Raw genomic sequence first — 144,179 nt, forward strand, 5'->3', positions numbered from 1 at the left:
TTGATGAGACATTTCAACAAATGCAAACCTGTCCCCAAGCTACTGTCTGTCCCCCAACCGTGAAGAGTTAGGGTACCACCATTGTTTCTCTTGTTTTAGAAAACATTGTTCAAAGATTCCATTCATACCCAACCAAATTCAAGTGTGGAGGATGAGAAGCTAGGACCACTACCTCTGCACTTCACTTCATGTGTTCATCAACTTGGAAAGCTCATGAGTGGGAATTTGGGAAGGGGGGAAGAAGCATTGTTCATGAAGAGCCTCAGAATATGAATTATAGTTATTATTATATTAATTATATTATATAATTATATATCGTATGTCATATATTATATATAATTATTATATATTTATATATAATTATATAATTGTACTATATTATATTAATTATAGTTATTATTACTATATTATTTATTATTTATTTCCAAATACTTCAACATATCTATCTGTTATGTGTAGGATATCTTTAATGTACACTCCCAGTAGGGAGGCTGCCCCAATCTCAGACCAAAAGTTACCCTTCAGAGACTCTTACTGTCTGTGTTTTACCGCCTTTTTGTCGTTGTTGTTTTTTATATGTGTGTATGCGTGTTTGTCTGTCGGAGCTTTGTGTACAGGAGTTCAGGTGCCTGCAGAAGCCAGTGAAGAGCCTGGATCCCCTGTCACTAGCATTACAGGAAATTATAAGGGCCAAACATGGGTGCTGGGAATTAAACTCTGTGCTCGGAAAGAGCGGCAAGTGTTCTTAATTTCTGAAATTCTCCTCCTATAGCGCAAATTCTAATTGGTTTGAACAATAAAAACCTGGAGTCAGATATAGGGGCAAATGCTGAAAGATCAGAGTGCTTCTCTATGAAATCCTCAGACCGGATGGAGTATCCTGTCTCTACCAGTCCTCAGATTGACTGCCTTGGGCTCCTGTCTCATCTGACCTTATACTCCTCTCTCAGTCCAGCCATATCCCTTCCTGTCTCCACCTCCCTAGTATTGGGATTAAAGGCATGTGATCCCGAGTGCTGAGATTGCCTTTGTGTGAACTGTTTCTCTTTTAGACAGATTCAATCTAGTGTAGCTCAGGGTGGCTTTGAAATTACAGAGATCCAACTGCCTCTGCCTCTGTCTCCTGAGTGCTGGAATTAAAGGTGTGTGCCACTACTGTCTGGCCTCTATGGCTAACTAGTGGCTTAGGTCTAACTCTGATCTTCTGGCAAGATTTATTTGTTAGATCACAAACAAAATATTGCCACAATCTCCATTTCCATAATCTACATTTTTTATTGTTTTTATTGAGCTATACATATTTTCCCCTCCCCTCCCTTCTTCCCCTTCTACCCTATCTTGTTGTCTCCTGCCCCCTATGTTCCCAATTTACCCAGGAGATCATATCTTTTTCTCCTTCCTGTGTAGATCCATGTATGCCTCTCTTAGGGTCCTCTTTGTTGTCTAGGTTCTATGGGGTTGTGGACTGTAAACTGGTTTGTCTTTGTTTTATGCCTAAAAGTCACTTATGAATGAGTACATATGACATTTGTCTTTCTGGGTCTCTGTTACATCACTATGTTCTTTTCTAGATCCATCCATTTGCCTGCAAATTTCAAGATGTCATTATTTTTTACCAATGAGTAGTACTCTATTGTGTAAATGTACCACATTTTCTTTATCCATTCTTCGGTTGAAGGGCATTAAAGTTGTTTCCAGGTTCTGGCTATTACAAATAATGCTGCTACGGACATAGTTGCACACATGTCCTTGTATTATGATTGAGCATCCTTTGGGTGTATACCCCAAAATGGTATTGCTTGGTCTTGAGTTAGATTGTTTATTAATTTCCTGAGAAATCATCATTGATTTCCAAAGCAGCTGTACAAGTTGGCACTCACCAAAACCAACAACAGAACTTTGTTAGTTATCAGAATGTGTGTAAGTTGGAAGCTCATTAATGTTCAAGACAGATGCTGCCTCCTGTCTTTCTTCTGACTGAGAGCCCCTCCTACACTGCCTGGGGACATTCAGAAGCACACTGTGTGGAGCTTCAAAAGATTTCTCTGATTTCTGTTTAACAGTCTTAGCCCAAAGTCATCCTGTCCTACTCTGTAGCCTGAACAGTTTGGGTGACCGGAATGTCACCCTAAAAACGAACGCGGAAGTCCAAAATCTGCTACACTATATACCACTCTTTAGCATTAGGACGATTTTGAGATAGTGATTTTGAAAACATAACACTAATAATTAAAGAAGAGGAGACCGTGAAGTGGAGAAGGAGTGGGAGGGGACAGGAAGAGGAGGATTGGGGAGAAACAAAGTAAACAGCAGTCACGCATGAAACTGTCAAAACTATAATAATATAAAGGCACGATGTCTGCATCGTTAGAATAGGAAGGAGATTAACAAGTTATTTTTAAGTGCAGCGAATATCGGGAGGTATTAGAATTAGATTACGCCTCGCGAGACTGATTGGCAGGGCCCGCAATGTGGTAAGTTCACAATCTTGTCTTCATCAGCAGTGTTTGCAAAGCAGGCCTGAAAGGCAAGGCCCCCCACCCATAGAGTGTGAAGCAAGAAGCAACTAATTAGAAATGTGATAAGCACTGATTAGGCAGTTACTTCAGGGGGAAAAGGAACAAGATGAGCAGACGCCAACTGGGGAAGCCTCTGTGGAAGAGATAGACAGGCTTGTTTAGATGAAAAGTTCCCTGCCTGTCACCTGGGGAAGCAAATTCCCTCAAGATGGGATCATTAGCATGTCATTAGCATGTCATTTGCACACAGATTTTTTTTTTTTTTTTTTTAAAGGTAAAGGTCACCACAGAACAGGAACTCTTAGGAGCCAGCAAGGGCGGCCTTTAAAAGGCAGTGATTGGCAGCAGGGCTGGAGTCCCTGTGGAGAGGGCTCTGAGAACTGCTGCCAACTGTTCCTACTCCTGACCTCCACTAACCAGAACTGAAATGACTCTGGTGGGACAGCCCGGGACGAGGCAGAAGTCCTTGGCTCCTGGGTGGGCTGAGGCTCTTGGCTCTGAGCCCAGAGACCTTGTGCATTTGGGGAAAAAAAAAAAAAAAAAGACTTTCCCTTCCCATGCTCGGGTTGGTGGCTCCCCCTAGTCAGTGCTGAGGTCCGCTTTCCCTCCCTTGTAGTTTGACTAGGCTGTGGTTGAGTGTGAATGGTGCCTCCTAGAGGTTGACCCTTGACCTCTTGCTGGTGGTGGGATTTTGGAAAGTTGTGGAACCCTGAGGGGGTGGAGCCTCAATGGAGAAGTGGGTCATCAAGGGAAGGGGTCACTTGTAGCTTTGTAGCAAGACTCCCCTTCTGAATTTTGATTTATGATCATGGACACAATGTGACTGCCTGCTTCCTGTCCCTGCTGTTGTATCTGTTAATCCCACCAGACTAGAATAAGACCACTATCACAATACAATTTTGAGCAAATTTGAAGCCAGCTTTAATTAAATACTGACCAGAATGATGGACTCTGGCCAGGTTCATTCCAGAATTCCCAGAAAATGGAGACAAGTCACATTTTGCAGTATCTAAAAAGGCAAATCCATTATACCACGCATTTCCCACCAGGTCGTGTCACGGGCAAGCATACATCTTGATACATTTCCTGCCCGTGTACCTCCTGCCTACTTGTGATCAAACATCCCGTGCATCTGAGCCACACAAACTCATTTAGGAGAGGAAAAACAGTGGCTTGTTATCTTCCATAAATAACAGCCTCCAGCATTTCAGGAAGTGTCTGTTGTTGGACAAGGGGCACACAGGTTAGAATTTTTTTTTTTTTCCGTTTCATGGATCTCTTGGGCACAATAATTAAAACTCAAACCTTAACTTTGGCTCTCACATATTTTTTTTTTGCCAACCACAGTGGACTGTGTCACCTTAAACTGTAAGCCCAAAGAAACCCTTCTTCCTTGCTATTCAGGGCTTTGATCCCAGTAACCAAAAGAGTGGTATAACTCATGAGCCAGACCATTGAGCCCCCCACGGCCGTGTGTTGCTGCCTCTAGCTTCACTGGCATCCAAGGTGGGCAGTCTGGTTCTGGAGCCCTGCTGCTGTCATTAGAATACTCCTGTAGCTGGAAGAGGAACTGAATGGAAACATCCAGATTAACATACGAAAGGAGCCAGCTTGCAAAAGAAGACTGGAAGCTCATGCTTACCTGGCCATTGTCCAAGGAACAGATCATGCACACACATGTGTGTTCAGGGAGTGGTATGGGGGTGTGGAGGGGACCCTTGGGTGAGCCAAGGACTGAGAGCCCTGTAAAGGTCTGTAGACCAGAAGCTTAGAGGTTTTCTGAGCTCTTTCCTCAGTCCACTAGGCACTTCCATTCCTGATTGAAATAAGCTGTCTCTACTTTTAGACAAGAATTGGCAGCCTTCTGAACGCATCTCCTTTGATCACCATAAGTAAGTGCTGTTATCTCTCAATGGCTTTAAAAAACAAAGTATTTTTGCTCATGTATCATTGAAAAAATAACATTTGTGAAAGCCCAGGCTTCACATTCTATTGTCTCTCAAACACCTGTGGAAATAAAGGCATATTTGGTAAAAACAAAACAAAACAAACACACCTTACAAAAAATAACAACAATAAATAATAAACATGCCTTTGATGGCTGGCAGATTGTGAAATTATCTCAGGTGCCAGCACGCAGTTCACACATGAAGAAATGTTATGCACACTCAACCACTCATTCCCCCCCTCCCCCCATTCTTCTCTCAAAAGACCTCTTCAGACCTTGGTAGGGGACTGCTAGGCAGATTAAGCAAAGAGGGAAGAACATTCTGGCTCTCCGGAGCAAACAGACAGGGAAGGCAGATACACAGATGTAAATGTAGAAGGACTACCACACCCCATGGTGTGGCCTCTTTGTTCCACTGGCCTGACCAGATTTAATAAGGGGGCAACATGAAACACAGAAAAACAAACACTCAGTTCCTCAAAATTCTAGCTCCAGGATAACTGGGCTTTGTCCCTGATTGTACCTTGCGGGCCTGTGTTCTGAGAATTCAGTTCTTCTCCTGAAGCTGGGCATCTTCCCTCCCTCCTAGGCGTGATGAAGGATCAGGGTTAATGACCACTGAGTGTTTTGTTAACACTCAGATAGGCAGACCCTTTCCGCCCCTCTGGCCTGTACCATGTGTCTCCCATACCATGTGTCTTTTTAATGTTATCTAGGAGTTTCCTATAAATCTGCCTTGATGCTAAGTAGCAACTTGATATCCTTCAAGATGCAGGCAAGGTTCTCCAAGTTCAAAACACGAATGCACAGATTTGTATGGACTAGCAAAGTGCACACGGGCAGTCACTAGCATGCTAGGAAGAAGACGACGGAGAACACAGGGCAGGTGCTCATTCCTTGAGGCAGCCTTATGAGACAGTCCTGGAACAGCCATATGGGCCAAAGAGTTCCTGGGATGGGGAGAAAGGCCATGCCAGCACACCAAGAGCCAGCAGGCCTGGACACAGGGATGACAAGGGACGGCAGGCAGCCAGCCCTAATACTTCATCTCTTATTAGGGAGCTTCTGTCAGGGATTATTTTGTGGTTGTCCATGTGTCTGTGTGTACACATGCAAGTATACATGTTCAAATGTGGGTGGGGAGGCCAGAGGCTAACCTCTAGCGCTGTTTCTTAGACTGTGACACACTCTCTTCATGGAGACCTGCGGCTCAGTGAGGCTAGGCTGGTTGACCAGAAAGCCCCATGGAGCCTGTCTCTACCTCCCCAGCTGGGACTGTAAGCACATAGCAGCACCTGTAGCTTTTTTGGCCCGAGGTCTGAGGGCCAAGTCATTCCCCTGTGCTTTTCCAACTGCCCTATCTGTCCTGGATCATTTTTAAAGGGACCCGAGTCTGTCATAGAATGCTCTCCCACAATGTAAGAGCCATCTTTGTCACAGCAGCTGTAACTCCCTGCAAGAGGCCTTTAAGACTGGACCTGCTGCCACAGAAGGGGTGGGAAGGCTCATCAAGCCCTTACCTTAGATTCTGCCCACTCCTTTCTTTACCTGCCTCCCAGCTGTATGCAATTCTGGTGAAGTGGCAAGTGATTTCACAGTCTTGGGATGTACTAGAGTTTCTGGATGGAGGAAGGTCAACTGAAGATGGGCTCCATCTGTGCAGAAGCCATCGTCCGTGTGGGGGTGAGACTCCGGTGGGTCACTCACACACCCCTAACTCACCTTGTTCCACACTCCGTATTTAAGCACGCTAACTCATTTGCTCGCCCAGTGGGACTTTGATGGAATCATTACTTTGTTCTGTCCCTGGTGCCCTAATCTGAGGTTAGCAGTCAAGGTGTATGTCTGTGCCCAGGGGAAAGGCACTCACAACCCATGTGAAAAAGCCAGGGAGGATTTGTAGCTGACATTTTCAGCTATGCTGCTGAATAAGCCAGTGTGTGAAGTGGTTTAGCTACCGGGAATAGGAACGAGGGGTAAGATCATCAATATCTTTGATTTATTTAATCTACTAGACGTTTTTATTTATATAAAAGAAAAACTGCATAGAATGAAAATAAGTGCTTTAGATTTTGATATAAAAAGAACATGGTGCATTCACATTCCTATTTTAATACATGAGTATGGCTGAAGTGTTCAACAAAAGAATGAAACCTTCCCTTTATGCGGAGTAGTGAACAGAAGTCAACATGACGAGGAATGACTACAATGCTATTCCTTGGTCTTTTTCTTGAATAAGAAAAAAATGACATAGACAAAACAAGCCACAGTAACATGACACTGTGTTCCAGTTTCTGACGATAACCCGGAAGCGAAATCACTTTCGAACCCTAGAAATCCCGCTAGTGGACCAGTATTCTATAAACTCACCGCTAGAGGGCGGTGAACAACAGCTATTGGGAGGGTGTCGGCACGCCCTAAGGTGCAAGTGGATTTGGGGGATTTCCAAGGTGTTGCTCAACACACTTCCACAGGGCAGAGTACATAGAATTTTGTCCCACCCCCATCTTGACCATGTATCCTAAACCCCCCTGTGATCTGAGGCCTCCCATGGTCCAGACAGAATAAAATGAGCTTTGGTGGTCCTTCAGTCATGTTCCTATTTGGTTGAAAAGAAGCTTCAAAAACACATTTTGTAAAAAAAGACACTGTTACTAGCCACATCCACATTTGCAGGTGGATTAGCAAGATCCCTACTTAAAGCTCATTCTTTGCTCCCATCCAAGTGGACACATTTCCGGACTCCACATGGAAGTCTTGTGTGTCCCCTATTCAAAGTCGTTTCTGCAAGGTTTAGGACCATGCCGAGACCAAGAACTTGACCTAAGGAGGATCAAGCACAGGAGGTCCCGAGGTCCAATTCCTAGTCAGCTTCAATTCCTAACATCAGACAAGGTACGTGCAGTCCAGCATGGCACCAACACGCGGTGGCTTGAATGCCCGTTTCTAGTGTGTAATGAGGGTGCACGTGTGGTACATGCGTGTCTGGAGGTCAGAGGTCAAATACAGGGTTATCTGCCAGAATACTGTTCACCTTGCCGAGAGTCTTCTTAGCTGACCAATAAGCTCCCATCGGTGTTCACCTCCCCAGTGCTGAGATTACAAGTGTGTTCCGAGGACCGTGGCTTTTTATCATGGGTTCTGGGGGATTGAACTCAGGTCCTCTTGCTTGTGAGGCACTGGTTTTTATTTGCTGAGTTATCTCTCCAGACTCCCAGATGCTCACTCCTTACAACGGATCTTGACTGGCAGCAGCTTTCATTTCCAGACTGGGGTGGGGGTGGGTAATGTGAAGACTGTTTAAGGGTGAGAAAAGAAGCTGGGGTGTCAGAGTCACACCGTCTTACTGTCAGCGGTGCCCTCTAGAGGGGAAGCTGGGAACACACTCCTTACCTAGAATGGAGATTTTTCTGCGACACCTCCAATACTTAAACTTTTACAGACATTGTGCTGACTAAGCAAAACACGGGCTCAAAGTATCCCCAGACACAGTTGTACAGGATAGGCAGTGTGTGTGTGCGTCATTTAAATCCTGTCTGCTATTTGGGCGCCTGGGAAGATGGAAGCCATCGGTGTTGCCATGGCAAGCTGGCGACTACAGCAGGAGAGTGACAAAAATGAAACACAATGCTGCAGGGGCGGGGTGTGGCGTGTGCCACACTAAACCAAAAAACAACTGGGAACAGCTGGGAATGAGTAATAGTAACTTCGGCACAGAAGAAAAATCAAACAGCACAATCTTATCAGATGGTCGACACTTTCATGGGTGGGGAAACTGCCCTCTTTGACTTCCGTAGTCTACGAAAGCAGAAGGATGGGGCCAGGGATCTAGGCTAAGTCCACAGGTTCACAAGTCAGATGTGGGACTTGATAAAATGAAGAAAAGCAAGGCACGTGGAAGACCCTGGGACATAGCGGTGGGCTGGAACTTCGCTCCCTGGCCGGAAAGCACCCGCATATAGAGGGCAATTATTGCAAAACAAAAGTGTCTTGTGGCCAAAGCAGGCTGTGAGGCATGGATCCTTTTCATGCAACCATCCCCCCAACCCCACATTCGGGGGACCATCGCGTATGATTGTCAAGTGCTAATGTTGCCCCGAGTCCTTTCTGCTCCAGTTTGGAACTCTCGGATAAAAGCTAATTTCCCGGGAGCATTTGATCTTTTTCTTTGTCTCCTTGCAGAGTATGGCTATAGATAGAGAGATATAGACATATATAGATATATAGATATAAAACATAGCTATTCATATTTACATACAGGCATTAATAAAGTGCAAATGTTATTGGCTGTTGTAAAAATCAATCTCATTTCCTGAGGAGGTGCTAATACAGCTTATGCCATGACAACGTCCAAGGCACAGAATGCTCTCTGTCACTTAGCCCCTACTGCTCCTGCTGCTGCTGCTGTTTCTGAATATGAAGCAGCTCTCAGGTAAGAAGGGAGCAAGTCCTTGGTTTCCCGTCGGATAGCATCCAGCTGCCTCTGGTCTTTGGTGAAAAGGCGGCTTCTGGAGGCTCGGTCCAGCCTGCCCAGAGAAAGCTATTTGGTAGTGTTCAGTGAGCCATCTTCTGGAATCTTCTCCTGGGAGCAGCTCCTCCCAGAGAGTCTATCTGGATGCTCCAGCTCACTGAAGCGCTCTGCCACACACTGGGCTGTGAGGCGGGCCTCAGGGTCATGGTCCCAGCACTCTGTCAGCGTCTCACATACGATCTGGATGCCCTGCAGAAGAAGGAGGGGTTCCCAGGGCATCGTCAGTGGGTGGTCTCCATGGAATTAGCATCAACACATCGTTGTCAAATGATGTCCTATCAGAATAGGGTTTAGACTCCCTATGTGGTCGTATGTGCACAGATGTGTGCCGAAGGGTGATGTCAGCTGTCTTCCTTAATCTCTCTCCACCTTAGGTTTTGAGACATGGTTTCTCATTGAACCCAGAGATCACTGATCACAGGAATTCTCACTGAACCCCAAGCTCACTGATCACAGGGATTCTTACTGAAACCAGAGCTCACCGATCACAGGGATTCTCACTGAACCACAAGCTCACTGATCACAGGGTTTCCCACTGAACCCCGAGCCCACTGCCTTGGGATCCTTCCGTCACCTCTTCCTCCACACTTGTCTCACGGGTGCACACCACGACACCCAGCTATTACAAGGGTATCAGGGATCCAAACTCAGGTCCTCACGCTCGTTTGTAAACCCTTTCCTAACTGTGCCATCTCTCCAGCATCTCGGGTCCATCCTTGGTGGCACGCATTATAAAGACTGTAAGAAACATATCCATTCCAGGGTCTGAAAGACCCCTGATTCCCACCTTAGGCCTCGGTTCTCTCTTTCCCTTGCCTTTCTCGGTGTCTGGACTTCTACTCTTTCAGAATGTAACATGGCTAGAACACCAGTACCCCTCTGTTTGAGCAAAGCTGGGCACCCAAGCCCAGATGGAGCAGGCATTAGCCTGGGTTCGCTTTGTAAAGTCTATATTTGATAGAATGACTCAAAAGTTGCTCCCAGGACTGCCAAGGGTGACCCCATGATGCCCCAGTCACCTCCAATGTCATTAAGCCAGGCTCTTTGATAAAGCTGTCTTTGTATGCCAAATAAACCTGACTGTAAGATACTTTGTAGCCCATCCTTCCCAAGACAGCTCCACCCACTGATCCTGACCACCAAGCGGGAAAGGTTGTCCAGTCAGCAAGGGCTCTACCGCAGGCTGGATTTCATTCTGCATCATGAAGACTTTTGTTACTATTTCAAGGCCTCTCAGAATATCAGAAGGTAAGTAAATAGTCTGAGACATAGAAATAAGATCAGCTCCTTCCATGTAGAGGACAACATTGCCCTGGTGACCTCCATACAGGTGGGACAGATACACCTAACAGTCTTTGTGGAGAGTTGGCACTTGCCTGCCAATCCCAGCCACTTTCACATCTACGGAGCTCCTCCACCCCCAGTTCTTGATGTGGAATTAATTGCATAATTCACCTAACTGATGGTATTGATTGATGGCCCTGCTAAGAGTAGAGTGTTATTGTTGCTATACCAGAAACATTTATTTTGTTCTGACACAGTAATTACAGGCAGTAAATTGAATTAAATATTAAGCATTACCTTGAAATCAATAGGGCAACAAATCTCATTAAGAGAAAAAATGTATTATGCAAATTTTTTCCAGAATTTTATCATAATGAATAACGGCTTCATTATAAGAACTTTACAGGAAAGACCTCAAGAGACGGTGAGTGACATAGTTTCACTAGGACACACCATCCCATCCCAGCACCTTCTAATTCCTGGGGTTTTTTTTTTTTTCAAACAATCTTGCATTTTTAGAACCAAAGACAATTTGTCTGAAAGGCTGGTGGTGCCTTGACCCTGGGAAGCCTGGCTCACCTACTTCCTGATCACAAGGCTGGCTCTGGGCCAGGGCTGGCTCCTAGCACACACACTTCCTGCCCTATTTGTCTTCCTGATTATGCCTGGCTTGCTGTTTCTGGTTCTCACTTGAATTCCCCATGGCTTTAGGCAAACCTACATACCCATGGCCAGCGAGGATAAAGGACTTTATCCATGAGAGCAGTGAAGGGTTCTGCTGTGTGGAAAAGCATCATTTCCCAGAGAGATAGGAAAATACTGTCACAGCTCTTTCTTGACCGGGGCTCTTCCTTGGGTGTACCCCACATGTGGTCAACTGTCTCTCACTCACAACCTAATCTTCCTTCCCCTCTCCTCCAACTTCTGCTATGAGCAGCCTTAACTTCCAGTTCTTCGGAAGGAGTGATAGAGAGCTGTATGGATGTCACTCAACTGGCTGGCCTCTGCATCCTCCTTCACCAGCAAGCTTCTCTTCATTGATTTCCTGGCCTCCATCATGGTGGCCAGTCTCCTCCTTCCCAAGCATGTTCATACGGGCTCTCCTCTCACCTCCACGCACAGCCAGCAGATACAAGGACACCAGCTACCTGACTACCCTGCTTGCTTCCAACTGCTACGTATTTCTCTGTGAAGTTGAAGAACCCCAGCAGAACAAAGTCGGAATGAGAGGGAATGAGATATAGGCTCCTGGTGTGAAGGCACAGGAGTGGACTGCAGACATAGCTAGCAAAATATCTTAACCCTGAATCACAAAAGGGCTTGGGAAAGGTGACCAGTGCCTACAGTAGTCCTCTGAGAGCTCTCTGTGAATGCTGTATAAGCCCGGTGATGGCAACTTAGGAGAACAGCTCATCCACTTATACCGAAAATTTCCTTAGGAATACAAACCAAACAGGGTTACAGTGAACCAAGGCCACTGAACTCAGAGTTAAGCTCCACCACCCAGAATTCTCTGCTGCCTGAAAGCAGACTTCTCTGCATGGCCCTTCTGGCCCCTCAGAGTCGGCCCTGCCTACCTGGTGGTTGAGCCAGAAGCTGGGGATTTCAGGCCGTCCTCGATCTCTCAGCACGTTGTCCTTCATGCTCTCCACGCAAGGGTGCTCCCTGACCTTGGAACCAAATGGGGGTTCGTAATCTTTCACCTCTGTGAAGAAAACAGACAGATACCGTTGAGCACAGGGCAGCACATGGCCGAGAGAAGGGTGCTGGGCGAGCGCCTGGAAGGATAATATAAGGAATACAGGGGCAGAATGGGCCTGCCATTGCTAGAACACTTTGGATGAGATGGGTTAAAACAAGAAGGAAGTGGGTGGTGGAAGAACGCTGGGAAGTAGCCCACTGGTGATAGATTGGTCCTTCTTAGCCTCATGCTAACAAGGCAGACAGGGACCCAGCTTTCCCATCAATGCAGGCATGCTCAATGAGGGGCTAGTGCATCTTAGGAAGGAAACAGGTTCTTCGGAGGTGGAAAAACTTTACTTATCATGGGCTGGGCTGGAGAGAGAGAGAGCTCAGCAGTTAAGAGTGTGCCCCTCTAGGAGACCAGAGTTTGGCTCCCAGTGTCCAAGTCAGGTGTGTCACAACTACCTCTTACTACAGCCCCAGGGGATCTGATGCCCTCTTCTGGCCCTTGTAGGTACTGCATTCCTGTGCCCGCATCCATACACAGACACACAAAGTTTAAAAAATAAAAACAAAATCTTTTTAAAAATCCAAATGTATCACAAAGCCTCTGGTCCTCCATAGACCCACAGTATACAAACAAATTCAGTAAAATGTGTTAAATTTCTTGGGGACGTTAACTCTACAAAGTCATAAAATTTGAAAGATGCTACAACCTGGAGTGTTCCTAAAGACACTAGAAAAGGAAATAAATCAGATACTAAAGGGCATATATTATGTGGTCCCATGTAATGCTTCTCCAACAGTCACACTGGAGACTATCCACCATCTAGAGGCACCAAGAGGGAGAACCAGGTGGGACCTCCATGGTCGGCTGGGGAAAATTCTTCCCTAATAAATGTCATGGATGAACACACTGATGCCTCGAGTGCTTGTCTGGAGAGTGTGTCTGTTATCAGAGCCAGCTTAAAGCTGCTGCAGTCCTACAAGCATCGTCCAGCACTCGGGAGGCTGACGCGAGGGCCAGGAGATCAGGGCTAGCCTGGGATACATAGGGAAACCCTATCTATAACAAGACCAAACAAGCCAGGGGGCTGGGGACGTAGCTCAGTGGTAGAGTACTTGCCTAGAATGCACAGGGTCCTGGGTTCAAACTCAATCCCCAACAGCATGAAAGAAAGTAAGTGTGTGTGTGTGTGTGTGTGTGTGTGAGAGAGAGAGAGAGAGAGAGAGAGAGAGAGAGAGAGAGAGAGAGAGGAGAGCGCTGGGCTACATTCCACATTTTCCTCCAAAATATGCAGGATCTTTGACCTTTAACTTCAAGATTATTTTCCTTAATGAGCAAAAATTTCAGTAATCTGCCTTCTGTGCTAAAAATTGAAGATGTTTTCACGGCAAAATGGAGTTTAAAAGAGGAATTGCCTCTTTTATTTTTCTCTTTCATTTTCCCAGAAATACATTTATTGTTAACAGCCTCACCCCAGCAGAAAAGTTGTCAGGATCTTATTTTATCATTTTATTTGCTGACTGATTTTTAAAAATAATATTCTTATTTATGCTTTGAAATGTTCATACATTTATAGACTGTGTTCTGATCATACCTATCCACTGCCGCCTCTACCCAACTCTCCCGAGTGACCCCCCCCTTCTTAGCTTTATGTTCTCCTTCTTTGTTATCAATCCCCCCAGGGTATGTTTTTGTAGCTCATTTTCATAGATTTTTTATTTTCTTATATTATATTTTAGAAGGCAATTGAATTTATGATATTGAGATGAACACAAACCCCTTCTGTACCCTTTTGACTTCAAACATCCCAAGAATTCATCTACACTAGTTTTAAGGCAAATTCTGAGATCTGACTTGTGGGGTACACACACCATGTCTTTCTCCCGTTCCTTATCCTCTATTAGAGTGTTGAGGTCCTGAGGCTCAAGACTCAGATGGGATTTTATGTCTTCCTCTGCTTGGTGCGTTCAATCTTGCTTACACAGTGGGCATCCAGTATAAATACAAACTGGGATGATTTCAAGCAAAGCCAGAGTTGGGAGGGTCAGAGTCAGCTCCAGATGAGACACCATGCTCATCACCATCTTCTTCCTACGGACTGAATGAGGGACCTCCATCTTCCCTACAGCATCTCACAGTCCAATCCAACCAAATGGCACATTTCCCTGTTGCACTATACCAAGAAAGAAAGGGCAAGATGGCATGAGATTTATATGAGATATAAGTTGCATTAGATACTGTATTGGGTCACAGACTCTCCGTTCCTAACACTTTGGCTGCGGTTGCTGTTGCATCTTTTGCCTGACTAGACACCTTTACCAAGTCAGGAACTCCAGAGCAGCTCAAGTGTTGCTGAGTAAGAGATGGGACCCAATATCTACAGTTCACCCATAAGAAGAGTGAGGATGAGCTGGGTTGTGATGGTGCAGGCCTTTAATCCCAGCACTCCTGAAGGCAGAGGCAGGAACAGGGACAAGGGCAGAGGCAGCATAGGCAGAGGCAGTACTCTGAGATCGAGGCCAGGAGGCCAGCTTGGTTTACAGAGAGAGTTCCTGGACATACAGGGCTACACAGAGAAACTGTCTCAAAAAAAAAACAAAACAAAATAACAAATAAATGAAACAAGAAAGCAGAGGAGGAGGAGGAGGAAGAGGAGGAGGAGGAGGAGGAGGAGGAGCAAAGCTAGGCAGGAAAGCAAAGGATTCAAACAGAGCTGCTCTTGGTGACTCAGGGACCCTGAAGACTGGCTTTGTCTTGCTAAGGCTTTGTTACATTTTCCTCTCTCCACCTAGCATTTCACAAAGTGCTCCCCAATCCTACCAAGAGCTAGCACCACTAGGGAATACCCCACCCACTGAGACCCTGACAAATGCCTCTACCAAGGGCCCTCAGGAAGGGCTCTTCAGGGTCGGCTGGATGCAGACCGTTGGGAGTTTCTAAACAAGCTATGGAGAAATTACCCATTAAAAAGAAATCCCCTTCACTGTTGTGATTCCCCTACAGCGCAGCCAAACACTTGTGCATTCTGGCTTTGGGAAAGGTGGGGCAGTGGTAGGGCCAGAGGTGGAGAAAGAACAAGACAGTCTCAATCCTTGACCACAGTCACCAGGGGAGGGCGGGGTTGGCATGGCGCCAGCACACTGTTTACTCAGCGTCCTCTTTGTGGGACCCGGGGTGCTCAGACTAAAACAGATGCCTCTACCACCGTTAAAGCAGCCCATCCTGAGGGCTCTTGGGCAAAATGCCCTGTGTCCCCACACCATCCAGAACATGCCTTCTCTAAGAGACCTCGGTCTTCCCGCTGTGCAGACTTTTCTCTTCCTCCCCTTCTCCCTGCAGCCCAGGCTGAGGACCAGTTGCTGCCCTTCCTTGCTCTCAGGAAGCCCCCCAGCTCCTCTGCAGGGAGACAGCCTGTCTTTCTCCATCTCACCGCAGACCCGTTCCCCCAGACAGCATTGGTATCGCTTTGACCATCAGCATCTGGCCCACAGCTGTTGTGGTTGTCATTTACTTTCCTAATGGTGCTCCTTGGAGTCCACTCAAAGCAAATGGTTTCCATCCTGGTCTTCCTGAAGTTTCTCCAAGCCTCCCTCCCTTTCCTTTCTGCTTGGCCCATTGTTATGTCGGTGCTTCTTCAAGAAGGAGCTGTCTGTGTTAAACCCTTGCTCACTGGCCGCTGTGCTAGCTTCTGTTCAGAGGCCCAGGTGGCCAGGGTTTAGATTGGTTTGCACATGGGCCAGTTCTGGCTGGGGATGAACACATGTGGTGCCTGCCGTATTCCCCAAAGGGGGCTTTAGACACCGCCCCCATCCGCCTCCCACACACCATAGGCAAACACTTGCCCAGACCCACAGCCAACTGCCTGGCCTGGGACAGAGGCTCTTTGTAAAAGAAAGCCAATCTCAGGTCTGTCCTTGCCCTGTTGAGGTCTCCAGCCTTCTCTCCAATATAAAGCAGTAGGCATCAACTGCCCTTCCATCTTGTTCTCCTTAAAGAACTCAGTGTGTCCTTCTCATTTTTCTTATGTCTTCTTTGAGATGCTCCAAGTGTCTGAAGCACCCGTCCTAACAGCGTTATCTGACCCTACATCTGCTTTAATTTTCCACTCGTCCCTTGCTTGACACCAGATCCGCAGCTCACCTATCCCAGCTTTGCTCCTTGCGAGACCCATTCCCTTGGGGAGATGGAGCCTTCGAACCTGCCACTCTCACCAGGTGTAGTGACTTTCCTGATATTTCAGTCTCAGGGAGGCTGAGCCGAGGGAGCTGAGAGTGTGCTGCCTCTGTGGGCTTCCTAACAAGGCTCTGCCCCCGATATAGAAATGAACTCCCGTTCCTCAACAGGGAGAAGAGTGCCTGGACACAAGAGTCACTCATCAGATAGCATCTGAGTGAGTGGATGAATGGGTGGGTGAAGGAAGGAACAATGCAATCCTTGGAGAAAGCAGGATCAAAAAGTGAGATTTTAAGGCATCCCTGCACCCAGATTAACAGCCTTGACTTTCAACACTGGCATCTGGGGGCTGAGGACTGTCAGCAAAATGCTTGCCTAGCAAACACAGGGACCTGGATTCCATCACAAAAAACCCAGATTACAAAACCCAGGTGTGGCAGCACATGCCTGGCATTCCAGAGGAGGTGGAGGAGGCAGGTGCTTACCATACCTAGGGCTGGCTCATCAGTCAATCTGGCTTACTTGGCAAGTTTTAGGGAAATAAGACATCCTGTCAAAAAAAAAAAAAAAAAACCCAAAAGCAAAAACAAAAACAAAAAACAAAAAAAGGTAGACCTTGCCTGAGAACAGTACCAGAGGTTGACCTCTGAACACACACACACACGTACACAAACACAGCTACAAATGCACATAAGCTCACACACACAGACATACATGCATGTGCATACACACTCACTCTCTCACACACATGCACACAGACACAGATGCACATGCACACACACTCTCTCCCTCACATACTCACTCTCTGTCTCTCACACACACATGCACTCAGATACACACACATGCATACAAGCTCACACACAGAGAAACACATGCACACTCCCTCTCACAGTCACTCTGTCTTTCTCACACACACACACATGAACACAGACATATATGTATGCAAGCTCACACATATACAGACACTGATGTGCACACGTGCACGCGCGCGCGCGCACACACACACACACACACTACACTCAGGGATTCTTCAAGGGAGACAAGAAAATTCAGAGACGCAGACTTTCAGAACTGCAGCTCCTGAGGAGTCCCGCCCACCTCATCCAGTACTTCTGAAGAGCAGTGCCTCAGTGCACTACAAGCAGGGGGCGCTGGCCCCCATATAGGACTCTGGGTATTCATGTTCCCTGTTCTCCACCAATCAGGAGGGAGAAGGCCTGTGGCTACACAGCTCCTGGCTCCCCGGCTGTTCTACCCCTGGAAACTGGTTTTCTCATCTGTGTGGAGAAGCTGACTGAAGCATGTCCCAGATGTGATTCTGGTGGTTTCAGTGCACTGATGGATGAAGTGACGGTCTTGGCGATGGGGTCTGGGATTCCTCCAGGGCTTGCTTAACCTGGACCAAACCTCCTTCCTTTTCAGAGCACTCTTCACTTACTGTGATGGTCTGGGGAGCTCTGGGCTATAGGATTGCACGCTAAAGGAAGCTTAGGTTTGGCTTTAGAAGGAACTGTGTATCATCTGTTTACACGTTCTTCCTGGTAACACCGAGGGTAACATAGCAATCTCTGGTTGCTGTACTCAGGAAACATTCTGCATTGCCCTTTAAGTTTACTCATTATTATTATTGTGGGAGTGAGTGGAGATGGGAGAATCAGAGGTGGGAAGCTACCATCAAACAAAGCAATGCCAGCAGGGGTTCATTTCAGTTCCTATCTGTTTTTTACCACAAAGGCTTTCCTTTAGGGCTTTCCTGAAGAAAATGGATCCTGGTTCCTTCCACAGGGAAACTTGTTTACCCCATAGTTTTTTTTTAGAACCCATAAAAGTTGGTGAGCTTGGCTCCACCTCACATCCTCAATTCTTCTCCACTCAGCAAATATCAACAGGAAGGGGCTCTTGTCAGTGATGGCATTGAAAGCAGAGCACACCAGAGCCTTAGACTGGCTGCCTTGTCAGAACTGGAGACCAGACATGATCTCAGGGGTTGTTTACAGAAGCAAACACGACTCTCAGAGCATGGGAGAAGACACCGCTAGCCAGGTAAATCGATTCTGTCGGGGACAGCACTGCTTTTGATGTGACTCCTATCAATTTACAGAGTCGTTTTGGAGCCGAAAAAGCATCCAAAGCAAAAAATCATTTATGATAGCTGGTAGCTGATTACACAATATAACTGTGAAGAAAACACACACACACACACACACACACACACACACAGCTAGTTTTAGAAGTGTGGTAGGAAACAGGAGAGAAGTGTACCAACTAGATAGGAATCACCATCTCCACAACGGCCAGAGAACTAGATGACAGTGGCTTAACAAGGGACGAAGAAGAGGTGACCTAGATCCTCCTTGGGGTTCTGGGGAGGCAAACATCTTCTGCAAGGGATGAAGACTCAGAACTAGCAATGGGTCCAGTTGGAAGGGCCTTGGACAATACATCAGCAAGTTTGGGTGAGTAACCAAAGAGGTTTGAGCAACGAAATAAACGATGCCATTATTGGACATCCACAGAATGAAAGAAATATCCATTGTCTCCAGCTGATAGAAATGCACGAATAATGGCTAAATAACAAGGGCTTGTGAGAGGAAGGTAGGGATTCTCTCAGAGTTAGATACCTACTCATTACAAGGGGTAAGAAAAACAGAAACATCTGCATGAGGCAAACATCGCTGTGACGATCCTTTAAGGTGGGAATTCTCCGTCCATCCTCAAATTAACAGGTGAGACTCCTTCCCTGGTGAGTGCTCATTACAGACTGGAATACAGTATCTCTACAGAGGGGAACCTGGCAGTCAGACCTCCTAGGCAACAGCAGCGAGCCTTCCCTTGGTTTCATGTGCAGAGGAGTTACCACAGTGTCTGCGGTGTTCTTATTCCAGACATGTCATCTCAATCTAATGACGAGAAGATACCAGCAAAGCCTAAAGTGGGAGCCAGGCTCTGAGGTGATCATTTCAATTCACAAGTACCAAGGTCATGGAAGACGACAAAAGCACATGAGTTAGACCCACGTGAATCCTAACCCGAGTCTTCTTTCAGAAGAGCACCTTACTGATGACCCGGAAGTATAAGTGAGGTCTGTGGGCAACATGGAACACTGCACCAATGTTAATGTCTGGCTTTAATGCAGTTAGATCGTTTCTTGTCTTTTGGATTTAGGCAAAGCTTAAAACTGGATTAAAGGTGGATGGGTAGTCTGGCGTCTCTGTGTCGTTGCTGTTGTAACAACTGTCTATCAGTGTCTGTGTTGAGGACAGAATCATCTCTGTGGTCCAGTCTGGTCTGTAAGTTAATACATAGCCCAGACTGACCTAGAACCTGCTTCAATCTTCCTGTTTTAGCATCATGAGCGCTGGGATTACACATCTAGATCTCTGTGTTAATCTTATTTTTATTTAATTTTATGTATCTGTGTATGAGTGTGTCTCTGTGTGTGTGTGTGTGTGTGTGTGTTTAGGCTAGAGATTGACATTGTTCTTTATGTTTTTAGACAGGGTCTCTCACTCAGCCTAAAGCGAACTGATTTGTGTCAACTGCCTAGCCATGGAGCCCCAGGCATCCTCCTGTGTCTGCCTTCCCAGCACTAGGATGATAGGCGTCCTCCACAAAACCCATCTTTTCCATGGGTGCCGAGGATCTGAACTCATGTCCTCACATTTGTGTGGTAGGATTTTAGTGATTAAGCCACCTCCTCGGCCCTCTGTGTTCTTCTTGACTCTATTTGGTAAGTCTAATATTATTATAAAACAAAAAGGCAAAAAGAATGAAACCAAGCTTGAGTTCATCTGGAAAAGGCTGGAGGGTACTCATTTTCCAGGTGAGATCTGATAGAAGCTACTGAATGGAGAGGAGAAGTCTTACCGGTTAGTTATCTTCTTTATTAAGTATTCCTGAAGTTTTAAAACCCAAACAGACATATCAACCCACCTTGCTTAGTTTTGTGAAAAAGAAGTCATGTCTACAAGAGCAAATATTTAGTCAAGTATTTTCTCAGTCCTTTAAATCCAAAGGAGAAGAAACAAAATGCAGATGCTCCTCTGACTATTCCCCTTTAGGTCAAAAGAAGTCATTCTCAGTCCTGTTTCTAGTGACCACCTCCTGCAAGATATTAACTCATCTGCAGAGAGAAATGTAATTCCCTCTAGCTGTATGGAAAGGCTTCTGTTCCCAATGTGCTTCTTCACTGAGACACCTTGGCGATTCAGAATAATCCTAGACCTGTGCACTACATGAACTCAGCTGCCTCCCAGTGGAGTCCACTGCTCTGTGCTGAACCCTGGGACTGTGCTGGAAACAGACACCATTGTGTCATCCGGAATGGGGACCCAATTACGTACCTCCCACCGCATTGCAACGGGATGTCATTTCCCAGAGTACCAGAGCCATGGAGTAGACATCTGTCTGCTTGAAGGACTCCACGTTTTCCAAATTCATCCTGGATTCCAGAACTTCGGGGGCCATGTATCTTGCAGTTCCCACCTTTTAAGATAAAAACAAAAACACAGAATGAAGCTTATAATTGAACTTCAATTTTGAGTGAATTTGTCACAGAGGATTTGAGCTTGGGTTTCACATATACAGATGTTTTAGTTTGTTTCTTGAGGTTTCTTCTTTTTAGATAACTTCATACATGTATATGATGTATTTTGATCAAATTCATCCCTATTATCTGTAGATGTAATTAAGGAAGTCCACAAGAGCCTGGAATAAAGGATAACAAGTATTTACTGGTTTGGGAAGAAAACTCACAATAAGAGTAGAGAGCCGCGGTCCTCTGTGGGGGCCGGGAGCTGTGAACTGAACTCCAATCACCAACCAAGAGAAAGCAAGGGGCTCTCACGCTTCCTGTTTGTGCATACATTACCTCAGACCATGCCCTTATGGGCTGGTATCCAAGAGGCTATTGGCTGAATGAATACCTACAACAATTATCTTCTCTTATTTTTTGTCCACTTCTTGAATCCCCTCTTGCTAACAAGTCCCATACCTACTTGAAATGATCCATTGCATTTGATTAGTGTTACTCATAAAAACATTAGTGGGGGCTTTCTGGGATTGGGGTAACTATTGGTGGCTGTACCACTGAAGACACGAGACTCCTCTCCTTTCTCCCCAGCAACCATCCATTGGCAACAGCTCTTCAGCTGGAGGTGGGGTGGGGTACAATCTTTCTTCCTAGCCCTCCCCGTCTTCCTTCTTTCCTTCCTGCCTTTTACTACTGATAAAATTTTAAAATTATGAAAAGACTGGGGTGATTATAACTGGTAGAGGGTTGGGGGTTAGAGTGGAAATTATGTAGGCTCAGGGATCTTCTTTGGAAAAAAAAAAAGGGAAATTGGATGGGATAATAAGTAGATTAGTGTGAGCTTATTCACACTAATAATAATAGTAACAAATAGTAACAGAGTTAATACTTGTGAGTTATTATTTGTAGACAGTTTACATTGGTATAGATTCTTGTACATTGATATAAATTCAAATTATATTTGTTATATTGAACATGCTCCTATTTCTGGTTACAATATTTGTACACCTATGCAAAGTTACTTTGTCATATTGTATACATGCATGCTTCTACCTCTACCTAAGACATCTTGTATATTGTCACAATTTTATATATCTAACATATATTTATCATATTGCACTATACATTTCTGCCTCTGATCAAGATACTTATATATTGCTTACATTTTGAGGTTATTGTACTTATTTGGTGCACAGTTGCTTAAAGATTGTTTAATATTCTAATATGAAGTCTTAGACTTTAAGCTATACAGGTATTAAGTATTATAGGTCAATTAGCCCCTCCTGTATCCCTCCCTCCCTCCCTCCCTCCCTCCCTCTATTCCTTCCTTTATTTTTTTTTTTAATTTTTATTCTTTTTTTAATTAAAATTTCCAACTGCTCCCCATTTCCCATTTCCCTCCTTCCTTTATTTTTTTTGATATGGTTTCATATAGCCCAAGCGGGCCTCATCCTCTGTAGCTGGTGATTTCCTTGAACCACTGATCCTCCTACCTCCATTTCCAGAGTGCTGAGAGAACATACCACACCCACTCTTTGGAGATGCTAGGAATCAAACTCAGGGCTTCCCGCACACTAGGCAAGCGCTTTGCTGACTGAGTTACAGCCCTGTGCAGATTCTCTTTTTTTAAAAAAATCATAGTGCTGTTTTAAATGAGGAGAATTACACAGGCAGGCAGAACACATATTATTATTTTCTCTCTGAAAGCCTTTCAAAGACTCTAAACAAAACATGCCCAAACAAGTATCCCAACCCAGAGCCACTAACGTGACTGCATATGCCATCCTGCTATTGAGTATTCTTGTAGATAACCTCAAGGGCCACAGCTATGATATTTTAGATGCTTATATATTTCTAAAGATTGATTTAGTTTTATTTCATGAGGTGAGTGTTCGGCCTGCGCCACATGTGCCCACAGAGGCCAGAAGAGGACTTCAGATGCCCTGGAATTGGTGTCACAGACTGTTGTGAGCTGCCCTATGGGTGCTAGGAAGAAAGCCCAGGTCCCCTGGAGGGACTAAGGATCAGAGTCCGTGAAAGGCAGGCAAACGGGGAGGAGGGCTATGACTAGGTAATAAAGGCGGTGAACTTCTTCCTCACCTTGGGGACCTAATACAAAATACTGGCAGCTTAAAACAAGAGTCATTGGCTTTTTTTCCCCTCTCACCAGTAGGCCTCTGGATGGAGGGGTCACCAAGTTCAAGGCCTGGTCAGGACGTGCTGTATGAGCCAATCAGCCATTCTAACTTTCTTCAAACTGAGCAATGCTAAATTAGGGAAGGAAGAGCCGTCAGAGAAGATAAAACCCCCAGTCCTCGAGAAGATGCTGGATTCTCAGTTTCCACATCCCCCCGTGCTCTGCAGACCCCCTTTCTGTGTGTCTGCTGCATGTCTGCGTCTCTTCAATCCAACAAACACCTTCCTTCAATTGCTGATTCTTCCCGCTCCTGTTTGCTCTTGTTCTGTCCTTTTTGCTGTTATTTGCAATTTTCCCACTGCCACCTTTCACCCTTGAGGTTTTTTTCTTATGTTTTAATTCTTTAACTGGCAGAAAAAGGAACCTGGTCAAAACCCCTAGAATAACACCCTGTAAGAGCAGCAAGTGCCCTTAGCTGCTAAGTCATCCTCCAACCCCTTACATGTTTATCTTTTCTTTTGCAAATTAGATATTTTTCTTTTCATTTTTGAAACTCTAAGACTCTTGATGACAATAATTGTCACTCATATGGGTCACTTAAGGACTATTTAATTTTAATTTACCCCATGGACTTTATGACATAATTTCATAAATCTCTGCTAAATTAAAGCCATATGAAAAGACCAAATCATACAATAATTTCTATGAATGTGATGTGTACCTATATTCTGGTTAGTGAGGCCTGTGATCAGTTTTATGATTGACATTAAACAAACACGGGGCTACAGGGAAAAGGGAAAGCCATTTCTAAGGGAAGGTTTTCAAATGGAAATGTTTGATATCGCAGGGTATATGAGTTCATCCAATGTCCATCACTGTCATACACAGGTCAAATAATTAATGCCATTTGTTTCAAAGAATAGTTCTTATCGGCCTGTCTTAGAAGACATTTTCCTTTTTAACAGAGCACTCTGGGAGTCACCGCCCTGACATATTGACTTGTTTGTGTCTCAGCAAGATGACCTCTGCCCTGCACGTGCTGCTAGGGGCAGAGCCCTGACAAGGCAGGAACCTCGCAAGTGCGGTTCATTCTGAGGAGGGTTTTAGAGTGTGCCCTGTTAGCCAGCTACAGAGAGCTGCAGTGCTCATGGCAGAGCCACCGTGTTAGTCATCAGCCGTCACCTGGGAAGGAAATCATCCGAATGTGCCAACCTCAAAGGGTTTCCATTTGGATCAGGGACAATGCCTCAAAAATGGAATTACTAGGCTGGGAAGATGGCTCAGTAAGTAAAGCGCTTGCCAGACCAGCAAGAGGATAGCAATTCAGTCCCCAGAATCCATGCTACAGGTGGATGATGGCACACCCTTGTGATTCTACCACTGCATGGAGGTGGAGGGGAGACAGGAGGCTCCCTAGAGCCATCTATCCATCCAGCCCAGCCAAATTGGTGAGCTTTAGTGTCAGTAAATGACCTTGTCTCCCCAAACAAGGTGAGTAGCAATGGAGGAATAGATCTGGGCTCCAAACACAATGCATATGTGTACCTACACACGCACACACACACACCGCACACACAGAATAACAGACAGAGGGACAGACAGACAAATGGAACGGTTCACTCCTTCAACAAATACTTATTGGTCGCTTTCACTGCCTGGCATCATGCTGAGTATCTTTGGTCACCTCGTAAGTGTGGATTTGGACTTCAAGGTCTCCTTCTAGAATCTAGAACCAGTATAGCCACTAAGACTAAACAGCAGAAAAGATCTAGTACAACCATGTGAGAAGAAAAGTTAGAGGTAAGAAGAAGTCAACAGTTCCTGAGGGAAAGACAACCGTTTGCAAATGGCATGGGAATGGGAAGCGAGCAGCAGCTGACTCAGGCTAGAAAGGATTTGAAGACAGTGCTATCTATTAACGAAGGTAGCCTAGTTGAGAGACTGTGGGGTGGTGGGGACTGATGGGTACTAACATGCTAATTTTCCAGATCCCTTTAATAAACCCCACAATGTAGAGCTCCTTGAGACAAGAGGCCAGGTGTGTGCGTCAAGAGGGGAGGTGAAGACAGCCAGGTTATGTGGGCAGCCTGGGTTGACATCCATGCACACGTGTGGGGACATACACACACAGTTGAGTTTTATTGAGATGAAAGAACAAGAAGATGGCATCTATAGGAAAATGGATGGACCTGGAGGGCATCATGTTAAGTGAAATAAGCCAGGCTCAGGAAGACATATTGAGTGTTGTCTATCCTGTGTGGGATTTAGAGGAAGAGATGGAAATAGAAGTAAGGGGTGGGGGCCATTTAGAGACATGGGAGGAGAAAGAAGGCAAGGAAGAAAAGGGATAATAGGAAGATATTCACCCAAGGCATTGTTTGAAGTTCTATGGAAGGAAATGTCATAATGAAATGCATTACTTAGTATAACTTATTTATAGTATACTAATGAGTATATTAAATGAGGAGCAGGGGGATGCCTCAGTGGATCAAGTGCTCACTGCATAAGCATGAGGACCTGAGTTCAGTTTTCCAACACCCATGTAAAAGCCAGGCACACTGGCGTACCTGTAATCCCAGTGTCTCTGGGTTGGGATGGGGTTGAAGGAACAGGACTCACCAATTTTAGCAATCAGTGAATTCCGGGCTCAGTAAGACACCCTGTCTCAAAAAGTAAGAAGGAAAGCAATGAAGAAAAGACACCTGATATCAACTTCTGATCCCCACATATGCATGCTTGGGTGAATGCACGTGTGCACATGAGTGTGTGTGTGTGTGTGCGCACGCATGCTCTCTCTCTCTCTGTCTCTCTCTGTCTCTTTCACACACACACTCGCGCCTCTCTAATTGAAAAATTTCAGAGAGGAAATGTGGGAACTACTTTAGCCAACAGCCTTTAAGATACCACCCTCTTAGGGTGTGGTCTCATGTATTGTAAGTGCAGACAAAAAGCGTGTGCAGCTCTCTTTTCTGCTGGATTCGGTTCCAGTTCCGAGCACACTCAGAGGACTGCAGATAGCCACCCTTACTGTGAGTTTACTCCTAAATAAACAAACCTTTGCTATATTCCATTCTGGGCTATTGTGGAACTCTTTGGTACTACTACAAGGAAATAAAAGAAAAAGGTAGAGGTGAGGCCAAGCGTGAGCTTAGGGTCTGGAGCGGCAGCTCACACTTACCTGCCCACTGTTGGCCAAGTCATCCACAGACAGAGTAGGGTCCAGACGCAGGGACAGCCCGAAGTCACACAGGCAGCAGGTCAAATCATTCTTCACGAGGATGTTTGAGCTCTTGAGGTCCCTGTGGACGATGGGCATCTTAGGCCTCCCACATGGAGTGTGGTCACTGTGGAGATGAGCGATGCCCCTGGCCAGGGAGCTGCCCAGCTTCCGCAGGTCCTCCCAGCTGATGACATGCCTGGTGAGGTATTCCTGCAGGTTGCCCTTGGCGTGGAACGCTGTGATCAGCCAGTACTGCTTTCCCAGCTCTGTCTTCCGCTCCTCAGCAGTCAGGAACTGCAGGACATTCTCGTGTTTCAGGTTGATGTCTGAGAAGATGTCCTTCTCTGTTTTCCATGACGTGTACTCCTCATAGGGGAAGATCTTGACGGCCACAGTCTCGAACTGCTCCGAAGTGTTCTGCTTCAGCTTGGCCTTGTAGACCTCGGCAAAGCGGCCTTTCCCCACCAGCGTGTCCAGCTCAATGGGTAGCAGTTCCGTGTTGTGGTTGATGTTGTTGGCACACGTAGAGCTGATGTCCGAACGGTCGTCCTCCAGGATGATGGCGCAGTTATCGCTGAACTCCATGAGCTTCCGGGGCTTGCTGCTTTCCCAGGACGGGCTCAGCTTCTGCTGCCGGTGGACACGATAGCAGTAGAAGATGATGATCACGGCTATGGCAATCCCCAGTGGAGGCAGAAGGCTGACGCCAGTCACTTGGATAATGACCAGGAACAGGTCGGGATTGCTGGCGGTGTATTCTGATGGAGAGAGAAGGTGGGAGAGACTGATTAGGTTTGGAAAGTGGGAGCCACCAGGAAGCAAGTCTAAAACCATGTACTTGTACACAGTAGCATGGAACTGTGTCCATGGATACTAGATAGTGATTCGTGGCAGGGATGCTACATACTAGCACACCATCCATGTCCTTCCCAAGGTGAAACAAATCAGATCAAGGACACCGTATCAACCAAAGTTTGATACATAAGACATTGTTAGATAATACCGGCTCCAGGTCTCTTCTTCATCAGCAATCACGCACATGGATGGGGGAGACGAACTGAGGAGATGGCTCTGTTGATAAAGTGCCTTGCAAGCATGAGGACCTGCACTAAACCCCCTAGAGCCCATATAAAAATTCAGATGCTTGTAATTCCAGGTTTGGAGAAATGGAGGCAGGTGCATCTCTGAGGCTCACTTGTCAGCCAGACTAGCTAAATCAGTGAGGCTCAGGTTAAGTGAGAGACCCTGTCACATAATGGGTACATATCATTCCTAAGAAATTCTTAAGCATTCTCATGCATACATTAGCACAACCATGTTCCTTGCAGACATAAACACATATCTGTGTATAAACGCACACGCACGCACGCACGCACGCACGCACACACACACACAGATACCATGTTGGCATAACATAACAGACTTCCAAAAGATCCTTTCTTTCTATGCTTTTCCTTACCCCTCAGGCACAGAGCTGATGGTTCAGGGTAGCCCGAGCAAAGCAGGAGCAGAGGAGGTGGGAGCTTGGGAAGGGGAAAGGTAATCCTTGCTTGAGACCATTCACTCAAATATCTCCTACTCTTCAATCTTCAGCTCTAAGAAAAGCTGGGGAAACTTAAGAAAGTGTCTTGTGTTACATAGTCGTATGGCTTCTCTGCCCTTCCCGTGTGGCTGCGTTTCTGTGTGTGTCTGCAGCATAACTGGAGCTGAGTAACTACATGTGATGAATGAAAACAAAGGTCAAGGTGCTGGGGATAGACAGAGAATGATGTAACTCCTGTTTTTAAACAGTTGTTTACGTAGTGATGTGATTTAGCGCTAACCGGCTTCCTTCCCCACATGGTCAGGGCTGTGTGTTTGAAAACTCGATTCCCAGCTGCTGGTGTTGTTTTGGAAGCTTATAGAACCTTCACCAAGTGGAACCTCACTCCCTAGAGGAAGAGGTCCTTTTAGGGCGGGTTTTGAGATGTGTAACATGCTCTCTGCTTCCTATGAATGCGTGGTGGCCAGGTCCTGCCAGCCTGCTTTCACCCTGGGGACTGACTGTATCCCTTCAAACCGCAAGCCAGAATAATCTCTTCCTTCCTTAATTTGATTCTGTTCAAGTCATTTGGTCATAGCAATGCAAAAGTAACCAATTCATATAGAACCTGATAAAACTGTAGAGTGTGGTTCTCAAATGGTGGGCCATGATCCCTTTAAGGATTGAATGACCCTTGATGGCTGTCCAAGACCATCAGAAAGCACAGATATAACCCCAGATGACAAAATTAAAGACAGAGATGAAATACTATTTAGGTGCCACAGCAAATTGCAGCCCATATACCTAGTACCTGTGGACATATTTGGAAGGGAAGCCTTGCTAGTCTCAGCTATCCACAGCCAGCTGTACATGAGACACTTTGCCATGAAATTGGTTTGGTTAACTGACTTAACGTTTTTCTCAGGTTGATGGGAGCTCTACAGGGGCTAGATTAGGTCATTTGGTACCATGAGTATATGCTGGCAATTGGCACAGGCGGGGCCACTTCCATGATTGTTTGTGCTGTCGAAAGAATATTGCCTTATGTTCTGAAGCAGGCCGTTTTATCGGTTTTTATATAGCCTTGTGATCAAGATACTCCCACACTTTCAACGGTTGTTAAACAGATGGGGTGGGGAGGCGAGAGAAGCCTTCTGTGGATGCTCTTAATAGAGACCTCCCTGCAATTAAGATCAGCTCTATCCCACAAGCCAGAAGTATTTACTATCTGGCACTATTTTTATAGGAAAAAATAAGCAGCCCCCTATCCTATAAATGTGATTTTTAATACCCTGTAATATAATGGAAGGATTTGGACAGGCTTTACTTTTGGACCACTGTGAATATTCCTTTCCACATATAAGAAAATACAATTCAGACTTTTAACTATTGCCTGCATAATTTCTTAGCTGAGTCTCCAATGCATTAAAATGCCGGTATGAACTGTTCATTTGTTACTGATCAGTTTATAATTCCTAACTACGAACAGAAAAGGTTTTCCTTGTTCATTTCTAGTTCTTCTAAGTCTGTGGCAAGTACCCAGACTGAAATTAACATGTGACATTGACTGCAGAAGGTTCGAGAAATCCCCTGGCTGAAGGTCAGAAACAAAAGCTTCACTTTCCCCTCCTGTTTCCTGTGACCTTTCTCTTTTCTTTCTTTTTTAAACCTACATATAAAGTTGTACGTGTGTGGAGTGGGTGAATAACATCTGACAATCTAGAAGCTTCAAAGAAGAGGTGAAGGGAGTCACAATAGCAATCGAGGCCGGAAGGAAGCTTTGGGATGTGGCTGCATCTAAACAAGAGCTGCCCAGGCACGCCACTGTGCTGGCCTCTGGGCTTCTCTATTAGACAAAGAAAGCTGTAGGTGTGGACACACGCAGGGGTCTCCTTGGCCCAGAAAGTCACAGAATGTGCTTCTTCCTGGCAGCCCCCAAGGAAGAGAGACTCTCAGACTGAGCGCATGCCATGTGTTGGCTGGGTTCACAGGGTTTACATAATTCTCATATTTAATTGCTGAGGAAACTCTGCTGGGTAGAAACAGCTACGTTTTAAGACCCATGTCCCAGAGAGGAACGCTGAAGTTCAGAGTGTTTAATTTCCCAAGACTGACGCAGGCAATAAGCAAGATAATGTTTGCAACAAGCTCTACTGGACCAGAGCTCTTAGCCTTATACCACAGTGCCTCTAAATGTCACACTAGTGACCCTGCTGAGAGCCAATGAAGAATGGTTTTAACTAACCTTTCAATTTGATACAGTGTCTGTCTTTATTGGAGGCTACAGCAAGTACTTTGGTGGCCATCTGCTCAGTGATACAATTATTTTTCTTTTTATGTGTGTGAGTGTTTGCCTGTATGAATACATGTGCACACCTGCACACCTGGTACCCACAGAAGCTGCAAGAGAGTGTTGAATCCCCTGGAACTGGAGTTATCGATAGCTGGGAACCTTCATGTGGGTGCTGGGCACTGAACCTTGGTCCTCTGTAAAAGGAGCCAGTGCTCTACACAGAGAGCCATACTGTCTATTCTTGGGTGGTGCCGGCATCTAAAGGGCCATGCCATCTGCACAGAGACTACTTCTCGTTCTCAATTCCAAACCACAGTGAGGAACTGCCCCTACGTGGGCATTTTTAACATGAGCGAAAATTTAGAAGCCTGCTGCAGGACCTCACACATACGGGAACGCAAGCCATGCTTGTGAACGTAGTCTGACTAGCTGCCATGGAAAGCAGCGTTTCATGAAACATGACATTAGAACATTAGAGCTAGCTTTGGGTAGAATTTCTTGAAGGTTCATTTTTTTTTAAATGAGGCTTTATGTTTACAATAGCAAATATTCTTAGCCTGGGCTTTGTGAGTGGAATTCAGTGGTCCTATGAACTCAGTAAGCAAAAGGCCCCAGCTTCTCTCACCTTTAACTAACATGTATCATCTATTTTTTAAGATAATTATTTAATATTTCATATGCGTGTGTGTGCCTGCATGAACGTATGTGTACCATGTGTGTATAGTACCGTCAGAGGTCAGAAGAAAGCATTGATTCCCCGGAATGTACAGATGGTTGTGAGCTGCTGTGCGGGTGCCGAGAAACAAACCTGGGTCCTCTGCGAGAGCACTAAGCGCTCTTACCTGCTGAACCATCACTCCTGCCCCCAAAATAGAACTCTGAATCATTTCTAAGTGTTTGCCGTACCCAAGATTATGTCAGCAGCAGAAATCAAAGACACGTACACGCCACATTCTATCTGGAACAAACACCGTGACACACACATGCTTTGCTTGTCACTGAGACACCTCGGTCTTTCTTTCCTTTCAGATCTCCTGTGAGATCCTGCCCAAGCATTACTATAGAAATACATATTCATCTATAAAAATGTGAGATCATTGCGCTTCAGCACGGCAGTATTTCACACGCATTTACAAGTCTCTCCGAGCAATTCTACAGACTTCATCTGACTTCAATTAGTCCACAGTGCACATGCACAAAACAGAAAACGCCCCTGGAAGAAGCACTGAGTGCTGGCCCCTCTGACAGTGCTCCCACAGCAAGTTCAAGACTGACCCATCTCCCTGGGATGTGGAAAACAGATGCTACAGGTAAATCTGCCTGGGTTGGTGTATGGCTTTCCACGTAAGAGACTGGGGCTTTTGCTGACCGCTTTGCTGAGTCTGGGAAGGAGCTCCATGCTCTAGTGGGGAGCCCTCTGTGATTCTCTCTCTGGAAAGACAAGTAGCATACAGTGGGCTTTGGCAGGCAGGGTACTAAGCAACACATCCACAATCACGGTATGACTTTCCTTCCAACAGTCCCAGGTTAGTTTCTGCTTTCCAACATTGTGGAGGCAGGCACTGGGCTGCTCACAGCATGCTTACTCAGTAGAGATCCCTAGGGCACTTCCCTCTGGTAGTCACCGAGCAAACAAATGAATGTGTCAATTTTCAAGTACTAATTAAGGTAGTGACTTGAGACAGGATGCTTTTCCTTCCCTCCCTGCATCTCATCCTAGCTCTGCTTCCTTCCTGGTCACTTGTGTACGTATCTTGTGGCTCCAGATGACCACGGGTGACATGTGGACGTCTTTGCACTTACAGACTCAGTGACATTTCTCCAAGGATCTCTCTAGAGGTCATGTAATCTTCATCAACGTACACACCAGATCACCAAGATGAGTGGAACCTGCCACATGTCGCTTTCTAGTGTGCAGTGACAATAGTGAACTTTCACTCCAAACGCCTTCATTGGAATTGCTCAACTACTGTAAATAGTAACACAGGAGCCCATTTCTCAAATTCATTCTCCGTGTTCATCAGGTTTTTATCAAGACATAATAACAATTTAGAATTTTTGCTTGTTTTAGTTTTTATTTTTTGCTTCATTTTTTGAGACAGTGTCTCACATAGCTCAGGTTAGCCTCAAAGACTATCTACAGCTGAAGATGACCTTGAACTTCTGACCCTCTAGCTTCAGCTCCAGAGTGGTAGCAGTACAGGCATGCACCACCATTTTGTGGTGCTGGAGTGGAACCTAGGGCCTTGGGACATGCTAAATGAGCACTCTAGGAACTGAGCAGCGCCCCAGGCCTCCACTTGGAATGGTTTTGTCATCATGTTGACCTCATTATTTGTTTTTACTAAGTCACTTTTACTTAAAACCATTAGAGAGTTTTAAGTTCTTTTTAGCCACTAGTATCAGATGTGGGCATGCCAAATGACATAAGGAGCCTGGGAGTCACTTGTTTACATCTCGTGTGTTTGTGTGTGTGTGCCTCTGTATGTGCATACCTTTGTGTGTATGCCTGTGTGTATATGTACCTCTGTGTATGTGTATACTTTTGTGTGTGTTCCTCTGTGTGTGTGTGTGTGTACCTCCGTGTGTGGATGCCTGTGTATGTGTATACTTCTGTGTATATTCCTCTATGTGTATGTGTATACCTCTGTGTGTGTATGTCTGTGTGTATGTGTATAAGGCTTGGTTTAGAAATCAAGTTGTTCACTCTCCAGTCATTATACAGAAGAGTACATCATGAAATTATGTCCTGAGTTTTCTTGTCAGCCTGTATAATTTTGTGGCATAGTAATATTTATCTTTTAAGGTAAAAGCAAAGAAAATGAAAAAAATGTATCTTTCAAAACTATTTACTTTTTTGGACTCTGAAATTGGCAAATTATTTTTCATCTTCAGCTAGATCTGGCCTTTCTTGTGGGACACGCACACAACAGAAAGTTTTATGTGACCTTGAGGTTTCAATGCTAGGGAGACTGTGAGGTGGAAGGGAGGAATAGAGACTGCAGCAAAGGCAGACCTGGGCCACGTGTCCCAGGCACATCACCCGTACTCTGAATTTCTTATCCCTAAAATGAGACAGTGATGTGGAAAGAGGGCCCAGAGTATCAAGTAGGTTTCCTTTTGGCAAGTGATAGGGACCAAAAAAAAAAACTAAACCAAATTTAAAATGTTCCATCTCAAGGTGTGATGGTCAGCTTTCACCATCAACTTGATGAAACAATGACCTGGGGAGAGGTTCCAATGCGGAATTGTCTACAGAGGATAGGAATGCAAGGGGACTGTCTTAACTAAATTGCCTGTTGTGGGAAGACTCAGCCCTCTGTGGGCGGCATCATTCCCTAGGCAGATGCTCCTGCACTGTATGAGACTAGAGAGATGGAGCTGAGCACAAGCAATTGAGCCATGAGCACACATGCGTTCATTCCTCTCGCTCTTGACTACAGACATGAGGCAGCCAGCTGTCTCAGGCTCCTGAGCTCATTCCCCTCAATGATAGACTGGAACCTGGAACTGTGAGCCAAGCAAAACCGTTCTCCACAAATTGTCTTTTATCAAACATTTTATCATTGCAAAACAGAAATGATACTAGAACACAAGGGTATCCAAGGCACATTTAGCCCAAGAACAAAACCTGGCCTATGTAAATTACTATTCTGATTGTGTCCTGGTTTTTTTCCTTTTTCAGTCCAATAAAACACAAATACACAAAGCACATAAAACAGGTGTCAAGAACGATGAATTATTGTAAGGCAAACAATCTTAAAACCACAAGTCTGGTAATAAAATATGTTTGCCAGGCATCCTATAAGTCTCTTCATGATCCCCAACTTGTCTTCAGACAACTGCCTTCCTTTCCCTCAAAAGCAGCACCTCCTCCTTATGCCTGGAGCTGGAACTTCTTTGGGGTGTTTGTTTGTTTGTTTTATGACTTCCCCAGCAAAGTGGGCATGTGCAGCTCTCAGAGTGCTAACAGGATTGAGTGAATGTTGCAGAATTTCTATTCTTGAGGAATTCTAGTAAACTCTCCTACAATTTTAATACAAACCATGCCAAGCCTTATGAAACATCTGGTCACATATAATTGAGAAGAAACTATAAGACAAATTCTGAAAGTGTCTTTATTTTTTATTTGTATTTATTTATTTATATATTTTGAGACAGGGCTTCTCCATGTAGTTCTGACTGTCCTGGAATGAGTTCTTTTGACCAGACTGGCCTCAGACTCACAGAGATCAACCTGCCTCTGCCTCCTGAGTGCTGGGATTAGAGGTGTGCACCACCATGCCCAGCTGAAACTGTCTTTACAAAAGCAATGCTCTGGTCTTGTCCTGGTCAGTTTTTATTGCCAACTTGACACAATTTAGCATCACCTGGGAAGAGGAAACTCAATTGAGGAACTTCCCAGATCATTTTGGCCACTGGCAACATCTGTAAAGGATTGTCTTGATGGATGGTAGATGTGGGAGGGACCAGCCTTCTGTGGGCAGCATCATCCCTAGGCAGGTTGGGCGAGGTTGCATGAAACAGCTACCTAAGCATGACCCAGAGAACTAGCAAGTAAGCAACATCACCCCATGGTCTCTGCTTAGTTCCTGCTTGGGCTCCTACATTGACTTTGTCAGTGGTGGACTGTGACCTAGCAGTACAAGCCAAATAAACGCTTTCTTCCCAAAGTTGCTTCAGCTACGGTATTTATCACACATTAGAAAACAAACCAGAACAGTCCTGCTCAATTTACTTGTGTACGTCTAAGTATCTCTATATGTACATATCCATGTATGTGTGTGTGCACACGCATTTGTGTGAATGTGTGTGTGTAAGTTGTTAGCTAAGTAGGCAGACAGGTAGGTAGACAGGCAGACACACAGACAAGGAGAGAGATGGGGAGAGGGAGAGAGAAAGGGAACAAGCTCAGCTCTAGTGCTGTATATGGACTTGACAGTTCTAGAGTTCACAAATCTTGCTGACCTCACCTGGATCTTTAAGCATCTTGCTGTCGTGGTGCAGAATCTCTTGGTACCTTGCCATTCAAGGAAAGATCCCTAGACCAGCATGTAGAGCGCACATCACCTAAGAGCTCTCTGGAAAGCAGCATCTTTGCCCCCGCTCTAAATTACCATTAGGTCAGAGTGTGCACTTGAATGTTCCCTGGGCGACTCATCCATACCTTAAGGTTCCAGAAGTACCTCTCGCAAAGCTGGAGTCAGTTTCTTGGTATCCTGCCAGAGACGATGCAGTCCTGAAACTAAGTCTCTTAGTGGCATCGTTGGCAGAGTGTTGGAGCAATTGTATTTAGACTGGCCAACAAGAAAACAGTCCACAAGCACGTTCCAGTCAATTAAGCAGCAGAGGAGTGTGGAGTGAGATAGGATTCCCCATTCATCGTCTCCACGAAGAGCAAACAAATGCAAGCAAACAATTAAAAGTGATTTTAATTGAACAACAGGAGAGTAAGCTGGCAGGAGACACAGGGCTACTTGAACTGGCACGGTGGTGACAGCACTGCTAAGCATTCTGGGTAGATTTTGAGAATACTTCTTTTCTTGTAACGAGGGAAGAGACCTCCTCTCTGTGTGCTTTGCTTTAATTCCTACCATAAACATCTCAAAGCTAAGCCACTCCCAGCTCCCCTCCCTACCCAACAGTCTCCTTTGCATGAATAAATTTCAGTCTAACGCAATAGCCTCTTCCAGTTTACTCCTGGGACATGGGGGTTAAACCTCAAGCTGGTAGCCACAATTGGCACAAAGTTCAAATATTGGGATATTTCAAAGTCACCCAGTATGGGTGCTGGGGAGATACCTCACTTGGTAAAGTGCTTGCTTTGTAAGCAGGAAGACCTGTGTTCAAACCCTCAGAACCCATGTTTAAAAAGCTGGGAGTGGTAGTCTGTGCTTGGAATCTCAGCACTAGAGAGACAGCAACAAGGGGTCTCTGGGGTTTGCTGACCAGCCTAGCCTACTTGGTGAGCTGCAGTTCAGTAACAGAGCTGACTTCAAAAAGAAGATCAACAGTGTACGAGGAATGGCATCTGATGTTGTCCTCTGACCTCCAGAAGCCTGCATCATCCCGACTCTATGTGAGCCCTTGTTGTGGCTAACACAGTCACCTTGGAAGGCTCTACAACTACCTACAAGATAAACCTCTGGGCATGGACTAGATTAACTGAGGTGGGCAGAGCCATCCTGACTGTAGGAGGCACACTTCCATGGGCTGAGGCCCTGGACCTAATGCATAGGAGAGAGTGAGCTGAACATTGGGGGTCATTTCCTTCTGCTTCCTGACCAGGGTGTACTATAACCCAGTTGCCTTCAACTCGGGATCTTCCATTATTTTCCTGGCTGCCAGTCCCCGAACCAGTCCCTGAGCCAATCCCTTGGTCTCCCATCTCCTGCCTGTGCTTGGTAATCCTAAAAACAGAGATGCACTGGTCTGAAATTTCATGCTCTCAAACAGTGGTTCTCAGTCTACAGATCAAATGTCCCTTTCACAAGGATCACATACCAGATATTCTGCATCTCAGATATTTACAGTACGATTCATAACAGTCGCAGAACTACAGTTATGAGGTAGGTATGAAAATAATTTTATGGTTGGGGGTGTCACCACAATAGGAGGAACTGTATTAAAGGGTCAGAACATTAGGAAGGTTGAGAACCTCTGCCGTAAGCTGTGCACCTGTTTTCTGGGACTTTCGTGGTCTTCGTTATCCCACCTCTCATTCACACTCTTAAGGTTTTTTTTTTGTTTTGTTTTGTTTTCAGGCCACAGATCCTCCAGACCCAGGGGCCTCACTGAACTAGCTTCTTACAATTAGTTGAAAACATAATCCTGTTCCTCTCGAGATTGGCCAGCCTAGATGTGAGGCTTCTTTGCTTTCTCCTGAATCGTAGACAGAATGCTGGCCTCCTCTGTGGAGATGGTCTCTACTCACTGATGTCTCTGTCCAGGCTACATAGGGAGTACAGAGACAGACACAGAGTCTAGCAGAACAGTCGTTCTTGAGTGTAGTGATTCTTGGTGTTGGCTACATACTGGATATCTTGGGGGATTAGAAAGCATGGATACCCATTCCAGAGCAGTTAAGCTGGAACCTGCAGGAGGGGGGCACAGCTAATGCAGAGTGCATAAAACACCTGGGAGCTGGGCATGGCCACCACAGCAGTTATGTCAGCCTGGCCTGGGAAAATAGAAAACATTTAACAGCTAAATTTCACATCCACGGTGTATAAAATGATAGGTTCGATTTGTCTGAAATTGGTGTTACAGGCAGGTGTGAGTCACCTAATGTAGATGCTGGGAACTGAACCTGGGTCCTCTGCAAGAGCAGTAAGTGTTCAGAACCGTGGAACCATTGTTCCAGCCCCATATATAGCTTTCCTAAAGCCAGAAGGACAATGAGAATTGTTTTATTAAAAGTCAAGATTTTGGTAGTGTGTCTATGTGTATTGGCAGTATGTGAATATGTGTGTGAGCCGGTGCACATGCATGAATGTGTGTGTATGTGTGAAGCTAAGAGCTTATCTCAAGTGTTCAATAGAGTTGCCCACCTTGTTTTTGAAACAGTGTCTGTCTCTGACCAGAGCTTGAGAAATTAGCTGGGCTAGCTGGGGAGTAAGTCCCAGGGACCCTCCTGTCTCTGCTCCCCAGTACTGGGATTGCAAGTAAATGTTACCAGATTCCACATTTTAATGTGGATTCCAGGGTCCCAACCAACTTAAGTCCTTATGTTTGCAAGGCGAGCACTGACTGAGTCATCATTATTTTTAATAGATATAATTCAAAGTTTTATATATGACAAAAGGTTTACATAACAGTAGGCAGGAGAGGCTTGCTCTCAGAGAAGACTTTCAAAAGTCAGGTGACTGTACATAGAGAAGTTCAGATGTTCACTCCCTGAAATTTAGCCTGGTTAGAAATAAAAAACAGTCTACAAAGTTTGCCAGCTTCTTAGAGTATTTTTTTTAAAACCTATTATATAATGGGGCTCTCTGAAGTGGAATTCCCTCTGTATGCTGTGAATACCATTGGTTAATGAAGAAACTGTCTTGGCCTATTATAAGGCAAAAGAGTAGAGCTGGGCAGAGAAAACTAAACTGAATGCTGGAAGGAGGCAGATAAAAGCCATGGAGTCGCCACCGGAGACACATATGTTGAAACCTTGCCGGTAGGCCACGAACCTCATGGTAAAATATAAAGTAATGGAAATGGGTTAAATTAAGATGTAAAAGATAGCCAGTAAGAAGTTAAAGCTAATAGGCCAAGCAGTGATTTAATTAATGCAGTTTCTGTGTGGTTATTTCAGGATTCTGGGCAGCCGGGAGTCTGGGCGGGCCAGGAAGCAAACCAGTGCCCTCCTACTACAGACTCTCTAAAAGTAGCAAACTCTGGCACCAACCATTTACTATAGCCTGTGGGTATGGAGTTTGTGGAACACACAGAAGCAACTTGGGTGGGACATAAACCTGCAGTCAGTGCCGTAGCAGCCCTAGGGTCTGGTTGCTACAGTGGTCACTCATATCCAGTGAGTGAATCCAGGGCAGGCTGTGCACACACTGGATTGCCCTCCGCAATTATTCAGGAAGAATGGGTTCTACAACCTCTGGCCATGTCTAGCTTCAGAACGCCTGCTCAGGAGGGAGGAGATAATTTACAAAAGAGAGCTGCTTTACCTTACGTTACTTTAACTACCTCCTATGCTGAGACTGATTGAGTTGCAATGCAGTTCATATTTTTCTATGTCCGGACTCAGGTTTCTTTGAAGGACCTGGAACTCTAGTCAAAGTCTGTATACAAGGCTCCTTCAGCTCTGAGTCGCCACTCAAATGACAGAGTCATCGATTTAATCCATAATTTTCTTCTTCTTGCAACAACCATATTTCCACACCTATTTCTTCTTTAAAAAAAAAAAATCTGTAGTTAGTCCAGAAAGCAAATCTGCCTTGTTTCCTCTCAAAACCGATAGGCACAGCTGGAAAGCAGCTATTCTGAGGGCTGAGTGTACACTCGGAAGGCAGCATGTCACCAGAAGCCTGAGGTTGCCACGGTGCCACATTGCTTGCATGCAAGACCTAAAAAGACCTGGATGTAGCCCAGGTGGTAGAGTGCTTGCTTGCTCAGCATGCAGGAGGCCCTGAGTGGATCCCCAGCACCCCAAACACTGGGCTTAGGAGAGCACATCTGTCATCTCAGCACTCGAGCGGTGGAGGCAGGAGAAGCAGAAAGCTCAGGGTCAGGACTGGGAGTGGAGTTGGCAGAGGACTCGCCAGCGTTCACAGGCTCGATCCTGAGCAGGTCATAAACTGGGCACGGCAATGCAGGCCTGCAATCTAAGCACGCAGGAAACAGAGGCAGGGGAATAAGAGGGCCAAGGCCATCCTCAGCTGTGTAAAAGATTTGAAGCCAACCTGGGCTATATGAGAATCTGTAACAAAACAAAACTCAAAGACAAAACCCCGAATTTCTTCTAAGAAGCCAGGTGCCCAGTGCTCGGGTTGGACAGCCTCAAGATGAGATCGGTATGTGTGTGTGTGGGGGGGGGGAGCAGGTAGCACTTCTAAATTTCTCTCACTCGAAAGGCACTGGAACACAGTAAAGTGTGCAAGGCATCTGGTGCACACAGAATGGCCTGACGGGATGGCATGAAGCGCCGCCATTAAGGCTGCAATGGGCCCAGAGGGAACCAGCTGGCTGAGATGCACTGCTAGCGAGTTAAACACAGACAGGAAACCACATGTCTGATACTGTTTAAAAAAAAAAAAAAAAGAAAGAAAAAAAAATCATTTGTCTTCCTGCCAGAGCAAGGCTCACAAACCAAAGGCTGTTTTAATTTAAAAAGAAATTCCACAACAATGAGTGAGGAAGAAACGAAGCATTGTGGTTAGGAGTCCTTGCTCTCCCCGCTTCTCTCAGCATCTCAGGTTAGCCTATGTGTGGCTCCATGCTAACTGCTAAAGCCTGCACGCAGCTTGAGGTCAGCGATGCTCACAGCTGCGTAACACAATGGTCTGCTTCCCTGTAGATTTGTGAAGCCTGTATTTGGAGTCAAAAGTGGTTTGGAAACTCCTGATTTCTTTAAAAATAATTATTTTGTCTGTGCATGGGCCTCTGTGTGTGTGTGTGCGTACTCCAGTAACAACAACAATTAAAGAAAAGGAATTTGAAATCTGAGAGAGAACAAGAGGGTTCACAGGAGAATCTGGACAGAGGAAAGGGGAAGGAAGAGATGAAATAATTACACTGTAATTTATTATTATTATTAAAAAAATAAGAACAATTGCTAGGCAGAGAATATGTTGAGGAATATTATTTTCAGGTGTGTGACCTTTGTTTATACTGCATTTATTTAACTCTGTGAAGTTGTGTTACTTTGCCTGTCTAAAACACCTGATGGCCCCAATAAAGAGATGACCCGCCAATAGCAAGGCAGGGGCAGGGATAGGCAGAGCTGGCAGCCAGAGAGGATAAATAGAAGTCGAAATGAGGAAGAGGAGGAGCAAGAGAACAAGGAAAGAAGGATACCAGGGTCTAGCCACGCAACCAGCCAAGGAGTAAGAAGGAAAGTAAGATATTCAAAAGTTACAAATTAAAATGCAGAAGCAAAATGTAGTCAGGATAATTTAAAAGAAAAACTGGCAGGAAACAAGCCAAGCTAAGATCGAGCATTCATAACTAAGAGTAAGCCTTAAATTAATAAACTTTCAAAAGCACGTGATTATCTTTCAATGTAAAGCTTGTACAGAGAAAAGGAACACTGATCTCAGTTCTAACAATGCTTTGACACGTACCAAAAAACTGCTTTTTTTTCAGGCCACAGATGCCTGTCTCCCCCAGACAAGGCCTCATGTAGCCCAAGCTGGCTTTGAACTCTGCTTCTGATCCTCCTTGCCTTCACCTCCTGTGTGTTGGGATTACAGGTGAACAGCAGCATCCTTATGTAATATTGGGATTAAACTCGGGGCTTTATGCATGCTAGGCAAGCATCCCCAGGCCTCATCATGGAATTTTCTTTTTTTGCAGTTTAGTGTTGCAACGACAGCAATGTTCTCAACCATGAACTCTATAAAATACAACACCATTCTGCAGTGACTGTCAAAAAAGCCCCTGAGAAGCACAGAAGTTAATGTCCAGCCTTCTGTGGAGGGACATCAAGCCACGGATAACCTACTTTTCACCTTAACACAGGTCAGAGGGGAAAACATCAGGGCAGTGGAGAACACATGACCTTCATGATGCCCTGCAGTCACCTGATAGTACCCAAAGTGCAGCAACGGAAACCTCACATAGCTCAAGGGACTACTTGTTCTGCTGTGCTGTTCTCAAAGCCCACAGTTTCTCTGCTTATTTATCCTACAGCATCCTGTTCAAGCTCACCATTCTTTTGTCTCCATTTGTGTGTGTGTGTGTGTGTGTGTATGCATGTTTTCATGTGGGAGGGCATGTGTGTGTGTGCCTGTATATGTGAAGGCCCAAGGTATATGTTTGTATGTATGTGGAGGGGTACATATATGTGAATGCCTATGCATGTGAAGGCCCCAGGGGGATGTCAGGAATCAACCTCCACCACTCATCCACCTTAAGCATGAGGGAGGGACTCCCAATCTAACCCAGACTTGCCAAAATGGTTAGTCTCAAATGGCTGATTCATTAGAGGGTTAAAGAGAAAAGGATTCTCTATTCAGGCATAGCGGTTGGTACATGCTTTTAATGCCAGCACTCCAGAATTAGAGGCAAGTGGATCGCTAAGATTTTTAGACCAGTCTGGCCTACATAGCAATCATGAAAAGCGACAATGGTGGCCATGATGAAAAGCACCATGGTGGCTGTCATAAAGCTAGAAATAGAATTCCCATATGGTCCATTAGTCTAGATGGAACAAAACCAATGTGTCTAGAGACATTCTGAGAACACTGCATGCACATCTTCACTGCAACACTATGGAAAATGGCCAACATACAGAAACTAAAATCTCTTGATGGATGAATGGATGAGCAAAATGTGAATGTGTGCCTTTGTCTGTTGTGGGATGCTATCCTTTGAGCCTAACAGTCATCCGTACATTCAACAGAGAAGCTGTGATGACATCAGAGGCCCTCAGGATGGAGCCTGTTGACTTCCCTCATAGACGGAGGAAAGGAGGCAATGGGAATAGTCCCTGGGCCCTCAGATGAGCTCTTGGCCACTTCTTTCTATATGTCCTTCCACGCCAGCTGTTCAGGGTCCCAGTCTTTGGAGTCAGTAAAGTCTATACTACATGTAAAGTGTGGAAGTGGGAGTATCCATCCTTGCACATCTGGGGATGTTGTCATTCATGCTGGGGAAAGATTTTGAAGTTACACTTTTGCTTTGGAGGTCACCCGTGATCCTGTAAGTACCCCCCCCCCATCACTGGTGCTCTGTAAGTAAAGCCTGATAAACTCTCTGCTTTGCCAAGCGGGACTTTGGTAGCATCATACTTAGTAGCTGATGCCTTTTCCTATCGTCAGGAAAAGCTATGCAACAATCTTCACACACACATACACGCTCAGGGTGGAACACCATTCTGCTATTAAAAATGAATTTCTCTAATCTTCAGCAGTATGAGTGGTGCTCATACTGCTGATACCAAAAAGTTAACTTCTCAGCAGCAGAGAACAGAACAGTAGATACCGGAGCTTGGGGAAGGTGTGGTGAGAGCAGCTCGGAGTACAGGAGTGCAGTCGATTGGAAGGAATGATGGCTAATGTTCTATAGCGCAGCAGAGGCACTAGGTTGACAAAAGCTTACTGAATATTCAAAACGGTAACTAAAGAGAGCTTTGGAAGTCTCCACACAATGAAGTGATAAGTGTTTGAGGTAGGTGATGCACCAGTTGTACCGATGATGGTGACACATGTACGTATATGTTATATTGTAATCTAAATGTCACGTTGCTCCCCAATTATATGCAATTCTTATGTCTATTAAAATATTTTAAGGGAGGGCTGGGAAGATGGATGAGTGGGTAAATGCTTGCCCTGCAAGAGTGAGCACCTGAGTTTGTATTTGCACAAAAGCTAGGTGTGGAGGTGTGCACCTATGACCCCAGCATGGGGAGGGGAAGGTTGGATCTACACAAAAGCTAAGTGTGAAGGTGTGCACCTATGACCCCAGCATGGGGGGACAGGCTGGATCTACACAAAAGCTAGGTGTGGAGGTGTGCACCTATGACCCCAGCATGGGGGGGGCAGGCTGGATCTACACAAAAGCTAGGTGTGGAGGTGTGCAGCTATGACCCCAGCATGTGGGGGGGCAGGCTGGATCTACACAAAAGCTAAGTGTGAAGGTGTGCACCTATGACCCCAGCACGAGGGGGGGCAGACTGGATCTACACAAAAGTTAGTGTGAAGGTGTGCACCTATGACCCCAGCATGGGGGGGGGGCAGGCTGGATCTACACAAAAGCTAGGTGTGGAGGTGTGCACCTATGACCCCAGCATGGGGGGCGGGCACAGGTTGGATCTACACAAAAGTCAGGTCTGGAGGTGTGCACCTATGACTCCAGCCTGGGGGGGATGGAATAAGAGGAATCCTTGAACTTGTGGGCTGACCAGCCTTGCTAAAACAGTGAGCCCCAAGTTTCGTATCAGAGACCTTGTCTTAAAAATAATGTAGAAGGTGACAGAGGAAAACATCAAACATTAACATCCAGCTGCCACACACACACAATGTCTCCCCACATACACACATGGACACATCACATACACACATGGACACATCACATACACACATGGGCATATCACATACACACATGGACATATCACATACACACATGGGCATATCACATACACACATGGGCACATCACATACACACATGGACACATCACATACACACATGGGCATATCACATACACACATGGACATATCACATACACACATGGACATATCACATACACACATGGGCATATCACATACACACATGGGCACATCACATACACACATGGACACATCACATACACACATGGACACATCACATACACACATGGGCATATCACATACACACATGGACATATCACATACACACATGGGCATATCACATACACACATGGCACATCACATACACACATGGACACATCACATACACACATGGGCATATCACATACACACATGGACATATCACATACACACATGGACACATCACATACACACATGGGCACATCACATACACACATGGACACATCACATACACACATGGGCATATCACATACACACATGGACACATCACATACACACATGGACACATCACATACACACATGGGCATATCACATACACACATGGACACATCACATACACACATGGACACATCACATACACACATGGGCATATCACATACACACATGGACACATCACATACACACATGGACATATCACATACACACATGGACACATCACATACACACATGGACACATTACATACACACATGGACACATCACATACACACATGGACACATCACATACGCACATGGACATCATATCACATACACACATGGACACATCACATACACACATGGACACATCACATACACACATGGACACATCACATACATACATGGACACATCACATACATACATGGACACATCACATACGCACATGGACATCATATCACATACACACATGGACACATCACATACACACATGGACACATCACATACGCACATGGACATCATATCACATACACACATGGACATATCACATACACACATGGACATATCACATATACACATGGACATATCACATGCACACATGGACATATCACATATTAAACCTATATTTCTAGAAAATATCGAAGTGTCTGGAGAAATGTTTAGGGCAAAGGCATCTCATTTTCTTTACATGTTTACAGCTGAAGAGCTTTCCCACTGGTCCCCCTCTACTCTATTATCCAACTGAATCAATAAAGGTTCATTTGTTTGTTTGGGGCCAGAATGCCTGCTCTGGGTCCTGTTCCTTTAGTGAGCATGAAGTTAGAGTTAGCAAGGCCCTCTCTGGTTCCACCTGCCTCGGTGAGTCTCCCTAGTGCTTCTTTTAACCTAAGATCTTATTTTTTGACGTGTGTGTGTGTGTGTGTGTGTGTGTGTGTGTGTGTGTGCATATGGGTGTAGGTGATTCAGAGGCCAGAAGAAGGTGTCTGATCCCCCAGAGCTGTAATTAGTTATGAGCCACCAGGCCTGGGTACTGGGAACAGCAGCTAGCAATCTTAACTGCTGGGTCAGCATTTCAGTGACCACCTCCTCCCCTACCCCTAAATGCTTCGGACATTTTAGTGTTCCCAAAGCCCTGTGATGCTGCAGATGGGGGAGGCACAGGCTGGCTCTTCTGTCTGCTCCATTCAGAAGCAATGCTGGAGGCACCCAGCCAGTCTGGCCCATTCAGAAGCAGGCTCCTTACGAGGGAGGCACGGGTAAGGCAGGCATGTTAGTTGGAGTTTTTTAGAAAAGCTAGCCCTGCGCTACAGATCAGAAGGGCCACTGACTAGTCTGCCAGATGGAGCTGGTGGTTGAGTTAGAATCCTGCAGACACAGAGTGAAGCCTATCTCGGGCTGTCTTTACTACCCTTGCTGGTTTTCACAGACCTCAGGATCTGACTTAACATCCTTGAAAGACCAGGTGAAACCTTTGGAATGAGCTAAGGGACTAGCAGACCCCTGGTTTCCACCAGGCCAGAAGCTAAGAATAACATCAGATAGGGTGTGAAATCATGTGGGGAGAGATTTCTCTGCTGTGTCGGAATCACCCTGCCTGGATGCCCCCCAACAATGCATTTACTAACTATCTCGATATTATGCTGTCTTTTGTGTTATAGCTATAAAAGACTGATGTAACCATTTCCACCGTGGACACACTCTCCAGGCCAACCTGTATCTGTGTCCCCAGATCACTCCCACTCCTAGCTGCCTCAGAGCACTCATTCCCTTTGGCACAAGAGATGCTGATTTGGAGAGTTTGGATTTGCTTGTTTTCTTTGTTTTTCTTTTTTGGCAACACATTCAGGAGGCATCTGGAAAGAAGGGGTTTCAACTGAGGAATTACCTCCACCAGACTGGCCTGAAGCACTCCTTCATGGCTTCTGCTTCCGTTCCTGCCTTGAAGTTCCTGCAATGGGTTCCTGCCCTGGCTCCCCTCAATGATGAATTAACATGAGAAATGTAAGCCCGATAAACTCTTTCCTCCCCATATTGCTTTTGTTCATGGTTTTTGTCCCAGCAATGGAAACCTAACTACTATGGCTATGTTGTACACAGACGGCTCTGTGCAATTGTTAGGGACTCCCCAGAGTCTTGACAGTAACCCTGAGATGCCATCGCAGCACTAATTCAAAAGCTTGGTGTGGCCATGCCGACAGAAGAACAAGCAGTCCTGAGCAAGCTCTCTGTGGCCCAGAGCGTGACTACTCAGTCACTGATCTGAGAGGCCCTGCCGCCCTTCCACTCTTGTTTAGCAGCTTCCTGTTGTGCTCCTGAGTCAGAACAGGAACAGTGCACTTAATTTGTAATATTATCCAGCAACATAAGGACTGTGGTTAGCTTTGATTAGAAATCCTAGACTCAGAATGCTCCCTTTGACTGGGGAAGGTGTGGAGGGAGCAAAGAGAGACAGAGAGAGGCACATATTAAAACAAAGCAAGCCTTTCCAGTGTGCCTGTGGTGCGGTACCCAGATATCTGGATGCTCTGTTCACAGAGAAACGCAGCTGTAGAACCCAGATGCCAGAATAGGCCTGACGCCAGACAACACTCCTTTAATTCCAGCATCAGGGAAGCAAAGACAGAAGAACCCCTGGGACTCAGTGTGCAGCCTAAACCTCCTTGGTGGTGAGTTCTAGGCCATCAGAAGACCTTGTCTCAAAAATGCTGGGCTGGAAGGTGGCTCAGTGGATAAAGTGCTCATCACACAAGCTTAACGACCAGAGTTCAGATCACTAATGCACTTGTAAAAGCTGGGTAGGTCTGGTGCCCACCTGGAATCCTGGCACCTGAGAGGTGGAACAAGGGGGAATCAAGAATTCAAGGTCATTTTCTGCTATCTAGTGAATTCTAAACTGTCCGGGATACATAAGACGTAAGACTTCATCTAGATAGGACGGTAGGAAGAGAGGGAGGGGGTAAGAAACAGACAAATAAACACAACCAAGAGATGAGTAGACAGTGAGCGCCTTGGGCCCTGGCAGTTTAGGCAGAGCAGGTGACTTGCGAGGGGCGTGGCGAGATGCCCCAGCAGGTAAAGGGCTTGTTGCACTCAAAGCATGAGGAACAGGGTTGGGATCCCCTGAACCCACACAAAAGCCCGCTGGTGTGGATGTGCAAACCCTCGGGGAATCCCAGTACTCTAGCTGCAGAGACAGGAATCCCAGAGTAAGATGACTAGATGAGCTCAAAGGTGAGCGCTGAGTTGAGGGAGCCTCTGCCCCCATGTACAAAGTAGAAGGCGACAGAGAAAGGCAAGCAGTGTCAACCTTGGGCCTCTGTGTACTGGTGCACACACACATGTACCCACACATGTGGAGATACTCATAAACACGTGCACACAGACACCACAGGCACACATATTAAAAACGAAATAGATAAACGTCTTGCAAAGTTGGCATGCCGTCTCCCTGTCACAGGGCAGCTGCATTTAAAAACATCTTCCTTTCCCACACCTCAGACTGCACATCTGTCCTGGCACCCACCACGTCTTGCCTGACGCATGGCTGTCAAGTGGCCATCATAACACACCCTCTTCTACTTTGCATTCTGAATTTAGATGAGTACCGCGTAGGTTCTCAGGTCTTGCAGCTACACAGATATTCAGAGATGGGAAGAGAGATGTGTTCAGGAGAGCTGTGAAGGCTGGGTAGTTTCAGGATAGTGTGCCCCCGTTTTTAAGGCTTTCTTATCCCCCTTTTCCTTGGCCAATGCAGGAGGTACTGAAACCACCAGGCAATGCGTGGAGCCCGGCTTCAGGGGTGACGGCTTTTGCGGCAAGCAGAACCACCAGCTTTTTAACATGTCCGGGCATGCGCAGCCTTCTGACATGCTGTCATCTGAAAGCTCACGCTGGAGAACCACATGACCAATCACACACAAAATGAAATAATCGACAAAGCGCATACGTACACTGTACGAAGTCTGAAGTAAGTGTATGACATTTCTTTGGTCTGCATTCATAGCTGTCCTACAGGCTGCAGGTTAGGGATGCCTGGATGGATTTCTGACTAATGGCAAGGTCTCTCTGTAATCTGTCACTTCTTGTGAAGGATCCAGCATGCAGCAGGTAGAAAAGGCCAGCCAAACTATCTGTCTGTCCATCTGTTCATCCATCCATCCATCCACCCATCCATCCACCCATCCACCCATCCATCCAGAGGTTGGGGCATCTGTAGGTTGAATAATACAGGCACATCAAGCCCTCAGAAACTGCGTGCACCCAACACTCACTCTAAAGGATTTGTGTCAAGGCCTTGGCTATTGATTGTGACTGGAAGTCAGCAAACACAGGAGGGGAAAAAATTTAATTCTAAAACAAGAGCTCCAGCAGGAACTCAGTGCCAAAGGACACAAGAGAACTTCCTGGGAGTCGCAGAGGGTCTTTCTGGACTGTGGAGCTGATGATTCACTGTACACGTCTATTAGGCTCCCGCAACTGGACTTTTTAAACGCTGTTTTATTTTTATAGAAAGAAATGAATGAGAGGAATGTTTTGAAACATCTCAATATCAAGAGTAATCATGCCTAATCTTGGCACTCAGGAGGCTGAAGCAGGAAAAGTCCAAATTTGAGGCCAACGTGGGTGGTACATAGTGAATTGCAGGCTGATTTGACCAGCATGGTGACTATCTAAAGATAAGTAAATAAATAGATATACAGATTAATTAGTTCATTAATTCAAAGTTTCTCAGTAGCACATTTGGCTATACTCATTGTCTATCCATAGCTCCATATAAAACAATTTCTTCAGCCAGCCCCCCAAATAAGTGACCCTGCTTCACAAAGCAAGGCAGATGGCTGCTGAAGCGTGATGTTCAAGGTCAGCTTCTGGCCATCACATACATGTGACACACACGCACATATACCGTGCACACCTCCACATATCTATGCGCACACACAGAGAAAATAAATTTTAAATAATAATAACAATTCACATTTCTAACAAATCTTCAGTTGCTGCTGCTGCTGCCGCCGCCTTGAGAAGAGACCTGGGGAACCACTGCTCTGGGAAAAAGAAACTATTCGCCAACATTGGATACCAAGATAAATTCTGGGGAAACAAATCGGAGAAGGGCAAGCATGGACCCCACTGCTTCCTGAGGAACCCTGTCCTCCAGGGAAATGGGCACATGTCCTCTGAGCGTGCTCCAGAGCCCTGCAGAGCAGGGCACCCCCGGTGCACTGCAGCCAGAGAGAACAGCAGGGCCCAGCAGGGCGCCCCTGGAGGACTGCAGCCAGAGAGGGCAGCTCACCTTCTGAAAAGATGATGTGGTCATTGCACTCCTCCACGTTGCAGGCACACATGAAGAAAGTCTCGCCGGCCCTTTTCTTCTCCTTCATGATGCACTTGGGTGAAGTGGCGTCTTCCACAGGGAACCCGTGGTAGGTGAGCTTGGGGTCATGGCACACCGTCTCCAGTGTAATGTTCTCATCATTCTTCCTCCTGGGGTGCAGAGGTTCGGCGAGGGGAAGAGAGAGGGGCAGAGAGATGGGAGAATGAATGAATGAAGAGGCTCTGGATGGAACAGCCAAGTGTGTCCTTTCTTCAGGAAGTAGTTTCCACTTTCTGCTCCCCAACATCCTTAAGTTCTCCCATACTCTCCTGCATCAACTTTGCCCACCTCCCTTCATCTTTTGCTCAGCTCAGAGTTTACTTAGGATTAGAAGCAAGACAGCTCTCCTTGGGCAATCTCTACCTGAAAACTCAGGCATCAGCCTTATTGGAATCTTTATAGGGAAAAAATGTGGGAAAGAGGGTTCCTGTGGACCTGTGTCATTTCAAATCTCCCACTCCTGGGGCACTTCAGCCTCACACTGTGCATCTAACTTTTGAGGCAGGGATGGTGTCCTGTCTAACCATAGAGCTCTTAAAGAGACTGCCTAGGGACGTGGTGGTAGAACTTTCTGTCTTTGTTGTGCATGTGTGTGTTCATATATGCGTATCTGTGTACATGAGCGTGTGGGGGCCAGAGGTCAACCTCAACCACTGTTCTTCAGGAGATGTTTAGCTTGATTACTAAGGTGGCATCCCTCTGGCCTGGAACTGGACAATTCAGCCAGGTTGGCTGGCCAGCAAGCCCCAGGCGTGCTCTTGTCTCTGCCTCCAGAGTACGGGGATTACAAGCGTATGTCACCACATCCAGCTGTTTCTGGGGATCAAACTTAGGTCCTCACACCTATACAGCAAGTGCTTTAAAAACTAAGCCGTTTCTAAAGCCTGTTTGTTCTGCTTGCTGGTCACTCTGGTCCAAAACAAATCTAGGAGGTCCTGCTTGCTGGTCAAAAATCACTCCGTGTGTGTGTGTGGGGGGGGGGGGGGGCACAACAGCTGGTTCCCAAAACAACAGGGGAAGAATGATCCTAATTAAAGAAATTTAAGTTCCTGAATTTGAGAAAGGAGTGGGGGAGAAAACAAATGATTAACACAGTAGAGAGAAGGACACTGCGTTCTACTTTTCCAGAAAAGAAAAATAGGAACAGTTCATGGTGTCAGAAATGGATTATCTCTTTGCCACCCACATGTTTGGGGACTAATTTGTCCTAGAGATCAAAAGATAAATGGCATGGTATATATTTTGGGAAGTGCCCAGGTGATTGGCTCTGCATGGACATTATATTTGTTTAAATACTAATTTATTTGTTTTAATTTTATGTGCACCATGTGTGTGCTTAGTGCCAGAGGAGGCCAGAAGAGGGCATCCGATCTCTTATGACTGGCATTAGAGGAGGTTATGAGCTGTCATGCGGGTGCTGGGAAGTGAACTGAGCCACCTGGGGGTTAAGTGTTCAAATGTCAGAGCCTCTGGGGGGGCATTTCACATTGAAATCATAATAAAAAGTATTCTGGCAGGGCAGTGGGGGCACACGTCTTTAATCCCAGCACTCTGAAGACAGAGACAGATAGTTCTCTGAGTTCGAGGCCAGCCTGGTCTACAGAGTGAGTTCCAGGACAGGCTCCAAAGCTACAGAGAAACCCTGTCTCGAAAACAAACAAACAAAAAAGCAAAAGAAGTGTTCTGGCAATCAGATTTAATAATTGGCAGAATATCGTATCTGTATTCAAGGGACACAAACAGTGACTGTTGCCATGAACACGCGTGACTAACAAGAACGGAAAACAAAGTGTTATGATTTGAATGTGGCATGTGCCCCATAGGCTCAGCTGTATGAACTTGATTTCCAGCTGGTTCATTCTCTGCTCCCTAAACACTGCTACCATGTGACCGTCAGCCACGTCTTCTCTGCCATCATGGGCCATACTGCCCTGTTGGCCAGGACAAAACCTTCTTCCTGGAACTGCTTTGGCCAGGGGTCTTGTCACAGCGCTCCGTGTAGGGTGACAGAGAAAGCAAGGCCCCCTTCCTCAAAGGCCCGCTTACCACACAGCCACGCAGACTTCATGTGGCTTCTCGCAGATGGCCGTGATGCTGCAGTTGCTCATGCAGGACTTCTGGTTGTCACAAGTGGACAATCTCACGTCGCAAAACTTGCACAGTTGCGAAAGCTTGACTGCTCCGCCGTTGTCGCTGGTCATCATGTCACTGTTAACTGAGGACAGAGAAAGGAAGAGCAAAGGGTTATTGAACTCCACACGTGCACCTGGTGGCCTGAGTAAGATCCCAGAGTGAGAAAGAGTGAAGCAACTCCTGAGCAGTGTCCTCTGACCTCCACCCATATCACATGGTGCTATGTGTGCTTTCGCCCTCCAGAACAAATAAGTCAACAAAAGAATGTGGAGGCAGCTGGTCACATCTGTATGCAGTCAGTAGGCAGAGAGGAAAGGAGTTCATTAAAGATGTGGTTTGGAGTTGATGGAGTAAGGCAAAGCTGGTATGGATCCAACCAAGCAGAGGGACATCAACTCATGTTCTCTGTTGCACTAAGATTCGACACTTGGATTGCTAGTGGCTGCAGGACAGAAGCTGGCCTGGAGGAACAGGGGGGGAACTTCTCCAAGAGGTCCCCCGGGAGAGGCCTGAGAAGGGCGGCATGTACTCTCCTTGTGCTAGTTTTTCCTGCCCAAAGGATACCAGCTTCGGTTCCTTCCAGTCACTCTCCTTGGTGCACACTTTGGATTTCTGTCCTCAGCGGTTCACCCTGTGACCTCCTTTGTTGTTTGGGCACAACACCTGCTTCCTGGGTCTCTAAAAATACAAGCTTATATATTTAAGATTTGCTTTCTTGTGGTGACAGTAAACACAGAAGGGAAAAAAAAAGCAAGCCCATTCATCCCTTTCAGGCCTCAGTTCATTTCAGGAAGTGTATTTTTAGGTAAGAAACTATTTTGAAATCCTCAATGTCTCCCAGACTGTTCTGCTTAGCTAAAAATATAGGCATCAAGGGGCTCTGGGCCATGTTTAAATTTGGTACCAACACAACAATGGATATACTTTTCCAGCGATGGTTGTGTTTGGATCCTTTTGTGGAACAACGCTTTCGATCCCTTAGATTTTCCTTTAAGATAACAAAATAAAGAAGTACAGGACTGTACTTTCTACAGTCAGGCTCTTTTCTTGGTTTTGGCTCTGTCCTAAAAAACACATTATTTGCTGGTTAGGGGCTCTGGTGGTCTCCTCAACAGACAACCAAGTCTTTAGGAGACGGAATGTAGCCTAGCATTTGAAGATCTTAGGGCGGCTATCAGCTTCGCCTTTCTAGACGGTGCAGTATCAACACTTGAGCAGCTGGAGAAACAGCAAAGCCTTGGGTGGCTTTCACATGTCCTGGCTGAATGGGTCACATAGCCTGGGTGTTGGGCTTTGGTGTTTTAGTGTTTTGTTTTTTTCTTGAAGATTTATTTTATTATGTATTAAGTGTGGTGGGCTGAATGAGACTAGCCCCCCACAGGCTCATAGATTTGAATACTTGGTCCCCAGTGGGTGAAACTGGTGAGGATTAGGAGGTTCAGTCCAGTCTGGAGGAACTGGAGGCAGTGGGGGTTTCTCTGCCTCCTACATGTGGATCAAGATGTGAGCTCTCATAAGACCAGCATAGGCTACATTTGACCCTGTCTTGAAACTAAACCAAAAGCAAAACCTACAGGTATGCAATGGATGTGGTGCTGAAAGACAGCCTCTGGACAATGCTGGGAAGAAGTTCCCCTGTGAAAGCAGCCTGTAAAGACAGGGTTCGCTCGCTCGCTTGTCTCCTTTCCCATACTGACCAGTTCTTGTCTAGCAAAAGCCCAGGCGTGGGAGCGAAGTGACAAAAGGCAGCAGTGACAACATAGCACTAAGAGCAGTTGAGGCTGATGATGGCAGCAGCCACCAAACAGATGTGTTGACAAGGGTAAGTGCCTGGAAAGGTCTGGTGCCTGGAACACATACCCAACAAAGAAGAAACAGAAGGGGCCATCTAAAAAAAAATACAGAAAAGAAAGGAAGAAAGAAGGAAGGGAGAGAGGGAAGGGCAGGGGAGGGGAAGAGAGAGGAGGGCAGAAAAGGGGAGGGAGGAGGGACAGAAGGGAAGGGAAGGGAAGGGAAGGGAAGGGAAGGGAAGGGAAGGGAAGGGAAGGGAAGGGAAGGGAAGGGAAGGGAAGGGAAGGGAAGGGAAGGGAAGGGAAGGGAAGGGAAGGGAAGGGAAGGGAAGGGAAGGGAAAGGACACTAGGACAAGTCCCCTCGCCCCTGATGCTACCTACAGCAGCCTGAGCTGACCAGGGCCTAGACATGCACACACAGATGCAGCAGGCATGTTGCCCTCCAAGGAGCTCCAAGGGGAAGTCTTTCCATTGAATTTGGAGGAAAGGCAAACAGCTCCCACACCTCACATTCGGAAGCATGGGTATTTAAGGAGGAAGGCAGTGTGTAAGGGGAATGTGTGTTTGCTCAGTGCACTGTGTGCATTACGAAAGAGGCTAGAGTTACAGCACACCATCTCAATATCTGGCTAGGGACACACTTTTTATTTTATTTTATTATTTTATTTTTCTACCATTATAGCAAAATAAAAGCTACCATTGTTAATGTTTGCCCAGGATATTTTCTTTCCTCCTCCTTCTCCTTAACTAGCTCCGTGGCTTCCTTTTTGTAAACTTTACTTGAGGCATGTCTGGTACAATTCACCCCCACCCAGTAACCCTATTTTAGCTGATAAATGACACGCCCACTTTAACATTTCCATCAGTCCTCCCTCCCCCTGGAAGTCTGTAACCCTTCTTTCTTTTCTGTAGGTCAACATCCTCTTTCCTTTGTGTGACAGCAGCCCTCTGGGCCTTTGTGAAACTGTCCTAAGACAAATGTGGTCAGACTACAACACGATTCATCCTCTGTGTTTGTCGCAAGTCGTTCTGATAAAAGCTTCATGAATTCACTGTAGGATAGGCAGCAGAGAAACTCCAGCTTTTGTTCATGGTTTCAAGAGGTTCACAGATGCCCTGGCAGCCTGTAAGCAACAAGTGAAGAGTCCCAAGCCTCCCTGTGTTCTCAAGAATCCCTGAAGGTCTGGTAAACTCACGAGGATGGGTGAAACCATACTGCTCACCCCACTCCATACGAAGAAATGATGCCACCAGGCTTGCAGCATCAAGCAGGAATTCCTTAGGTTTGATCTGTGATGTATCAGTGGCCAAACGGACGCTAATGTGAGGAAATGCATCTAGATAAACAGCCCAGAACAAAGATATAATTCTAAACACCCCAAGAAACTTCTCCTGGCCCACGGAGATCCTGACTTCAGCCCCAGACCCCATGTAAAAACACAAAACAATACAACAACAACAACAAAAACTGGGCACAAAAGCAGAGTTGTCATCCTGTTGCTGGGAAGACAGTGACAATTGGTACCCTGGAGCTCATGGGCCAATTAACTTAGCCTCGCTGGCAAGATCCAGAAAGATAAGAGACCTCGCTTAAAAACAGAAGTGAAATGGGTCCGAATAACAGCACCCAAGGTTATCTTCTGGCCTACACACACACACACACACACACACATACACACACACTACATGTGTGTATCTGCAAATGCCTGTGTACCTCCTACATACACACACTAAAAAACCACCACCAAGACAACCTCTAACCAAAATTCAAGATGCCTTCCAATCAGATAGCTGAATTGGTCTCTGTGTGTTTAGTTAAAGTCTAATGTTAAGGCAATGTTTTAATTGCTACAGATCCTCTATTAGCAGCTGGCTATCCTTAGGGAGTTTCCTACCCTTAACAGGCAAATTAATGATTCAAAATGTTCTCAAAAAAGAAGTCCCAATACTGTAGCTCTGTAATAGAGTTTGAAGTCAGGGATGGTAATGCCTCCAGACGATCCTTTATTGTATAAGATTGTTTTGGCTATCCGGGGTTTTTTGTTTTTCCATATAAAGTTGACTATTGTCTTCTCCAGATCTGTGAGGAATTTTGACGGGATTTTGATGGGGATTGCATTGAATCTATAGATTGCTTTTGGTAGAATTGCCATTTTTACTATGTTGATCCTCCCAATCCAAGAGCAAGGGACATCCTTCCATTTTCTGGTGTCCTCTTCAATTTCTTTCTTCAAAGACTTAAAGTTCTTGTCAAATAGATCTTTCACTTCCTTGGTCAGAGTTACCCCAAGATATTTTATGCTATTTGTGGTTATCGTGAAAGGTGATGCTTCTCTGATTTCCCTCTCTGCTTCCTTATCCTTAGTGTATAGGAAGGCAACTGATTTTTTGGAGTTGATACTCAGCAGTAAAAAACAATGACTTCTTGGATTTTGCATGCAAATGGACAGAAATAGAAAACACTATCCTGAGTGAGGTAAGCCAGACCCAAAAAGAGGAACATGGGATGTACTCACTCATATTTGGTTTCTAGCCATAAATAAAGGACATTGAGCCTATAATTCGTGATCCTAGAGAAGCTAAATAAGAAGGTGAACCCAAAGAAAAACATATAGACATCCTCCTGGACATTAACCTTCATCAGGCGATGAAAGGAGACAGAGACAGAGTCCCACATTGGAGCACCAGACTACAACCCCAAGGTCCAAACCAGGAGCAGAAGGAGAGAGAGCACAAGCAAGGAACTCAGGGCCATGAGGGGTGCACCCACATACTGAGACAATGGGGATGTTCTTTTGGGAACTCACCAAGGCCAGCTGGACTGGGTCTGAAAAAGCATGGGATAATACCGGACTCACTGAACATAGCGGACATTGAGGACTGCTGAGAAATCAAGAACAATGGCACTGGGTTTCGATCCTTCTGCACATACTGGCTTTGTGGGAGCCTAGGCTGTTTGGATGTTCACCTTAATAGACCTGGAAGGAGGTGGGAGGTCCTTGGACTCCCCACAGGGCAAGGAACCCTGACTGCTCTTAGGGCTGATGAGAGAGGGGGAGTTGATTGGGGGACGGGGAGGGAAATGGGAGTCGGTGGGGGGGGAAGAGACAGAAATCTTTAATAAATAAATAAATTAATAAAAAAAACTTAAAAAAAAAAAAAGAAGTCCCAGTGAGAGGGCCTCTCACCTAGAAAGTATCACTCTGGCCTGCGAACAGGGACAGCTGTCACAGCATGTGACAGACTCACGAGGTCCATCACATTTCACTTCTCTCCAACAAGCCTTTGAGTAATGGCAAACCCTTCACCCTGGGTCATACCATCATTCTCTCGCATTTTCCCCACACTCGGTGCCTGCAGCAGGGGCACTAAGTTCTGACCTTGAATGGAGCCATTGACTTCTAGAATAATTCTGTTGTCTAAGGCTCTATGAGGAGCAGCCTAAGAAGTCAGATTTTTAGTTGGGATTAAGACTTTTTGGTCCATGTCTTTGAAATGGTGTCTACCAGTGGTCTGGAAAGTTAGGGGAAGTCAGGATTTCACCAAGAGCACTTAACATTTTGCCAGACATATGTTCAAGTCATGGAACTTGGTCCTTCTTATTTATTACTATTGTGTGTGTGAGGTGTGGAAACAGCAAGCATGCCCCAGCATGGACACAGGCTAACTTTGCAGAGTTGTTTCTCTCTTGGGATGCAGCTAGGATCTTCAGGCTTGTACAATGACTTCTATCCGGTGATCCATTTCAACATTATTCATTCGTATGACTCTGAATTCATGCACTCCCCTATGATGGGCCAGGTTTGGGAAGAACCTGATATAGCTCATTTACTCCATAGCCACCTGTGATGTCTGGCTTGGTGCTGTAAATTTCGTAATGTCGTTGTCAGTGATGGACTTAAAGAAAGGGGAAGCAGCTCAAAGAATAGCTCGCAGCAAACTGTGAATAGAACTCGCTACGCTTTGCAACTGCTTGTCAAATATTAATATGCATGGGAAGCCCTGAAGGGAAACATTGAATCTGCAGGTGTGGGGAGTGCACTGGCTAGCACTGGCTCGCGGGGCTGTAGGAGATGGTGCAGCAGACCTTTGTAGGGAAGACCGGAAGTGTAGAAACCAGACAGGAGCTCGTGTTCAGGTGTCTGGGCAGAATTCTGCCCCAGGAAACCTCAGTGCTCGCTTGTCTAGTATATAACTGACTCACGTGATTAATGGCACCCTCCTTTAGTTAAAACCACCTGACCACAGCTGCCAATCACAGATTCAAAATGCCTTCATGACAGCGCCAAGACTAAGGTTTCATTTCAAGGCTGAATGGTAACTAGGGAGACCATAGCTCGTTATTAAAGGGCTTGGCTGGCAAGGATGAGTACTTAAATTTAATCCCCAGACTCCATGATTTACAAAACAAAACAAAATAAACAAGAAAGAAAAGAGATGGGCATGGCAGTGCATTGGGGAGATGGAAGCAGGCATATTCATGGAGCCTGCTAGCCAGTCAGTCTGGATTGTTTAGTAAACTTCAAACTAGTGAAGGCTGAGGGACCCTATCTCAAACAATAAAGTATTTTTAAAGGAGGATGTCTGTCACCTGAGGAATGACACCTGAGGTTGTGTTCTGGTTTACACACACACACATACACACACACACACACACACACACACACACTGGAAGCCACATACACTCCACACAACTACCCACCTAGCAAGCCTGATGTTCTCCTCTGAGATGGAGGATCACTACACACAGCAAGAAGACTCGCCCTTTTCCCCTTCCTCTGTGGATTTTAGGGCTGGCAAAATGGAAGACTGCGTCCTTGAATTTCCCAGGCATGTCTCCTCTCCCTGCTCCTTCCATCTGCTTTCCTCTGGAGCTCGGCCTCCTTAAGTGATCACAGGCCCAGAGGCCGGTACACCATCTGGGCCTGCGCTGAAAGACTTGCTCTCTGAATGGGTTTTAATTGCAGCTGGCATTTCAGAGTCAGACACCCAGGCTGCCATCTGGCAGACAGCGATGTGGTTTGCAAAGCCGGCAGCTAACACCCACGGCTCAGAAGACCAGGTGGGACGAGTCCACTGGCCGGCCACATGACCTCCCACCCAGAACAAAGAAGCAAGTCAGTGGGAATCAAAAGTTCCCACTCCTACCCAATATGGTGGTCATCCAGCAAATGCAAAAATGCTTCCTCATTGAGTTTTCGTTTTTAAAACAATGTGTTTGACTCTACTTCCCAATGTAATTAGAGTATTTTGACATGGGCAAGCCGAGCATGTGTCTTCAGGTGACAATGCACTGTGGTCCCTAGACACTGGTACTAGGCAGCTATTACTTAGCTCACTGGGGAACCATGGAGGCTGCAGGAAGGCATGCATTCACCTTCTTGCACAACTGTTTTGCGGCCATGGTACTTTATTAATGGAACCAGGAAGACAGTAACGGTTCAGTCAGCAAAGGGTTTGTTTTGCAAAGCATGGGGACCTGAGTTCAACCCTAAATTCCATGTAAAAAGGCAGAACACAATGGCACACTTATGATCCCAGTGCTGGGAGGCAATAACAGGAAGACGCCTGGGGCTTACTGGCAGCCAGCAGAGCCAACCGGGCAACCCGCGGCCGGCAGAACCTACCGGGGACCCGTGGCTGACAGAGCCTACTGGGTGACCTGCAGGCCCATGAGAGACCCTGTTTCAAAAGAGGGGAGGGAATGGTGCTATTTCAGAATGTTGCCTGGGGTTATCTTCTGCTCCCAACATACACACATGTATGTACACATACAAAATGCTTTGTTAACAACTTCCAAGGATGACAGAGCTAATGCTCTGAAATCTATTTGAAACGCTAGTGCCTTATGCTTCCTGCTTTGTAAGTAAAACAATCTCAACAAATAATAGTGCAATTATTGAGGGTCCCTAAAAATGAATGGCCCAGCCCACTGGGCGGTTCCTCTTCCCTGTTGCTCTGGAAAGAAAAACATTTTAACAGCAGTTTCTGTTCTTGTCATCAGAGGGTAAGGACTTAAAGACTCTGATCTATACGGCTAATGAGGGAAACCCTGGCTACAGTGGGTGCTGACCCCACCTGCCCTGTACTGGCAAAAATCATCCAAGTCTAGCATGGTGTGGCTCATGCTTGTAATCCCAACCTGAGAGGCTGAAGGAGGAGGATTGCTGTGAATTTGAAAACAGCCTGAGCTGTCAAGTTCCAGGCTAGCCTGGGCTACAAAGTGAGACTCTATTTCAAAAATGTTTTTTAAAAAGAGAGGAAGAAAGAGGGTAACAGAGGGATGGAAATAGAAGATGGGAGGGGAAAGGAAAATTGGAGGGGGACATTGAAGGGAGAAAAAAGGTGAAAAGGAAGGAAGGAAGGAAGACAAAGAAAAAAGAATAAATAAGAAGAGGGAAATAGAGATGAAGAAAGAAAAGATGAGCAAGTCAGATCCCACAGTGAGCTGGCCAAGGTGTGGGGCAGAAACGCGCTCACAGAATGGGTGCAGGTCTGTGCTCCTTCAGGAAAGTCGACAGTATCTATGAAAACAGCAAAGGCAAATCGCCTCTCACCTGGCACTTTCACTTGGAGGCACGTGTTCCCTTCCCTGCTGGCTTCCCTGCAGCAGCATCTACAAGGCCCACCCAAGCCATACAACAGAGTGGACCTAAAGCAGGAGACAGCTCTGTCTTTGTAAGTGGCACCGCCCAAGCTACCACACTCAGGAAAGAAGTGAGATGCAGAGAGGGGTATGGAGTGGACAACTGGGCTGGACAGTTTCTGCTGCCTTGGGGATGTTCTCTCCACCCCCACTTTCTCCCTCTCTGCCGCAGGAGGCTGCTCTTCTCTCACATGTTGGGTATCCTCAAGCTTTCTGAGAGTTTGATCAATGGGGAGACCTAGTAACTTCACCCAGAGACAGGGCAAGTTCTTTTGGAGCATCCTTGCCTCGCCCAATCACTGGGCAAATTCGCCAGCTGGCTGAGTCTCTCACCTGGAGGTCACATGATACGTTAGGGTTGGCCACTGTTCATAAGATTGACTTTGGGCAAAATCAGAGTTACGGAATACAAGAAGACTAAGAGGAGAGGAATAAGCCCCAGCAGAAGCGGAATAACAGAAGCGGAAGCCCAGATCTTACCCATCTAAAGAGGAAAATTCATTATTTGTCTGTGAAAAGATTTGTATAAACTCTATGCCTCATTTAAAATGTCCAAGGTAAAGGAGGATAAATAAGCCACTTGTACACCACCTTCCTGTGGCTCCAGCTCAAAGTCACTAAGATGAAGGCTATTGTAAAGGGGCTGGGGTGGAGGGACAGTCACTTCTTCGTGTGCACCCAAGCTTATGCGACCGCTTTTCCCGGGAGAATTTGGCCCGAAGGGTTTCAGCAACTTTCATTAATAGCTCCAAAGTTTAGTAGTCACTACAGCTCTTTCAAGAAAAGCACATAAACACAAATTTATATTCACCAAGCAAGTATTTCAAAAGGACTAATCTGAGGGGGTAAAAACAGCTGTCCCTGAAGATTTCTGAAAAATATATTCGACAGGACATTTTAAAGAAGCCATATATAGAATAAAAGAAACTAGATGAATGGAAAAGTGATCATTTTCTTTTAAGTCCCAAACATCAAATAACTGAACTGAAATTCATTTCCTTCCTTTTTCGTTTAGCAAACCAAGCAACTCCAAAACCTCCCTAGTACAGTTTCCTGGCTTTCTCCCGGTTTGGTAAATGAAGGGATTTAGATTATCTCTGGGGTTGAGCAGAACTGTCTTTTTCTCTCTCCCTCTTCTGTCTTCCTCCTCTCCATCCTTCCCCTTTTCCTCTCTCTCTCTCTCTCTCTCTCTCTCTCTCTCTCTCTCTCTCTCTCTCTCTCTCTCTTCTCTCATCTTGTTGGGTTACCTGTTCCCAAATCAGGACACCATAATGGGAGAAAATATTAAACATTTAAAACAACTCCAAAGGGGGATGGTTTCCAAGGTATGACATTCAGTGCTGACCTCTGACATGTACACACACACACATACAGAGAGAGAGAGAGAGAGAGAGAGAGAGAGAGAGAGAGAGAGAGAGAGAGAGAGAGAGAAAGAGAGAGAGAGAGAGAATAAAAAAACAAAATGTCCCTTAGTAGTGCAGCTTGTTACATAGGTGTCTGGGATTTGGACTCATGTCCTCCTGCTTGCCCACAGCACTCTTCTCTACCAGACTAAATCCCAAGCCTTACAGTGGGATTCTTTTTAGACTGGTCTTTGGTCATCACCTCACTTTCTTTAGAAGATGATTACAGTCGACGGCACAGTGAATGAAGCCCAGCACTCTGAGGACAACGATTTGAGAACCGCTCTAGCTTCCTTTAGATTGCTGGGATCAAACATTGACTAAAAGCAACTTGGGAAGCAAAGAGTTTATTTCATCTTATACTTCCAGGTCACAGTCCTTCGCTGCGGGAAGTCAGGGATAAAACTCCAAGCAGGAGTGTGCAGGCAGGCCAGTTTGCTATTCTACACAGCATTGATCCAACTGGAGAACTTACTCACATCAGAAACCAATGAAGAGGCTGCGTGCTATTTCACACAGACTCATGCTTATCTTGCTTCTTCCCACAGTCCAGGACCACCTGCCTAGGGATTATGTCATCCTCAGTGGCCTGGGGCCTCCAGCATCGATTAATAGCAAGACCATCTGCAAGGAGCATGCCCACAGACCAACCTGATCTAGGCAGTTACTCAAGCAGGCTTTCATCTCAGATGGCTCTTGTCTGTGTCAAGTTCACAGTTAACTAAGCCCAAGGGGGATTTTAGGCTCAGCCTTGGACTTCCTGTACGGCCATGGACAACATCCATTCAATCTCTTGCAACCTCTATTTTCTGAGTAATGGCAAGGTACCTTGCAGGGTTAGAATGGAGAACACACAAGAAGAATGTGTGAAAATGCTCAGCCCTCTCTTTGGATAAGTAATACTCCATACAATAGTCCCTCCATGAGGAAAATTATAGGAAAAAATGGCAAGAGGGGGCTGGAGAGATGACTCCGCAATTAAGATCACTTGCTGTTCTTGAAGAGGACCCAGGAGTGATTCCTAGCATCTACAAGGTGGTTCAGAATCATTTGTAACTCCAGTTCCAGAGGATCTGATGCTCTTTTCTGACCTTCTCTGACCTCCACAGGCACAAGCACGCACATGCTACCCTTACATGCAAAATACTCATACATGTAAAAATAAATAAATCAAAAAACTAATGTTAGAAAACAGCGACAAGATAATGAAGACTGTGGTCAATCTGTCCCTGTGTGTTAATGGGAGGCAGCAGATTTAGGACCCTGACAAATGTTTCTGGAAGTCTGAGTGACAGACAAGAATGGCATCGCTATGCACTATTGCTGCTGTACTTCAAAACATTTAACAAGGAAAACAGAATCACAAATTATACTTTTCCCAGGTGCAACAGAGAGCTGTGCCAGGGTGGATTCCAGATGAATCTCCTTCAGGGATGCTGGCCATCACCACAGGAGGAGCTGAGACAAGAGACCTAGCAACAGCCTAGAGAACCTTGCTATTATAGACGGTAGCAGGGTAGAAAGAGTGTCTGGGCTTGGAGAAGAGGGTGCTCTGAGCTCTAGGGGAGGAGTGGCTGAGTTTAGAAGGGAGGAGTCTCTGAGGTTAGAGGGGAGAGGTCTCTGAGGTTAGGGGAGGGGTCTCTGAGGTTAGGGGGAGGGGTCTCCGAGGTTAGCAGATTAATGAAGGTTTTAGACCAAATATAAAGTCATAATTTAGGAAACTAATCCTGTAGTTCCACCTGTCTAGGGGCTGCTACATGCTAGGAGTTTGGCAGCATAGGGAAAGTTCTAGCTAAAATACAAGGCATGTCTAATCTCTTCTATAAGGGGCAACCTCTGTCTTCTAATAATAAGTATTTTCAAGGATGTTTAAACAACCCTTCTAGAACCAAAGCAACTGCTCTGAGCTGTGCACACGCTGTGTGTGACAGCTACTTTACACGCACTAGGCCCTGCGTACAATTCCTAGATGTGTTTGTTTGTTTGTTAAGATTGTTCATTACCGGCAGGAACCAACAACGTAAGAGCCACGATCCAGTGAGAGGCCCTCTACTGGCTGCTTGCACACTTATCAGGTGAGAACTGATCCACCTGGTAACATGCTAATCAGAGAGTTGATATACAAACACGACAAGGTGATAATGCACCTTAAAACTGTGACTCTCAAATACTGAGGTGAAATTATATGTGTTCAGTTTTCTTAAAGACACACTTCGATTCGTAGCCAGTCAGAGAATTGGAAAGGAACGTGGGCAACATTACATAGCACATCCTCAGGTATCCAGGTGAGAGGTGCTCCACTCAGCCAGATAGACAGAAAGCAATTCTTTACTCTCTCCTCAAGCAAGTTCCGTGCATGAAGGCTAATTGAATAATACTGCCTTCTGATTTGCTCCGAAGACGAGTTCAGCAAGCTGGGAACACAAGCAGGCTAAAGTAGAAAAGGCTCCGAACCAGGCTTCGGGTGCCCGGGCAACTAGCCACTCAACTCTGTCTTTTCATGAACCAAACAGTTCAGTCATCTACGATAATCTTGGAGGTCTAGTTCGTTTTGGAAAGCATTCTCAGTTCAACTTCCAAGAGTTAGGAAATCTAAGTGTTTTGGCCTCAGCCCCACAGAAGAGGACGCTATGCATTAGCCTATAAGGAAAAGGGGGTTTGGGCTGGGAAGACAACTCAGTGGGTAAACTGTTGCCATGCAAATATAAGGACCCGAGTTTGACTGCTAAAACCCACATAAAAAAGGCGAGTGTGGTGGTGCACGCTTGTAATCATGATTGTAATCCCAATGCTGGGAAAGTGGAGACTGCAGACCCCCATGGCTTACAGGCCAGCCAGCCTACTGAAGCAGTAAGCTGGGACTCACCAAACAAAGTGAACCGGGCAAGATGGTACCACAGATAAAAGCACTTGCTACCAGCCTGACAAGTAGAGTTCGCTTGCTGAGGCCCGTGTGGTGTAAGAGAGGCAACTCCCAAGGCTGTCCTCTCTCCCCCACACAGTAGAGCACACATAAGCACACACTAACTCATGGATGTGCATAGACAAAGAGAAGGGAGCCATGGAGCTCAAGTGAGTCACTGTACGTTGTGTTCTTTTTGTTTGTTGCATGAGACTCCCTCTCTACAACTTCTCTGTCCCCACCCACGGCTCACACACAAACCCGAATCACTGCAACTGAGCAGGCTCCGGGGACTAAACACAGAGTGTCATTTGGCTATCACGAGTTCAGAGGAAGGGAAATTCTGCCAAGTGACAAAGGAGGCTGTAGGCATTTCCTTCATTTTTTTTTCAGGGCCGTGGAGGAAGCTCCATTTCAGAGCAAGTCATTTCCTGTAAGAATCTCAAACACACTAAGCCTTAGTATCAGCGTCTACTTGATGCCTTCTGGCCTCGGCTTGAGTGATAGGTGATGATGAAGCCCAGGGCGATTGCATATAAACAGCTAGTACACCATCAATCACTGATGTCTGCTGTCGTGTTTCCCAGAGGAGGGGTGTGGTTTAGTTATTGCTCCAGTTGGCTCAGACAACCAGTTGGAAGTGTCTGTTCACTGCAGGGAAGTGACGATTACTCCAGCCCTGGCTCTACCATCTATATGGGCTCAATATATATATTACATTCTAGATTGTTTCTAATATTGATTTACTGTTTGTGTACATGTGCCATAGTGCTATGCAACTTGTAAGAACGGGGTTTTCTTCTTCCCTCACGCAGACCGACTCCAGGAGCAGGCTAGGCACCAAGCACCTTTGCTCCCTGAGCCATCATACCCATCCCATCTTCCTGGCTGTTTTGCTTTGCTTTGTTTTGTTTGACACAGGGTCTCAGGTAGTCCAGGCTGGCCTTTGAAGACCTTGAACTTCTAATCCTTCACCTCCAGAGTGCTGGAGTCCCTGGCCAGTGCTCTACTTCATCCACTTCGCTGGAGTTCTGGAGAAGACTCTCAGAGCATCATGTGTGCTAAGTACGCCTTCTCCCCACTGAGCTACATCCCCAGCCCGTCCAACAAATATCAATGGAATTGAAAGTCAAAACTGAATGTGAATCCGTTCTTGTATACCACTTAGTCAAGCTGATCTCCCTCCTCTCAGTGCAATTTGAAGGCCAGAGATACAGCCCTCTCTCAGGAAATGAAAGCCACAACAATCCTCTGTGTGGCTCTGACGAGGTATTAAAACAATGGTCATTTCTAGCCGACAAACTCTGCTTGACAGGCTGGCTTCAGAAGGCCGACTGTGAGTTCAGATCCACTTCGGCTTCTGAGATAGCACCAGGCCCCTTGGAGCCTTCCCCTGTGTGGTTTCCAAGCAGACGAAGTCAGAAGAAAAAGAATCAAGGCTCCAGCATGGTTCAGACTTCAAGAAAAGACAACAAAGGGCAGGAAATTTGAAATGAAATCTGAGAATCTGCCCTGAAATTGGGCTATTTTGCTGGTTTTCTCACAGAGGGCGGGGATGAGAAAGTGAGCCATTGGTGGCTGCCTTCCCTGGGCTGGGCGTTGCTCACTGTTCTGACAGGAATGTGATTTGTAACACAGGGCACACAGGTCTCCCCAGGGAAGCAACTGAAACTTGCAGGAGGTTGCCCTCCAACAGCTACCCCACCCCCAGTCACCACAAACCAAACCAAACCAAAACGATAACAATCCCCACTGAAGTTGCTAAGTTGGTGTTTTTAGCCTTTTGTGCTGTGATGGCAAAGGAGCTGAGGCTGGATCATTAATTAAGTACAGACACCTTTGTGCAGGCACCTGCGTGCTCGTAACCGCGTGGTCACGTGTGTACCCGTCTGTGTGAAGGACAGATGACAATCCTGGGGGTTGCTCCTCAGATAACACCCCTCCCCCCTTGCTTATTTGAGACAGGGTTTCTCACTGGCCGGAAGCTCACCTATTTAGCTAGGCTGGCTGCACGGTGGGCCCCAGAAATTCGCCTGTTTCTGCCTTGGTGCCAGGATCTTGTCACAACCAGTTTCTCATTGTTGTTTGTTTTTAGCATGGGTTCTGAGGACTGAACTCAGGACCTCAGGATTGCCTGTCAAACACTTTATCCTTGAACTGAGTTATCACCCCAATCTGCTTCAGACCCCTGAGGAAGATCTTTTTACGGAAGCTCTACCATTAACTTAACTTTGACCTTTTCACCTGGACCCTCATTCAAATAACTTGCTCAGAAACCGTCTTCCCGCTGGAGAGAGAGCGGACTTCAGGGCTGGAAGTGACTAAGGAATGAATGAATGTATCTGGGTAGGACGGGTCCTACCAGCCTTAACCTAGTCAGGTTCTCTTCCAGACCAGTCAGGCCAACTAGTTCTCAACCCTTGTGAAGCTCACTGGAAAAGCACGCACAAATAAATGCAAAAAAAAAAAAAAAAGTGACTATAGGAAGGAAGCCATGGCAGTGACAAGCACAGCTTTGGGGTACCCCACTGCAGTGTTCTCACTTCCACAGCCCTTCCTCTTTGTGCCTTGATCCCAGCCTCTGCTCAAATAGAACCTTACCAACAGGCTGCTCTTTCCTTCTTTAAAGTCTTGTGCATGTGTTGTATGTGTGTCCGTAAATTTTCATGTGTGCACATGCAGGCTGGGCATCAGCATCTGGGGCCTTCCTCTATCACCCCCCACCTAATCTCTCATATCCTGAAACTCACTGACTTAGCTAGACTCTCGGGCCAGTAAGCCCCAAGAATCTTCCTGCATCTGCCTCCCCAGGGCTGGGGTTACAGGCTCCTATGACCACGCCCAGTTTTGTGTGTGGGGAAGCAGAACCCTGGTTCCCAAGCTTGAGCACTTACAAGATGAGGCATGACCCCAGGCTATTTCTGATAAATCCTTCTAAATAGCAAACACCCATCACCAGCTTCTCACCCTTTCCTTAAATTTGCCTCTGATTTATGACTTGAGTCCGGTCTTCAACTTCAACAGACTTGCTTTAGTTCCTGGCTGCTCTGGGCATCTTCAACATTGGCCTTGCCGCCCTGGCTGGCTCTTGGTACACACTTGTTGATCGTTCTCTCAAGTCCAGTGACACCCCCTTCCTATATCCTATCTTTAGGTTTCAAGAAAAAAAAAAAAGTCATCTTCTGCCAAATCCATCTAATCTCTAAAAAATTAAATCATATTTATAGTTGTTGTTCAAGGAATTGGGATGTGTTCACAGGGGAAAGGAGACAATAGAGGTGGGAGGGGCGTGTTAAATCCAGATACAAGGGTGTGAATAATTTGTAAAAGACAAGCAGCTGAAGGTTTCAGCAGTCAGAATTAGCAGCGGAGAGGACATTGGGGTAGAAGTCAAGGAGAACGGCTTTCCCTCAGGAGCTGGCCATGAAGTGGTCAGGTCCTGGAGCCAGGCTGCAGAGAGGCCCCCAGAATGGCCTCTGGCAAGAAGTACCTTTCTGAGGTCTTGAGGTCAAGGGCAGGATCCCAAGCTGCAAGGTAGCTACCATCAAACTACCCTTAAAATTAAGATAAGTAACATCAGGCTGGGCAGTAGCTTAGTGATAGCTATTATCGCTCACACTTGAAGCCCTGGGTTCAAGGCCACCATTAATTAAAAAAAATGGGTAAATAAAATTACATACTCAGTTCTGTGTCACGCTAGCCACATGTCACATGAACAACAGAGAGATTTTCATCAGGAAAAGACCTCCCAGGGCCTGGAGAGACAGCTCACTGGGTCAAGGGTTTGCTTCGTATGAATGTGGACCAAAGTTCAATCCCCACAATCTATGTAAAAAAATAAGAAGAAGCCTAGTATTTGATGGTCATCTGTGTGCTAGTGAGGAGATCCAGGTAGATTCCTGGCGCTAACAGCCAGTGGACCTGGCCCACTGTGGCACCGTTTCAAAAAGGGAGCCAGGGAGTGGTTTAATGGTTCCTGGGTTTGAGTTCTGCCCTGTCTCAAAACAAACAAGCAAGCAAATGAAAACACAGCAACAACAAAACCCCCAATAATAAACAAAGACCTCAAGAAAAGAGCAGGCAGTGGGATGGAATTCTGCCCCCGGGGGAATGTGGCTTCTATTAGGTGGTTTGCTGACTCTGGCCTTGGTGTCCCTGGTGGAGCAAAAGCAGAAGACAATTAACGACAGGGACTAGCACTCCTTGCTAAACCCATAAGCCCTGAGTGGCATGGCCAGAAGGTTCTAATAGCAAGAGAAATGGGCAGAACAAGAGTTGCAACAAGTCGCAACCTGCCAGGGCTGGAATCAGCTGGCCTAGCCTCTCCAAATGCAAATCCCTGGCCGCAAGATAAAAGACTGTTTAAAATAGGGAGGCTTGCCAAGGTATCAAGTAATTCTCCTTAAGCCCCATTTCAATGACAGAAACATAATGCAGAACCGAGGCATGGAGATTAAGCTTCCAGTCAAAGCCCACAGCAGCCTAGAGCGAGGAAATTAATATTTCAGAAAAAATATTGGCTTTTTTAAAATGGAAGGCTTTTGGGAGAGTTTCAGCCATAGTCTGCCAAAGACTGCTGAGCTCCCAGGACAGAAGAAGAGAGGTGACCAACTCACAGGGGGAATCCCCAAGGCCCCAGGGAAGCCAGTTCTCTGCTGGATGCATTGATATAAGTCAGGCCCAGTTAAAAGCAGGCATTCCTCACCCTGAGACTTCTCAACCTTCCCTCCATTGCCTTTTCTCTCCTTTCCTGTGTCTCCAGGAGAGGTTTTTAAAGTTGATATACAAAGCTGTGCGTTTTATTATGGTTTTCTCATACAAACAGGCTATCATGCTGTCTTCTACTCCACCCCTCCCGTAGCCTTCCCTGTGTGCCTTCTAAACCCCACAACTGTTCCAATCTTTTGCTTTTTTGTCCAAGATTCGTCTGAGCTGCTTACAATCCCGTTATCCCCACTGCCCTATACATAGAGGCTGAGACTGGATACACACTCTACTCCCACATAACAATACCATGTTTTTAACCTCTGTGAGTGTGTGTGTGTGTGTGCGCGCGCGCGTGCGTGCGTGCGTGTGTGTGTGTGTGTGTGTGTGTGCAGAAATAAGCACGTGGAGGTCAGGGGGCAACTTCGGATGTCGGCCTTAGCCTTCCACCTTAAGGAAAAGCTGCAGGGAATTCTCTGGTCTTTCCTTCTTTCCACCTCAGCAAAGACTACTGGAATGGCAGACACAAGCTACCATGATTGGTTTTTATGTGGGTGCTAGGGAATCTGAACTCAGGTCCTCATGCTTATACAAGTATGTGAGCCCCTGAGCAATCTCTCCAGCCCACCAATACTATTCTTATAGCCTTCTATAAAGGTGTGTGTGTGTGCACGCGTGTGCGCATATGTATGGTATATGTGCATGTGTATGTGTAATGCATGTGTGGTTGTACATGAATATCTCTGTGTGTGCATGTATGTGTGGTCTATATGTGTATGTGTGTGTATTGTGGTTTATGTGTGTTTGTATTATGGGTGTGTTTGTATGTGTATGTATGTATGCATGTGTGTGAGCTGGTATATATATATGCATGTGTGTATGTTATGATGTGTATATATATGCATATATGTGTTTGTATGTGTGTGTCTATGTGGTATATATGTGTGTTTGTGTGTGTGCTGTATGAGTGTGTGTGTGTGTAGTGTATGTATATGTGATGTGTGTGTGTGTATGTGTGTGTGTATGTGTGTTGCATACTAACAAGCCCCAGTGATCCTCCACTCTCTGCTTTTTTACAGCCCTGGGATTACAAACACATGTAGTCACCACCACCCAGCCTTTTGACAGTGAGCTAGAGATTTGAACTCAAGTCTTTAAGCCTACAAGCAAGCACGCTTACTCATTGAGTCACTAAGCCATCTCCCTTGTCTGACAATACTGTTTTTAGGGCCCTTCACAGATGACAGCTAAGATCCTACATTATAAAAGCAGCCTGGCTGACATTCATTTCTCCGACAAAGCAGGAGAGTTAGAATATATATTCAACCACTTTACTGTCCGCCTTAGATGACCAGACAGAAGCTGTCTATTATTACAGAGCACAGGGAGAGAGGGAAACAAAGAATTTAATCTGTCCCTGTCATGCCCCCTTAGATCTAAGGAGAGTGAGATGTGAAAAGATCCCAATAGCCAATGGTTGCATGTCATTTTCAAAGGATGTTTAATGGGCGGGAGAAATGGCTCAGTCAGTAAAGCCCTCGTCATGCAGCCATGGTGATCCTGAGTTCGATCCCCAGCACCCACCAACTTAAATAAGCACAGCATTCCGTGCCTGTGATTCCAGCACTGGGAGGCAAAGACAGGAGACTCTTGGGGGCTGGTAGGCCAGCTGGCTTCGCCTAATGGAACCAGCAGGCCCAGGGTCAGTGCAAGACTCTACTCTGATTCTGCCTCCCCCAGATCTCCCAGGTAGGCATCAAGAGCAGGAAATCGTGGCCTCCCCTTCACTCTACAGCTAAGATCACTTTCTGATCCTGGAATCCTCACCCTCCAGAAAGCTGAGGTTACAAACGTTTGCTTTCCCACCCCATTGGAGCCTCACTAGGGAAGCAACCCAGGGCTTCACACATGTTAGACAACTGAGCTACACCCCATCTCCGAGGAAGTCACCATTCTATGGATGTCTCCAAAATAAAAGAACCTTTATTCTTGCACAGCTGTGCTGTGATGTCTTCTTGTTTGTCTTTGCTACAGTGTCAATGAATGGGAGCGGCTGCACCCAGGAAATGGCGTTCCTCTACTATGGGTACTGCCTAAATATCTTGCCATTCCTGGGCACCTACTTATTTGTACTCTCACTGGGTTTGGCTGAATCGGTGTTTTTTATCCTGGCTTCCACATCAGAAGCATCTAGGGATTTTTTTTTTTGAGATTGAGATGAAGCCAAGGCCTTGCTCAGGCCAGTGAGCCAGAACGTACGGGTTGACTCAGGCAGCGGGATTACTTTAAAACTTCTCAGATGATTTGGATGTACAGCCAGGCTTGGAAATGAAACACAGTTCAGCAAAGGACAAAATCTTGGGGCTGGGCTGAGGGAATTGCTCACTTGGTTACATTCTTGCTGTGCAAGCTCAGGGACTGAGTTCGACCTTTAGAACCTATGAAAAGATGATCGACATGGAGGTGTGGGCTTACATTCCCAGGGCTGGAGAGCTGGAAAAAGAAGGGTCCTGGGGTTTGCTCCTTAGCCAGTCTACCATACTTGTCAAGCACCAGGCCAGTGAAAGGGCCTGTGTCACAAAGAAAGTAGAAGGCATTTCTAAGGAAGACCCTGGAAGTTGTTCTTCAGCCTGCAATGGAATGAACATGCATGTGCAGGCACACCCCCCCACACACACGTGTATATCCAAATGTACACACACACACATTAGCTGTTCCTGCAGTGAACCCAAGTTCTAGTCCCAGCAAAAATCATCTGTAACCCCAGATCCGTGGGATCCAACACCCTGTTCTGATCTCCTTGAGCTCCAGGCATGCACATGGTACACATACATGCATGTAGACACAACGCTCATACACATACAATGAAAAAGATGAACTAAAGCCAGTAACATTTAAGAATACATGTGGGAGGGGGAGAGAGCTGCAGTCTCTACAGAGTGGTGAATTTAATAGACGGAAGTGCATCGGGGCTGGACCGTGAGCAGTGCCCACAAGCGCTTCTCTAAGTGTCTGGAGCACAGCACTCCGCCAGGATACAGCACCTCCAGAGTTGTTTGCAGGTGTGGTCAGGCCCAACCCAAAACATCTTCCTATGACTCAACCTCTGATCCTGTTTGGGGATGAGGCAGGGAGGATAAACACATGTGCCCAGGGCCGTTCATTTTCACTGTGAACATTCTTCTTCAAAGATCACTCTGGGCATATTCTTCAGAAGGAATTCTGCCAGTTCTGATCTTTGGAAAGGGTGGAACTTCCTTAGCCAGTCCTCCCAGCAGGACATGAGGAGATTCATTTGAAAAATTGGAGTGGAGAATTTCCTGATGAAGCTGAATTTCTCTCTTTAGTTTTTGTTGTTGTTATGCTTGTTTGTTTGTTTGCTTGCTTATTTTTTTTTTCTTTTCATGAATGTATCTTGTTTTGATCAAACCCACCTCTCACTTTCCAACTCTTCTTAGGTCCTTTCCCGTCTCCTTTCCACCTTATGTCCTAGTTCCAGATAGGTAGGTAGGTAGGTAGGTAGGTAGGTAGGTAGGTAGGTAGATAGACAGACGGAAAGACAGATGGGTGGATGGATAGAGACAGTTAGTGTTGTCTGAACACATATGGACTCTGCACTGTAGCCTCAGCAACCTAGCATGGGTCTCACCAGTGAAGAAAGCAACTTCATCCCCCCCATCCCCTCAACCCTGCAGTCAGCAGCTGCCTCTAGCTTCTCAACAGATGTTCATCCCTATGAGTCCCTTCCCACCCAAGAGAAATGAACTTCTAAAATGTGTCTTAGGTTGGTGAGATGACTCAGTGGGTCAAGGGCGTTGTCTCTAAGCCTGATGACCTGAGTTCAAGCACCAGGAAGGATCCTCATGACAAAAGAAAAGAATAAAACTAACATCCAAAAGTTCGTTTGTCTTCTGCCCTACGCATGCATGTGTACACACAAATACCAGCCATACACATAAATAAATAAATTAAATACAAATAATTTTAAAAATTAGAAAGTGTCTCGAGGTCTGGGGATGTGGTCCAGCTGGTAGAGTACTTGCCTTCCACATACAAAGCTTTGAGTTTGATCCCCAGTTTCCCATAAACTAGTCCTGACAGGGTAAATCTGTAATCCCAGCAGCCAGGAGGTGGAGGAAGGAGAAACAGTTGTTCAAGGTCATTCTTGCCTACTTGGAGAGTGGAGAGTTCAAGGCTGGCTTAAATTTCTTGGAACCTTGTAGTAGTTTGAATGAAAAAGGGCCAAACTGTTTAGGACAGATTAAGAGGTGTGGCCTTGTTGGAGGAGGTGTGTTAGGGGCTGAATGAGGCCTACTCCCCTTTCTCTCTGCCTGGTGGTTGTTTTCTCAGGATGTAAGCGCTCAGTCACTGCTCCAGAATCATACCTGCCTGCCTGTTGCCCTGCTCCCCATCATGATGGTCATGGACTCTACCAGCTTCCTAATTAGTCAATAGAAAACGGCTCCTCAGTTCAGAGCTGACAGCGGTGTATAAATTTGTCATTCAGAAAAAAGCACGCGAGCCGGGCGGTGGTGGCGCACGCCTTTAATCCCAGCACTCGGGAGGCAGAGACAGGCGGATCTCTGTGAGTTCGAGGCCAGCCTGGTCTACAAGAGCTAGTTCCAGGACAGGCTCCAAAACCACAAAGAAACCCTGTCTCGAAAAACCAAAAAAAAAAAAAAAAAAAAAGCACGCGGTTACAACGCCAACATGATGCATCCTAAGCCACTCTCTCCCTGCAATGGAATTCCCTTCCCTAGCCTTTGTGCACTACCTCTATCCCAATCTGAAGAAGGGCCATTTCTGAAATGCTCAAATTTAGCGTTGTTGTTATTGCAGTGACTCCTTCCTTAATACAAGAATCAGTATGTACGTGTCATTTTTAAGGATTATGTGAAAAGGATTATTCTGGAAGACTTAAAAATATGCAATCTTTTTAAAGAAGGAAGTACATAAAACGTAACAGTGAAATCCCTAAGAATTTGAGGAAAACGTTGCCAATTCTACCATAAATCCATTAATCCAGTCATTACTTCAGGAAGCCCGACCCTAATGGAAAACCTGCAGCAGGAAGGAGGATCACGAGGCCCCTCCAGCTCACTCAAACCGCAGGAACCTCGCCCTGCAGAGGACTGGTGGCATAGGAGAGAATGAAGCCACTGTCCCCAGAGCTCGCTTAATTCATGCTTTGACGAAAATTAAATAAAATATCATGACTCAACTTCTCCTTTTTCAGAGTAACACTTCTGCAAAGCAATCTGTGGAAAATTGGGACTGCCTATTAGCTTGGTCACCTCACAGGTCACGCAGGTCACGTACACTGTCTGCTAGCCAAGGTCATTCTTCTTTGAAAAGGAATTCATTTTATTATTTGTTATTATTATGAATGTGTGTGTGGTGTGTGTGTGTGTGTGTGTGTGTGTGCAAGCACCAGGAAAGCCAGAAGAGACCATGGGACCCCCCCACCCCCCGCCCAGAGCTCTAGTTACTGGTGGTTGTTAGCCATTGGACTTGGTGCTGGGAACTGAATTCAGGTCCTTGAGAGCAGCCAGTGCTCTTAACCAGTGAGCCATAGCCTCAGCCCTTCGGGTCATTCTTTATCCTATGTCCTTTGGAAATGCTGTAGCTGTACAGGGGCTGTGCTAACCCTCAAACTCAATCTTGTTTTCTATCCAAGCAATCTGATGGCACCCTGGGTGTCTCTCCTACTCCTGCTCAGCCTCTGAAACACCTTTATTCTTCTCCATGTCTTTATTTGTGAAGATTCACAATTAAGCAGCTATATGGGAAGGGTAGATAAAATAACAATTGCCTTCTAGATCGACAGGGTAAGGACCTGCTCTTCTTACAGAGAGATGCTTGTGTTCACTGATGTGTTGGGCACCTGAAGCTCCGGGAAGCGGGGCGGGGGAGCCACAGAACGGTAGCAACTAGCTATCTGTTATATGTTTTCATTTATTTGTCTATTTATTTATTTTGGTATTTTGAGACAGGGCTCCTGTAACTGAGGCTGACCAGATATTTGAACTTGAACTCTTGACCCTCCTTCTCTCTGCATCTCAAGTGCTGGGATTCTAGAATTGTCCCATCATTACCCAGCATTTTATAAATGGCAACATGTGTCTCCTGGGAATGGTGATACAGCCTCAAGAGGACAGACTGTGAGAGCCTAAGTACATTTTAAGTTTTAATTACTGTGCCTTAGAGATCCAGGAGACAAAAATGCCTCTGAGCTGCAAGCCCCTTGCCCAAGGACAGACAGTTCCTGAAATGCTGGAGGTTACTCTCTATAGGACATAAAAAGCCATGTGTTTTCACTCCCCTAAACAAGTTTATATGATCCATCTGCACCAGAAGTGCTTGATCACATGTGAGTGGGAGGTTCACAGGCAAGAAATACATCAGGATGTAGGCTTGCCCCTGATAGGACCTCATGGGAAATACGCCCCTGCAAACTGTGACTTGGAGCCATTTGCCTGGTAAGCTGTGCATGGACTTGGCCAGCGTCCATCCACCAGGCCAGTATTTACATAAAGTTTGCTTCAAATATGGCTTTAAATCGTGGTATTGGTATTATTCTCAACCAGTGGGATTAACAAGACCACAGTGGTGCCCAGAAGAGAGGCTGCCCCCACAAGCAAAAGAGAGAGAGAGAAAAGACACATTGTACAGTCTGAACTCCACTAGATGGGGATACAGGGGCAAAAGACTTCAAAGAAGTGTAACCTAAAAGAAGAAATTCTCCATCATTCTAACGTTCAAAGCGAGGACTAGGCTTCTGGTATTAGTCCCCACCCTCAACCTCATCCACAGTTTAGCTAGTAGTATGTGAAAATATAATAGGGGTAGAGACATCCTTGTGTGTGACTGTGAATTGTTTGTGCACATCAGTGCAGTGCCCGAGGAGGCCAGATCTAGAGGGTGCTTGATCCTCTTGAGCTGGAATTATACACGATTGTGAGCTGCCCTAATGTGGGTGCTGAGAACTCAGGTCCTCTGCAAGAGCAGCGTGTGCTCCTAGCCTGCTGAGCCAGCTCTCCAGCTCCAGGACCACAGATTTCTATTGCAGACTTATGTAGAAAGTAAGCAGTGAAAGAATAAAGTTAAGTACAAAGGATAGAAAGACGAAAAGACAAATTTGCAATACGTTACAGCGTTTCAGTGGATGGATGGTCCTATTACAGCTTAGGTGGATGGGTGCATCTTTCTGGGCCTCCATTTCCACATCTGTAAAATGGGACGGAGAATTATACCCCCTCAGAGGGCAGTTTCGAGATTGGAAATGGCAAGCAAGCGAACACAGTTTTCAGTTAACGAAGTGTTGTATTCCTATTAAAGATTAAGTACAGAACATAACAGCCAGGCATGGGCAATAGTTTGTCTTCAGACCCATGAGACTGCAATCCCAAGCCTAACTGCTGTTCTTTGCCCATTTCACTGAGAATAAAGAAATTCAAGCTGAGTTTCTGCCCTGCTTTCTGGGCACTAGTTTCCCGCTACGAGAGAGGTGGGGAAAGAGCCACTTTAGCAACCTTTGCATGTGTGGTACTGGGAATTGAGGTTCAGGCCTCCCAGAAGGCAGGCGTTCCATTATGAGCTGTATTCCCAGGCCTCACAATGGTCATGTTTTTAATATTCATCATTTCATTTTAATGCTCACTTTAAATATTTGTTTTAATATTCATTTCTATCTATTCAAACAGTGAAAGACATTTGACGTGCCCCTAGATTATACAGAACAAAGAGGAGCACAGGCAATGAGATGACCCATCTTGACAGTCAACTTGGTTACATTTAGAGTTGTCAGGGAAACACAACTCAGTGTGCCTACAAGGGTGTGTCCAGAGAGATTTAACTGAGGAGAGGAGACCCACCCTAAATGTGAAAGGCCCCATCTCACAGGCTGGGTCCTTCAACCAAATGAAAAGGGGGAGGCAAGCAAACACCAGCGGGCACCTCTCTCTGCTTCCTGACCGTGGGCGCAGTGAGACCAGCTCCCTCAGGCTCCCGCTCCATGCTTCCAACATCATAATCGAGCGTAAACCCAAACTGTGAGTCAAAACAAGCCTCCCTTCCTTGAGTTGCTCCTGTCTCAGGCACTGCAGCAATGAGAAGCATAACCAACAGAGCGGTGGCATTTACTAGACTAGCCCTGCTGTGTCCCTGGTACCCCAATGGAGTGCACACGGAGTGCACACCGACCTCCCGCAATGCAGCCTGCGCTCTGCTTGGAACCAGTGAATGTCATCTGGACCCTCTAATCTCCCCATTTCCTTCTGACTCTAGGACCCTGCCATTCAGAGAGCACAAGAACCAAATAATCGACACCCTGGTGACATCATAGTGAAGATTTACTGGAAGCCATACTGCCAATGACACTCCCCCAAGCTTCCCAGGGCTGCCTGCAAAGGCAGCACCAGTCAGAATCAACTAGCCTTCTATCAGAGGTTGCTTATTGTTTCTCATCTCCCTTCCCAGAACTTTTAAAAGATGAACACCTGAAGAAATATTTGGAGAAGAACAGGGCTGTTTTGATTGGCAAAGCCTGACTTACATAGACACTGGATACCTAGACCAGTTGTTCTTTATGTACAAGGAGTTGCAGGGGAAGATGACCCAGTCGGTAAAGTGTCTGTATGTAAGCAAGAGGACCTGAGTTCAAGTTCACAGCAGTCAAATGAAAAGGCTGGGCATGGTGGTGATTCCTTAAAATTCTGTCTCTGGGAGGGTAGAGACATAAGGATCCCTAGGGCTTGTTGACCAGCACGTCTAACCTAATTAATTGATGAGCTCCAAATTCAGAGAGCTACTCTGTCAGTAATAATAATAATAATAATAATATAGAAAGAGACACTCAGGATTAACCTCTAAACATCACACACACACACACTCACATACACACTCCACACACACACACACACACACATGCATAAACACATTCCACACACACATACAACTACACATACACACACACACACACATGCAACACATACACATGTACACCAAGAGAAAAAGAAGAGGTGGAGGGGGCGTTGTTTCTACACACTGACAGAGATAAATCCAATGGACTCGGGTCCTGGGAGCTGAAGCTATGGCTCTGATTCAAGAAGATAACGGTGAACTGTTAAGAAACTGGATGCCATCAACTCAACTGTCACATGGGTGGCCCTGCTTATCTAAACGGGTCACAAAGCCAAGTCAGTCACGTGCTGGTGGGATAGGGGAAGGGTGGCGTAGTGAGAGAGAGATAAGAGAGGACAGGGAGAGGAAGTAGAATGTGCTGTATGCCTTATGGAATTGTCAAATAGCACAATTAATCACTATTACAAAGAAACTGGGTATGCTTCTGTGCCCTGGAGACTCTCCAGATATCTCATTAGTAAGTGGGTGAGAGGTGACACTCTGAGTTTGTGATAATGCCCAATAATGTCCTGAACGGTGTAAGTGATCATATGATGGCCACAACACTCTCGCCAACACCATCATTAAAATCTTGGAAGATGAACGTTTTTGGCAGTTTTAAAAGCTAACCAATGGTGTGTCAAATTAAGAGTCTCATCTGTCAACCATTTCTGAAAAGTGTCGGACTATCAGGCTAAGGTTATTAACTTGTCTTTCATTCTTCTGATGCTACAGAGTGGGTAAATGCTCAGGCAGCCAGTGCACGCCTGCTGACTGGCCTGAATGTGGAATGTCCCCACAGGCTTATGTCTGAATACTGCATCTCCAGATGGTGGCACTGTCTGGGGAGGTTGTGAACTCTTCCAGACCATACCCATCCCAGCAGAGTAAGTCACATGGGCTGAGCCTTGCAAGCAGGAGCTGCCTCTGGCTCTAGCTTGAGCTGTCTGCTCCCTTGTCCTTTTGTTCAGATGTGAACAAGTCCTTCTAGAGGCTCCTTGCCAGAGTGGCCATGACCTCTGCATCAGGCCTTCCTGATTACAATGGACCCAAAACAAAGAATCTATTTACTTTCAAGTTGCTTCTGCCTGGTATTGTTGTCACAATGGTGAGAAAATCTACCTCGCACAAAGCCCAAGGGATATTTTGATATCAGTGGCTACTTCATACTTTTCTCACAGAGAGGGCATCACAGGGATGACCCAGTGTATGAATTGGGTGGTGATCTGCCTGCAGGCAGAGCAAGAAACACACGGTGCCCAGGCTACATATGCACTGGCACTGTCTCATGGAGCCGAGAACACCATGGTGGAGGAAAGGGGTACAGGCTTTCCAGAATGGCCCCCCAGCCTGCTTCTGTTGAGCATCCATACAACAAGGCCTCATAGTCAATGGTTATGAATGTGTCATTTATTCTAACAGGGCTTTCACAGAAAGGGTCACCTTCGTGACAAGGACACTCAGACTATTCTCAAGCAGGAAGAAGTCACCCAACTCTCTCCTCTTCCTCCACAGTCTTTCATCCCTTCTCCAACAATCCTGGTGTGGCAGAAGACAACATATAATTCATACGAAGGCAGGTAGCAGGGGCCAGTACTTGTACTAAGAAATATGGCTATTGGCTTTCTGAGTTCTGCGAGCTTCAAGAATCACACTGTCCGAAGTGATGGATAAAAGAATGAGCACATCAAAGACAAAGGCAACGTACGAAAGAACAATAGGCCTTGTAACCCCCCCTAGTGCGCCACCCCCAGATGCACAGAATGAAAAACTGGAGGTTGAGCAAATCTGCACTGTAGACAGCAACAGAGTGGATCATGTAAGACTTCCTACAAGTCCAGTATTTTATGAAGCATGCCTGTAGCTATGGGTAGCAAAGTTCTGGCAGTAACGTTTAATAGCAAGAAGGCAAGTATTCTAGGCTCACAAGCCTGTTCCTTTGCCTTTAAAAGCCGGGAACTGAGAGCGGCAAGGAACACAACATGCACATAAACATGTGTACTGAGAACATTGCTAAGGAGATGGGAGAGGAAGACAATAACGGCCACTCCCTTGGGGAGTTTTCAGTCTAATTCCAATGTGAGAAGGCACACACGATAGGTGGCCAAGTGACCATATGAACGAGCTTGCAAGAGAGGCAGCGAGCAAGAGAAAGATGGGAATTTAAATGAGCTCACAGGAGTTAAAGATGTAGCCTTGGTGCTGGAGCAATGACTCAATGGTTAAGAGTGTTTGTTGCTCCTGCACAGGATCTGGGTTGGATTTCTAGTACTTGCATGGTGGCTCACAACCATTAGTGACTTCCATAGATAACCCAGGCACATATGTAAGACTCCGGCCAGGCAGGCTAGTGTACTTGGCAAGATCCAGGCCCATCAAATAAGTGATCTACTCAAGTCCATTGAGATCTATAAATTTTGGGTCTGGCTAATCGCACTGAGTAATGTTTTATATATGAAAGTTCTTTACAATAAAGTTTTAATTATCTAAAAAATAGTTGATAGCATCTAAGAATTGACAATCCAAGTTGTCCAGTTGTTCTCTAGTATGCTCAGGCACACACACACACACACACACGTACCCTCACACATACCACAGGCACATCCCCCACTCCGCACACGTACCCTCACACATACCATGAATATACACACAAATGCATATCCTCATAGATACCATAAACACACACCGAAAAATAATTAATTAGTTAATGAATTTAGTAGGACCCAAGGCATGAAGTATGCAATAGCAGAATGGGAGATGAGAGAGACCTGGTTTGATCCATGCCTATCCTCACAAAGTGCATCTGCAAAGCTCTGGCTGCCATATGCATCAGCCGCACAGAGGAGGGAAAGTCATGTGGTCACCGAGGACTCAGGAAGAGAACCCACACAATGCTGGGCCAAGAGAGATTCAACTGACGACTGATTAGAGACAGGGTGACCAAGGGGAAGACCATGAGCAGAGTCTTTGACGACAGAAAGGGGTGCTGCAGTAGCTTAGCTGGGGAGTAAAGCTGAAACCAGGTGGCCCTGCATTTCACACAGCCAGGTTTCTGCAGCAGACAAACATCTCACTAAAGGGGTCCAGGATGCAAGCCAGTCTGAGGAAGATGCTGAGGTTCAACGCAACAGCAATCAGCATGAGACACAGAAGGCAGTGGAAATGTTTTATTCTTTTTTTTTTTCTTCATGCCAAATACAGTTCAGATGGAAAAGGTTTAAAATAAAATAAAAAAAAAAGTAAGAAAGCGATTGGGAAGGTGAGCAACTTAACCCTGAGAACTGTTTATTGTTACAGTATTACTTAGGGGCATTAATCACTAACAGGAACTGAGAATTCTAGAAGAAGAAAGTAGCCAGGGTTTAAATGCTGCCGTAGGATTGAGTACCATACAGAAGCAAGTATTTTTTGATCACATTGACCCCAACTCTTCTCTTTAACTTCTCCCACATCTACCCCTCTTCCTTACCCCCCAACTTCATGTTCTGTTTTTAACAAAATTATTTTCATAACCCATTAACGCCAATGTGTGTTGTCCATTGACATTTGGGTGTGGGGCCATCCACTGGCATGTAGCTGAACTACCATGAGCCACACCCCTAAAAAACTGACCCTCTCTATCCTCAGAAGCCATTAGATGGCACACATTTATAATCCAACGCTGGGGAGGTAGGGACTGGTAGATGCCTGGAACTCACTGGCCAATCAGGATAGTGAGAGACCCTGTCTCAAAAACACAAGATGATGGTCCCTGGAGAATGAAAGGCAAGGCTGCCCCCACCTTCACATACATCGTGCACCTACACACAGATTCTCTCACCCCTCCCCTCTCTCTCACACACACCAAAATACCCATACCCTATGCCTAACAAGGGGCTGCGAACTAAACAGAAATGCAATTATAGGTCTCGGCAGCTCCTCCCTGCCTAAAACAGCAGTCTAGAAGCTGCCAGGCCATGGCTATGTCTGTCTTCTCTAAGAGTATTTTAAGGGAAGTGATGGGCCAATCTCTGAAGGGCAACAGAACACTAATTATACCCACGCACATTTCCTTTCCTATCCAAGGCATATAAATACTCCTTGGGTCTTCTTCTTCAGGATAAAGCAAAGCCCTTCTTGATTTCTCTACCACGAGAAAAGCCTTCTTGAACATTTTACCCACTCAAGGGAAGATCAGAAGCAAACACTGTAATAGACCAAAGAGAAATGGCATTACCACCAAACCAACTAAGGTTGTCTTGAGTCAGATATGAGTTCCAGTTGAAGCAAACCTACTATTTCTGCAGTCTGTCACTCACACACCTGCAGCAGGGAATTCTTAACAACAGCAATACATTTTTAAATGACAATAATAGTGAATTAAAAACTCCAGGGAAATGGTGGGTCTGACCTGTAAGGGTTTTCGTAGTTTCCTGTTTGGATTAGTTCAGGATTTAATAAAAGTTTTCAAAGTCAAACTTGGTAAATTTCTCTATTAGCATAAAGAATTACATGTTTCACGTAGCTCCATGGATAAGGCACACAAACCTGAGTTTGGATCCCCAGAAACAATACAAAAGAGACAGACATGGGGGATGGAGAGATGCTTCAGCAATTAAGTGTGTGCACCATTCTTGGGGAGGACCTGGGCCTGATTCTCGGTGCCATTGTTGGGCAGGTGCCCATTGCTTATAACACAAGCTCCATGGGGACCTGATGCTTCTGACCTTTGTGGGCTCCCACACTCTCTCACACACACCCAAACACCTACACACAACTAAAAATAAGAAAAATGAACTTTTATAAAAAGCCAGGCATAGTAAAGATTGTAATCTCAGTACTGGCGAGGTATAGAGGCTTCCTGAACCTCAGTCAAATTGGCAATTTCCAAGTCGATGAGAGATCCTTTCTCAAAAAACTGTCTGGGCAAGGGAGATGGACCAGGAGATAAAAAGCACTTGCCTAGCAAACCTGGGGCTGGAGTTCCAGGAGCCTCTGTGGTGCAGCAGCAAAGGCAGGAGAGACCTCTCTATAACATAGCTGTGAGGAGACCTAGACTTTCTTCTGACCCCCACATGTGCACTGTGGTAGGCGTGGCACCTGTTGCCCATACCCTGTGCACATGCACACATACATGCACGCACCCGAAAAGAAAGGGAAAGACAAGAAAAAAGGAGAAAATCTCTGCCAGTCCAATTCTCATCACAAGTAATTAAAAACAAGCCTCATTGAAGCCAACACTTAGCAGATTCGTCTGGATACCTTGTTGTGCCTGGTGCCTCAGTCCCTACCTGCTGTCTCAGAAAATAAGGGTCAGTTCTTTAAGTTAAGATCAAGGTCTTGTGGTAATTACACATTCCCAATGTGGTTTCTCCTTGGCACAGGACTAGAAGGGGGGCAAGTGATGAAGGGTTTTAGCTGTGCTGGGGGTGGGGGTTGAGGCGGAGGGTTTTGTTTGGTGACGCCACAGTGCAGACTCAAGTCTGTTCGCAGCAGGGGAAAGGACAGGGGAGACATTCTTAAAGATGTATTCTTAAATACATCTCTAAGCCAGGGAGTGAACAATACCATTAGGCATAGCTTCAAGACTTGAGGATGGTGATGTTTATGTGTTTTAGAGACACTCTGTTGAGACACTAACACTTAATTAAGAATAGAAATCTGGCTGTGTGAGTGAATATTCTTTTAGAACTATTAGCATGGTATCATACAAAGTACAAGTGCCACAAACAGAAACCCTTATATGTATAAAAACATCAAATCTTTTTGGCCACTAGTGGCTTGGCAAACTTCTCAAAATCTTCCCCACGTTTCGTGCCTGCTTTTTGACCATCTTACCCAATGATCTTGTAATATCTTCTATTGTAAGAAAAAACAATCCTCCACCCTTCCTCTAAGACCCAAATCAGAATTTATCATTCATTATGTTTTCCAAATTAATTGTACTTTTGTTTGTGTGTGTGCATTTGTGTCTGTGTGGGTATGCTCATGTGAATGAGGAACCTGTGGGGGCCAAAAGAGGACGTCAGATTTCCCTGGCACTGGAATTACTTGCTAGCTGTCCAAAGTGTGTGCTAGGAATTGAGCTCAGGTCCTCTGGAAGAACAGTCTCGGAGTCATGTTTCCAACCTCTCGACGATTTACTCCTTAATAATTTACAAAACTTTCTTTCTATTTCATACTTCATTACAGGTAATTCCATATAAATATTTTGGTTTGTCTCCAGACTTAGGAAAACATCCAGCAGGAAAACAAAACCCTTGTGAGGTTTCCTAATTACTGTTTGCATTGATGATACTTGTTAGCCACAGGGCCAGTCCAGGAGCTGGGCGTCTCCCAGGGAGGCGATTTGAATTTAACTTTAAAATGTTTTTTATGGCAAATCCTCCTGGATTTACCTCATGTATCGTCAACTGCACACTACAGCCTTGAACTTCCACAGTCCTTCTCAATATAGCACCTGTCTCACCAAAGTTACCTAAATTCCTCCATGAGTCTGTTGAGAGCTCACCACTTGCAGTGCAGTGTGCAGGTTTGTCTTGAGGCCATCTGTCAGGCATGGCATACGTGGTACATGGATCAGGCATGACATACATGGTACATGGATCAGGCCTTATTTTACCTCACTGAGGAAATGAAAAAGGATACTATGTTTTAAATGCTGATGCAGGAGAAACATACTGAATACATCATTATTTCTCTTAACTCGTAGAGCCTTCTCACAGGTGGAGAACTGTTGATGTCTACTGAGACAATCTAGAATCAGTACTCCATAAGAACTGTGGGTTCAGATCCCCAAACCAAATCATCTGAAAGACTCACTATATGTGCTGGCTAGCTAGTTTTTACATCAACAAAACACAAGCAAAAGTCGTTTGGAATGAGTTGGCCTCACTTGAGAAAATTCCTCCACCAAAAGACCCTGGGGCAGTCAGCAGGGCATTTTCTTGATTGAGGTTTGACTGACTTGGGAGGGTCCAGCTCACTGTAGGTGGTGCCACTCCTGGACTGGTGGTCCTGGGATCTATAAGAAAGCAGGCTGAGCAAGTCATGGGGAGCAAGCCAGTAAGCAGCTTCCCACTCCATGGCTTCTGCATCAGCTCCTGCCTCCAGGTTCTTAGGAGCCTTGAGTTCCTGCCCCGCCCTCCCTCAGTGATAAACTGTATAAGCCAAATAGACCCTATCCTTCGCACATCGCTTATGACCACAGCGTTTTTACAGCAATGGAAACCTAAATAAGACAATGTAATTGAAAAACTCACCTGAGAGGTGTCTTTTGTATTCCCTAACATACAGGGAGATCACAGCATGTTCCACGCCATAGGAGGATGTCAGAGAACTCCCACTACTGTTAGGAACTGTGCCCACAAACATTCCAGATCCCTCTATTACCAGGTGCACAGAACGAAGAAGGTTATAGAACATGGGGGTGAAGACAGTAATCTGCAGGCACCAGTAAGGGATCCCCCTCAAATTAAATCCATCTTTTTAGGACAGTTTAGATCTTTATTAGATGAAGAGTTATTGTAACATCCGTTGATAATACAGACCACCGTTTATTGTTCTTCAGATGTGCGTGTTCAGCCAGACATGAAGTTCTACAAACTGCATGCTTTTCCCAGTCCTGTGGCTTGGAGCAGAGGCCAGGCTTTTACTTCTCTAAACTGTCTTAGGATCCCCACTTTTAAAGAATGCTTGGGAAGCAATGGTTTTCTCAAATGAAATATTCAAAACACCAGAAAAAAATGCATTCTCCCTGTGCTAATCACCTCAGTCTGGGGAGGAGATGAAACCAAGGCACCGTGAATTCTGGAAGCTGCTGTAACAGAGCAAGCCTGGCTGACTGAGCCCTCGTTCCTACAACAGCATGGCTACCGTGCCAACCCAAGTTTTCCTCACTCTCGAAGGTGGCCAGGCTCCTAGCTTTCATTAATGGGCATGTTCTCTGCTCTGGGAAAACAAGATGCAGTGAGCAGATGTAATTCTTGTCCAATTCTTCTGCAGAGGAACGTGGTCCATGCCAAGCCCACCCAGACACTGGAAGGCTCAAGATTAGAAGGACATGGACCAAAATGGATAAAGTCACAAACCAAACCGATGCACGGCTGACCCAAATGAATCATACCCTTGTGCCTTGATGGACAAATATGACTCCCCAGTGTTGAGAGGGCTGGGTGAGCTTTAGAAATCCTGCCTTGCTCAAAGACCTGCTTCGGAAATGGGAGCCCTGGTTGACGTCTTGTCTACCTCTCCATGGCCGCTCCATCAAAAGGAGATGAAGACATGGCTCAATATGGGCTGCTCCTATAAAGGACCCAAGCACAGCTTCCAGCACCCAGAGCAAGTAGCTTACAACCAACTGTAATTCCAGCTCCAGGGCATCTGACATCCTCTTCTGGCCTCCGCAGGTACCCAATGCACATGTGCATACTAGCATACAAATGTGCACATAAATAAAAATAAAATTTAAATGCAAGACACCGAGAAAAAAATTACATCTTCTAATGAGTTTTCTCCCTCCTCTTCCTTACCCTCCCCACCCCGTCCCTCCATTCTTTATCCCCTCTAAAGTATAAAGTGTCCAACCAGAGGCCAGGGAGGTCTTTGCAAATGACCCAAGCATCCTTGCAGGTTGGAGATGTTGGGAGGGGGGCGGAGGGGGGGGAGGAGAAGTGTGGCAATCCAAATACCTAAACATGATCACAAAGGGAGCAGAGCGAAGATCAGAAATCTAAAGAGTATCCCTCCCCATGGGCACAGCCTGAGGACATGGGTTCCTTTTGCTCATATACCAGGCTCATATTTTAGTTGCAATGCTGAAAGTATTTGAAAGAAAATATTCCATCAGATAAAGAGAGGGAGCGCCTGCATGCCTGACCTTTCCCAGACAGTATCTCGCCCATCACAAGTTCTTGCCTGGCAGCTAATTCCTTCTGATGGCTTACAGTTCCAGCTCCTGTAAGCTGGAACAGCACACACAGATGCCAGGTCCCCTGTAAGCCCCTAGGCTGGAGGCCAGAGGTTAACTGAGTCAACTGCAGTCCAGAGAGTTGTTGCTCTCTGGTGGGCAGTTATCTGGATGCTCACTGGGTAGAGTGCTTGCTCAGAGTCATAAAGCCCTGGTTCGAACCCAAGATGACATAAATCAGGAGTAGTACTGCATGATTGTAGTCTCAGTGGTTAGAGACAGGATGATCAGTGGTTCAAGGTCAACCTCAGCTACACAGTGAGTTTGAGGAGAGTCTGGGATTCAAGAGACCCTGACTCAGGAGAAGGAGGAGAAGGGGGACAAGGAGGACCCAGGTTAGAAGAAGTCACAATCCATCAAGCTGCAGTGTAAAAGAGAATCTTAACCTGGCTACAGGCTTTCCATGAGCTGGACCTCCAAAGGAAATTCGTCCATCTTCATGAAGTCAGGTCAACTCTATTCTACATTTGATCCCCAGCGGTTGTTTGAGCCCTGTGCCTGGGTCATGGTCCTACATGGTCATAACTTAAACTTTATAATAAACTTTGTGGAACACGAGCAGCTGAATTGCTATGCATATCAAAACCCAGGTCCCCCTAGTTCCCATGACGCCATTGTCAGGCTGGGAACTGCAAAGTATCCAAGTGTAGGATACTCTTCCTGCTTTGACCTTCTGTGGTTCAAAGGTCATCAAGGGGCACAGCACACATTTCCATGAAAAATGCCCTTTGACCACACAGCAGCATGTGCAGTGAATGTCTAAGGAGAAGTACAAAATGAAATAAGAAGATGGCAGATCACAAAAGCATGGGAACCAATCAGGGCTGACATGCTGAGGACACCTGAGATGGGAAGGTTCCCCCACTCTCAAATATGACACCTCTTTGACCCTTCCAGCTTCTCTATCAAGACCCACTTACACATCCTAACCCTCCTCCCCGCCCCCAACACGTTAAGTGAATATAAGAAGCTTCTATCTAGCCGGGCGGTGGTGGCGCACGCCTTTAATCCCAGCACTTGGGAGGCAGAGGCAGGCGGACCTCTGTGAGTTCGAGACCAGCCTGGTCTACAAGAGCTAGTTCCAGGACAGGCTCCAAAACCACAGAGAAACCCTGTCTCGAAAAACCAAAAAAAAAAAAAAAAAAAAAAAAAAAAAGAAGCTTCTATCTATTTACAAAATAGAGAATTGTAAGAATTATCTTCTGGTCTCTTCCTATGATTAAATTAAATAAACAATGTCACCCATCTTACTAATTGCTCTTCAAGGGGAGCCCAAGAGTCTGTGTAGCTGTCCAAACCCCTCAGCACACCCCACACGCAAACAGAGCAATCTATTGCCCTCTGCCCCTGTCGGAGGCCGCAAACACCTGTGGGAGGGAGGAAGAAGGACACAGCAGCCTGTGCACACTGTGTTGCTACTGCTCATCTCCTGGGCTGGTTCCCAAAACCACAACTTCAACCATCCAATGATCCATAAGAGCTGGAGCAGGGGACCTAGCCGGGTGTTAGCGGTAAACTTGTAAGTAGCACTTGACTGAGTATGCAGAGCCGGGGCCAGGAAGTAAAGTTCTGTGCAGCCTATTTTGAAATGCCTTGGTGGTTTGTATCTGACCTAAATAATCCCCAGGATGCTCTATGGTAGACAGCTGGTGTTGGAGGAAATACTTCCCTTAGACACAGTGCTTAGACTTCAAAACACGAAGCCGGGGTGGACAAGGAAATGTAAATTCAATTCAAGATGGGCTCATGCTTGCGATAGCAGTATGTGAGCAGCTAAGACAGGGGAATTGCTACGAGTGTGAGGCCAGCCTAGGCTACAGCAAATTTCAGGCCAACCTAGGCCACAGAGTTTAACCTTGTCTTAAAAACAAACAAATAACACCTCAAAATCTACATTTAGATTCAGCATTTTATTTTGCAATTCTGTCTCCATTCTACAATCTCTGAGAAAGCAAAAAAGAGAAAATCTTGCATTCATGGGATAATTTTATAGGTGAAAACTTTTCTAAAGTGTCATAGTTTAGCCTCTGTACCAGCTTAAGAATATGTCAAAAGTCAAAACATCTTTTTCAATCTTTGGTCAGAACATAGGAACCAATTACATAGCATAGAAATAGCCAAGCTGAGCCTAGAGGCCCAAGCCTGGGGGCCTAGTTCCTAAGGGCTGAGGCAAAAGCAATGCAGGCTGAAGGGCTGCTTTGCCCCAGGGGACTTAAGGCTGACTAGGGCGACTCTGTGAGACCCCGCTACAAAATATCAAGTCAGGAGAGGGATGGAGGATACACAAAGTTCTGGGTTCAAGCGCAGGTGCTGCAAAGTCAAACCAAAGCCTCACTGATCAGATACTGTAACCATTCAAGACCAAACTCAACACCCACGACTGCCTGGGTAGTAAAGACTTTCCTAGTCACACTTTCCCCAGCAGGGTGAAGGGACGCTCAGCTCAACCCTTCCTGAAAGCGGCTCTGTCAGCCTGGGGCAGCCCTGAGGACTGGTCGCTGAGTGACGGACCTTGCTTGCCTTTGAGGAGATGCAAGGCACAATGGGGGTGGCCCTCCTGGCAATCCAAAGCAGGTTCCCTTAGGAGGCCCAAGTTGGTCTTCAAAGATGAGAAAAAGTGGGAGGATAGGAGTTCCAGAGAGAGGCAGTAGAGAGTGAACAGAGGAACAGCCGCCTAAATTGAGGCCTGGGAAGGTCTAGGCCCTGGAAGGTGCAAAGTCAGATTGAACAGGGTCGATGAGGCCTTTTCCAGGTGTGACTCAAGAGTTAATAACGAGCAGAGTCGTTTGTGGGACGTGAACATGGGGCCAAGCACTGGAAAGCATTATGTCACTCGACCCTACCTCAAGTCTGCCATCCCAGTTTCCCAGTGAGGGCCAAGCACTCCCAGGGTATGTGGTCAGTAAGGGGGAGGCAGGACTGGAACCCAAGACCACCTGATCTGCAGTGTGCAGCCCTCACTCTACCTCCAGCCCATCCGATAGAAAGACAGGCAGAACACACTTGGCGCAGCTTGTGTAACAGGAAAGAGCAAAGATTGTGGGTCTTCTGGGCCTGGCCTATAATCAGACAGAGGCGGTGAAGTAAGAACACAGCGACGAGAAACACACACAGAGGCACCGAGAAGGTAATATCTAATGTGCACACCGTCCAGGGGCATTCAAGAAGACATGAGGGATTTAGGTTACAGGGACTGGAAAGTCAAACAGGACGTGACCATGTTCTAAGCCCCTGATGTGTCCTCTGTCTGTCTGTGACGTGATGCAGGGTGAACTCAAAGAAACGAAGTAAGAATGGATCTGTGCCGCTCATCTGGGGGAGTGTCCCCTGGGTCTTAACGTCCCTCTAGAGCGGTGATTCTCCACCTTCTTAATGGTGCGACCCTTTAGTGCAGTTCCTTGTGCTGTGATGACCCTCGACCATAAAATTATTTCCCTGCTGCTTCATAACTCTAATTTCGCTACTGTTATGAGTCATAACGTGTGTTTTCCAATGGTCTTGGGCAGCAACCCCTGTGAAAGGGTCGGTCGCAGCCCACAGGTTGAGAACTGATGCCCTAGAAGGAGATATTTAATAAATACTGTGGAGAAGGAAGACGCAGAAGGCACTTTGGAAGATAGTAGTAATAAGGTGCATTAATGTTAAGGAAATAGAGCCATCCCCAGGGGCTGGAGCGCGTGTTCAGCTGTTAAGGGCTGTTGCAGAGGACCCGAAACCCGTTCCCAAACATCTACATGGAAAGAGTCACAACCATCCGCATCTCCAGCTAGCTCCAGGGGATCCAATACACTTTCTGGCCTCCATGGGCACCTACACTCAGTACACTCTCATGTCTATACCCACGGCTACCTCAGACACACACACAAACACACACACACATTGAAATAAATTAAACCAAATTTTAAAATAAAAATTCATAAATGTAAAGAAAACTGTAAAGGAGGCATATTGATGGCAGAAGAAGGACGAAGCAGACACGGATGTCACGGAGGAGCTCCAGTGGGTGGGCCTTTAATAAGGAGTCCTCGATGTGAGGCGCTAAGTCAAAACAGAGGCACCAAATTAAAGCCACTTGTTAAAAATAAGATGTCATTAAAGGAAGTGCCCTGTGGGTGAAAAGGCATCTTACGGGAGGGTTGAGAAGAAGTAGGCCCAAAGATTAAACTCCAGAGCTAGAAGATTTCTAGTTCCTCACCTGGATAAGGTGACTTAGTCCTTAAAGAGTCTGTAGGGACCAGTGACCCCCAGGACACTAGGACCAAGGTTTAGTTCTCTGTGAGAACCCTTCTGTAGGCACCTTAAAAATAAAAACCATAGTTTTTGAGGACTGACGTTTCCAGGGTATCTTTTTCTCTAAAAGTCATTTCTGATTTTTGAGCATTTACAAGTGTGACTGTAATACATCAAAAACAAACATTTTAATTTTTTGAGGCCTGCAGCAGGGCTCAGCAGGTAAAAGTGCTTGCAGCCAAGCTCCGAAATCTGAGTTCTTCGGTCTCATAAAACAGAGGGAGAGAACTCACTCTCGAAGTTGTTTTCTGACTTCTTCAACACAAGAGCAATCACACACGCACACACACAAGCACACACACACATGCACACACATGCACATAATGCACACTTACGCACATGCACACACACATACATAACAACATACACACACTAAATAATTTTTTTAAATTAAAATTTATCTAAGTATATTTCGTGGCTCAGCTCAAAAAGCACTTGTCCTGCAAGTGTGGGACCTTAATTCAGATCCCTGCCAGGCACTTACGTAAATAGCCAGGAGGATGGTCACCTGCAGGCAGAGACAGGAGTTCCCCAAGGCAAGCCAGTTAGCAGGACAAACCAGCACAGGACACTCTGGGTTCAGCTAAAGGTTCTGCACCATCAAAGAAACCTGCCTCCATAAATGGCGTGGAGACATTGAAAAAGACACCTGATGCCAACCTCTGGTCTCCACAGCCATGAGCATCCGAGTGTGTGCCCAGTCTATTCCAACACTCATGGATAGCACCCCCAGATAACCACGAGAAAAAAGGTTATGTGTGTGTGTGTGTGTGTGTGTGTATTTGCTCATCCGGCAGGCTGTAAATATAAGATGGGTTTTACTCATTTTTTAAGGACTTCTAGGACTTTGTAAGTCTATCTCTGGTGTCTTCACATCTTATCTTGCATTAAGTTACCTTGAAAGCGGTTCTCACAATTTACCACTTATGTCAGAGAAATCCGACACCCTTTCCATCTATGGAAAATGAAAAGGCAAGTGGGATTCCACACACTTTCCTGGGAGCTGTCTTCCATCTTTAAACCATCTTTGAAAACGTCGACCACATGAGTACAACTCCAAACAAATTGTCCAAACATTCTGGAATCGCAACTCCATAGAAATGTGAAAAGTCTCGTTTCATAAAACTATTTAAAGCCCAAATTAAAAAGACCCACCAGGCCCGTCAGCTAATTGTTTAAAACTGTGTGTATAAATGACTCATGCGCTGCAGAGCCTGAAATTCCAAAATCACAAATCTTAATCTTGTAAACAAGACTTAAATTGGGGCCTCCTGAGTTTTGTTCCTTCCCTGTCTAAAGCAAATGTTTTATGTACACAGAATAAGAAGGGTGACATGTCTGATGGTCATCAGCTAAATCCAGCGGGCTTTCTTTTAATATTTTAAAAAAATTATGTTTTTGTGTGTGTTGGGGGGGGAGGATCTATGTGCATGTGTGGGTGGGGGCAGAGGAGAATATCAGGTGTTCTTTATCACCCTCCACAGGATTCCCTTAAGCCAGGGTCTCTCACCCAGTCTACACCCAGATTGGCATCCATCCGTTTCCAAAGGGCCTCCAGTCCTCTCCCACTACCACGGAGTTGGCAAGGAGCCACACCCAACTTTGTATTTGGATGCAGGGGATTTGAACCCAGATCCTCAAGCTTGCACAGCAATGTTCTTAGCCATGGAACCAAGTCTCCAATCAAGGTAACAACAGAGAGGATTTAACTTTCTGGAGCTGCCGCTTAATAGAGACCGGAAAAACCAAAGCAGCGTTTAAGAAACTACAGAACTAAAACCCTGTTAGGATTTTTGCTGCTTTGCTTTGTGAGGCTTGTTCCTTTTGAAAAGCTCCTCTGCTGCTTTCAACACCATCTTTAACACTTAAAATCGCCTCACTGACTCTGACATTTGCAGAGAAGTCCCCCACCCAAAGGCAAGTTCACCCAAAGCGACCCTGGTCATCTCCTAGTCACTGAAAACACCAGAGCAGGGAGTGGAAAGCCAAAGATGAAAAGAGTGTCAAACTTAAACAAACTGAACCACGGAGATGTACAAAGGAGGAAAACTGAGGCCCAGAGTCACATGACTTACCCAAATAGTGGCCCCGACCACAAATAGCTACCACAATTCTAACTTTTGAGCTAAAATATCTGAGACTCTGCACTTCCCAGGCAAGTCCTTAGGAAGGAGTCCTGGTTCCTGGTTTTCTACCTTAAATGCAGGCCCTGCCACTGGACCTGGTGGCGAGACCTGGTGGGCTTCCTAGGTTAGGTGTTTCCACTGAGCGGCAACTACTGAGATATTTGACTCCAGGCACCACCCTGGAACCCAGCGCTTAGTAGGCACGCAGTGAATTATTCTCAGCCATTAAGTCCCCATCCCTGCAGGCCAGCGGGATAGATGACAGCCCTTAGAGATCAGTTCTTTTCTCGAACTTGTTTCCAGTGAGTTGAGGCCCAGAATCCTTTCAGAGGTGGTAGAATTGAGGACTGAGAGTCTGGTTCAATCAGGGTGTTTAGGGCAGTACTCGGCCCAGGTGTGCAACAGCTGGGCTGCCAATCCCCTGCCTTGACTCCTCCAAGCCCCAACTTCTCAAACTTCCCTTTCCCCGGGTGCAGGCCCTTCGCGGCCGCCCTAGCCTTTCGTGCGCGCACAAAGGGGTCAGAAGCGTCCCCAAGTCTCCCACAACTGAACTGTCCTCCTTTGCGAGAAATCTTCCCCGGATCCCCGCGGGCCTGGACGACTCGGGCCGCTACAAACTTCCCGTTTCCGCCCTCTCGCCGGGACCCGCGGCCGACTGTCAATCGCTGCCCTGGGGGTTGGAGGAGCAGCGGGGAGCCCTAGTGGATCCCGAGCGTCGCTCTGTGGCCACTCACTCACCCGACTTGGGAACTTGCGGTGGGATGGTGCTGGCGATGCGCGTCCACAGGACGATGTGCAACGGCCACAGGCCCCGGAGCAGCCCCCGACCCATGGTGGCCCCCGTCGCTCGTCATAGACCGGCCCGTGAGGCGCCGCGAACCGAGCCTCGGGGACCCCGGGCTGTGCCTTGACTCCTCGTCCTCTCAGTATGCCTGGGCCGTCCTGAGCGCGCCTGGCAGAGGTGCGGGCCAGATGTGGCCGGCGATCGGGGGGAGCTTGGAGACCGGGAGGAGGCCCCCGGCGGCCGAGGAGAGCTGCGCAGAAGGCTGGGGCTCCGTCCCCCAAGCGAGCGTGTGCGCGCGCGGGGGGTGTCGTCGGTCGGTGCGCGCGAGTGACTCACTCATCAACTCTACCCGGGCGCCGGGAGGGAAACAGGAAACTCCTCGCCAACAGCTGGGCAGGACCTCTCGCTGCCGGAGAGCCTTCCAGCTCCAGCCCTCTCCAGCTTCCAGCCCTTGCCTTCCTCCTGCCTCTAATCAAGGCCCCTGCGAGGACTCTGTAAACTTTCAGCTGCCCCCTCGCAGCCCTCCCACGCAACCCCTCCCGCCAGGTTCCGGCTCCAAGTTCAAACTCAGAAGTGACTAAGTGCACGTTTTGCAAAGCAAGCTAGAAAGTGCCTAACACCACTTTCCTTGATACCTCACCAAGCACCCCACACACACATTCTAAGCATTGCTCCCAGGGCCTTCATAATTCCGTTGAGAACAAGGAGGGGGTTCGGAAATGCAGCTCCAGGGTCCCGAACGCATTGTTTTTCCTAATAAAATAACGGTAAGCACTGCTTCACCAGAGCTTGCTTTCAGTTTTATGTACAGCGAGCGTGATCACGTTGTAAAGGGCTGTTTTCTTAAGTGAGGCAAAAATCCAGGGGTTTGTCTCAGACTTTAATGTGTGTTTTAATCACTTTGGGTTGTGAATTCAGCTAAAATGCAGGTTCTGGTTCAGTAGGTCTGGGCCAGGGCGTGTCTGCATTTTTAATGAGCACCTGGGTAGAGCCTCCCATTGGAGGACCATATCCTGGGCGTGGTCTGCCCAGTAAAGCCAAATATTCAGCCATGTGACCCTGGTGGGGATGTTTTAGAGACATTGCCTGTAAGGAATAAAAGTGTCTTTGGTGGTGGGGTCTGCCTCCTGCTTTCCAGGGTTCGCTCTTCGATAATTCGACTGAGGGAGAAAAATACCTGACTGAAGGTAGAAAGGCTCTCAGTGGGAAGACAGTACACCCCTCAAATTTCCCTTCTTCCTGGAGTGACCAGGTTTTCCAGAGACAATCCCAGCTTTTCTCGGGCTCAGCGTGTGCATTGTGTGTACATCTGTGGGCCGTGGAGGCCAGAGATCCATATCCGGTGTCTGTTTCAATCACGTCACCTGGTTTATTTTTAAAGGTTTATTTTACTTGTGTGCATTTTGCCTTCGTGTCTGTATGTGCACCACGTGTGTGCCTGTTGTAGAAGAGGTTCTACGAGGACATCAGATCTTAAGGAACTAGAATCACCGAAGGCTGTGAGCCACTATGTCCGGGAGGTGACCATGTAAGAGCTGAGACCTGAATTCGGGTCTCCATAAGAACCAATGCTCTTAATCGCGGAGCTCTCCAGCCCCTTGCCTTATATGAATCTCCTGTGATGTCGGAGATGGAAGATTGGATAGACTGGCTGACCAGCAAGCCCAGACATCCGGCACTGGGGGTTCAGATGCATCTGTCCCAGCCTTTGGATTTTAATTTGTGTGTATATGTGTATGAATACATTGTGTATGTGTGTAGTGTACGTGTACGCGTGAGTGTGGGTGCCTGCAAACAGGCACACACATGGAGGCCAGAGGGTATCAGGTGTCCTGCCCTGTCACTCGCCACCTTCTTTCTTTGAGACAATGTCTCTCAGTGAGCCTGAAGCTAGGCTGGTGTCCAGCAAACCCCATTGATCCTCCTGTCTCCATTCCACAAAACTAGGGTTATAGACACATGTGGGTGCTGGGACCTGAACTCAGGTCCTCATGATGTATGTCCTAGAGTTGGAAGATTGCCTGGACTAGCTAGCCAGCAAAAGTCAGACATCTCCGTGTCTCTACATCCCCAGTACTGGGGTTTCAGATGCATCTACACCAGCTTTTTAAAAAATGTGTGTGTGTATGTGTATGAGTGTGGTATATGTGTGTGCAGTGTATGAGCACATGTATGTTGTGGCTCCATATGCCTGTCCCTCAGTGCTTATTTCAGTTTATGTGTGATTTTTATTGTCCATATGTTTGTTTGTGATAGGGTCTCATGTAGTCCACTGGCCACAACTTGCTAGGTAACTAAGTCTGCCTTTGAACTCTGGATCCTTACCTCCACCTCCGAACTGCCGAGGTTACAGGCGTGCATGCACACCATGCCTGATATCTTTTTTTTTTTTTTTTTTTTTTGGTTTTTCGAGACAGGGTTTCTCTGTGGTTTTGGAGCCTGTCCTGGAACTAGCTCTTGTAGACCAGGCTGGTCTCGAACTCACAGAGATCCGCCTGCCTCTGCCTCCCAAGTGCTGGGATTAAAGGCGTGCGCCACCACCGCCCGGCCATGCCTGATATCTTTTACAGCCCTTACTACAGCTGGATTCCACAGTGACCTCTCATTAGGTAATTCCCAATCACATTCCTCCCTCGAATGTCTTGAGGGCAGGCACTCTATACTTTTCTTCCCTTTCTACTGCATTTCCACACCAAACACATAATAGGTGTGTAGTCAGGCATGTGTTGGCTAAGGGAACACATGCAGTAACTAGGAATCAAATGACAAGTGACCTCAGGGACCTAGCTATTTCATAACTCGGGGAAAAGCATTATGTAACCTGACAGTTAGAGATGGGAGCTGATGAGGTTTCAGTGGGGGCATGCAAATGCCACTTCCCTTTCCTGAGAAAGGGGAAGTGAACCCGCTCTTTTCTGTCCTCTTAATCTTTCCTAAGTTTGTCCAAATTCTCCTGTACCATCTTCTCTGTGTGTGCTAAAACAAGTAAAAGTTAAACCATCCCAAGGAGCCCGGAGAGACAGCTCAGTTGATCAAGTACTTATCTTGTAAGCAAGAAAGCCTGAGCTGGATCCCAGAAACCCCATGAATGAAGATGGGCCTGGTGGATATGGTTTGTAATCTCAGCTCGAGGAGGAGGAGGCAAAGGGAGATGGATCCTGAAGCTTGCTGGCTGTACACGTGAGCCCTCTTGGTGAGTTTCAGGCCAGTCGGTAGAAGAACTTGCCGGAAGGAAGGAAGGAACGAAGGAACGAAGGAAGGAAAGAACGAAGGAAGGAACGAAGGAAAACAGGCAGACAAAGCAAAGCCACAAACAAAATAAAACAACAGCAAAACAAGTGAAACTATTAAACAGACAAACTTAAATAAACTAGCCCTTTCTCTAACTAGAACAGGCTAACACTCCCACTCCTTCAAGATGGGGCCTTACCTGTAACTCTCCACCATGGCTAAGGGAAACCTCACTGCAGGAGATATATCACTGTGTGAGCACGCGCGCGCACACACATACACACACACACACACCACAGTTGTGCTAAAGGCATGCTCTACACGATTAGAGGGTGAGTTCTAACACTTAGTGCAGTTGGTCTCCGTAGTACGCACTGCTGATCTGACTTCACTCGTGTTGACCTTCACACCTGTGATCTAACCCAGTCACATGAGGACTAGAAGAGGCCTGCATTAGGCATTGCAGAGGGCAAATCTGTCTTCTAGAAATCACTGCAAGATCACAGTACCCTAAACTCATGCACGTAGCATGCAGATGCTCTGAAAGAATTTTCAATGTGGAAAATACTTAAAATTTTCAAAAAAACCTGCCCTTCCCTTGGGGATGCTAGCAAAAGGGAAGTCTTGACTAAGAGATTTTCTCTGAGTTAGGGATGGTGGTTGATGTCAGTAGTCCCAGAACTGGAGACGCTAAGATATTAGGACTGTGGTGTATCTGAGGCCAGCCTGATCTACAAGATGGGTTCCAAGCCAGTCTGGTTACAGAGAGCCTGTCTCAAAAGACCAGAAAGGAAAGGGAGGCACTGTTTGTTTTCATACACCATTTTTAACTTGGGTTATTATAATTTCCTGTGTATTTATAAAAACACTTGAGAAATTGAGGGAACCAGAATAATACATGTAGATGATGATGTAGATGACGGTGTTGGTGAGAGCAGAGAGGCCTGACACTAAGCCCGAAGACCTGAGTTCAATCCCGTGGTGGTGGGAGACAACAGACTCTGCAAGCTGTCCTTTGATTTCCGTATGTGCACCACGAGACATGAGCATGTGCTCCCTAAGAAAGAAAGAGAAAGAATGGAAGTCTAAGCTAGAGTTTCAAAAAAGAAGAGTCATTTTTGGCTTTGTTTTTATTTTTTAACTAATTAAGTCATCTATTTATTTATTTGGGGAGAGAGACAGACAGACAGACAGACAGAGAGAGAGAGAGAGAGAGAGAGAGAGAGAGAGAGAGAGAGAACAGGAGACAGCTTAGTAGAATCCATTCTCCCCCAACCCTTGTTGCCCCAGAGACTGAACTCAAGACCTCAGCCTTGGCACCAAGCTCCCGGACTCTCTGTGCTTCCTCTCTTGTATTCACCCATTCCACTGTTTGCTCCGTCCTGACAAAGAGTCTATTAAGGTCTGCATTTCCTTTTTAGAAATCTCAAAAATATTCTTTTTTTTTTTTTACTTAGATTTCCACTTTGTGTCCCACAGTGTGTGTACCCGGGTTTTGCAGGAAGGGGAAATGGCTTTTTCTATTTTCTCAAGCCATCCTCTTGTTTGCCCTTTTTTGCAGCTGCTAATCGGCTGTGTTTATGCACGTTTACATAAAGCATTAGCATATTCTTTTTGGGAAAACGTAACAGTCTACAAATACAGCGTATGTTAATTGTAGGAAAATAGGAAATGTGGATAAGTCTTTCAGAAAAACAAAAGAGGAGCCTAACCCTAGCCCCACAGATAATCACGGCTAATATTTTCAATCAAGCCATTGCAGTTCAAAACTACCTTTCCCCTTACGGATGGAGAATTTGAGGATTAGCGGGATTAAGTACTAGGCATAGGTCTCATAAGCAATAGGTTATAAAGCCCAGGTCTAGGTGGTGGCGCACGCCTTTAATCCCAGCACTCGGGAGGCAGAGGCAGGTGGATCTCTGGGAGTTTGAGGCCAGCCTGGTCTACAAGAACTAGTTCCAGGACAGGAACCAAAAAGCTACGGAGAAACCCTGTCTCGAAAATCAAAAATAAAAAAAAATAAAGCCCAGGTCTATACTGGCTCTGGAGTCTGTGCGCTGTAAACATTTAGTCAGAAAGCTCAGGAAAGGCCACCCCAAAGTAGGTCCCTTTGGTTTGCTCCTCACCGAGTTGAAGAAAGTCCAAAGCGCAAATACAGGTGAGGTTTTCCTGGATTCCCTTATCTGCCTTTAGACAGAGCCTTGAGAGCGCCCGCCCTAGTAGTTCATCTACCAGAAAGATTAAATGAATCTCAGGAAAAGAGACTAGAGTGTGGCCCCAAGCCCTGCCATGCTGTCCAAACTCCTGTGTGTCCTAAGACTTCTTTCTTTTCCCAGTGTGCGGACTCTCCTCCAGGGCCACTCCCTCCTCCTCCTCAGGGTACCAGGCTTCTGTCACATCCCATCTGGGTTCTGAGCACTCAGGTCTCTTGGCTTTGTTGCCTGGGTGCCCCTAGTCAGTTCAATCAGCATTCCTGTCACTAGCCGGCTCTTTATTTATCTCAGAGGATAGAAGGAATGGTTTCCCTCTCTGATGCTGAACTCGTAACTATAGACTATTAAGACAACCCTAGTCCACATTCTTCTATTTGATTTGTCCTAATGTCTAATGTGTAGCACTGTTTATTTGAAGCACAAATTAAATGTGGTACTTTAAATGATTACTATGATAACTTATATCACCTGTCAATCAAAAGACTCGGAATCGCCATGGAGACAGATCTTGGGGTGTGTCTGTGAGGAGTATCTTGACTAGTTAACTGTGATATAGGTGGCAGCACTCTCTGTGTTGGGGTCATGGACTCTGGGAAAGCACAGATGGTTTACCGTGCAGCAGCACTCACCAGGGTCTACTTCCCGACTGCAGGTGCAATGTAACCAGTCTCTGTCAGGCCCTCTCTGCCGTCAGCCTGCCTTATCTGTATCCTCACACCGTTAGGCAAGAGAAACTTTTGCTCCCTTATGTTGCTCATCTGGTCTTTGGTCAGAGCACAGAGAAGAGTAATTAATACCGCTGCTCTTGTTATTTATCTGTCTTAATAAAGACATTAAGTCAATGAACTTGTATGATTAAGTGGCTTTGTATTTCAGGAAATGAAAAGTTAAATTAGTTTGCTGTGTTAAGTTGATAACTGATGCTTGATTATATATTTGACTTCTGAGTTTTGTAGTTTGGTTGATAAATGCTCCTAACACTCAAAGGAAAAATGAAATCCATTATTTCTCTTGAGTAAGAAACATATAATTAAGTTGTTTTTCCTGTAATTTTTAAAGTTAAGACTAGGAGCTGGATGTCTTGACAGGATGAAACTCATTCTCTACAAACAGATAAGATCAGTGAGTGCCATCTTTGCTTTCCATCAGCAGCTGTGGCTTCAGTATTTTGATAGCAACCTCCTGATGCTATGAAGACCCAGGCCAAATATTATCACCCTCATTGGTAGCCTGGCATTGTTGGCAAGGCAGGTTTAGCTTCCAAAATCCACAACCTTCAGAGGAGTTACCACTCTTGACTCACATAGCATAGCCCTCCATACAAATATATCACACATAAATGAAACGAAACCTTTAAAATAATCTGTTTTTACACAGTGTTGTTCAATGTGACTTTTGGGGTTTCATTGTTGAAGGGAAAGACAACAGCGTATTAACTATCTTGTCCTCTGGCTGTGTTCCAAGGTTGGTGACAGAGGGCTAAGAAGCAAATGACACTTTCTGTTTTGTTTGAACTGGGCTCACTGTGTGTCTCAGACTAGCTTCAAGTTCATTATCTTTCTGCCTTTGCTTCCCCGAGGCTAGGATGTTTCGGCCACGACACATGGCCAGAGCAGAGGGAAGGTGGAGGCTGCTGGTCATATTGCATCCGCAGTCAGGAAGCGCAGAGAGAAGAGCATAACTCGCCATCTCCTTTCATTCAATCCAGGCCTCCAGTTCACAAACATTAAGGCTCCCTCCAGTGACAATCTGACAACATCCTCACGAACCTACCCAGAGGAAAGTCTCCTAGGTCACTCCAGCTCCCGTCAAACTGACAGTGAGGCTTAACCATCCAGTGTGGGGCAAAAGCAGCCACATGAAGTCAGGGAGTGAGACTGAGAGAATTCTTCAAATACAGAAATGCTGGGTGAGTTGACTCCGAGTGGTTCACAGGTTAGGTCTGCTGAGGATGAGATCTGAGCTAAAGGAAGGAACTTTCCAGTGGAGGCAATGCCATTGGCTGATCAATGGGGGTCTGCCCTGTTGCTGAGATAAGATACCATGACCAAAGCAACCTCTGAAGAAGAAGAAGTGTATGTGGGCTTACAGCTCCTGAGAGTTAAGAGTTTACCCTGGCTGGAAAACATGGCTGCAGCTCAAAGGCACGGTCACAGAGGCAGGAAGCTGAGGGCTCTCATCTCAGCCATGAACAAGAAGAAGAAGAAGAAGAAGAAGAAGAAGAAGAAAAAGAAGAAGAAGAAGAAGAAGAAGAAGAAGAAGAAGAAGAAGAAGAAGAAGAAGAAGAAGAAGAAGAAGAAAGGAAAATGGGAGTGGCTTGAGACTAACTCCGGTGATGCATTTCCTAAACCTCCTTCAACCATCGGCTGGGGAGTAAGTGTTCAAATGCCAGAGACCATGGAGGGCAGTTCCCATTCAAACCACCATGACCAATAACAGACCGGAAGCCACAATAAGGGAGGACAGCTTTGATCATTCTAGGAATTGGTGTAATAGAGGTCTGAAATAAATCCTCATTGGTGAAATGATTGGTACTCAAGGTATGGGATTGGCTGAAGGCACAGTCAGGTAATAGTCTTGCTGTGGCATGAACGGGGCATGAAAACCAATGTTCTTGGAGTGGAGCCTGAAACAGCCCCAAGTCTGACCAGTTTTGGAATCTAACATTCATCTCAATTTAACTTTTCCATGCTGCTAGAGAGATGGCTATCCAGAGCATGCACGATGGTGGCCAAGAGTGGGCCTTCATTTTGTTTATAGCAGGCTTTCCCTGCTGGCTTGTCAATAAACACTGGCACATGTGACCAAGTTCCATCTGAGACTTTCCATCAACATATTGCCTGGCAGCAGGATTTGGGGAGACTTGGAGTCCTCCATTTTTAGTATCTCCCACCCACCATGCCCAATCATATACCCAGATGTATGACATGACCGGCTGGCCTTGCTTGGTGCAGAGTGTTCTCTGTATGCTAAGAGCAACCGCAAAGCCTATTTGGTGACGAAACACTTGGGCGCTGGTGTGTCCGTGGTGAAGAATGCACTGTTTCTTCCTGTGCATTCCTGTTTCTTGCATAAGGGCTGTGCAGATCTCAAGAGGACACTAATGATTAACCTGCCGACTCACTGGCAAGCTTGTGCCACTTGGGCCTTCATGTATTTCAAAGGCTGCCTCTTTCCTAAAGTGGACAATGAACCCATTCCTTAGTGCTTAGAATTGCTGCCGTAACTACTTATCTCCGAGATATAATAAAAATCAAAGCCACCTCTCCCAGTTAGTTTTTCTGCACCTAACATACTATCAGATCCTACCGGCTCCTTGGGAATCCAGAGGAAGTTTCCTGGGGAAGCTGCCTTGACATCTCTCCTTATCATTTTGCCTCCACACATCAAACAATGTCCTGAAAGACAATTACACCATTATGCTACTCACATTTAATATGTAATATATTATGTGACTTGTGTCATGAATGTCTTTACTACACTATTCTGTTTTTTATCTCTGCCACCTGCCCCTAGTGAATGCGTTCGCTTCTTTCATGGTCACATTCACACACTTCAAGATATTTTCCTTGGTGCTGGGAATGGCTAAGTGGGTAAGGGAGCCAGGGCCTGCATCCTCAGCATCATGTAAGAGGATGGATGTGGGTGCAGGGCTTCCTGAGGAGTGGGTGAGGCTTGGGGACAAGAGGTTCTCTCGGACTCACAGGTCAACAGCTAGCTCTAGTGAGAGCCCCTATCTCAAGGGAATCATGTGGAGACAGTAAGCAGGACACCTGATGCCATCCTGGCCTCTGCACATGCATGGGCTCATGCACCATACCTTCTTACCCCTCTTACATAAATACTCTGTCTCTCTGTCTCTCTCTGTCTCTTTCTGTCTCTCCGTAACACACCAGGTATTTATCTCCAATTATGGGATCACTTTCTGAGATGTGATCCCACTCAGCACCATCTTTATAAGATTCTCCCATGGGGAGGCCTGTGCAGAAGGAAATGGTTTGGACCACCCATCTTTACTTCAGATACTTGCACCCTAGATCTAGGATTTGAATATGGCTGTGTAGGAGAGTAACTGTGGATAGACAGACAGCTTCGTTGCTGTGATGGACACACAAACATCACCTTAGAGGATGTAGAAGACATTTGTTCTAGAACAGCGCCAGGAAAACAACCAGGAAGAGTCACGCAAAAAGGAGGCAATTTTAGCTCAAAGTGCCTCCTGGGTGGGTCTCATGTTCGAGCCTTTACAGAACTATGTCCTTCCACAGCCTATCACACGTTTATCCCGGATATCTTTGCAGATTCTGTTTAAGGGCTTCTTTTCTGGAGATCCACACAATCTTCAGGAAGGAAAGCATTGTCCCTGCACATCAAGAGAATGCATTTATCTGCGTCCAGCATGCAATTTTACTAGCTTGGCATCTAGAGTTCAAGACATTGGCATGTGGTACTGTTCTAGCCAAACAGGAAGTTTGCTAGGGCTGGGAAGTGGGTAGGAGACAGGACAATGGCAGTTTGTGACAATCTCATTGCTCTTAGTGAGAGATATAGGGTTTCCTGATGTTGGTTTTATTACTCTCTACTCGTTTGGGGGACCCGCCACCCAGTGTCCCCCCCAAAAAAAATCACACACAGAGACTTATTCGTTTTTATAAATGCTTGGCCTTAGCTTGGCTTGGTGCTTTGCAGCCTTTTCTTAACTTAAATTACCCTGTCTATCTTTTGCTTCTGGGCTTTTACATTTCTCTGTTTCTGTATACCTTATCTTTCCTTCTTATTCTGTGTCTGCTGTGTTGCTGGGTGGCTGGTCCCTAAAATTCCCTCTCTTCCTTTTTTGCTCCTTCATCCTGTTTATTTTTTTCTCCTTCTATTTATTCTCTCTGCCTACCAGCCCCACCTATTCTTTCTCCTGCCAAGCTATTGGCCATTCAGTTCTTTATCAGACCAATCAGGTGTTTCAGACAGACAAAGTAACACAGTTTCACAGAGTTAAACAAATGCAACACACACACAAAAAAAAATGCAACACATCTTTGTATAGTTAAACAAATGTTATACAGCATAAACACAGCTTAAAATAACTTTGTATAACAGCTTCTTTTTGTGAGTTACGAGCACGTCTGTGTATGGAGATTGTAATGCTATAACCAGCTAGCAAACATGAAGAAATAGTACTGAAAAAAGGCACCAGCAGCAGAAGACCTGTATTGGTTCTTAATGTCACTTTTACTTTTATGTATGCACTCTGATTTTCTCAAACATGAAGTAAATAACTATACTATAGTAGGAATAATTACAGTCTGGCTTTGTTTTATGTGTAGCTGAGTTGCCCATGGTTATGAAATGCCTTCATATACATTCACTGCCAAGGAACTGGGCCTCAGGTCTCACGACTGGTGCATAGTAGAACTGGGGTGCGAATCCCAGTGCTTCCAAGCCCACATTTCTGTTTTTCTTGATACTGATTTATCATACTGTAATTCTTTTTTTGGTCACTTACTGAATTCCAGTCCTATTATAATTATCTTGTGAGTAAATTCATTCACCCAGACTGTGCGTTCTTCCCTTCTCCAGTCTATGTTATGTTCAAGCTTTCATATAATTGTCCCTGATACCAGGGCAAGCACGCTATATAACTCAGACAGATTGCTCCCTCTTCTTTGGCGGTGACATTCTTGAGATCCTCAATCATTGCTTTACCCTTCTTCTATGGCTATGGGATATAATGTTTAGACAGAAGCAATTACACCTCAGGCACTAGACATAGCAGTTGACTGATGTTAACCAAGACAACCCCATCTTTCTTCTGAATTTGGAGGTGCTAATAAGAACACTAATAGATTGAAACTTTGGGTTTTCATTGATATTTTATATAAAAGTAATCTCCCCTACGTTGAAGTAAAGAAGCAGGAACAGACCCTCAGAAGCCCTGCCTGGCCTCTTGAGGGATGAGGAAATAAACAAAGGAGAGAGAAAGAGAGATTTACAGGAAACTGAGGACTGAGGATGCCAGGGACTTTGGGATCAAACCTAAAGACTGCTCAGTTTCTGTTCACTTCAATCGCGTAAATCAACCCATTCTTATGACATTAATCCAGCTGGCCGCTCCATCTCACACAGTGACTAGAATATTTACCCACACAGTAAAGTCCATTGCATATGAGCGGTCACACTGCACTTCCACCATGCTAAATTTAACATCAGTTTACATTAACAGAATACAGAAATGTTGTGTACATATGATTAGTTCTCTCTTAATTACCAATCAAACTATCATCAGATGCAAATACAAATCTCTCAGATTTCAGGCAAATGAGACAATAGCTCTTATAAAAAAAAAAGGTTAGGATTTTGTCTTTGTGACCCTCCAATCTAGTGAGTCATACAATTCTTGAGATTCAGTTATAATAAACATAACCTACCTCTGCTTCCCATGTGCTGGGATTAAAACTGCAAGCCACCACACCTGACTGAAAGGTTGAATTCCCAGGATCCTGATACTTTATTTGCCAAGTGAATGGATGGATTAATGAAGGAATGAATTCCAGGGATGCTTCATGTCAAGAAAAGATCTCAAGAATCGAGAAAACCTAAAACTCAGTCTAAGAAGAGGGTGCTGGTTTGGACAATGTGAGATATTCTCTGGAGGTGAAGAAGTGGAGATGTAACTACTGTATTCTGGCTGAAATTGGAACCCATATTCCACATGGTGTTCAAATGTGGAGGCTAGAGAGACAAAAGTGAAATGCTCTGTGATGTTGGAAGTGAGTCAACACCTGAGAATTTGCTAGAAGATCTGTCCTGCACAGTGATAACCTGGCCTCTCCAGCCCTCATGAAACCTTGACAAGACTCTTCCTACAGCTAAACAGCCTTTTGTGATCAAAGCATGAGCCTGGGATTGGTCTTGCTCTCATGCGGTAGGTGAGCGACCTCATCGCAACTTGTGTGCCTTGATCTGTGATTTTTCCAGTCTACTTTAGCCTGAGCAGAAAGAAGGGATGACTGCATGAGTCTTCCGAAACAATGGCAGGTTTGGCAGAGCATGGTGGCATAACTCTTTAATCACAGCTTTTCCTCGTGAGAGGTAGGAGGATCTCTGTGAGTCTGAAGGCCAGAGTGGACTACTCAGTGAATTCCAGAGCAGTCAAGACTATAAAGAGAGAGACCCTGTCTCAAAAAACAAAAGCAAAACAAACCACACACACACACACACACACACACACGGAAAAACCACAAAGCAATGGCAGAGCAAGTGAAAGGGGGAAGAATGAGAGAAAGCAAGACTAGAGTGAGAGAGTGGAACAGCTCATGAAGGAAGTTTGTCTCCTCCAACCTCCGGGTGTCAGCTGTCATTTACATCTTGAAGGTAATCCAAAGGTCATGTGTTATAAAGGGTTGATGCATTGCTGTGACAAACACATGACCAAATGCTCACTGGGGAGGAAAAGTGAGGTCCTGATCATACTTTATCATTCGGGGAAGCCACGGCAGGAACCTGGAGCCTGAAACTGAAGCAAAGACCAAGAAGGAACACTGATTACTCGCTTCATCCTCCTGGCTTGCTCAGTTTGCTTTCTGATACAACCCAACACTGCCTGTCAAGAAGAGAGTTCGCCCACAGAGAGCTGGGCCCTCCCACGTTAGTTCAGGGAGAATTCAGGGCAATGCCCCACAGACTTGCAATCTACAGGCCAATCATATAGTGACATTTTCTCAAGTGGGGCTCCCTCTTCCCAGCTTGTGTCATTTTGACAAAACAAAAAAGCCAAAACAAATAAGCAAAACAAACCAAAACAACAACAATAAAAAAACTCTATCCTGCCCAATTCTTTTCCAGAGGAGTGCTATTGGGAGGAACCTATAAGAAGTGACGTCACTACATGTAAGCCCTTGATGGGGGTGCAGGCTCTCCCTTCTCCTTTGCAACTTAGCCAAGAGATGAGCAGTTTTGCTGGCCACATACCTCCATTGTGATGTGTTGTGTTGCCTCGGGTCCACACAAGGAGCTTAGCTGACCATGAACTTTCAAAACCTTGAGAAACAAACAACCAACTTTCTTTCTTTTCCTAGTAATCATTAGTATTTGCTATGGGGGTGGAAGAGTGGTGGACACAGTGTCTCTGAAGGATCCTCTGAGCAGGAGAGCAGTGGTGGTCAGGCTGACTTGCTCCTCCCTTGATGCTGGGACAGGTGTTGAAGAGACGGCTCCTCCCTGACCTCCAGTTCACTCTCCTTTGGCCCTGTTTCCTTTGTTTGGTGAATCTCTCATCACTAATCATGGAATTCTACCCTTGCCACAGATCCAGATCCTCACTTAATGTATTCAACTACTATTTTAGTACATAATCAGCATAAAATTATCACTTTACCTTTTCTTTGTAGTAAATCCTTGAACTATTTTTGTTTGTTTTGTTTTGTGTTTTTAAATTTTTTATTTTATTTTGTGTGTAAATGTGCACCATGGATGTATGTGAAAGAGCCTGCAGAGGTCAGAGAAAGCACTGGATCTCATGTAATTAGGTTAAGGGTGGGTGGTTATGAGCCACCATGTGGGTGCTGGTAAACTGGTCCTAGGTCCTCTGCAAGAGAAGTAATCTTTCTCAACCAGTGAGGCACCTCTCCAGTCAATTGTTTGGTTTTGAGACAAGGTCTTGCTGTGTAGCCCTGACTAATCAGGAACTCCATCCAGGTTGACCTTGAACTCTCAGACAAGTGCCCACCTGTCTTAGGAGTGTTGGGATTTAAGGTTCGTACCACCATATTCTGTAAGTCTTTCCTGTACATTTTCATTTATAGATTTGTTTTACATGGTTGATTTACACTAGCCATGTCCCAAAAGCTCAACGGTGGCCTGTGACAAACAGTTACTATACTGGTCAGCACAGGTTCCGATATTCCCACGTGGAGACATATGTCATTATTTCTTAAGCCCAATGTCACATCCTCAAACTGTATCCCAACTAATTTGTGAAAAGATGAACAAACTTTTCCATGGTGATATGCGATGCTGGCAGTGGTGTGTGAACATCTGACTTGAACTTTGTCCATCCACCCATCCTGTCTCTCGGTGACCTTACATGTCCCTCCAGGGATGTGGATCTCAGTAAAGTGGCCTAATTTCCTGACGTTCTTAGCAAACCATCAGTGGCATCTACATCAGAAGGACACTTTGTCCTTCCCTCTGCCTTGTATTAGCCATCACCAGCCTGCCGTATTTAGCTCAGGTCATGCAGTTTTTCTCAGGCACCTTTCCCAGTGTGAGCCCAGTGATTTCTACAGAATTCCAAGGAGCCTTTGGAGTATAAACAACAATGAACTTCCCTTGGACTTCCCTTGGGCACAGAGAATCCGGGAGTGTTCAGCTTGAAGAGCAGAGCCAGGAAGGCACCACCCACGGTTCAAGATGCTTTCAGGGACATTCGTAGGTGGGGTCACCAAAGAGGGTGTCCACATTATTTAAACAGAGAAAGAACTCCAGGAAGAAAGGAACTTAAGAGAACAGTACGAGAAAAAGGAGAAAGTTCACCAGAGACACGGCACCAGCTGGCAAGAGCTCCTGCCTGATCCCATGGGGTGCTCTTCAACACCCCGAAACCAGTTTCATCTTGTGATGAGAAGATGGTCTAGTGTCCCCCTGCAATAGGAACTGATCTTTGGGGCTTCATGGGGAGAGTGGGATACATAAATTTGGGTGGACTGGAGTAAGGCTGGGCTGTGCTGGGATAATATTGTACCACGGTTGAGGAAGGGTCATGCAGAGCATCCAGGTCACTATGGAAGGAGTCCATTTTCAATAAGGCCACCGCTTCTGAGAGTCCTGGTGAAAGCCCCATGGTGAAGCTCTTAGAGCACACGGAATGGGACACCAAGGTGTCAGGAGCGTCATTCTGACCCAGGCACCAGACACAATAGAACCGAAGTCTGGATAATCTTGACTTCCAGACATTCAAGCCTGCCCAGCAGTTTGCGAGTTCTCATCTGGGCTTCTGACACAGTAGAATTCTGGCAACCTATACCAGCTATGCTACCTGAACTTCCAAGACACAAGGAAATCCACGAGCGCTGTGACACAGGCAGGCTTGCTGAGTCCTGTGCAATCATGAATAAAGATTGTACGTTCCCAGTCCATCTCAACAAAATATTACATAGCCTCCATTTTTGCAGATGGAACCCGAGTCTGAGAACATGAGTAAGTTTTAGTGTCTGCATTGAACATAGCAGAGCCAGGGATGGAAGTGAGGTTTACCAAAGCAGGGTCTTCATTATTCTGACCGTGGTGGTGACTGCCCCACGGACATATGTGGGGGGGCAGCCTGCTGAGGGCTCAGGCTCAAGAGGTGGGAGAACCCAGTTCCAGCTCTTGCGTGTGTTTCTGGGGGGAGTCTGCTGCATGGTCATCAGGGAGCTTTTCATATTTATTTTTCTATTCAGATCACAATGAAATGTTCTAGGGGCCCTCTATGTACAATCAAACCCTCAGGACTTCTCTGTCACTGGAAAAAAATGTTTCCTAAAATTTTCAAATTTTCAACTGCTGTTCAGAACCCAGAGATTGATTTCTGCTACTGCTGCTGCTGCTGCTGGCATTCTTTCTTTCTGAGCGTGCAGGTCTCCAACAACACAAACACAGTGGGCACCTCCTGGATAGCAGGAGATGGGAACACCCTTTTAGGAAGCTGGGCTAGTGGCTCCATAAGCTGAGTGTTAAGAGGACTTCAGCTAAAACCTGTTTGAACTTGAAATCCCGATAGAAAGGTGCTTGTTTTTTCATAGAGAACTTTGCTCCACATATTCTCATCGTGAGAGGAAAAAGGAGAAGAGGTTAAGAGATAGCTCAGTCAGTCGTTAAACTGAATGATCTAAGTTTGATCCCCAGAACCTACTTAAAAATTAAAAAAAAAATAAGACAGCTGGATATAGATGTGTGTGCTTGACATCTAAGCACTGGGAGGCAGATCTGGGACTCCCGAGGCTCCCTGGCCAGCCAGCCTAGACTCTCCAGCAATCCCCAGAACCCGGTGAGAGGCTGTGTTTCAAAACAAAAAGGTAGCAGGCAGTGAGGAAAGACTGAAGCCAAGATTATCCTCTGGCCTACAAGCACATGCGTGAAAACGTGTGCACACACACATGCATGCACACACGCACATACAGAGGCGTGAAGAGAGAGGAAAAAGGAAACAAAGAGATGGTAGATTAAGCAGTGAGATATACAATCTATTAGCACTTTGAATGAAAACAATTCACTCCCTAACTGAACTAAGTGTAGAGACTCCAGAGCCCAGAAAGCAATGCTTCTTGGGGGTCAGGTGGCGTCTGGTGATGCAGGCTCTATGCTCGTTGCTATTTGCATACTATGTTTTCCCTATTTATTTTTACTTGCATGCAATTGTTAAGATGTAGATTTCTTGGGGATAAAATTGGGTCTTTCTGTTGTGGGAGTGACCAACAGGTTCTTAGAGATAGCGAGGGCTGGAGATGTACCTTGATGGCACAGCCAATGCCCTGATGTCAACTTGCCACAGGTTAAAATCTCCTGGGAAGATAGTCTCAATGATCAACCTGGATCAGGTTGGCTTGTGGGCATGTCTGTGGGGACTCTCTGACTCATTCACTGAGATGGGAAGACCCACTCTGAAGAGGAGTGGTACCTTTTGGGGGGCTGAGCCCTACACTGTGTGTGAGTGAAGAAAGCCAGCTGAGCAGAGTCATCCAGCAGACATTTTAGGCACATTCATTTCTCTCTGCTTCCGGCTTTGAGTGTAGTATGACTGGTTGCTTCTAGCTCCTGCCATTATGACTTCTCTGCAACTATGGACTGTAATCTGTAACTGTGAGATAAATCCTCTTACACATTGATTTTTTTTTGTTGGGGATTTGTACGGCAGCAACAGACTAAAATCAGACCACCAGACTGCATAGTGAAATGAAATCCTATCTCAAAAAAGCAAGCAACCATCTAACTAATGAACCAAACCCCCTAAATTACCACACAGAAATAGACGGTAGAGAAGTGTATTTGGTGTGGGTGCCAGTGAGATGGTAGGTTCCTTTGTGTCATTGATTGGTAATTCCAGGATTTCCAAAGACTTTGTCCAGATGTCCTCATAGCCACACAGGTGAGATTTGTTTTTTAAAGTGGTATTAACAGAATTAGCGTTATCTATTTAATGTAATAGTAAGGCACATCTTTAGTTTTTATGAAGTGTTCATCACTGAGAACAGCATCCTAATATTTAATTTTCTAGTCATTCATTTAATGAAGTGTATGGAATACCCAAACATTGCAGAAATTAATTAGCTGTGGTTTATTCCATGCATTACAGGAACTTGTGTCACTGGGTGAAGCTGTCATCTAAACACTCATCCAAGACAGTTGCTTGAGGACAAAGCGCTAAGGGACCAACTTAGAATTACTCCAGATGTCCAGGAGTAGGGAACCGAAGGGAAACGTCACAATGCAGAACATTCTCTTATGGACACTGAATGGGCACAGAATCCAGTAAGATGCAGGGCCATTGAAAACCTGCTGTACCTGGAGCTGGGGTACAGCCCAGTGACAGAGCTCTGGCCTAACACATGTGAGATATGGTGTTTGGCCCAGAGCCCTACAGATGAGAGAACATGGAAAGAAAACTTGCTTCCAGATCTGCAACACCATGGGATCTAATGTGGGGTTCAGGCAGTATTTTCTAATGTGGAAGATCTAGCAAAACTTATATCCATAGCCAATGCTAACATCCCTTTGTGTATGTGTGCATGTATACATGTATGTTCACGTGTGTATAGGTGAACATGTGTGAATGTGCATGTAAAGACCTGAAGTCTTTCTCAATGTTTCCATTTTATTCACTGAGGCAGAGTCTCAGGCTAGTCCAGCTGGCCAGCTTGCTCCAGGTCTTAGTTCCAAATGTTAGAAATATAGGCATGGCTGCCACACCCACCCAGCATTTACATGGGTTCTGGGGATCTGAACTCAGGTCCTCATGCTTGCAGAGCAAGTGTTTTACCCTCTGAGCCATCTCCGCAGCCCCATGGAGTAGAAATATATATATATATATATATATATATATATGATTAAAATTGTTATTATGAATTATAAAGCAAAGTTCTTAATAGTAGAAATGGTCAGAAGAAAAATAAAAAATAGATCTGGGTATAGAGCAATCACCTATAACCCCAGCACTTGGGAGATAGAAGCAGGAAGATTAGGAGTTCAGGGCCATCCTTGGCTATATAAGAATTTCGTATGTCTAATTAACTGAATCTTCAGTCCCATTCTCATGATTTAATCCTGATAGCTTGGAATATATCAAAGTTTGTCTTAAAACCACCACCACCACCACCACCACACGCAAACAAACAGCAGAAAGCAACAACAGGATCATGTAGAAGAGTGATGCTTTGAACACAGAGTTGACATCAATCTGTCAGCAGCCCCCATTTGCAACCCTACCTTGTTTTCAAGACTTAATTTATCTGCTGGTCAGTGACTTCATAGAGGTTTCTAGTCACATGTTCTAAAGAAGCACAGGTATTTGGCTAAAGAATGTAGTTTATTCTTTCTAATTATAGAAAGCTTCATTCACGGGAAGCAACAGAAATAACTGTGAAATATCTCAAACCTAGGGATGTTCAGCAAAGATTTAAAACATTCTGTTTTTAATAACTCAGAAAAATTAACTACTCACATCTTTGTTTCTCCAAGATAAGATCCTTCCTGGGACCTTTAAATGTCTTGCATTTGAAGAAATATAAACATTCATGAGAATGCTTTGGGATATCTCAGCAGTTAAGAGCACTGACTGTTATTCTAGAGGACCTGAGTTCAATTCCCAGCACACACAGGTTGGCTCAAAACCATCTGTAACTCCAGTTCTAGAGGAATCCAGTGCCCTCTTCCGGCCTCTGAGGGCACTGCATGCATGTGGTACACACACGTACTGAAGCAAAACACTCATACCATGAGATAAAATGAAGCAAAGCAACTATGAATTACCAGACTGAAGTCATATGAGTGCTGTCTCTTCTCTTCACAGTCATGTGTTTTCATTGTTTATTTTGAACCTAGGAATGCACAGTTAGCAGGACGTACGGATTTCCTGAGTTGCCATGGGCCACCAACTTCTCACAAATGAATTCACAGAACTGAGTCCAGAAGTTTTGGTCAGGTTGCCTATCTGGGCATTTCCTTAACTTTCACAAAGAATAGGAAATGTAATGAAGCAGAAAAATTACTCTAATCTGCTGTGTATCTATTGCTGTGGTTTGAATGTGCCCTCCTCTGACATGTGACTATTGTATATCTAATCATGAAATGAGCTCTTGGAGTTGGAAGAAGGTGTGAAGGTCAATGCTACTCCAGATCTGGTAATCGGATTTGTTTTTTAAAAGGGGGAAGCCAGTTCAGGCCTCGGGGGCACAGCTGAGTAGGTAAAGTGCTTGCAAAGTCACAGTCACTTGCCCAGAATGGAAGTTTGAAAACCCAGACATGGTGGCACCCATGTTAGGCCAGAGCTGGCGATGGGGAACAAGGGAGGGTCTACGGAGCTCTCTAGCCAGCAAGCCTAAACTGGGTGAGTTCCAGGCCAGTGGACTCCTGGCCTTCAGGCCTCCACCCCAGGTACTGGGATTGCAGGTGCGCAGTGTCAGGCCTGGCTAATTTTTAGGTATCCTATGTGGTTTGATCCTTGTAAAAAAAGCAAAAAGGTGGAGGAAGGCTGACTCCCTTCCTCGGGCAGAGGTTCTGGAGTGTTCTCTGTCCTGAAACCAACCTCACAGCTTGACCTTTCATAGATCATTGTTGGTTTGGTTCAAATCTGCTTAATCCACTCAGCCTTCGCTCACCAGGCTGGAAGAAAAGGGGGATTATTTTTATCAACTGTCTCCACTCCCCAGCGGGACTTTGAGGCCCACTTAGGAGTCGCTTGCTTTTCTTCTGGTAAGATATAAACAGGAATTAGAAGTGGAAATGAAACAAACGGAAATCCCCAAACTGGACAGAATCAGGGCAACAAAAATCATACAGAGTGTTTACAAGTAAGGGGCTCTATTCGCTCTCTGAGTCAAAGAGCAGCTGAGGGATGAGTGGCCACTGATGTTTGTATTTTGGGATGGTTTCTCATCTAAGGCTTCCAGTGTAATTAGCTTGATTACTCGTTAATATTTTATTGCTTTTGCACGGAACAATGCTCACCTCCGAGCCGGCTTTAGTTCCTCTACATTCCTTTGAGACACAAAATGGTGTTTGATGGCGACTCTACAAAGAGATTTTAAGTATTAATAAGAAAAGTGATTACATGAAGAAGGAAGGAGAAAGCGAGGAACTAAGAGAAGGTGAGGTTGAAAGCTTGGGAGCAGGAAGAGAAGCCTCATTTCTGTTTGTCATTGAAACTGTTCCTCTTGGACTAGCGAGATGGGTAAAGGCATTTGCCGCCAAGCCTGACAACGTGAACTACATCCTGGACCCTCGGGTGGAAATCAAGAACAATCCCAGCAAGTTGTAATCTGACTTCTTCATGCATGCCCTGGCACATGTGTGTTCATACATATAAATAAATGCAATAAAAAAATTTTAATACAACATCCCTCTTAATTACCACACGGGGTCCTAGGGAATTTCCTTTGTGAAGGAAACCCAGCCTCTTATTCTTTGGGTCCTTGTTCACAACGTCACAGAGAGGAGACTTTGTCACGAATAGCGAAGTCTCGGGAGAAATTACGCAAAGAAAAAGAGAATGCTGAAAGTCCATGGTTGAGAGCTCCCTAGTTCCACTCTGCCAAGCATGACAGACACCTTTGCTTCGTTTGTTAAGAACAATTAAAGCTGGGGGAGACTACCTGAAGCAATGAATTAAACTTTTCCAGAAGGGGGTTTCGAACTGGCTCACAAGCTTTCTCCTGTGATAGGTGTGTTTGAATCCTGAATTGAAATCAATACCGTAAAGCAACAAATGCACATGTCCTTAATCTGTGGGTTTTTTTCTTGTTGCGATCAATGAAAAAGAGCTATAATTTTCATAAGAACTTCCTGGTTTAATTTCTAGAAACAATATCATTACCTGAGAGGAGGAATTATTACCACAAAAGACACTTTGCAGTCCCAAGAAACACGCTGACAGCCCCTACCCTTGGAAGTCAGCCTGTGTCACAGTGCCACAATCTGATCAAGGCGAGCCTGCGTTGCAACTGCGTGCAAAAAGCCCTGGCCTTCTCTGTTCGCCTGTTTCTATTTAATTCCTCATTGGATGGGAGCCTGCATCAGGCAGAACAATTATAAAATATTGCCTCATTGACGGAAGGAAGAAAACCTTCCTGGCAGGGAGCACAAGCTAATTTATATAGAACACTTTCAGTGCAGAGCTGGACTTTTACTTTACATACGTGGACAGGAGCCAAGAGAAACCAGGAGTACTGGTCCAGAGACAGAGTGGAACCTTCAGAGGCAGCTAGGAAGCACAAGGGCTTAGAGAGGAGGAGAGTCTAGCTCGAGAAAACCAGGGAAGCTGCATCTTTGTAGCTTCAAAATTGTCCTTTTCTTTTGTAGGTGCTGGCTGAGCAGTTAGGAACACTTATTTCTCTTAGCCGAGCTGAGTTCTGTTCCCAGCATCCACATGGCCCCTCACACTTCTTGTAGCTCTAACTCCAGGACATCCAATGCCTCTGGAGGCTCCTGCACTCACAAACACATACCCATGTGCAGGCACACACATAAAATTTAAAATAATCAAAGTAAATGATTTTCATTTTTATTGAGTTAATTTTCTTTGGTGGGGGGTACATACCTTGGGGCGTGTGTGTGGAGGTTTAAGGACAACTGAGCAGAACTCATTTTTCCCGCTTCCACCAATGAGACCCAAGAATCAAACTCTGGTCATCAGGTGTGGTGTCGTATGCCTTTAACCACAGAGCCACCTCCCTGCCCCTCATCCTTTAATCTCCATCTTTGCTCACATCCCTGACTATTGAAGGTTTTAAGAAAATGGTGGCCCAGCATAGCTCCAGGCACCAGGAAGACTGATGTGTAAGATGCCTTCCTGAGTCTGTAGGAAGGAGTTTTCCTCTGTGGTAGAAGCAGCAAGGACTGAAAGTGAATTATTGTCATGTGAGCTGCCTGCCCCTACTTTCTGCAGCTGACAGCAGCCCATAAGGGAGTGACGGTCACCTCACCAGCCATCCCGGCAAAGAACAGCAGAGTTCCATACACCACCTTGGTTGTGCTGTGGTGCTGCCGAGGAAGGATTCGTGACCTTGAATTGTCATTTTCCTGAGGTCAGTGTTCTGCCTTGTTTACCTAAGAAAACACGAAAAGATGTGGGTTTTTTTAAAAAGACTTTTTTTGTTTGTTTGTTTGTTTGTTTGAGAGAGAATTTCTCTGTAGCTTTGGAGCCTGTCCTGGAACTTAATCTGGAGACCAGGCTGGCCTTGAACTCACAGAGATCAGCCTCTCTCTGCCTCATGAATGCTGGAATTAAAGTCACCTTCTCTTAATGGGATATTTTCACAGGAATTTTCCTGTTCTCTTGGTTTTTGAGGCGGCATCTCATGTCGTCCCAGCTGACTTATGACTCACTGAGCAGCCGAGAATGACTTAGAATTGATGGTCCCTACTGTCCCCACCTGCCTACTGCTGGGATTATGGGTCTGAGCGCCCAGCCATAATCTTTTTAAGTTCTACACAATTCTGAAACTTGACTTATCTTTTAAAATAAATATGGTCTTGTACCTATGATATAATTTGTACACACACACACATACAACTTGTATACATACACAGACAGATTCAACACAATAATAATACAGTTTGTACAAGTACTCAAAACTATCTTCTATTCTTCTGCACTATGGGATAAACCCTAGATCAGAGCACAGGTGTTCTATATATACAGGTGTTCTACCACCGAGTCATTCTTAGTCCTTGATTCTTTTTTTTTTTTTTTTTTTACTTTCTCTATAACTCAGCTGGTTTTTACTTACGATGTTTTCTCTCTCTGCGCCCTGATTTCCGGGATTGTTTACTGACTTACACCAGCGTTAAAATCACCTTGTTAGTAGGTGTGTTTTTGTTCTATTTATTTCAGTGCTTCAAGGTGAACTCACGGCTTGCTTTACATATCTTTAGCAGGAGCTCCAGCACTGACATAAGTTCATAGGCTGGGCATCATTTCATTTTCTTTTACCTTTTAAGAATTGTTATTTATGTATTTTATTTATGTATTTAGTTATTTAATGTGTGTGTGTGTGTGTGTGTGTGTGAGAGAGAGAGAGAGAGAGAGAGAGAGAGAGAAAGCGAGAGAGCACCGAAGCACATCAGCTGGAAGTGAGACTCAGAGGCCTCATTCTTTCCTTCTACCATGTGGGTTCTAAGGGTCAAGCTTAGGTCATCAGGCTTGGCAGTAAGCCAAGTCATTTTATTACTAGCTTATTATATACCTTGCTTCCCTCTAAAGTATATTTAGAAAAAAGTTACAAGATTTCACAAAATGACAGACAAATTACAGTGAAATAATTAGAACAAAATCAAACAAAATGCAAAATTTGCAACATAAAACAGTTTGGGTGAAGTAAAACAGAAAGCACAGGCCTTAATGCTCAGGACTGGAGCTGAGTATTTGTGTTTAGACTAAGGAGTAGTGGCATTCACCACCAAGCAGTTCAGAAGGCTGTAACTATTCTGACCCTGCTCTCTGGATAGAATTGGCTTTTGTTGTCTGTCCCTGAATATCCTTATAAGGAGCATGCATGGTGTGGTGGGATCTGAGTCCCCTGCAGGAGCTGCACAGCAGGGCATCTGGTCCCTGGGAATCTCGTGAACACTGATGGGGGAGAGTCTTCGGTGGCGCAGGGGAGAGCAGTGGTCAGTAGCAGCAGTCACCTGAATGTGGAGCACAAGGGAGCTGCCTTGCGAAGCCTGAGACAGGATCTCATGTAATCCAGGCTGACCTCAGACTAGCTCCCTAGCTCAGCCTAGTGATGAACTCTGACCCTCCTGCTGCATCCACCGCCACGCGCTGGAATTCTGGCTACGCTCCAGCACACCAGACTTTGAAATCTGACTTTACAAACAGCTGTTGTGATTATTAATGCAGATGTTGGGAGCACAGGCTCTGGAGTCAGGCCTGGCTTTGGACCCTGCCTCGACTGTCACCTGTTACCTGGGTGAACACAGTCAACTATACAGTCCTGCTGTGACCTCAGAGAGATGACCACAGTGGGATGCTTGCTAGGGGACCTTCCTAAGAAACGTGCCTGTTACTTAGGACGGTGATGCGTTCACAGAAGGTGCTGCAAATGGGTTTGTTCCCCAGAATAGAGCCACGCCCACCCGAGGTTTGAACTAAGTAAAAGTAATTCAGGGTTCAATACCTTATGGAACAAATTGGTCTGGCTGGCTGGCTTTGGAACGTACGAGTTCTTCTCTGCCCATCTGTGTGGGTCCAGGCATGGCAGGGCATGCATGCATGTGGATAATTTCTGCCACATGCCACTGACAAGGGTCCTCGGGTCGCACTTAGCCGGGTGCCAGTCTGGGCTGGAGGAGGCCAGGGAAGCTTTACTCCCTTGTCTAGTACTTCGGGAGGACTGGCTGTAAATCGAGGCTCAGCGAAGACTAAGAGGTGAAGCGCCTGTGGTTGATCAAGCCAGCTCGTCGCCTCTCTGTGCCTCAGGCTTCTCACAGAGAAACTGATTTCCTGGAGCTTGTAACCGTGAGACTTGGGTGGGAACAGCGGAGTGTCCCAAAGACTTAGAGGTTCTAGAACATGCTTTTCTTTGCACTCTGTTGTGGCCAGCGTAGTTTCAAGCTGAAGGGAACTTGACTCGACCTCCCAGTAGAAGGAGGATGAAGAGTCCTCCTTTACCATTCATCACTTCCAGTCCAGGACAGCCATGAAACCAGCCACCACATCACTGCGAAGACATCCTTCCGCGGCTGCGCAATGCCTTTAGATAACGATATTCAGCAAACGTGCGCAGGTAATTTTATCTGTTGCTCGGGCTGGTATCATTATCTCGGGGTCTGAAGAGCTGATTAGAATAGCTCTGGGTGCCGTAGCCTCGTCATTAGCTAATAATTATAGGGAGAACCAGTCTTCTATAACCTATTACAACATAATGAGATTGCCTTATTACTCGCCAGTCAATCAACCCCATCAAGTTTGCCCTTGTTTGATAGAACAAATGCACTTAATAAGTGATACTATTTTAAAAAACGCATTTGTACTTTCTGGATATATATATATATATATATATATATATATATATATATATATAATTCTTTATTAATACTCTATGCATGTACCTTTATCTCTGCCTCTTCTTATCACAGGTTTTGAGAATTTTGTGTTAAACAACAGGATGGGGTGTTCCTCAGATCTCACAGTAAGCAAACTGCTAGATTTTGTTCAGGGAATTGTGGAACTGGGCTAAAAAATGACAGTTGGATCTCTCCTTAAGAGGTCATTCTAATCCCCAATGCCCCATCCAAATGGCACACAGTTTGAGACCTCTGGGTTTGCCATTTCCCCTATACATTGCTGCCTTTTGCTTCTGTGGCAGGGAGTTATTCTCACTAGAACAATAATAACAAAAACCCTTTGTTCTTTCATAGGTCTCTTGGGTGAATTTGGTGGGATTGAACTCACACAGAGATATATAAATCCCATATCTCAATGGGGCCATTACAGCCTTGCAAAGTGAGATAAGCTACACTGTACAGGTTCAGTTGGGAGATTCAAGGAAGGATGGGGGTGGCTTGAGTCTATTCCTGCCTCTAGGATCATGGAAAATTTCCTCTCTTTGAAAACAAGACTTTTTTTTTTTTTTTTTTTTTGATACTGGTCCCCAAGTGCATTCCCCCTTCCTTTCTGGAAGCATTCATGATTTTGTTCAGAATTTCAGCATATTCAAAAAACTCAAAAACCAAACAACAACAGCAAAAACTTAGGGAATTCTTTTGTAGTAGAGGAACAGTAGAAAAATTTCAACCCGAATTCTATGACTTCACAGTGGGGATCAAATATCAGAGGACCTACGCATGCAGATATCAATGTCTGAAAACAGTCTATGCAAGAACTGGTGAGACCAGGGGCTGGAGAGATGGCTCAGTGGTTAAGAGCACTGTCTTCTTCTGGGGAGGGTGGATATGATTGCCAACACCTCCCTAGGGACCCATACTGTCATTAACTCCAGTTCCAGGGCATTAGATACTTAGGCATGCACATGGTGTACACACACCCATTCAGGCAAAACACACATGTTAAGTGTTTCATTCTGTGCTTCCAGGGAGAAAGGCGAACACCTCACTGATGCTGCCGCTGACTTTGGACTTGACCTTATGATATGCATTGGCCAATGGAGTGTACATTTTTCAAAGCATTACACATTTCCTCAAGGGTTCTTGCTCCTCTCCTGTGCCATGAAGCCCCTCTCCCCATGTGGAATTGACCCACGGCCTGGCTGTGGTGAAGCTTCGATAGAACACGAGCAAAGACTAGACCTTTGTTGCTGCAGCCAGTGAGATTAGAAGTTGCTGTCAATACAGCAAAAACTGACAGAGAGAGACCTACCACCTATTGCCATAAAGTGGTCCGTGGAGGAAATGACAAAACAGTAAAACCATCTTCCAAGGGGGGAATTACGGGTAGAAGTTGGTAAATAGTGTCAGGAAGCAATAGGTAGGGAATTGGGTCTGTTCTGAGCAATTCTTCCAGTCTATCAGTGGTTTTCTTTTATAGGATACAGCAAAATACACACACGTCAGGACTCTGAGGCCAGACCAGGGGCCCCAATGCCAGCTGTTAGTTATCTGCCATCTCTAATTATCTATCATTCATTTCAATTATATATCTGTTCATCTGACTATTTCTATCATTTACCATTAATCATTTATCCCCCTCTCTCTATCTCTGTCATCTCTGCCATGTATCATCTATCTGTGTGTATGCAGTTAGGTGTCTGTCTACCTTTCTTATCTATTTTCTATCTTCTCTTTCTATTCTTTTATGTATTTTCATCCCCTAAAAATATATATATTTACTGAGAGCAAAGGCAGAGTTGTTAATTTTTTTCTTTTTTTTTTTTTTTTGGTTTTGTTGTGTTGTGGTTTTCTTCTGGAATGATTTGAGTCATGAGCGCCTGGGTACCCTGGTTTCACCTCTGCTTTCTCTTTTCCTTCCCCACAGGAATTTTAGGAAGAAAAGTGCACACTGCGTACAATTTGGTTAAATAACTTAGAAAAATAGTTTGCAATTAATCTTTTACTCATAAAGGCCAAGGTGCTCAAACTCTCGGAGTTTCTTATTATGGGTTACACAGCATCAGAAAATTAGAGTATAATTATTAAGCAGTGGGTGGTATATCTGCTTGTTAAAATACAAAGTGTGGGCTAGGATTGTGGTCCTGAGCCAAAAGTCTGCCACACACGCCTCTTACATGGCTTTAGGGCACTGCTTTTTTGGCATGTACTAGTGTGAGCGAGACTTTTTTTTTTAAAGTGGCACCCCATAAAACCCTGAAAAAAAATCAGTTCCCAAAAGAAATCAATTTACTTTATTTTAATGTGTATTTAAAGACCATCAAGAATGCAATCTGTTTTATTGTTTGGGTGAAACAGGCAAGATGCCGTCATCGTTTCTGAGAAGCAGAAGGCTGTGTATGATCAATTACAACTGGAGACGGTAGACTCATGTTAGTGTAGAATCTGAAATCAAAGATTCCCTCATCACAGAGGATGAGTCCTTTCCTGCTGGGGAAGATGAAGTCACAGCAAACTGTTCTACACCAGAAGCGATTTTCTCATTTAGTGTTTAAGCCAGACTTCATAGCGCACACCTGTAATCCCAGGCCACTGAGGCGGGAGGACTGAGAGTTCAAAACCAGCTTGGGATATATAGTAAGAACTGTATCAAAAGGAAAAAAGGCAAACAAATAAAAAATAGCCTCTTTTAAAGCCCTCATCTCTCCTCTTAAACCTTTTTCTGGTCTTCTGGCCTCTCCAAAATGCTGTAATGAATAACCTTTTGGACAAGCGGTCTAGAAATTGAGTTGGGGAGATTAGAGGAACAAGTCGAAGCTTTGAACAGATAAGCATGGCTTGAGGAAGATAAAGCCGTCTCAATGCTGGAGCCCCCTCTGCCGTGTTCTATACGTCTCACTGATATTTTCTACACTATTTGTTGTGTGTTTTGAGATGGGGGTGCATACACAGAGAGACCAGGAAACCGGAAAGAGGCTCAAAAGGAGAAAGAAGAAGCTTTAAGGTGTGTGTGTTGGGGCGGCAGGGGTGGTGGTGGTACACAGAGCTCCTGGCTAGCTTCACGTCAACTGGCACAAGTTAGAACATGTGGGAAGAGGCTTTCGCAGTAGAGATGTCTCCATAGGATTGGCCTGCAGGCAGGTTTGTGAGGCATTTTCTCAATCAGTGGTTGATATGAGAGAGTATTCAGCCAACTGTGGGTGGGGTCACCCCTGGGAGGGTTGTCCTGGGTGCTATAGGAAAACTGGCTGAGTGAGCCAAAAGGAGCAAGCAGATAAGCAACTCACTCCCCTTCATGGCCTCTGCATCAGCTCCTGCCTCCAGCTCCTTCCCAACTTCCCTCAGTGATGGAGTGTGTCCTGAGAGTTGGAAGACAAAATAAACTCTTTCCTGCCCCTAGTTGCTTTGGCTCATGGTTTTCCATCACAGCAATAGAAACCCAATTAAGCCAGAGAGTAATAATATACATGCATATCAAGGGGATGAGGGATTGCTGGGAGTGGAAGCATACATTTGGAAAAAGTGGGGACAGAGATTCAGGTAAGAAGGGAACTTTGCCTCAACCGAAAGTGCTCAGGCACCTTCCTTGTCATTATTATCCTCAATATTGTATTTGCATGGTATTTATGTTAGATTAGATAGTAAATAATTAAAAAATACTTAAAAGTAAAATAGAAATAAAAGAGAAGAAACGCCATTATAAAATCTAAATCTGTACACAGACTGGTGACAATCAGTTACTGAAATATTCACATTTATTTTATATATCCCCCAAATCTGGAGTCAACAGATATGTAACCCTTTAGTCAAATATGGCCTCTTGGCTGCTTCTCTGAATAAAGTGTTATTAGAACACAGGTACATAGTCACCTCCTACTGTCTCTGTCTGTTTTGGTGTCTCGGGAACTGAGCGGGGAGGTTGTAATAGACCATGGAGCCATGCAGCATGAAGTTCAAAGTTAGGATAGCATAATGTAAACAACTGAAGTGCATGTTTGAATTCTTCCTCTCTACTGTATATCACAAAACGAAATCTCTGGGTTTCCCGCCGTGTGTTCTTCTGCCTACACTGCACCTATGTGATCCGTTGGCAGCACCGTGTATTCTCTGTCTGTCTACACTGTGCCTACCTGAGCAGTTTGAAGCACTAGTGACATGATGCCATCTAGGAACACTACTTGAGTTTTTTTTTTCTTGGTTGCTGATATTGCAAAACGTAACTGTGGGTTAGCAGGCTGGCTCAATGGATAAAGGTGCTTGCTGCCCAATCAAATGACCTGAGTTCAATTCCCAGGCCCCATGTGGCAGAAGGAAACACATGACTCCCACGGGTTGTCCTTGGACCTCCACATTCTGGCCCTGGCACAGGCTGCACTCCCCTGTGCTCTCCTCCCACACGAATGTACACAAAATAAACAAAGACGTGAAAACCAGAATATATCTCTCACCTCAAAGGGGCTAAGTTTTAGTTTATTCTGAGTCAAATGTGAGAGATTAGTGACAGTGTCTCAGGATCACAGACTGAAGTCACCCAACTTAATTTCTAGACTGCTTGTCCAAATGTTATTCATTAAAGCTATTATAGAGAGGCCAGGAGACTAGAAAAAGGTCCCAGGAAAAGAGAGATGGGGGTTCTAAGGGAGGACATTTTTTTTGTTTGCTTTTCCCCTTTTGATATAGTTCTTATTATGTAGCCCCACCTGGTTTTGAACACTCACTCCTTCTGCCTCAGTGGCCTGTGTGCTGGGATTACAGGTGTATGCTATGAGGTCTGGCCTAAAAACTAAAAAAAAAAATTGCTTCCGATATAAAACAGTCTGTTGTCTTCCCACTCCCACCCCAGTAGGAAAGGGCTCATCCTCTATGATGAGGGAGTCTTTGATTCCAAACTCTACACTATCAGGGGTCCTACTGTCTTGGGTGTAACCAACTCTACATGAGTAGAAGCAGAACTTGAACTTTTCTGGTCAGAGTGGAAGAAAGTCATGCATCCTGGCACTTAGCAAACGCAACAGTGGGGAAGCAGTCAGGGAGGAGGGTTCAATGAGAGCCTCTGCTATGGGTCTCAGGTGAGATCTGATGACACTCAGCTTGTGGGTGACTAGACACTGGTGTCTGCTCTGTGACTTACTACCTGCTAGATGACAGAATATTAGATCAGACCTGGACATGGGCAATGGATGGCTAAGGAGAAGACTGAAGAGAGACCAAGATACTTTCGGTCCTCAATTTGCAACATTTCAGCTCTCCACAACCACGATCTTCTCAAACAATCAGATGTGGAGGAGGGGCTGTGAGCTCTCAGTGGGTAAAATCCCTCATCATGAAGGCCTGATGTTCGATGCAGCTATGAGCTTCTGTAATCCTGTGGTAGGTGGAAGGCAAGGACAGGAGAACCAGTTGTCTACCTGTATATTCCTGACCACCCCAGGAACACACAACACAGCAGTCAGAGCCGGAGAGACCCAGCCTCAAAGAGGCGTAAAGAGAAGAACAACTCCAGAAAGTTGTTAATTGACCTCCACAAGTATTATGGTATGGTCACATCTCCACACATATGTCTGTCTGTCCCTCTCTCTCACACACACATACACACACACACACACACACACACAATTCTCTCTATGTATTTGTACTATGCCTTGCATGAGTATGTGTGTATGTGTGTGTAAATATGTGTGTGCATGTGTATACGTGTATGTGTATGTATGTACTTGTGTGTGCTATCTCTGTTTACCAGCCTATTTTACACTGCTCAGAAGTCCTGTTCATAAGACTCTCCAGAAGTCCAAATTGAGGAGACAAAAGGCTGGCTATTGTTTACACATCCCATAAGTTTCAGGAAGAAAGCCACCCTTCCCATAGTCCCCAAGGCCCCCAACTCTATAGCCCAGCAAGTGGCACACAATGGAGTGCTCTTGTGATGTTTAGCCCTCCCACAAAAGCCTCTGAAGGAGACAGGATATCAGAATAAATGGGTCATTGTTCTGCTGCCTTAGGGGCCATTCTGCTGTTCCTGTCACTGGACAAAGACACAGATGCAGGAGGTGGGGGGCGACTGTTGCAGAGGGCACATTCCAAAGCCTTCCTCGGTGGCCTCTTTGCAAAGTAGCTCCTCTGGGAGGCACCCGCTGAGAAGAAGGCCCAGAATATGCTAGGGGGAGACAGCTTAAGGTTTATTTAGTGTCTGCTCTTCATGAGATGCTATTAATCGATAGTTCTGCCCCCTTCAGCATTTAAAAAATCTTTTTAAAAATTACATTTTTTATTTCTTCTTTGAAAATATCATAAATGCATATGAGGTATTTCTGCCATTCCAAGCCCCTACTCTTAGCTCCCAATCTCCCCTGCATCCCTTCTGCCACATCTTCCCCTCCATTTAAAATTATTAATTAATTTTCAATAATTTGTTAGCCTACTGAGTTCAATCAGTGTGGTCCATATGTGCCTAGGTGTAAGGTCATCCGCTGGGGCACAAGCGACACCCCAGTGGCCACAACCTCAAAGAACAGTGACTCCTCCACCCCCACCCCCAGACATCAGGCGTCAGCAGCTTCTCAGCTAGGGCTGGGGCCTCAGGAGCCCTCTCACCTGGCTGGAATTTTTGATTGGTTTGATCTTGTATAAGTAACCAGGGCTGCTGTGGAGTCCTGGGTGCACTGGCCATGGCATGTCCACAAGACGGCCTGTTGTGTGATATTTTGATTGTGTTCTTGCTCTGACAAATAAAACTTGCTTAGAGTCAGAGGGTGGAGCTAGCCAACAGTTGCCAAAACTAACCAGAGATGTTTGGAGGACCATAGACAGATAGGAGACAGGAAGTAGGAAGGTGGGACTGAGAGGCTCTGGCCCTTTTGGAGGAAGGAAGGGAAGAGGTAGTAGGTGACCGGTGGCTGCTCTCTGACCTTTCAGGTTCTTACCGTGCTATCCGACTCCCAGTTTTTTACTGATAAAGAATAATTAGTTAAGGTTTCAATGGGCTTTCCCAGCCATTTCTCTCCATCCTCCAGCTCCTAAGTTCCTTCTGGCCCCTGTTCTGAGATGTTCCCTGACTGGGTCTCTGTGGAGGTCCCAGTGGCCTTTCCTCTGAAGCTCTTGCTTCTGTGAGGTCTTTTCCTAGTTTCCGCAGAAAGGACAGGACTGGAGAGATGGCTCAGTGGTCAAGAGCACTTGCTCTTCCAGAGGACCTGTGCTGGATTCTCAGAACCCACATGGCAGCCCACAACTGTCTCTAACTCCCATTCAGGGGAGCCAGCACTCTCTTCTGGCCAACTTGAGCACTACATAGATGTGGTGCATAGGCATACATACAGACAAAACACATATATAAAACACATACATACAGACAAAACACTTACATATATAAAACACATACATACAGACAAAACACTTACATATATAAAATACATACATACAGACAAAACACATATATAAAACACATACATACAGACAAAACACTTACATGTATAAAATACATACATACAGACAAAACATACATCTAAAATAAAATGAGTAAGTCTCAGTCTGTAAAGGGGGTGGTGGAGAGCCAAGGAGGGTCCTTTTAAGTGTGCATAAGTATGAAGTCATCCGCCAGGGCACAAGCAATCCACTGGCGGCTACAACTGAGAAGAGACAACATCCTGGGGGAAGCCGAAGATGCTGCCATGTAATTTCCAGGGTTCTGTGTTTTTGAGGCATTGTTCTCTGCTTCCTCCTTTCTGGTAACTTTCTTTTTCACGTCTTCCGTTGCCTCTTGGGAAGGCATTGCGCTTCTTCTTTTACTGTGTTTTCCCAGAATTTGTGAGGGTGTGAATCACTGTGAGAGATGCAACGTTTACCGAATACCATTTCTCTGTTTTGGCAGCGTGTCAGATCTTACCTTTAGTGACTTTCTTGCTTGAGACATCCATACTGATGCCTTGGGTGTGGACCAACCCTTTCATAAGCCTGCCTGCCTATGTACAGAGCAATTGATCCATCTATCTATTGATCTTTCTATCATCTATCTGTCTGTCTATTCATCCATCTATCCAACTAGCTAGCTATCCATTATCTATCTATTTTTCTAACTCTCTTCTAATGCTGAGCTTATATTTATTTTAATCATTTTCGTAATAAACTACATTTCAAGAACAGAACACAAACCCCAGCAGCCTAGCTTCACTTCAGCTCTCTGAACCTGAGCCCTCGCCTGTCAAGCCCTTGTGGAAGCCGGAGATGGCATCAGGTTCCTTCTGCAGTCACAGTCTCCACCTTTTGAAACAGGGTCTCTCCTTGGGTCCAGGGCTTGCTGTGTCACAGTCTCCTGGGTCTACCTGACCCTGCCCCCAGCTGTGTGATTGCAGCCATGTCCCCCCCACACCTGGATTTTACATGGGTGCTGGGAACTGAACTTGGGTTTGCCGGTTTCTCAGCAAGCGCTTTCTTTACTCCTTGAGTCTTCTGCTTGGCCCCTTCATCTTAATTGTCACTGGAGTACTAAAAGTGATCTAAAACATCACCTTCACATGTGTCTACCAAATGTTACTTTAGTTTTTCATTTTTCTGTGAATTCCATTTTTAAAAATCTGGGGCTCCTGAGATAGTTAGGTTGGTGGTAAAGGCAATGGCAGTGAGCTTGGTAACCTGAATTCAATCCCCTGGCCCCATACAGTGGAAAGGAGAGTCAATTCCTGAGAGCTGTCCTCTGACACACACATTGTGACACATATATACACCACACACACACACACACACACACACTCACACCTGGATAAATAGCTGCTAAAGGGTAAAAGGTCCCAGGGCTTAGACCTACAACAGGGTCCTCCTTACTCTTTCACAAAAGCATGCAGATTTCTCTCCCCAGGATGGGCTTAGTGGTTAGAGAAGTCGCTTTCCCTTTCTATTCTTTCCGCGAAGACCACCAACCTCAGTCTGTTAGGTGTGGTCCAGAGACAGGGCTCCATGCCACTGCCTGCAGCAGCCTGGTGTGCCCTTATCAGAAGCGTCTACTCTGGTGAAGCCTGGGTTCTTGACATCTCTGCAGAAAAGACCTTCAGTCAGATCCACGCAAAGCAGAGTTAGTTTACTGGGAAGACATTTCAGCAGAGATTCAAGCGAGGCATTGATAGAGTTGCAAGGGAAGAATAAGATGTGGCCAGGATCAGTGACTGGCTTCCTTGGTTTTCCAACAGCCAGTATGCCGTGTTGGGGGTTACTCTGAAGTTTTACCTTCCAAAGGTTGCAGAAGATTGGAGGGTGTTTTCTGGGGCACTGAGTATGACTGCAGTGGATGAGCGCCATAAGCCTCAGGGATAACACAGGGAGGTTCTAACTTTAACCCAAAGCCAATCTCACTTGGAGATTGCCAGCAAACACCTGGGAAGGGCACCAGGCTGTGCTCCTCAGCACGTATCTCTGGGCAACATAGGCAGACATATTGCTGTTTTAATGTTCTTCTTGAGGAATAATGTTCTTACTCAAAAGACTTGTGTTCAGCAGCCTGCAAGGTTAACTGTGTTGGGATTTGTTTTTATTAAAAGATTTGTTTTAGGTGTGTGTGTGTGTGTATGTGTGCACACACATGCATCCCTGGAGGGCAAGAGAGAGTGTCCAAATCCCCTAAAGGTGGAATTAGAGGCAGTTGTGAGCTGCCACACATGGTTCTGGGAACCAAACTGTGGTCCTCTGCAAGAGCAGCAAATATTCTTAAGCTACTTCTCGGGCCCCATGGAAGTCTCGCTTTTTTGTTGGTGAGAGGCTTCAGCCAGTTGCTGGCCGGAGATATTCCTTTCCCTTCCTGTCTCTCCTTTGTGGTTCCCATCTCTCTGTCCCAAATTAAGCCATGTTTATGTAGGAGCAACTGTGCAGTAAGGCAGGACACAGTTAATAAGTGAGCAGAGGAGGATGGGCCATAGTCATCCACCAGTGGCTTCAGTCAACATGCAGTCTCTAGAATTCAGACATGATGGCTGGGGAAGAATCAACGTGCTGCATGAAGGTGCATGGTTTCTGGTTCAGAACAGTAATTTCTCAAACTGCAACCCCCCGGGGCTGCCTACGGGGCCTGAAAGTGGTGTCAAGGTTTCTATTCCTCGTCTCCACCATGTTCTATTTCTCAACTTTCATTTACTTTCTAATTTTCTCTGGTTTCTTCTCTTACTCATGCCTAATGTCCTTGGGTGTTTCTCCTTCCTTCCTTCCTTCCTTCCTTCCTTCCTTCCTTCCTTCCTTCCTTCCTTCCTTCCTTCTTTCCTTCCTTCCTTCCTTCCGTGGTTCCTTCCTTCCTTCCTCCTTCCCTCTTTCTTTCTTTCTTTCTTTCTTTCTTTCTTTCTTTCTTTCTTTCTTTCTTTCTTCTACTTTCTCTCTCTTCTCTTTCTTCTTCCCTCCCTCTTTCCTCCTCCTCTTTCTTTCATATACAGGGCATAGTAGAACATCTGGAAGTCTTGTAGGAAAGATAGTACCCAAGCTAAGTCTTCAAGGAAGTGTGGAATTTATACAACAGGTGCAATGGGGAAGATTGGGTACAGATGAAACAGAACAAAACAGAAGACGCAACCTATGAGGTCCCTGGGAGGGAAGTACAAGAAGAAATGCGTGAGTGAGCAGCGAAGTGCAGAAAGCTAGACACACTCCCCTCCTGCTCACTGTAGCCTGGTGAAGACTGGCAGCGTGCCTACATCGTGAGTTACTAGGGTGTTTTATCTGCCTGTTTGAAATGGGGAACCAAAACTTGGAAGAAGAAAACAACCTCCTGCTCTAATTGTCAGGAAGCTTAGTGAAAAGGCTCTAACCACAGTAGATTGGAGGAATCTGGTCCCATCAGCCACAGATTGTATTGACAGAGTTTTTATTGCTTTACCACATAGACAGACTAAACAGTCAGTAGGTCTAGGCTATCAGTATTCCTACCAGTTTTACATTTTTTTTCTAGAAGGTTCTACTATTGAGTCAGTTCTACCTACTTTTATAAAATTCTAACACTGATCAAATTGAAAATCATGGACCTCTAAATATGATACATGTACATAGATCTAAATCCTGTATGGTCCACATCACATTTCAATTTTACTGCATACAGTTGTCCTTAAAAATTTCTGCTTTTTCAGGGTTTCTCATAACCTCTTAGACAAGTTATTTTTCAACTTTAACCTGACCGATGCATTAATTTGCTTTTAGCCGACACTGGGTTTTTGCAACAATCTAAGTTCATAGTAAACTTAGGAGGACTGTACAGAGGCCATCCATGCATACCCATCCTTTCAAAGTTGAATCTCTTGCTATTTGATGCTCTCGTTGGCTCTTTCACTGACCTAATGTGAGAGCTGCCAGCTAGAAAGAGCACAGAGACCTGCAGAAATGAGGCTCAGCAGGTGCAGTTTGAAGAGTGAGAAGTCGAAGGACAGTGGCATGGATCAAATGGAAATGCTTAAACAATGAGGGAAACCCTTCAGTCAAGAGTCAGGGTTAGAGCTGGAGAAATGGCTCAGCCATGAAAAGCCCTGGCTGCTCTTACAGAGGGCCGAGGTACAGTTCCTAGCACCCACAGGGTGGCTCACAACTGTCTTTAACACGTTCCAGGGAGATCCAATGCCCTCTCCTACCTCCATGTGCCCCGTGTAAACAGGTGATGCATGGACACACTTGCAGGCAAGACAGCCATATACATAGCATAAAAATGGAAATGTCATAAAAAGAGTCAGTGTCATAGTGAGGACTTAAACTGTTCTCACCAAGGACCTGTGTCCAGCTTCTAGCACCCACATAAGGTAGCTCATAACACCTGTTACTCCAGCTCCAGGGAATCTGAGACCTTCTTCCAACCTCCCGGGTACCTGCACACATATGCACATACACCGAAACACACAATAATAGATAATTTTTTTTAAAGTAAGCAATCTTTTTTTGTGTGTGTGTTTTTTTAATTAAATAATTTATTTAATTATTAAAGATTTCTGCCTCTTCCCCGCCACCACCTCCCATTCCCTCCCCCTCCTCCAATTAAGTCTTCCTCCCTCCTCAGCCCAAAGAGCAAGCAGGTTTCTCTGCCCTGTGGGAGGTCCAAGGACCACCCACCTCCATCCAGGTCTATTAAGGTGAGCATCCAAACTACCTGGGCTCCCACAAAGCCATTACGTGCAATAGGATCAAGAACCCATTGCCATTGTTCTTCAGTTCTCAGTAGTCCTCATTGTCCGCTATGTTCAGCGAGACCGGTTTTGTCCCATGCTTTTTCAGACCCCGGCCAGCTGGCCTTGGTGAGTTCCCGATAGAACATCCCCATTGCCTCAGTGTGTGGGTGCACCCCTCGCGGTCCTGAGTTCCTTGCTCGTGCTCACTCTCCTTCTGCTCCTCCTTTGGATCGTGAGACTTCAAATGGACAGAAATGGAAAACACTATCCTGAGTGAGGTGAGCCAGACCCAAAAAGAGGAACAGGGGATGTACTCACTCATATTTGGTTTCTAGCCATAAATAAAGGACATTGAGACTATAATTCGTGATTCTAGAGAAGCTAAATAAGAAGGTGAACCCAAAGAAAAACATATAAGCATCCTCCTGAATATTAACCTTCATCAGGTGATGAAAGAAGACAGAGACAGAGACCAACATTGGAGCACTGGACTGAAGTCTCACGATCTAAAGTAAGCAATCTTTGTGTAAACAAGCATTTTCTGTTGCTCTGAGACAATCTCAAGAACATCACAGCGATTGCCCCCATGTGATCCTAGCACTCTGAAGGCAGAGGCAGCCCAAGTTGGAAGCCAGACTTAGCGACATTGTGAGTTGAAGGCAAGCTGAGGCTGCATAGCTAGATCCTGCCTCACCAAAACAATGATAATCAAATAATGAAATAGTACAGATATCCTAAAACCAGCTCAGTTGGAGCCTGTGCTGGATGTCCTATGTGATAAATCCTCACCTTATGTGGCAACTAATTTTTTATTTGTTTGATTTTGAGTCATAGTCTCGCACTGTATCCCAGAATTGCCTCAAACTCATAGTAAGCCCCCTGCCTCAGCATTCTAGACATGAACTACCATGCCCTGCTTGCATTTCATTTCATTTTAACTAAACCAAACCAGATTTAAAATTCACTTCCTCAATTGCACGAGCCAAGCTTCCCAGGCTCCGCCAACACCTGTGGCTGGGGGCTGTCACAGTGGGTTAGTACAGGCATGGAAGTCTGTGGCCTCGGAAACCTGGCATTGGCAGGAAGGGAAGAAAGACTTTGCAGGAAGGGGAACATGCCGGGAAAGGAGCTGGCCGGGCTTTGCAAACAATCTGTAAATGCTTCAGATCTGGCCTAAGTGAAAAACCCAGGACTCGGTGAGGCATGAACATCTGTGGCCCCCAGAGAATGGTGAGGATGGAGCACAATACACGCCGGCTCTCCGATGAAGTCATTTCCTTCCCATTGATGCCAGAGCTAAGGCGGCTCAGTGGGTTGTGCTGTTCTCACTTTTACTGGGTATTTCTGTTTTGTGTGTATATGTGGAAATGGTTGCTTGCATGCGTGTGGAGGGCGGTGTGTGCATGTGTGTATGAGAAAGAGAGATGTATATGTGTGTGTGAAAGAGGTACATGTGTGTGCATGTGAGTGGGCATATGTGTGTATGTGTATGCATATGCATGTATGCATATGCTAGAGAAATAAGCATATGTGTGTGAGAGAGCAAGTGCATATGTGTATACGTGCATGTATGTGTGTGTACGCCCGAGTGTAAGCCAGAGGCTCTTTCCCAGGGAACCATCTCTGTAGTCCTACTTTTTGGTACTCTGTTTGGAGACACTTACTCAATCCATTTTATTTCCGTATCAGGTCCTCACATATTTAATTAAGTTTAGCAAATTACTGTATTTCTATCTACTCTAGGACCAATCTCTTTTCTCTAATCTGATCACAAGTTAGGTTAACAGTCTACCAACATGCCACAGGACTTTAGCTTTAAAACTGGAAGATTTTAATCATGTGACTTAAAGGAATGGAAAAACCGGGCACGGAATCCATGAGCCTTGCTTGTTTTTTTTTAATCTAGTACATTCTTAATTTTCAAGCGTGACAACCATTAATACTGTGTTTAGTTAAACCTCACTTCTGCTTCCCCTTTTATGCTCAGTGCTAGCGAATTTAAAACCTGTTTAATTCGTGTGCCCTGGCACCCAAAGGCATGACCTTGCACGTAGATGAAATGAAATCATCTGTTAACTTTTAATGCATTTAAGTTAAAATAATTTCCACATGGTCAAACTAGGCCTGGTCTCCACATACAGAGCTCCATCTGGCTGAAATGGCACGTATAAGCCTTTGAGTCACATGGGAAAGGCCGTGAGACTTCAGCACAGTTCGTGTGCATTTTAGGGGTTGTGTATTAGTTTTTCAGGATTTTACTTATTGTCATTATCAAAAGCCCGAGAAGAAGTCACTGAACGCAGCCCCCTGTGGTGGGGGAAGGTATGGCAGCCGGCATTTCCTTGGAAGCATGTGGCTGCTTGTAGGCATCTTGCTGGGTCAGGAAGCAGGGTAAGGGAAAACCCTGTGCTCAACTGACTCTCTTTTCTCCATGTTCCTTTTGTGTCGCCACTATCCTGCTCAGTTAGTCCTTTCTGAAAATGGCAGGTGCTGAGAATGGAGCCTGGGTCTTCTAGACCAGCAACCAGTGGTCTCAACTGCTCAGCCACCTCTCCAGACCCTTGTCAATTTCCTTAATCCAATCAAGTTGGAAGTGGAAATTCACCATCATTGGTGGACTATGTCCTAAAGAGCTCCAAACAAAACTGCCAAAAAGAAAGACATTGGTGACCAAGACCGACTCTAGAGGAAAATCAAAACCATGTGCTAGATACTGTGGTGTTTTTTAAACATCATCATAACTAGGGGCTGGCAGATCTCTTCTCTGGGCTGTGTGCAGATTCTGAATGTCTGAGCTGTACAGGCCACCCAGGCTTTGGCAGTGTGGGAGCTGCCAGACACAAGGCTGGAGTCTAAGCTTCCATGATAGACACAAGGCTAGCTGTGGCCTATTGGCCTGCAGGTTCTCAGTTTGAACTGTGTTGATTCTTATGAGGGAGGACATTCAGTGCCATCCTGACTGGACATGCCATCTCCTGTGTTAGCTGTTATCCACTGAGCCCCACCCAGTGTTTTGAGTCAGGGTCTCTAATAGTTTCAAAAGTTCCTTGGGGACCCATTTTCCTGTTATTAAGGCAGTGAGTGGTGCTGTTACCATCCTTCCAGGATTGTTTCAGTGAGCAGGGTGGGGGCTGCTTTATGACTCGCTCATTCACTCCTAGGTCATTAGAAGTGTGAGCGCATTATGACTGACTCAGATGCCAGATATAGCGCTGGGAAGTATCCAACGCCGATCCCCTTTCCTTCTCGGTTAGTTCCCACTCAAGTGTGCACACCCACGCATAGCACAGGCGCTCCATACCTCCGACGCTTTTCCTCTTAACCTTTACCTTCCCCAGGTGAATGAAACCTTGACCACATTTGTTAGGAATTCCCTAGTCCTACTGCAAAAAACATCACAGGAATTGCCAACTGAGTAAAGAGAATTTGTGCTGTGTAAATGTCTAAAGGACCAGAGGGATTGGCATCCAGCCTCAGATTTTACAATCTCTATATGATTTTTCCTGCCTGAACATGCATAAGTGAGCAAGACGAAGGGCAGAGAAAGGAAGAGTTACTGCTACCAAGCATTCTCTGAGTCCCCTCCCCCATGATATTTTTCCTTTTCTCTTTCTTTTTTTCCTCTTTTTATCTTTTCTTTTATTTGTGTTTCAAGACAAGGTTTCTCTGTGTAGCCTAGGAGCCTGTTCAGGAACTCACTCTGTAGATCAGGCTGGTCTTGCACTCACAGAGATCCACGTGCCTTTGCCAACTGAATGCATGATTTTTGGACATATGCAAACCTTTTAATGTTTTTATCCCTATGTCCTCTGATGTGTGAGGTCACAGAATGTTGTTGGCTCAGTCTGCAGTCAATGGCTGTCAAGCATTAACCTTGCTGCCAAGCTGAGATGTAGGGGGCATGTGACTACAGTCTTAGCAAATGGGAAGCCCAGACAGGGGGATGTGGAGTTTGAGGCCAGGCTAGCCTGGGCTAGCACAGTGGGACCTGTCTCAAAACAAAAACAACAAAAACAAAACCGAAAGAATTGACATGCCATCTAACTAATTGTTTATAATGTTCCTACACACAATGCAATGCCAGCTAGGATACCCTGAAAGTACCTAGTTTTTCTATTCAGGTATGGCATTGGTAAGCCGGATCTCTTAAATGCCTGCTACTTGTTAACTAAATTACATTTAATCATATCCTCTTTCTCATTGCAGAAAGAGTTTACAGTGACTTAGTAAGAGGTAGGTGAAATGGCAGATGATGAGGAGTGAGTCAGGAAAGTTGAGGGAACACAGAGGTGTGCAGAACACAAAAGTTTGGGCGATGAGGTCATGCATATTTGTTAGAGGTGTGTCCCTAGCCAGACTCTCTGCTTCTTCTGGACAGAAGGAGGAGGTGGGTAGGTAAGTGATTCACACCTTTTCCATTGCTAAAACTGTCTCACTGCTCCACAGAGGAGCAGTTCCCCATGGCAAAAGGATGAGAATTTTCTCTCTGTGTCCTCAGAGAGAGGATACCCTTTGTTGTCCTAAACATCTCAACAATAAACCCAGAGGAAAATTGGACAGAAGTGTTCACATAGCCAAAGTTCAGCTTTGGTAAAATCTATAACATGAAAAGAGATGCTGGTACACATGTGTGCGGAGTTCAGAGAACTTTGGATATTGTTAGTGAGGCACACTGTACATGTGTGTGCAGAGACCAGAGGGTACATGGAGATTGATCATTCATTTCCTGGCTGCCCAGATCTGAATAATCACACAGAAACTATATTAATTACAACACTGTTTGGCCTATAAGAACAGGTTTCTTATTAACTAACTCTCCATCTTAAATTACCCATTTCTATTATTTTATATTTTACCATGAGACTCATGGTTTGTTACTTCTTGCTTCTTGGGCAGCTACATGGCATTTGCCTCCTTTGGCAGCTGTGTGGCATTTCCTTGACTCCACCTACTCTCTCTATATATCCCTGTTTGGATTTCCTGACTGACTTTATTCTTCCCTGCCATTGGCCCAAACAGCTTTATTCATCAACAAATAAAGACAACACATATACAGAAGAACATCCCACATCATCTCCCCTTTTCTGTTTAAATAAAAAAGAAAGTTTTAACTTTAACATAGTTAAATTACATATAACAAAACAGGTATCAAGGAAAAATTACAGTTGTGATATTTAGCCTATTTGTATCTGGCAAAATTAAAGAAAGTAGTCTATTATCTATTTTATCTTTGTGAGTCTAAAGTTTCATATCTAATTAATTTTTTATCATAAATAAGGAAAACTATAACTAGACTCCTGAAGGATATATTATCTAAGTAAACAGGAAGCATATTGTAAACAACTTCCAAAACTCTAGAATGGACAGAGACATCTTTCTGCTTAGATGCTGCAGGAGGACCTTCCACTCCTTCAGCCAATAGCTGCTGAAGTACAAACCCACTGTGCTGTGGGAGCACCTTTAAATACCCCTTTAAATACTAACTGGTATGGGATTGTTTCGTGCATTACTTAGACAGTTACCCAGAGTTCTTCTGTAACATTGTGGTATCTATCTTCAGCCTACATGTCCATAGAATTCAGAAGTCTTTTCCATGAAGCAGGAAATTTGAAGATTTGTTCTGTCTTGTAATTACAATGTTCTTCAGTTGTTTTCTTCTATGTCTTGCAGAGTGTCTGGCAGTTTCTTCTGTGACGCAGGAACCCTGAAAGACCATCCTGTCTTTTATGAAGTTCAACAGTTACTTTTCTGTGGGTTCTTGTCAGGAGCCATTTTCCCAAAGAATATAGCAGGAACCATTGTCCTGGGGATGTTTGCAGAAAGCCCCACACCCCAACTGTATTGAGAACTGTTTGTTGGTGGAGCCCGCCCCACACCCAACTATCTTGAGCTATCTGTTAGCGGAACCCGCCCCACATCCCAACTATCTAGAGAACTGTTTGTGGTTGGAATCACAAAAGGAACAATTCCGCTTTCATAGAGAACACTAGGTGTGTCGACTCGTGACCCACTCGTGACCAAGTGTCAACTCGTGATCATTGCTGCAAGATCCCTTCCTGCCCTTGCCATGCCCCTGCCCCCATCCCAAGCCAAATTCCTCATTCAAGGACTATATAAGCCATAGCCATTTCACTAATAAAGTTAGGCCTTGACAACAGATCTTGCTTGGCCTTGTTCCTCTTTCCCGCCCATGTCTTTTTCAGATAGCACCTCTTCGGGACCCTGAAATAACTGACCCACTAGGCGGATTACAGTCGCTGGGCGGGTTACACTTTCTGTATGCCCAGTTCATACAGAATACCATAAAACAGTAGAGGCAAGAGCAGTTTCTTGCCCAAATGACTAGCCTCGTCACATCAATGGCACATTCTATAACAAATTTCTTTGATGCCCATCAACCTCTCTGAAGTAATTGGTGCTACCAGAAGCAGGCATGTCTCACTGTCAAGAAAAATCTAAGCTCTTAAAAGATTTTAAATGCTATATTACATAGGTCTTTGAAGTGTTGAAGATTATCTAACTAAAGTATATCTATCTCTGTATATCTAGAAAACCTAACTAACATGGCTACAAAATTGATTATTATAAGCAACTATTGATCTGTATTTATTAACTATATATTATATTTTAAAATGAACTACACAAACACACTATCTTAAACAAGAACAACATAAATATATATAACAAAACTGACCTTAAATTTGTATTAATAAACAAAAGTCCATACCAATGTAAAGTATTCTCTATATCACATCCCCCCTTCTCTCCCCTTTTCTTTAGAAATTGACTCTGAACATTAACCATTTATTACCAACCCTTTTAAATGAAAACAAGCATTTATAAACAATTATTTTGGGAATTTGGACATAGTTTTCTCCAAACTGCTTCCTGTTGTTTATTGGGTAAAGTATTTTTGAGGTTCATTGAGACCTTTGAGGGGGTCTTATTCCATCAAACCACATTAACCTCTTTGACACATTCAGAGGTCTTTTTTATCTGAATTTGTCTTTAGTGCATATCTGTAATCATCTTCTGAACAGGAGCACTGTTTTTTAACTGCTAAGTGGGCATGGCTAGGACCATCCCCATGTCCCTGCCTGTTTGTTCTACCCAGTCCAACATGGCGGAGGTATGTTCACTACCTCTGTGAGCCATGTTCACTGCTCCAGCTCCAGGGACACAGCAGCTTTTATGGTGCCGTTAAGCAATTAGTAGCATGCTGCTGCTCACAAACCCCATTTAAGTGCAGGACCTCCAAAAAGAGCCAGAGTTTGTGCTGCCACCATAAACCAGGAAGCCATTTCTTAAGGAAGTCCTGCAGTTTCTCCTGCTAATGCTGAGTCAGGACGCCTTCTCTTAAAGGACCAACACCTTTACTTGCTACCTGCAAACAGCCTTTCTGAAAAAACATGAGGCTACCTTGACTCCTGTTTTTGTGGATCTAGAAGTCATGTTTTTTTCTTAACCTTTTTTAAGTCTTATGTGGATCCATGCCCCAAACGGTGGGTGCCATTTTATAGACGGAGACTACTTGTTTGCTTTCTGACCACACAGACTGGAATAATCACACAGAAACTATATTAATTACAACACTGTTTGGCTTATTATCTCGGAGTTTTTATTAACAAACTCCTATATCTTAAATTAACACATCCCTATTATTTTGTATTTTACCACAAGGATCATGGTTTGTTAACTCTTGCTTCTTGGGCACCTACGTGGAGTGTCCTTGACTCCACCTATTCTTTCTATATATCTCTGTTTGGATTTCCTGACTGGCTTTATTCTACCCTGTCATTGGCCCAAACAACTTTATTCATCAACCAATAAAAGTAATACATATACAGAAAGACAGTCCAAATCCCCAGCGGGCAGCCATGGGTGTTGTTTCTCAGGCACTGTCCTGAAACCAGGTTCCTCCCTGACCTGGAGCTCACTAGCCTGGCTAGGCTGACTGTTCAGAGATCTACTTCCTTCACTTCCCCAGCATTGGAATGACAAGCACAAACCACAGCATAAGCTTTAGAAGCCAAATTCAAGATCCTCACACTTGTAGGGCAAACCTTGCAAACAGAGGCCCGTAGGTTAGCCAAGAGAGCTTATATTCACCCTTCTCCAACATTAATATGTACAGACATCACAGCTCACAAGAGACAAGTTTGTGCTTCCTTGGAATTTCTCATTTTCAGATCTTTTTCTCCATGTCACCCTCTTCTGAAATGAAGCAGCTTTATTTGCTATAAAGTAACGAACCATGAGGCTATCAGCACGACAGGCCCATTTTATTCTGAGACCCGATGATCTGTGACAGCTTCCCTTGGACTAATATGAATGCAGACTCACTGAGCTGCCTTGAGAGGAGGCCCCATTTCCCACCAAGCAGAAACGGATGCTGCATCAGGTAATGAATGGGGCTAGGAAGCCTCTCAGAGTCACAACTTCCATCTGTAGCGTTCTTTGGATGTGTGAGGGTACCAACAGGTCTTATTGCGTTACCTCTTTGGGATGCTGGTCGCTTTTCGGAAACTGGAATAGTGGACTTGTAATATGGTCCACTGACTTCCACTTGAGGACCTGGATGCTTCATCATCCAGCTATCTGGAGTATTCCTCTTGCATTTATGGATGAGACTCTGGGAGAAGCGTCTTCCAAAGCCAAATTAAGCAGTGAGACAATCAGCATCCTTATGTGTAGAGGGATGAAAGCATGTGGCACCATTTTAAAAATCATTTATATGCCCATGTGAGGGTCCTCCGTGTACCTGCGGAGGCTGCCAGATCACTGAAGCTGGTTACAGGCAGCAGGGATCTGCCTGATGTAGGTGCTAAGAACCGAACTCATCCTCTGAAAAAATACTAATTAATATTAAATGCTCATGACTGATGAACCATCACCAAACTCCCAAAACTGAGACATTCTGAGTTAGTATGTTAGTATGGCACTGAAGCAGTTCCTTGCCTTCCAAATGTCTGAAAGAATTATGAGCCCCTGTATTATACATTATAAAGTCCTCCCCCTCCTCGTGTGTGTGTGTGTGTGTGTGTGTGTGTGTATTGGATGTCCTGCTCTCTCATTCTCTATATTACCACCCCCCCTCGAGATAGACTATTACTAAATCTTGAGTTCACTCTTTCTGCCAGGATAATGGCCAGCAAGTCCCATGAATCTCCGTGTCCCTGCCTTCCACAGTGCTGGGACTACAGACTGGCAATAGCATGGCCATGCCCAGCTCTTTATTAAATACAAAAATGCTAGGGATTGAACTCAGGTCCTCATGCACAGCAGGTCATTTAAGTCTTCACTTCTGGTGACAGTCTAAGTCACACAAGGTCCAGCTGAGTGTGAAGCAACTCTCCTGATAGGGAGAATTTAGCTAGAAGTAGAGTTCTATATGAAGTCAAAACTGGTATTTCCCAATGTCCATTGCAATAAGTAGAAGGACAGAACATGGAAGGTCATTATGCATTGATTTGACTGCCTATCTAACTCCCCTTCTCCACAGAGAAAGATGGTTAGAGTGTTGTGGGCTCAGAGGCTTGCTTCCTCTGCTGCCTGGGTGCAATGTAGTATGTCCTTGTTCCCATGGTCTTAATGGCTAGATAAACAACCAGTACTTCCAGACACAGGCTGTTCCCTACTAATCAGAATCATTGCTCCAACTACAAACGAAACTACTTTCCCAGCAGCTTTTCAGGACTGCACAGATCTTTCAGTGGAAGAGTGGGGGCCTGAAGTAGAAACACTCCCTTAAAATCCAGCAGTGCTCCAGCCTAGGCTCTTGCTGGATGGTGTGAGCACTGGTGGACCCAAGAAGACAGTGTCCCGGAAAAACATCCCAATTAAGGTTATTACCTTATGTAAGGTTATTACTTTATTACTTAAATGTGCCTTCCTGTTGGGAGAAGCTTGAGGAAGGTCCAAGTTCAACATGTAGGAGAGCCTGGGAAAGGAGAATAGGTGCATACTGCAGATACACACACTCTTGCTGCTTGTAAGAAAAGACGGCAAGAGGTGAGGAACTGGCTCAGCATTTAAAGCACGTACTGCTCATATAGGGGGCATGGAGTCTAGAGTTCTCCTACCAGAACCCATGTTAATGTCAGGTGGGTGTGGCATCCCCAGAGCAAGCTGCCAAGCTGGACCAGTCATAGGGTGAGCTCAGGGTTCAAGCGAGAGACTCTGGCTCAATGAATAAGCCCTGGTAGACAGGGTGCCAAGCATGAGTGTATCCAAAGCAGGGCAAACAGTGTGCTTCTAGCAGCTGAGACTCAAGAAGGGGGCCTGCATGAGATAATGCTGATGTTTGCAGGTCATGGTGTGGGATTTGGATTTTCTTCTAGAAGGTGCCACGCGATCCGATTTAGATTTTCAAATGTTCACCTTAGTCACACAGAGATAAGGTGGGAATTTGCATCAGTCCATAGGAGAAATTGGGAAGCTGATGAGAAGAAATTGTTTTGGAATGTGCTGTGAATGAGGAGGGGAACGCATTCTCAAGTGTACTGGCGTGGAAGGTTAGGGAATTGGAGGAGTCCAGGATAATTCCTTGGATCTGGAGCCGAACCATCCCAGAGTGGTGAACCTCTTGCTGAGATGGAGCCATGCGATGGGGTGAGTTTGGAGCAGGATGTAGACCAGGCTGGCCTTGAACTCACAGAGATCTGCCTGCCTCTGATTCCTTGATTTTTCATGGGTACATAAAATCATCTGTGTGAAAAAGATGGGAAAACAGAAGCGAAGCAAAGACAAGGTGTTGGGACTAATTGAGTCCTAGCCTTTAGCTGCTCTTTCCTGTCAAGAGCCTTCTAATTGAAGTTACTAGAAGCTGTGCCTAGCTTAGAGGGTCAGAGGATGGGATTTTCACCTGTTGGCCATTGACTACAGGATATTTAAGCCTCCATGGTGCTATTAAAGAGGGGCTTTAGTACTAGTGTTGGAAGGTCTGTGTGTCGGTCTGTCACTGAGTGTGTATTCTCAATCTCCAGCCCCTTGACTGAAGCTTGCGAATTGGGTTCTAGCACCTAGAGCACAGATGGGGGCTGCTCTGGGCTATGGGGAGAATATACTCAACATTTAATACACACTTGTACGAAAATGTCCTTCCATAAATAATATGAGGGAAATCAAGTTTGAAATAAAAATAAAAGCAAGAGCTGCTTTAGAGATATCAGGCAGCTGATGAAGGACTTTGAGAAGTGCATCCTGGGATATGAAAAAGCCAGCAGAGGTATCATAAACTCTAGGGGAAAGAAAGCACATGAAGGAGTGAGCTGCGTTGCATTCCATGATGTATTAATAGTCACCAAGACTTTAAATTTTAGTTTAAAGTTGAAGATATTATTAAATAGCAATAGATATTTCCAAGACCAGGGTTCACCATGCCCAGAGATCTGGGTGCACACTTCTCCCTTCTGACATGAGAAGCATGGTCAATTTTTGTCTGCCAACTAATATAATTTAGGAGGGAACATTTCTAACCCTTACTACAAATGAGGGAAGCATGTGGTAGGGGCCTGGAGATGTCTCAGTGAACTGAACGCTTGTGGGCAAGCAGGGAGCTTGGGTGTGATCTCCAGAACCCACACATAAAAATCTGTGAATGGCAGCATGTTTACAATCCCACTAGTGATGCAGCAGAGACAGGCAAATCTCGGAGGCTCACTGGCCAGCTAATCTAGCTAGCCTACTTGGTGAGTTCCAGGCCAAAAAGAGATCCCGTCTTGCAGATTATTTGATAGGGTTTACAAAATCTAAGCTAATAGTTAAACACATTTTTCCAATTCTAGTGACTGAGAAGCTGACAAATAGAATACACTCTTCACTGTGTAACATCAAATTTCAAAACACTCTGTTCTGTTCTAGTGTCCCTGGGCTAGTAGGAAAATCTGCCCACTGCTGGGTAAGAGGGAAATGGGTTGGCTTCATTTCTCCAGTCTTACGTGACTGCAGATCTTGGAGCTTTATAAACAAAATGTCAAGGGTCAGGGTCTGCTGTTTGACCTGAGGGTAATGGCAGATGTGTGTGTGTGTGTGTGTGTGTGTGTGTGTGAGAGAGAGAGAGAGAGAGAGAGAGAGAGAGAGAGAGAATTTTCCACAGATGGAAATCATGACACTTTATTTGCTGAATCCTCTTCTTTTTCAGTCCCCAGATAAACACCAGGGTTGGTGCTCCTTAGAGCCACAGATGAGTGTTTGGGCATTATTTTAGGTATCTCCAACAAAACTGTCATGTCTTCAGTAATGTCGTTTAACAAATAAAATCCCTGACAACTCCAGATGCCAGAAGATTCTTCTACAGGACCAAAGGCAGACATATTCCTTAAGGGAAATAAAAAGTGAGTTCCACAGTGTGATCT

At 45.5% G+C, this 144,179-nt stretch overlaps 1 protein-coding gene across 2 annotated transcripts; it reads right to left on the minus strand.

Annotated features, from left to right (window-relative positions):
* Nucleotides 1-3,885: 3,885 nt before the first annotated feature.
* Tgfbr2 (transforming growth factor beta receptor 2) lies at nt 3,886-94,472 on the minus strand. 2 transcript variants are annotated; one of them, XM_057767567.1, is made up of 8 exons: nt 93,968-94,472; nt 76,118-76,192; nt 51,433-51,601; nt 49,306-49,496; nt 25,992-26,791; nt 20,489-20,630; nt 11,860-11,987; nt 3,886-9,187 (listed from the first exon to the last, which is right to left on the minus strand). In XM_057767567.1, exons 1-8 carry the CDS (start codon nt 94,059-94,061, stop codon nt 9,008-9,010), a joined length of 1,779 nt encoding a protein of 592 aa, XP_057623550.1. In that variant the 5' UTR covers nt 94,062-94,472; the 3' UTR covers nt 3,886-9,007. The 2 variants fall into 2 exon arrangements, with proteins under 2 accessions (XP_057623550.1, XP_057623551.1); XM_057767568.1 differs by lacking the exon at nt 76,118-76,192.
* Nucleotides 94,473-144,179: the final 49,707 nt, after the last annotated feature.

Source organism: Chionomys nivalis, chromosome 4 (assembly GCF_950005125.1).
Source record: "Chionomys nivalis chromosome 4, mChiNiv1.1, whole genome shotgun sequence".
Taxonomy (NCBI): Eukaryota; Metazoa; Chordata; class Mammalia; order Rodentia; family Cricetidae; genus Chionomys; species Chionomys nivalis.

Excerpts from the sequence above, each read along its gene's own strand:
- Tgfbr2 (XM_057767567.1), bottom strand. The coding sequence starts at position 94,061 with ATGGGTCGGGGGCTGCTCCGGGGCCTGTGGCCGTTGCACATCGTCCTG. Across the intron at positions 49,497-51,432 it reads GAAGTCTGCGTGGCTGTGTG|GAGGAAGAATGATGAGAACA; the intron begins GTAAGCGGGCCT and ends TCTGCACCCCAG. Across the intron at positions 11,988-20,488 it reads CCGTTGCAATGCGGTGGGAG|AGGTGAAAGATTACGAACCC; the intron begins GTACGTAATTGG and ends TTTTCTTCACAG.